Raw genomic sequence first — 104,950 nt, 5'->3', positions numbered from 1 at the left:
TGTTTAACCCTGCGCGTGCAGGTTGCGGCCTATGGGTCAGCATCGTCTAATCCAACATGCAGGCGCTAAGCATGGTTGGCGTTCACATTAACCCTACAGTTATTCCGACAATCTCATCATGTCCCTGTGTTATCTCATTTCATCCACAGATCTCCTCAATCAGCCAGCAAGGTAAGAAATGCTTCACATCTCAGCACTTCTTACTTCTCTTCTCTTTGGGGGTTCATCGGAGCGGTTTTCCCCTCCTGAATGATATCCTACAAACCGGGGCCTAATCTCCAAACATCAGTTGATTCATTGTTGTAATCTGTCAATCATAATTTTCTATACCACGTGTCCGGTATTAAACATGTATTTCATACATCACGTCTCTCATGATTGAACTGTAAAGAAGATTGAAAACTGATTTGCACAAGTCTTGTGCATACTATAAATCCATTTAATTAATATAACTATATTTCTGTGTAAAACATTCAATAACTTATCATTCATTAAGAGTGGAATGGCCACTCTCAAAAGGCTGGCACAATGGGCAGCTACTCTCATTCATCTATGACTGAGAGTGCATCATCATACTGTAGAAGGCACGCACATTGTCACTCACACCAATTTCAGAGAGCAAGTTCAGGACATCCTTCCTTTTTGCTTCGTTCACTGTGCTTTCTTTGGGAAGCTGACTTGGCTTGAAGTTTGCCCACTTCTTTCCTCTCTTCAACACTGAGTGGTAGCAGTATTCACCGCTATACACAGCCTTGAATCCTAGTTTCTCCTTCCTGAATTCCAGCATTCTTGCTTCACTTAGCTTAAATGACTTTTGTGACTTTACTAAGCCTGTGTTTCTGTTTTGAAATCATAAGCCTCCCAGTCTTGACCATAGACGTGTACATTGCCATGACTGCGCAAAATCTGGTAGTATTCCTCTGGCATAAGAATGGTGTCCTTCTTTCGAACCTGTTGCTCAATCCTCCCAAACACACGATCCACGGGCAGAAAACTGTGCCCCCTTATAGGAAACACATACTCAGCACTGATTCTTGGAAAGGCCTCCTTCATAAAGGAAAACAGCATGGACAGCAGGTTAATATTTTTGTTCTGACCAAAACAAGAATCGCTGAACAATCGCAGCCTCTGAGCGTGGTGAAGAGCACCACTCAACTGTTGATGTAAACAGTGGTCCAGAGCTGAAGCAGTCCTTTTCTATTCTCATGCTCTATCCATGTGTACAGATGAACATCATCCACAGCTTGTTTACTTCCCGTCCCATGGTGAATAACGACACCAAAGAGATACATGTAGAGCTGTCTGGAATAGTATGCCTGACCTATGGCGGTTTTAGGGAGTACCAAATTCTGCATCATGTCAAAGCAAAGGGTCACTGCATCATGATCTACCTGCCCCAGCAAATCATAGAACACCCGTGCTCGTCGGATGCAGACTCACTGCGTTTCTCTTCTTCAGTCAATCTGGGGTCCTTGACTCTCAGTTGAAACCTGGCACATGAAGAACAGGCATCTGTGGCAGGATGCCCGAATCCAAGGTTGAAGTGCTGTCGAAAAACAGTGTAATACAGGGAGTAGCTGACTACATCATGGTTTTGTTGGTCGAATAGCTCGTGCATTCTTTTCACACTGAGGTCACAGGGTAGGTATTTCCGGCCAGGTGCTCCCCTTCTTCCATAATGGCTAGCCCTAAATGTAACGTTTTGATGTGATCCATCACATGCTGCTTCTTGGCATCATTTTCTGCCACCTTACGAGCACCACCCCTGAGTTCTGGTCTGGCTGTAGCGTTGAGTGCATAATACCGTGCCACTCGAGACACACGATCCTTGCCAATACCTGCAATGACAGAAAAATGACATTTTGTTTGTATGTATGTAGGTGTGTTTGTAGTATGTATGTGTGTATGTATTGTTTAGAGTCGGCGAGGTCCTGATAATTTATTCCGGTAAATTACTCTAATTACTAATTGACCTGACCGAAGTTATTGAGTCTATGTAAGTTTACTGCTTGGCTCAGATCCACCAACGTCAGCAAGATATCACCTCTATTAACTCCCCGAAGAACCAGGTTCAATTAACTGCTGTTTCTATTCAGACAACTCTTTTTTAATCTGTTTAAGGGATCACGAAGGATTTTGATATCAGTAAATGGAGTGTGTTCCTACCTAAGTGTGAGTGTGGCAGGTTGCAGTCTTACCTTTTAAGCAGGAGAGGAGAGCACAGATTTTCTTTTAGTTGTCCCAATCCAACAGGTGAGATCAGTTTATTTGAAGAAAAATTAAAAAATGCTGGGGTTATATTTTTATCTAAAACCTTAATTCATATTTCTCATCTATCCAATATCTAAATAAAGCCATTAGTTATAAGATTCCTGTACGTCCTATTAACGCATTCCAGGATTGATCTTAATAAAGCTATTAGGTCTAAGATTCCCGTACGTCCTATTAACGCCTTCCAGGATAACCTTAATAAAGCTATTAGGTCTAAGATTCCCGTACGTCCTATTAACGCCTTCCAGGATAACCTTACCGAGAGCCATTTACCCAGCCCTGAAGGACAGAGCCTACCGGAAGAGAGTATACCAGGGGTTTCCCCCTCTCTCTCGCGCTCTCTCAAAAAACCAGTCTCTTTATGCTCAAAAAACCGGATCGAAACCCCAAAAAACACCTCCTCTATCCCCAACCAACATCTTCTATTGGCTATGGCCTAAGACACACCTTCCCATGTTTGTGTAAAAAGGACATGACCCCTGTAGGACTTGAAAAATATTATTCTCAGCTATGACATAACCTGCTTTTTGAGGCCTCAATGTGTTTCTCCTTTAAGGCAGGAGCCCCCCTCCCTGTGATCTGCTGTGAGAAAAAAGGGGAAGAAACTGCCCTCTTCCTTATCAGTGACACCCATACATCATAGACCTTACACACTCAACCTAAACAAACCACTTTGTTTTGTTTATGCTGTAAATATAGAAAAACCTAAAATATGAAGCATTCTCATTAAGAGTTCATACAAGAATATAATTGATCATATATGATTTATAATTAACTTTCGTTTTAAGTATTCACTTCATATGAAGCTCTCAACAGTATGTATTTATGTATTTGTGATTAAGCAGTGCATCAGACAATTAAATAGCCGTTATTCATACATTTTAAATGCAAACCTATAGCCTGATAGTCCTATTTATGTAGCCTATGTATTGTGTGTGTAAGTACCTACTTAGGCTACTGCCTACTTTTCTACATTAATTCATCTTGCAGTAGGCATATTTATCAAATAACAATGGCAGATGACCAGCCAACTAGGCTAGGACATTTGTGCCCAATCAATACATCAGACAGCTATAGGCTAAGTGATACTAATTCCTTAAGTAGGCTACATTTTAACATGAAAACAAACGAAAAAATAGCAAGAAACTTAAACATTAAAGATTCAACAGAAAAGCTTAATTGTGCCTCGTTCACTTCATGATATAACCTAGGCTACACATCAGGCTGCATTGAAAAGCCAGTGATGTGCTTGTTGTGAATTAAGCTGTCATTATCTAGCCTGTGTAGTCCAGCCTATCACATCAACATAGCGTCGTTTAATGATCCACACGTTTTAAGAGCAGGCAGTCCTGTATGAATAATATAATTCGTAAATCAAAATTAAACTCACCCAAAACGCTGCAAAAGGTGGCCTTGCAGACATGAATGTTTGTGGGATGATCTTCGGTCAGCAAATGATATTCATTAGTGACCTCCCTATTCTACGGTGGCCCTGAAGTGCAAGACATCACAGCATTTCACAAAACACAACAGCATTCACACAAAACACTACAGCATTTCACAAAACACTACAGCATTTCAGAAAACACTACAGCATTTCAGAAAACACAACAGCATTTCAGAAAACGCCGCAGCATTTCACATTGGACGGAAAGGGTATTCCTTAGGGAGAACACTTCTTGTTTGTGATTGGACAGAGCCAGCCAGAGAAGCACTAGGCTTGTTTGAGACGCGTTGCGGCTCGCCTCGAAAGTAGACGAGAGTAGCCGATCGCAGCCGGGGGAGGTGTCAAAAAGCTCGCCTTAAGTCGGACAGCTCGGACTCGGCTTGACTGGCTGGGTTTGCAATGGCGGAAATTGCGTTGGCGTTTTTCGTTGCAGATGAAGTGGATGCAATAGAAATCCCACATGTATTGTATGGAGAAGGGCATGATGAACACCGTCTGCGGAGGTAATTACGTATCTTTTTATTTTTTAATTTGATAGGGACAGAGCATGTTAATGAACATCAGTATAAAATACAAGAAGTATAAATGTGTTTGAGCAAACGTGCTAATTTACATCCGTAGTAGGCTACCTAGGCAGGTAACAAAAACAGATACACAATACAATACACAAGTAAAAAGACAAAATATATTGTAGGCTACTACATGTATCTAGGCCTACTACTGGCTGCATCAGTCTAAATTAAAAAGTATGATCGATTATCCGGACTGATTACTTTACTCTACAGATCACAAATTGTGCAAAATTATGACACTATTAGTCTTTTTTAGTCCTAATGGGATAAGATAAAAGCTACTTTACTAAAGATATAGAAAGCAAGCAAGATAGTAGTACAAAGATACAATAAATAAACAAGAATACAACTGAAATCAAGTGAAGATAATATAGGCCTACAGCAGCAGCAGCAGCAGCAGCAGCAGCAGCAGCAGCAGCAGCAGCAGCAGCAGCAGCAGCAGCAGCAGCAGCAGCAGCAGCAGCAGCAGCAGCAGCAGCAGCAGCAGCAGCAGCAGCAGCAGCAGCAGCAGCAGCAGCAGCAGTTATATATATATAAAGAATGTTGAATAGGTCTAATGATTTATGCTCATCATTTGCTCCTGTGCCTGCCTTCCTTAGATCCGTTCCAAAGGTCCAACAATTTGTGGAAGAAGTGGTCCCACAGTACAGTCCTTCAGACTTCAAAAGTAATTTCCGATTGTCCAGGGGACATGTGGAAGTATGTGTGTGTATATATATATATATATATATATATATATATATAAATAAAATAAAATATGTATTATCTGGACTGGTGATATTAAAAGCCATTTATTCCTTTCTACCAAACAGGATGTGATGACGACTATTGGCCCGTTCTACTTGAACAGACAGCACAGTAAAGTGGCGCTTCAAAACAGTGTCCTTGCCTGTCTGTGGACTCTATCAAACCAGGAGTCCTATAGGGGGGTTGCTGATCGTTTTAATATCACCAAATCCACTGTCTGCCTGCATCTCCATGAATTCTGTAGTCTTGTCACTAGGTATTTGTGTCACCACATTTCCTGGCCCACAGGGCAAGCCCTACATAATTCTGAGTTAGGATTTCGTGCAGCAGGATTTCCCAACACTGTCTGTGCGGTAGATGGATGCCACATTCCTATTGTGAAACCACACTGTGAGAACCCAGTAGCATACATCAACAGAAAACAGTTTTATTCTGTTGTGCTTACTGGGTTCTGTGACAGTAAACGGAGATTCTGTCACGTTAATGTGGGCCACCCTGGTAGCTGGCATGATGCACGGGCATTCCGGTTGTCTGCTGTTGGAAGGCTGCTTGATGAAGATCGCCAGTCCCTGGTGCCTGAGGGAATGCACATCATTGGGGACTCTGCCTACCCACTATTGCCTCAGCTTATGAGGCCATACAGGGACAATGGCCATTTAACTGCTCGGCAGCGTCGTTTCAATCAGAAATTAAATGTTGCACGCGTGGTCATTGAGCATACCTTTGGCCTACTGAAAACGAAGTTCAGGAGGCTCAAATGTTTGTACATGAAAAACATTGCAAACATTAGCACAGCAGTCACTGCCTGTTGCATACTTCACAACATGTGCTTGGAGGAAGTAGTTTCAGCAGTTGACTATCTTCTTTGAAAATGAAATGACTATATATAGATATGTACACATGTACTTGGCAAATAAATAATAATCATTGCATATAAACATTGTGAACACTTAGTGTATACAAATACAAATATTACAAGGCAATTGCCAGGGATGAAATAATAATTCAACTGCATAACGAGGAAAATAAATAAGTAATCTAAACAATATTACTTCCATAAACAAACTGAGGTGGTGTTCTTTATAAACAAATTAATTCATTCTGGGAATGCCCAGTGTGGGGGAAATTATGGCATATTGGGCTTGTCCTGCAATAGCTCAATGATGCGCTCTTGTTGGCTCCCAATGCACTTTAATTGGGAAACAACTTCTCCCATCGCAGTCAACATTTTAGCTTCGAACCTCCTCCGTTTTCTCTCCTTCAGCCTTCTCCGGCGCTCCTGTTCTGGCCGCACCAGTGTCTCCAGTGCACTGGTCCTCCTCTCCGAGTGGGCCTCATACAGGTCGTAGAAGGAGGGATGGGAGACTCGAGACCGGATTGATCTCGGCTGAGTGGTGAGCAGGGTCATGGAGGGACCAGGCTGGCCCTCAGAGGCACACGGCAGTGTGGTGGGTGTGTGAGGCAGTGGGAAATAGAGGGGTGGAAACAAGAGTGCCTGGTGGTGCACTCCCAACACCGCACCTCCCAAACAGGTTGTCCATTATCTGTGGAATTGCAGAATTGTTAAAAATGAAATGTTGCTTTTACCAACTAGATGTGCAAGAACAAACTTCTTACCCCATAATATTCCCACGTTATGTTCCCCTCTCCTGTTGAGGTACAACGGTCCTTGGCCCTTTTGTATGTGGTCAAAAGGTTGTTCAATTTTTTTCGGATTTTGTCTGAGGAGAAACTGTATCCCTCCTTGCTAAACTGCCGTTGTAAAATGTTATAAAAACCGGGTTTAGAGCGATAGTACACGTGTTGGTGTGTTTTTGTCAGGTCCAAAAGCAGCAATATGGTGTTGTGTGTGAAATCTGTTAAGACACAAGTGTTAGTAACTCAAACAAATAGCATTTGCTGTTTAGATCCTCATTTTAGTTACTGTACCTTGTGTTGCCTCAAGGTGTTCTGACCGGCTGGAGGGGGATGCCAGGTGAGGAGTGCCAGCTTGGGATGGAGCAGGCCTTTCAGGAGCAGGCCTTTCAGGAGCAGGCCTTTCAGGAGCAGGCCTTTCAGGAGCAGGCCTTTCAGGAGCAGGCCTTTCAGGAGCAGGCCTAGCATCTGAAGACAGATCTAAAGGGACTGTGATTGAGAGAAAATTAAATATTTGTTTACAATAAACATGAATGTGTCATTTGTTTGATTTGCATTAAAAGACAATACCATTTTTGATTTAAATGATAGATTACCTTGTGCATTTGTTGCAGCCCTTGCTTGCTGCATAAGTGCAGCTGCTAAACTGTTATCTGAAAAATAATTTACATCATTTAAAGTCATATCCAGATTGTTGGAATGCAATTTAGTTGTTTACTCACCATTTTGTAGTCTTTGGGACATTTCTTGTGAGACTCTTACAGTGATGTCTCCCTGTTCGTCACGCAGTGTAAGCACCACAAATTCCATTTTACCCACTGTAGACAAAGGTGATCTCCATTGCTTTATATAGGTTTGTTAATTGAGTCATGATGATGAACCACACCAGTGACTGGGTTCCATAATTAGAAATGCTCCTCCCTCTTAATGTTTGTAAAACTGATAGGTAGACAGGCTACAAATGGTCAGTCCCTTCAGATCCGCACACGTGAAGCTTAATGAGCATGAATTGAACAGACCTGCTGCTGTGTTGTTAGATGTAAATATAATTCTTTAGCTGCCACTTTAAGATTTATGATGTGTACAACATGGATGTAATTTGATTTAATCTTGCCATTTTAAATGATGTATTCAATAAATAAGGTTAAACCGGTTAAACCAAATCATTACATTACAATAGATTTTATTTTAATGATTTGGTTTAACTTTAAGAGAATTGCTAGAAATAACACCTCACTACAAATTAATGACTCAAGTGTCTGTTCATTTGAAAACAAATCAATACAAGGGGGGTTGAACCCATACATGTAAAAGACAGAACCACTTATTAATTTTCAAAATTACTTCCGTCAGTGGTCTTAACCAGTTTGCATTTATAAAGAATGCACACATGTGTTTAATCGTTAATGTCAGATATGTACTAAGTAAATACATGTGTTCCTCAAGATTAGATTCTACTTTATTGTTATTGCACATATTACAGGTACTGAGACAACGAAATGCAGTTTAGCTTCTAACCAGGTGCATCAAGCAGTGAAGTGAAAAGTAATGTACAGAATCTACAGAATAAAATATAGAATGAATTGAATGATGAATAAACAGTGAGGGGTATGAATACACTAGATATCAGCCTGTGAGCAGTATGAACAGTGTGTATGAATATGCTAAGATATATAAAGTATGAAACGGTAAGCAGTACAAGTATAGTATAAAATATATAGATATTAATTTCATGATGATAAACATTGTGGAACAATGATGAAAAATGTTAATGGATGTGGCGATGTAAAACTGACACAAAACAACAACAAACTTTTGCCGAGCCAATTGGAGAGTTTCATCAGCAGCACGTGGAAAAAACCACCAATGAGCGCTCAGCTCGAGATACCAGCGAGTCGTTTCCCATCAAGCATTTCGCTTCCGCAGCCCGTGGAGAGGAACTGCGCCGCCTCGCCGCGCCTCGCTCTCAAGGCTGCGGGCGTCTTTGTCCCGCGAGATTTCAACGTCTCATGTAGGCGAGCCTCCAGAGCAAGTCGGACAAAATGACTAACCATCATGCAACGCACTAGCAAGACGTTGATCGCAACTGCGCAGGTCGGCGCAGGTCTCGCTTGTCTCAAACAAGCCTACTGTGTTTTGTGAAATGCTGTGGTGTCTTGCACTTCAGGGCCACCGTACTATACTTCTGCATATCGCTGTTGACAACCTTTGGACGTCTCCGCTGAACTTTTTTGACAGTGATCAGCTGCAAAAGGACTTGATCCTGCTCGATTTGAGTAGATCCAGAGTAAAAACACTGAACGTTTTTTAATAGATCCCCTGGGGTCAATGTGTCTGCGTGACAGAAGTTTGCTTTTGTATGAGAATGATAACAAGCGACAGCCGGCATTTTTCCTCATCCCGAGTGCCTCATTTTCTTAATCTCCTCACGTACATGATTACATTTCTATGGCTTGCGTTTCTTCCCCACCGCAGAAACCACCACAGGTTCATCAATGCCGTCAAAATTATTCATGTTTTTATTGTTTGTTGAAGTAGATAATGACGAAAGCCGGTACATTCAGGGTGCCGCGCCATTATTGTTTACACTGCGTGGAATGCTCTGTGATTGGTAGAGGTGCGTGGAATGGTGCACTGTGATTGGTTGAGCGGATGTATCGCATTCTGTAGAGAAGGGAGACTGGCGTTTGTCGCTGTTCGGAAAGAAAGTGAGAAAACAGGACAGAATAACACGGCGGATATCGCGTTTTGCATAAAATTGAATGTTGACTTTTCAATACCGACGAAATACAATACTGATTTCGGCGGGAACTCGTTTTTTTCAAAAGTGGCGTTTATCGCGTTTTGGAACCAAACTCTTCATATCTTCCCTTCTAAAAGGGTTCAATTAATAATCTTTTTTCTCAAAGTAATGATAAACCTGTGAGTTGGATCAGAATCAATATAGATGTTTTTTATGTTAAATAAAATTCAGATTGAACATGGTAAAAAACTGTAAATTATAGTGTCTGTCCAAAGTATTGTTTACTTATAGTAAAAAAACTAACCTTGGATGATGGGTTAGTAGACTAAAAGCTTTAGGAATCCAAAGTACAACATATAATAAGTACCCTGTATCAAGATTGATGCAAAACAAGTGATATTTGACCTTTTTAGACAGATTTAGCAAAAAAAACCCTCTTCTGGGGCCATTTGGGTGGATTTTCTATATATTTCTGGCCCCCCTTCTTCGATTTTGACATGTGACATCTCTTTCTGACCGTTAGAGCCAATATAATCCAAGGGAAATCGTCCCGCACACACTCAAGTTAAAAAAAGGGGCGTCTTTGCGAATGCAATCTTGCTACAGAGCGTAGGATCTCCCTGCTCTGATATTTGAAAACGGAATTGCAGTTTTATTGCTTATAGATTATCAGAACATTTCAAAGGGGACACAGGCACATTGGATATTAACCTATGGATTAACTACATCATCGTTTTTATCGTTTTAATGCCATTGAAGACCAGTTTTGACCAGACAAAACCAAGGTAAGCCATGTTAGCGTTTTAGGCTACCTAGCGCCACATGTTTTGATGTACGTTTTTGTTGATAACGTCGCCAATTTGTATCTTTCAGTGTTGAGGTGGGCATCGTTAGATTCTGTGTCTTTACGATCATAAACGATGTGTTGGATGTGCAGCTAGGATAAGTAATAAGGGAGCTAGCAGTGATTTTCGGTGCAGTAATAGGTTAGCATTTTTCGCTCGGGGCTAATTCAGAGGGTCAGTGTTTTTAAAAAAAAAAATGAAAAAGATCAGTTAAATGAGTTTGTTCCCATTGTATGGATATAAAATATTCATAGTTTATTATATTAAGGTTCCTTAGACGTTGTTTCCTGCAAATGACGCGATTTCGGCCCCGGAACCGGGTCCGTGGGGCTTAACTGGTTTGTTTGGAGATGTCAGATAAAAAAAAAAAATGTATTTAGCCTTTATTTATACAGGTGTAGATCTCATTGAGACACAAGGTCTCATTTTCAAGAGAGACCTGTTGTGTGGTAAAGTTACAGACAGACAGGACACTAAACACAGAGGCAAAGGAAGTGTTAGGCCTGTGTAGACTGCAAACAGTATTACAACATGTGTTTCGTCCTACTTTCAAAAAGCACACATTGCATTGGTTATGTATCATTAGCGATTATCAGACGCAGAGTTTGTATTCTAAACTCATGCAAAGCTTTTTGGTAATTGGTCCAGATGTGGGGACAGCAAATGACCAGACTATCAAAGCTCCCTGCAACACGTACACCCTGAACAATACAAGTCGACTAAACTGGTCTGTGATTTGAATCGGTAAACAGTTTCCGGTAACACTTTATATTAAGTAGGGATGCCAGCGATTATTCGATTGTTTGAATATTCGTTTCCATAATCGAAAATTATTATTAAAATTAGATTTTATTTATATATTTTTTAATTATTATTTATGTTTTTCTTTTTTTTCCTGGCTTAGATTCAACCAAAATATAGACTAATGCTAATAATAGTAATAGTATTAATAATTGTAAATGGCCATTGGTCACACCACCAGTTTGTTTTACTGTAAACTTGGAGGAAGCCAGCAGCGCAGGCTGCGCAGAGTGTAGACTGCTGCAGCCTGCTGCAGCCTGCTACACACCGACCCCGCCCCACCACACGTGCGATTGATTTAATGGCGATATACAGAACAGTGAGAACACCACAACTAAAAATGAACAAAGCGGCATGTTCAAAGAAGAGTTCCTCGTCGCTATTATTAATACAGGCTACATGATGGTGGTTTATTTTTTGTTATTTTCTAAAGTGCCTGCCATTGCCTTTATTTGAAGATGCGTGATGCGCGCACACGTGAAGTAGGCTATTTGTTGAATGTATTGCAATGCTGCTATTATTAATACAGGCTACATGATGGTGGTTTATTTGTTGCTATTGCTTTGTACTGTTCTACCTGAAGAGCCCTTTTGTACCATGTAGCCTACATGTTCCAGTAAAAGAAAACAACAGAATTACATTTGTCTGTGTTTTTTTTCTCTCTCTCCCGCCCCCCGCGGGGGTGGGTGGGGGGATAATCGATTAACATTCGCCAGGGCTGTCTGATTTTCGAATTTGATCATGGTCAGTTTCTGGCATCCCTAATATTAAGGTACACAACTTCACCATCAACTAGTTGTTCATTAACATGCATATTAGCAGGGTATTGGCTCTTTATTATAAAACACTAATTAATGCCTTATTCTGCAATAAGCCATTAGTTGAGTTTTTCCTCAATAACCTAATTAGTTCTTATTTATTGCAAGTAAGGAAGTTGTTGTACATGAGTTTTGGTCTTAATATGCTCTGCTCAATATGGGCCTAATAAGGCAGTTCAAACCGGAGAGACGTGATGTAAGAATTACAAATTTATTGTTTACACGTCGTATGAATGAAATAATTGCCATGATAATACAACAGGAGAATGTAATGGTGTTTGGCGATTAGGCCCCGGTTTGCAAGATAATCATTCAGGAGGGAAAGCACCGCTCCGATGAAATCCCCGGGGTCTAGACACTGGTGGTGGTGCTGAGTAGGTGAGACCGGTCTGAAGAAGGAAGGTTTAGCTTTGTCCTGGAGGAGACAGGGGTGGAGGCGGGTTGCGGTCATCTGCAAATGACAACTGACAGGGAGGAAGAGCAGGCATTTAAGGCATTTAGCATGTGCAGCTATTGGCTGCCGAGGGGTGACGCCCTCATATTTAATGAGGGGGGAAGGGAGCCATAGAGTGACGTGTAAGTGACTCGTGTTAGGTCTTCCTTATTGAACTTGCGCTAAAGCTTTCATTTCAAACCGGAGAGACGTGATGTAAGAATTACATATTTATTGTTTACACGTCGTATGAATGAAATGATTGCCATGATAATACAACAGGAGAATGTAATGGTGTTTGGCGATTAGGCCCCGGTTTGCAAGATAATCATTCAGGAGGGAAAGCACCGCTCCGATGAAATCCCCAAAACCAGTGAAGTATGAATACTGAGATGAACTGAGTTGCTTACCTTGTGGGGTGACTGGTGATCTGGGAAGGAAAGATAATAGATTAACACGTATATGAGCGACATAGTGCCGAAATCAGTGCCGGTCTTACCTGAAAACGACCTACGGGTCGCATGCCTGGCCAGCAGGGCTTGACTACGCCGAGGAGCGAGCGGTTTTGTTTTGTAACGGTGGCCCAACGTCCACGACACCGAAGTGTACGGTAGCCCGAAGCTACGACACCGAAGTCTACGGTGGCCTTCCGCCACGCCTGACTTCGCAGGCTATATATATATATATATATATATCTCTTTTTCTTTACTCTTTCTTTATTTTCCTTTGTTTTGTAACTGACACCGGAGTGTACGGTGGCCCGAGTCCACGCAGACTGCAGGAAATACATTTTACACTGATACGTTTGAGCAAGGCCTGGGAATGAAATACCTGTGTGCCGGAGATGAAGCCCGTTACATGTAGTTGCAGCGTGAGACGAGACATTATTCCCTGTGGGCGGGGCCCGCGGAATTAGGACAGGAATGCAGTTTTGAATATCGGGAACCTTAGTGAGACATGTATACTTGTGAATGTGTTTATGAGCCACCACCAGTTATATGTATAACTACCATAGTTAGGGTCTGAGAGATCTTTGGGAAGCCCGTACGGCGCTGATGTCCGGACGAATGAAGGTTGTGAAGGCGGAGGAGGACCACCGTCCTAGTTGTTGTAGGGATGAGGTAGAGAGACCTTGATTAGCAGCAGAGGTGGCTGCACCTATCCTGAAGGAATGCCCCGGGTATGATATGGGTGATAGGCCGGATTTAATGAGAACTTGCTTGAGGTAGAAATTGACCGGGCCATGACCCTGCGAACCACTCTCCCTGGAAGAATCCCCAAAACCATGGATGGGCGGCATCCGTGAAGAACCTCATTGAGTCAGAGGAACGCACGAGGCCATCGTAAAATAAAGTAACTCCGTTCCAGTGGGCGAGCAGGAGGGACCAGAACCGAAGATCTGAGCGGCAGCCTTCGTCTAAGAAAACGCAGTCATGGAGGTTGTCGACCGCTGATGCTGCGTCCAGGAGGCGGGAGATGAACGAGCGCCCCTGGGGGATGACGTGCATGGCGAAGTTGAGGTGTCCGAGAAGGGAGAGCAACTGTTTTGTGATAACTTGTTGCTCGCAGTATGACTTGGTGATGTCCCGGATGCGCTGCAATTTGTCGGAGGGGAGAGACGCCTTCATGTCTATGGAGTCGAGGATGATGCCTAAGAACTCTAAGCGTGTGTCGGGACCTAACGTTTTCTCTTTGGAGAGAGGGACACCTCACTCCTGAAGCAGTGTTTAAGCTTGGCCAGTGAGATCCCTGAGCTGTCCTGTGGCGGGTTTATGGGGAGGAAGTCGTCCGGTAGGTGAAGGACGGAGGGGATTCTGACGATGTTCAGCAGGATCCAATAGAGCGCTTCCCAGAAGGAATTGAAGATGCGGGGGCTGCTTCTGCACCCGAAGGTCAGGCGATCGGCGAAGATAGAGTTTGGACTCCCACTTAATACTGAACAAGTTCCACTGAGACGGATGAATGGGGATGATTTGAAGGCATCGGTAATGTCCGCTTTGGAGAGCCGAGCTCCGTGCCCTGTGAACTTGATCATCTTTATTGCATTATCCGGGCTTGGTGAAGGGAGAACTGATCTGGAGGGATGATGCTATTGACGCTGCAGAATGGGCCGGAGCAGGGAGCGGACAGATCGAACATCAGCCTTTTATTTACGTGTGGCTATTCCGATGGGATTTGAACGGAACACTGAGAAGGGGGAGGAGCTAAAAGGACCGATTATATATCCTTTGAGAAGTTCTTTGTCGATGAGCTGGGAAACTATGTTGGGTTCTTTAGCGGCTGACTGTAAGTTTCTTGCTACGAAAGTCACTGTGGGAGATGGGAGGACCCCTACCCTGAAGCCTTGGGAGAGCCCTGACAGGAGATAGTCAACAAACACGGAATCTGTAGATAGCGCAGCTGGTAGCTGAGGGATGTTAATGGGAGTGGAGGGGTGATATTCCAGAATGTTTTTAGTTATTTATTTATTTTTTGATGTTTCTGGCGCAGAGCCACTGTGACGGCTCGTCCACACGGTGGCGTGCGTTACAGCTTCCAAACGCTTCTGCCCATTCACTTTGAATGGGGTGACGTCACTTTTAGCCGAACTGTATTTTGGGAAGCGACGTGGAGTATTTGCTGGCGTTGCGCGCTTCAAAAAGTTGAGCAATGTTCGACTTTTGGCGCCTCGGCAGAAGCGTCAGCCAATGAAATCCCGTTTATGCAAATCTGCCAGTACAAGCGCTAGCCAATCAGACCGCGTGTATGCTGGGAGAGACTACGCAGGTAATTCCTCATATTCCAAAAATTTGAGGGAAAATTCATTATAGCGGTAGTGAATCACCCGGTGCTGTATGATCAGTCTCTGTTGATCTACCGGGATACAGACCAGAGAAGCGAGGCATGGAGGGAGGAGGCAGAGACAGTGGGTGAAACTGGTAGGTTTTCGCCTGTTGGGGATTTTTTTTCTTTCTTCCAGTTTACTTAGTTTTAACATTGCTATTGCTTTGTGTGTCGGGGGCAAGAGATTCATGTGATTGGTTGTTGCTGCTGTGCGGACCAGTAGCGTAGGCAGAAATGTACTTTAGGGTGGGCCTGTAAAAATATAGGGTGGGCCAGATTTTTCTTCTGCGCATCAGAAACTAACCACAATCCCGCCGGTACCGGTGGTAGATTACTTCCTTTCCTTTTTATCTTTTTCTTCTTTTTATCTTTTCTTTTTATATTTTCTTTCTTCTTTAGAATACTTTCTTTTCCATAACAGATGGGTATGTTTTGGTGAACGGGAGACACGTATTTTACTGTTTTAATGGCTTATGAAGAGCACAAACACAACATCTTAGTGTCATTCTGGACAGCTCTCTCATCTGCACCGCACATAAAAAGAAAAACTCACCCAGACTGCATTCTTTGTACTGTCTTAAAACCTTTCCTTGGAAAAGTTTATGCATTGTAAGGTGTCCTTGGGTGCTTTGAAAGGCGCCCCTAAATAGAATGCATTATCATTATTATGTATTATCTGAAACGATGTAATAACTTTTAAAACTTTTCCCAGTTACTTGCCCCATGCAGCAGCAGGCCATTCAGTTAGATTTGATCCCGTTATAAATGTCATCATTTCGACAATAAATACATGCTACATAAACGTTATCTTCCACGTTTTATCTAAACATCTCCGTTTCTACTTTCCAATATGTTTTGAAAGAGAACTCTCTCTCTCTCATCTGCGTGCGGGGCGGGGCCTCACGGACACGCTGCATCTCTCGCTCGCAGATACGCTGCAGCGCTGTGCACACGGTTCTGCCGGTAATGAATATTACATATTGTGAGGAAACTTTCCACCAATAATTCCAATAAGTATTCACTTCAGGTTTACGAAAGTAACTGCACTCAGATTACTCGTTTTTCAAATGTAACACCAGCTGAATATACTGATTTTTTCTTTTCTTTTTCTTCTGATTACGTAACACCGTTACATGTATTCCGTTACAGTCCAACCCTGTGTAAGGGTGAGTGCAAACATTTTCGTTAAAACTAGTACCTGAGTGCAACGGAAGTTGAAGCTCCTGTGGCGGAGTCTTCCAGAGCCTGGAGGCGAGCATCGATAGCTATCATGGAGCTAGCCAGGGATTGCAGGGAGCCGGCCGCGCTACTCTCCATAAGGGGTGTGTTAGTGACGCTCCCGGACTGGCGAGCCTGAGAAGGGGTGGATTTTTGGAGGGGGATGGGATCCTGGAGGGTTCGACTTCCTGCCCTTTTTTACCTCCGCGGCTGCGGCCTCGTCCTCGCCCTGCTCTCTGGGGAGCTGACTGGAGCTGCTGCCCCGGACTGGGGAGCTACGCTGGAGACCTGGTCCGAGAGCTCTCGCAGCTGAGAGAGAGTGAGGCCTGGGGCTGTGGGAAAGCCCTGCTGCAGGAGCCGGATGATGAGGAAGTCTGCCTCTGTTGATAAGCCGCTGTGGGGAGCCGAACCGGGATCGGAGACTTCCAGAGAAGGTTCGTGTTCCGAATTGTCCGAGTTGGACATCTTGAGCTAGTTGTTTCTTACGGTTTTTTCTCACGAGAAGGAGTATTGTATTGCAACTACCATTGCTTGCGGTCATCTGCAAATGACAACTGACAGGGAGGAAGAGCAGGCATTTAAGGCATTTAGCATGTGCAGCTATTGGCTGCTGAGGGGTGACGCCCTCATATTTAATGAGGGGGGAAGGGAGCCATAGAGTGACGTGTAAGTGACTCGTGTTAGGTCTTCCTTATTGAACTTGCGCTAAAGCTTTCATTAGTATCACACGAATAGTAATTCTCCCATAATAACACTTAACAAATATGATCTGTTCTGTAACAAGACATGGAACTATAAGTGTTAATTAAGTCTAAATAACTCAAAATTAGGCATCCATTCTTTAGACTGACAAACGTTTTTTTGGATACTCGTCATTGTCCTTTTCGTTCACAACTTCTCCACATTTTGAAGTGTTTCCCGAGCCAGAACGACCTTTCTTTCTTCCTGGCTTGCTCTATAATGATCCAATACAAATGCAATACCAAAAACAACTCAACAGCAACAACCCACATATTGTGCATTGTTTAGAGCGGTTATAAAGTGTGAAACTGTTTCAACCCATCACCTGTCAGAATCAAGACTAGGCAGTGCATTGAATCGCGTAATTAGACCACAAACCAGTCAAGTGATTAATTCAGGCAATGAAGCGGTTGCTGCTTCAGACGTCATATGTCACGTGATTTGAAACAAGCTTCGAACCACTGCTTCTATGGAATTGTAGTCCAGGGGTTTGAAGCACGTATCGAAGCTTCAGTCTCACACTGCCATCACTAGTCTGGTCTCCTTTTATGACGTAGATGCTGCAGCTCTTATCTACTCCTTTACTGGCTGCTCCTTCACTGAGAAACTCTACCCATACTTCAGTCCTGGTTGTTTTCACAGCAAAAACTCTGCACCTCTGATCATCTTGCCTGTCAGTCAACTCATCACTCGTCTAATTTCATGTGTTGATGTATTTTTCATTCAAGGGAACCTTTTTTGTATTAATTAAAAACACAGTGGTTTGTATCTGGTCCAGCTGGCTTTGTGTTGCTTCCCTTTCCCGCATTGACATAAACAAAACAAACTCACAAAACAACTTCATTGTTTGTTACCATTTTTTATTGTATTTTCCTAAAGAGGGTCGTCCTCTCTTTAAAATGAACAAAACATTTTGTTACTTTATTTTTTTAAAGTGTTTCCAAGTGGAGACTGAACAGAAAGACGACTGATAACAAAAACAATAAATACTTTGTGGAGCAGAGAGAAGGTTTCTGTAACGTTCTACCACTGATATTCTCATAGCAGTAATCAGTGTAAACCTGAAACATGATGTGAGCGACACCACCACCCAGTCCAGTTTATCATCAACCATGGTGGAGCGGGCGCTTTGAATTCTCTGGCAGTTATGATAAGGAAACTCTTCATACCCCAAAACGGGTAATTTAAGTAAAAAAAACAAACAGACGCTACTGTCATGGTTACGGCTGGAATAAAAAACTAATTCCCTAGAGGACACGTCGATGGGAAGTGATGGACGTCGGCCGGAGTGATGGAGGCCGAGGCGTTGGCGGCTCGTCATGAGAGGTGGGGTCCGTATGAGGAAGACGAGGAGGATGAATATGAGGAAGGGTTTTTTCCTTTCGATCCTCTCATTCTATATCGTCCTCGCTCAGACTCTGTGCACTCACGATACGCTGAAGGACAGGAAACAACAAGCGTTAACAGAGAGGAAGTAACCAATCAGGATGAAGATGGAGAGTCAGGGAAGTGTTTTTGTTTTATATTTATACAGATTTCTGAAGTTGAATTAGTGGTGGAAGTATGCTTTTAGGGGTTTTCCCTTTCCTGTAGTGTGTTCTATAGGTTTTAGTGCATGTAAATGGTCTTGTGAGGCTTAAATCCCAAAGTTTCCTCCATAGGGAGTTTCTCTCTCCTGTTCTCCATATTGGCTTTTTTAATTTTTCCTTGTGTTATTTAAATAATTTTATAGTATTTAATAGTTAAACATAATATCACATTTAATTTGTATTTAGTGTCATTTTAATTAATTAATTTAGAGTATTTGTTTATGTTTTCGATTGAAGGTGGAAACGGGGGATTTGGTGTTTAATGGTAGACAGGTGGAGAAATAGAATGTTTTTTTTTACCAAGGCAAGAGAATATGTAAGAACATTATTCCTCTTTCTTTTAATTGATGAAACCTAAGAAAATAAACTGCACAGCTAAAATTGTTGCCTGGACAAAGCACCTTATCCCAGCAGCAACATGTGATACCTGGGGGGTATACTACGAAGCAGGATTTTCGCTTAGCCGGCTAAATTCAGGGGAAACTTCGGCTTTCCAGTCCTACGAAGCTGGTTCTCTTTTTAGCAGGCTAGATCTCCATGGTAACTTATGCTTAGCGGCTAACCTGGTCGGGACCAGGTTAGGTTGCAGGCTAAGAGCTCAACTCAGTGAAAGCACTGCCTGCTGACCAATCAGAGCTCAGTGTGCGGAGTTTAAAGCGATCAAGTCATATTACAGGAGAAAGGAAATACAGAAAAGCTGCCGTCGCAGGAAAGACGGCCGGCAAAAATCACCGACTGTGTGAACGTGAACATTAATAGAATATCACCTCCATCTTCAGAGCAATCTGACTATTATAACATTAGCGTTAAGAAAGCGTACTTAAATATCTGCCACAACATAAGTAACCGGATCAGAGTAACATTAAGTACAGTCCGCGGCATATCACTTCATAATGTATCATATATTTTCTTATCTGAGTCAGCTGAGCCGTATCTGGCCGTGCAACACTCACAGTGTCACATACTGTATGCAGAAGTATTATTTTAAGCAACACATTAAGTTGACGAAACACTCGAGACAAATGTAATTAAAGTCAGATCGTGTTTTAGACGGGGCAGTGATATCATAAACCTGTTAATGTACGCATTCAAACACTTGTTCTGTTCCCAGCTGTATTCACCTTGCAGGTGCAGCTATGTGGCTTTTATCCTGGATAAAGTGTTTAAGTCATGAATGTTTAAAGTTTAACTTCTTCATATGTCTAATATTAAAGTTCACTTTTCATTCAGGAAGTATGACGCTGCGCTGTCAGTGCGCTTCTCCATGTTTGTGATTGGTCGAATGCTCCAAATACCACCCCTTTCATGTGAACGCGCACCTAACTAGATAGGACACGGCTGGCTTGAGCGATCCACTTGATAACCAGCGTCGTAGTACAATTTAGCGAGAGCGCGTATGTTTTGGATTAGGCCAACCGGCTAACTCAAACATATCCAGGTTAGGTTGAACCAACTTCGTAGTATAGGCCCCAGGATTAACACAACAACAGCAGCAGCTTGACTTTGATTTGTAAGAGTTGTGCTACCTGGCTGATGCTGGGCAGTTTGGTGAGCAGCATCTGGAAGACGGGTGGAGGCAGAGTCTGCTGCAACACCTGCAGCAGCTGCTGGGGCTGCCCACACACTGCGATGGCGTTGGTCAGGTGGTCCACGCCTTTCTCATAGTCTCCTGTGGAGAGGAGACAGAGATGTGGGAAGTACTCACACACTTCACTTAATAAGCCAGCCTAAAAGTAGTCATGCATTCAAAATGTTAATTAAGTAAAAGTAAAGAAGTATTATCAGCATTATGTTTTCCAAAGTTGTAGTTTGTCATTATGGAGCCATTACTTGGTAGTACAGTACTGCATCATATGATGTAAGTTAATGTGTTTTTGTTATTTAAAGAGTAACACTTTGACAAACAAAACTAGAAATACTAAAGTATTACTTAAGTACAACTACCTCAAGTATAAGTATCTCAACATTGTTATTAAAGGGGCCCTATCATGCTCATTTTCAGGTTCATATCAGTATGTAGTGTCTCTACTGGGACATGTCTCCATGCTTTAATGTTCAAAAAGCTTTTTTTCTCATTCTGCCTGTGCTGCAGCACCTCTTTTCACCCTCTGTCTGAAACCAGAGCCCAGTCTGCTCTGGTTGGTTAGCTGGCCGGCTCTGCTGTGATTGGTCAAACGCTTAGAGATGTCCCGCCCCTTAGCCTTTCATGTACGATGTGCTGGAGCGCCAGCAAATAGCTGTGTGTAGGTGCGTGGAGGTGCGCGCGTGTGTGTGTGTGTGTGTGTTTAGGGGTATGTGTGTGTGTGTGTGTGTGGAGGTGTGACCTAGCATTACTATCCTTGTGGGGACCTAAATCTGTTTACACAGTCAGGTGTGGGGACTCGCCTCCCTTATGGGGATAATCATTTAGGGTGAAGACTTGGTTAGGGTAAGGGTTAGGGTTAGGCATGTGTTGGTTATGGTTAAGGTTAGGATAGGTCTCCAGGAAATGCATATAAGTCAATGTAATGTCCCCTGAAGTGATTGAAACATTGTGTGTGTGTGTCAGAGTTCCCGTTAGCCGGTAATTACCGGACTATGACCGGTAAAATATGCTGAAGACCGGCAAATCTAAATCTCTCCGGTCAAAATGTCCGGTCAAAATAATGTTCCCTTAGCACAATACCGTATCAGTTGCGCAACTTATGTGACAGACATGAATAGTCAATTCTAATGTCTAACACTTGATGTGGAGAAAGAGATGTCCTGTATGGGTTGATTGTGCGTTGATCTGTTGGTAATGCCTCGGGGTTCCGGTGGGCATGTAAACAAATGCATAATGCTGCGCTATACTTTGCGGCCTCACCCGGTTGCATAGCAACGCTTATTGTTTAGGTGTCTTTTAATAAGCAGGTAGTCTTATCATTAGCTAGAACTAGCTGGATCTGATCGATATGGACATAAACGCGAGTGAAGTCTAATCTGACGGGAGAGAGAGATCAGCTGCTGCTGACGAGTCGACACGCAGCTCTGCATGATCAGCGGTGAGCGGACAAAACACACACTTCAGGTTAGAATATCACACGTAGCTATTTTAATGACCTCTCAAACTACCGTAACTAGTTATAGATATGTTTAGTTTTACTGTCAGGTCACTCATTACTGATCCGCGAGCTGCATGATACTGACGGGCTGTCAGGAGAGGGAGAGCGCTCCGTTTATTATTCCCGTGTTATTGTAAATTACTGTACACTTTTGAATAATGTAGTTAATCTGCTATAATTAGTTTGTTTAATATCGAATCATATCAATTTGTTTTAAAGCTCAATAACTTTTGACCGGCTCTTTTCTAATTTTGTCCGGAAGATTTAAACGTTAACGGACATTTTGACCGGCAAACAAATATTCTAACGGGATGTGTGTGTTGTGTGTTGTGGTGTGTGTGTGTGTTGTGTGTGTGTGTGTGTGTGTGTGTGTGTGTGTGTGTGTGTGTGTGTGTGTGTGTGTGTGTGTGTGTGTGTGTGTGTGTGTGTGTGTGTGTGTGTGTGTGTGTGTGTGTGTGTGTGTGTGTGTGTGTGTGTGTGTGTGTGTGTGTGTGTGTGTGTGTGTGTGTGTGTGTGTGTGTGTGTGTGTGTGTGTGTGTGTGTGTGTGTGTGTGTGTGTGTGTGTGTGTGTGTGTGTGTGTGTGTGTGTGTTACCCTGAGCCAGCAGCTCCTCCCCCAGCTGGATCTCCTCCAGGAAGAACTTCTGCACCGCCTCAGCGTCCTTCAGGTCGGGGAGCTGCGGAACAAACAGCTGTCAGCAACAGGAAGTCAAACTGTTTCTGAGTGATCAATAATCAGATCTGATCTGTGAGCCACTCGTACTTTTCAAGATGCAAACGCTTATTGTGAAATGCACAGTCGATACAGCACAGCTTTGGCAAGGGAAACCTTAGAGCACATGTGTCAAACTCAAGGCCCGGGGGCAAAATCAGGCCCGTGGTGGATTTAATTTCGGCCCGCAGGATCATTTCTAATTACTATTAGATCTGGCCCGCCGGTATATTGCACGCACACCTTCACTCCATCCTGGGGGTCTCCTCAGCTCAGAGCCTGAGTCCAAACATTGATGAACCTGCACCCAAGATGAGATGCCAAGTATCTGGCTTGAACTAGCATCACAGAGCAGCACACTGAGTTTAATGGATGTTTCCTTGTGCACTTTGTTTCTTGAGACAACAGGGCATGTTTGGTTTTCTCTTTGAGGGAAATAGTTTTTTGAAGCTGTTGTTTGCCTGTGGGAAAATGTAATCATAAAAAATGACTCGGGAAAAGCTGCAGATAGAGCCATAAGAAATTAATGCAACTGATTATTAAATGTTGTTTTTATAGGCAATAGTTTAAGCTTTGTTAGTTCCAGGTTTAATATGTGCAATAAGTTCATTTCAATAAGTTTTGCAATAAACATTGAACCAGTCCGGCCCTCGACTAGTTTTTTTATCTTGGCCCACTGTGTGTTTGAGTTTGACGCCCCTGCCTTAGAGCCAAGGCTCCTTCAACAATTCAACACAATATAGACTAATACAGGAAGTAAAGCTTTTAAAATAAAACCTAAAAATAGTGCTTTCCAATTCTACTAAAATATTATTATTATTAGAATAATAATTAAATAATATGTGTATTAAAATAAAATAATAATATAAATAATATTTGATTAAGAATCACTTTTATCATACTAATACTAATAACACTACTACTAATAACAATAATAATTAATGTTGTCACATAATCTGAATTATGGATTGTATTTTAATGGAATTCTTGAATGTATGGGTTTCAAAGGGAAAGTGAAAAACAACAACAACAACAACAATATAGTAAATAAGATACAGAGATGTTTGCACAGAGATTTCCTCAGGTAAAATGTTTTATATATTTGAGAAACTAAGAAATATTTGTATATATTTTGCAACTTAATCATTTTCCTCTTACTATGAAGCACACTGTAAATGATTGACAGGAGATAAAAGGAAGCCGATAAGGACTGTTTGTGCTCACCTTTGCCATGCCCGCCCTCTCTGTGGCGACCTGCTGCTTTCTCCTTCCTGCGACAGACACAAAGAAATACAAATTAAAAACTAAGAAATGGATTTAACAACTTCCTGTAAAACAGCAAGATTTTCATTTTGTTCATGGCTTGAACTGCTCCTTTAAAATGTAAAGTAACCTTGATTTAAGAGGTTCCATCACTGGGAGATCACTTTTCTCTTTTTTGTATACAGAGCATTGAGGACACTTAACATTACGTTATGTTTCAGCATTAGGCAACAACCTCATCAATCGAGACCCAATATCTCACGAGGAACAAGTGAGAACAGGATAATATGATTGCTTTAATTCAGGCAACAAAATGCCATAATGATCCATGAGGGATGCTGCCTGAGAGAAAACACTCTTCTTCCTTGTTATCATGACCACTAATGTTACATACTCAATGTCTAAAAGCCTTTAGTTTATTTTATTGTGTATAGATTTCTGTTTTAGAGTAGATACATATTGTACTTGTTGTACATTTGATGAAGGTACGTTGTCTACATTACTAATAAAACATGTCCCCGAAGCTGCAGAGTTTGGGTTTAGGGATGATAGGAGACCGGCTGAGGTCGATCTGAGGGACCGTTGGGGTTGGTGGGGGGTGTAAGAGAATATTTTCATCTGATCTGTTTATAGAGTTTCTTATTGTTTTATAGAATCTGTGATACTGCAAACATCTGCTTGTAGTCAGTCAAAGACCCCTGTGTAGGTTGAGGCTTGTCTGGATCTCTTTGAGACAAGTAGACTATTGTCTCACATCTGCTACTAATTAGGTATTAGGTAATTAGGTATCTCCTCGTGTTGGTTAGATGTTTTGTGTCTTTTGGGGCAGAGATTACCTTGGTGGAGCACAAGGACAGTGTGAAACTAGGATGATCTCCCGGCCGTATGTAATTGTCTGTCTCTCAATAAATATCAGTGTATTGACAGGTGAATCCAGTTTCCCTCATTTGATGATGCGCTCAACATTGCTGCAAAGAAGTTTTTACTTCACAGGGGGTGAGGAGGTCAGTGAGGTAGGGGGGGGGCAGATGGTGGAGGGCTTTGTAAGTAAGGACCAGTCTTTTGTAGTTGATGCGGGGGGAGACGGGAAACCAGTATAGTTCAAGTTCAAGTTCTACAATGGAAATAAGTCTTTAACTATGTAGATGATATCATCCATGACATTTTACTGACATGTGTTTCCATTAAATGTAACTGAAAACGTTCATCATAATAAAGATTAGAAACAGCTTGACACATCTGTAAAGCACCAGCTTTGCTCCCTAACTATCAGAGATAACCTGTTATTTCTCAATGCCCATGCAGATCAGAGGGAGGGAAACACCAGCTGCAGTGAGAGGAGGAGCTACAGTGGAAAGAGGAGAGCTTACACGCGGCACGCCACAGGAAACGAAAGTTAAGTTAGTCAGAGAGGCAGCCACACTGCAGTCGAGACTAGTCTCTGTTTCTGTCTAAAGAAAATACAAACTGAGTTCATCAGATCTTTCTCAACAACACAGCAGAGTCTCTGTCAAACACTGGTGAGTACATCTGATTATATTTACACTGTCAACAAGAAGGATTAAAACATAACAGCTCTACTCAGATGAAAGCTGCACCACTTGTTTTTCTCTATCAACAAAACCATATATATGACACTTTAAACAGTCTCTTTGTATCAACTCTTAGTACTTTAGTAAATAATAATAATAATAATAATGCATTATATTTTTTTATTAGAGCGCTTTTCCAGGTACTCAAAGCGCTTTACAATTACACATTACACATATTAGACATGTAAGAGTCATTACTGCAGACATTACCCACAGGAGTGTCTTGCCCAAGGACACAACGGCCTGACGCAGTGGCGGCCGAGGCGGGATTCAAACTGGAGTTCCCCCCTTGATCTGATGACCAACGCTCTAACCACTGCGCCAAAACTTCCCCAACTTGAAACTGAATCTCTGTGGTAGGAGTTTTGATTCAATTGTGCTTTCCTGCTATTATTAAAAAAAATCGACAAAACATCAGTTCCTCTGCTCCATCTGTCTGGATGTATTCACTGATCCAGTCGCTATACCATGTGGACACAACTTCTGTAAAGAATGCATCACTGACCACTGGGATACAAGTGACAGGTGCCAGTGTCCCATATGTAAAAACGAGTTGTACACAAGACCTGAGCTGCACGTTAACACTTTCATCTCTGAGACGGTAGCTCAGTTCAGACAGCAACATATCATAATCCCAGTGTTTCCCCTATATACAAATAGCGACGGCTACTTTTTATTTTTTATTAATATAATAAGTGGCGACCCTTTTTCGTTTTTGATTGTTTGTTATGTGGATTTGTAGTATTTGTCTTTGTCTTTTTCATATGGGTGTTTTAGAGTTGTACCTCCTAGATCAGGTCTCTAGTAATTGTGTGCTCAAAGTGCACCAGATTGAAGCATTTTACTTTCAAATGTTCAAAAAAATCTTCCCGGGGGGGCATACCCCCGGACCCCCTAGAGCAGTGCTTCTCAAAGTGTGGTCCGTGGACCACTGGTGGTCCGTGAGCGCCCCCTAGTGGTCCGTGAGTATATTGGTAACACTTCACATTTGAAATGAATTAATCAATTTGAGTTTTCCGCACTCTCGCGGGAATATCTCCGCAATGGAGCAACACCTTCATCACACATGTTGCCACTTGTTTGTACCATTTTCAGGCGATTTGTAATCTGTTCTAGAAAAACGATGTGGTTTTTGATATTTGTGGAGTTAGGTGGTCCGCGAGTGTTTTTTTATTGGTTAAGTGGTCCTTGGTATGAAAACGTTTGAGAAACACTGCCCGAGAGCAGTGGTTCTCAAATGGGGGTACGCGGACCCCTAGGGGTATGTTTGAGTACTGCAGGGGGTACGTGAGATTTATTTTATGTTAATAAAAAAACATAATTAATGCATTTAAACAAACTTCTAATAGTAGATGAACTACTTTATTCAAAGGTTTACAGTAACTCTGGATAATAAAATGGGAAAAATAAACAGGGCGATCTCTTTTCCTCTCCCTCTCCTGACAGCCCATCAGTCTCGTGCAACTCGCTGAACCTGTAATATAAGTGACCCGACAGTAAAGAATACATATATTTATAACTAGTTTAGCTAGTTCAAGAGTAGATTTACCAGATTTACCAGTGTTAGGTCTAACTCTTAGTGTATTTTGGTCCGCTCACCGGTCCGTCACAGCGGCGGAGCTGTGATCATGCAGAGCTGCGTGTTCTCCGTCAGCAGCAGCTGATCTGATCTCTGATCTCTGATCTCTCTCTCGCGTCCGGTTATACTTCACTCGCGTTTTTGTCCAAATCTATCAGATCTAGCTAGTTATAGCTAATGATATGACTGCCTGCTTATCGAATAACCTAAACAATAAGCGTTGCTTGGCAACGGCGTGTGGCCGCAAAGTATAGCGCAGCATTATGCATATGTTTATATGAGGGGTAAAAATCCCATGCTCATAAAATGCTCATATATTTGTTTCTCTTCATTCCCCACGCCCGAAAATAAATAAATATACCAATTTTAGGAAAAGTATCGAAGTTAGAGCAGTGTGGGTATTATATGAACAGAGTTACACATTTTTCAAAACGCGAAGTATAATAACTGCAGTTTGCCTCGCTGTCACAGAGAATGACAAAGATCCTCAGTGAAGCAAAAGCCCATGTTTCACTACATTGTAAGTACAACTTATTAAAAAGATCAGTTCAATGCAACTAATGTTGTCTTAGTGTTATTGCATAATGTTAAAATTGGTTTGCCATGAATATAGTGATGGATTGTAAACATTTGAAATGTAGCTTACGTTTTTTCTCAGTTACAATGTTGTTGTTTTAATAAATCAGACACTGATGGTGCAGCGCTGTACTGTACCTCTTTATATAGGCATTTTGTCCCTAACAAATTGTGTTTGCGCTGATCAGGGGGGTACTTGGCGGAATATTTTTTTCAAAGGGGGTACATTATTGAAAAAAGTTTGAGAACCACTGCCCGAGAGGATGTGACGTCCACCCCCCAATTAAAACATGTTCATACATTACAGAATACATTTACATTACTCGCCTAGGGCAGCAAATTGGCTAGAATAACCAACTGGTACTAGACCTCAAGAGCCTTTCTTGTGCTGGCAGACACATAGAAACAAATTGGCAGGGCGCACTTGTAGGGGTGTTGAAAATAATCGTTTCTACGATGCATTGCGATGCGGACGTGGACGATTCGGTATCGATGCAGTGATGGAAGATAATCGATTATAGCGTAGTAACGTTGCTTCCTGATTTTCCAAATCGGTCTGTGACGCAGAGATCAGGGAACAGACGTGACAGCGGCACAGAAACACCAAACATGGAGCAGTCTGCTTTATCCACCAACACAAGAACACCAGTCCAGAACCAACAGCAGAAGGACCCGCTCTGAATCACTCCGTGACTTTGCGGCTCAGAGACACAGGGATTTATGTTTTTCAAAAATAATCGCGTTACAATCATGTCAGGTTTTTGGTGGATTTAATTAAGTCTTGGATTGCAGAGTATGAATGCCCTCTAGTAATTTTCAGACGATATATACGTGTGTAAAGTTTGTGAAGGCAGGAGGAAAAAAGCTTCCGCGATCACCGTCTCCTCTGTTCCTCTAAGCCCCGCCCCCTCCCTGAAAATAATGAGTGACAGGCTGATAGTGACCCGATAGAAACTTTATTATTCACTTAATCACTGAGATATAATGAAGCTAACTTAATCTCATACATTCATAGGATTTATGCAACAGTAAGACAGAGAATGTAAGTGTGCACCCACATGCAGTATTTTAGTTGTTATATGCTGTTGTAAATACTCCTGTTGTCTGCTGTGTTCAGACTCAAGTCCTGTGTGTGATGCCACATTCAGGACATTCAGTGTCCTTTTTTTAACAGAAGGCCAATGCTAGAAGCTGCAGCTAGACTGCAGAAGCATTATTTTTTTGTTTTTGAGGATGGAACAATTTCACACAGATATAGGGAGGCTAGACCTATACAATTCATTTATTTTGGTTTATAAATCAATGTCAAGACATTTATGTTATTGATTTCTGAAGCACTTTCTAAATAATAAAAAGAGAGTTCATATGTATTTACTGCATGTATGCATTGATGAAAAATAAGCCATGTGCAGTAATATAGAACATTGAGGATGCAACGCATTGGTATGAATCGTGATGCATCGTGATGCATCGGGATATCGAATTGAATCGAATCGTTGACAGGATAATCGTAATCGAATCGTGAGACCAGTGAAGATGCACAGCCCTAACGTGCACACACTAAAACATTCCACGCGCTCCGCGCTCACATAATGCTAGGCATTATGCTACACTGATAATCCTTAAATCAAACTTAACTGTTTCGACACTGGAGACAATTCTGTTTCTCTATAAATAAATATTAAACTCATCCAGTCGTCAGCTCTTACTCAACTACACATCAGGGTCTCTGCTGCAAGGCTGAGTAGAGCTGTCAATATTTAACTATAACTGTATTTTTTTTGTTTGAAGACAATCTTGCTACACCTTTTGTGCAAATGTTGCTGCATGTAATTAAAAGTATAACATTTTAACTACATATACTATCATTTGATTTGAATTAGGGCTGCACGATATTGGAAAAAACTATTTTTTTTCCCCCTGCGATATATATTGCGATATGAAAAAATACAGGAATGGAAGAAAAGACAGTTTTTTTTTTGTCCGCAAACCATCCTTTCTTGAAATTGAATGCTATACAATTGGTATTTTTCTAACTATATTTAACCGGATCAAGGATTTTAGTTACGGATGTCTGGATCTTAAGTTATCAGAGCAACAAGCTGAGCTAGCTCGGTTAGCAGCGCCGAACTGCCATGGAGAAACACATGAAACTACTTTATTCAGTGTTTTTACCTTTAATCACCGGGTCCGTTTGCTTTGGAGATTTGATTGTGATTGGTGGTTTGCTGTGCATGCAGAGCCTGCATGTCACTCACTCAAGTACCCCTGACATGAGAGCAGCACGAGTTTTCCTTTTGTAGCAAGCAGCAAAAGAATTGTAACATGACGTGTTTGAGTTAATTTGCCTTCTTAATATCACACGTCCTAAAAAATAAAAGGAAAAAATTGCACGTCCTGCGATGTGGCTATCGCGCATATCGCGATTATCGTCATGACACGATATATCGTGCAGCCCTAATTTGAATCACAATGCACACGAACTTACATAACGAACTTAAGAGTCAACATGGAGGGCATTCAAATTGCAATGTTCAAAGCAACAGCTAAAAATTGAGCAGCCGGTTAATTTCTAGTTTTTAAAAAAAAATTAACTATACCAGTGTTAGTCAGACCCAAAGAATGATACCCTGATGTTGGGGATGCCCTGATTCAATACACTGGATTCAATACTAAACTTATTCATCTATTCAGGTATCTGGAAAGCGTCACCAATCCTCTTTAAATATAGTTTTCTGTTTTTTTACATTTTATTTTAAGTGGTAAAAAAATTCCTATGTGTGCATTACATTCGCAATATGTCTGTATATAACACATCTATGTCTACTTTTGTTTTCAATGTGCAGATATGGCTAGCTGTCTTCTATCAGAAGATCAGTTTCTCTGCTCCGTCTGTCTGGATTTGTTCACTGTTCCAGTCACTATACCATGTGGACACAACTTCTGCAAGAACTGCATCACTGAACACTGGGATACAAGTGAAAAGTGCCGGTGTCCCTTGTGTATGGAGGCGTTTACCATAAGACCTGGTTTGAGAGTCAACACTTTACTTTCTGAAACGGTTGCTAAGTTCATAGAGGAAGCTAAACAGGAAGCTGAACAGGAAGCTAGAAGCAGCAGCAGCTCAGAGCAACAAGTCTTCAAACCAGGGGAAGTTCCCTGTGACATCTGCACTGAAACCAAACTGAAGGCCCTGAAGTCCTGCCTGGTGTGTCGGACCTCATACTGTGAGACTCACCTGGAGCCTCATCTGACAGCCTCAGGCCTGAAAAGACATCAGTTGATCGACCCTGTGGAGAAGCTGGAAGACAGGATGTGTCCGAAGCACGATAAACCTCTGGAGCTGTTCTGTAAGACCGACCAGACATGTGTCTGCATTATCTGCCATGTTTCAAACCACAAGATGCATGATGTGGTTCCTCTGAAAGAAGGATATGATGAAAAGAAGGCAGCGATGGTGAAGGCAGATGCTGAATCTCAGCAGATGATCCAGACAAGAAGAAAGAAGATCAAGGAGTTCAAAGAATCAGTTGACTTGAGTGAAAAAGATGCAGACAGAGAGATAACAGAAGGTGTTCAAGTCTTAACTGCTCTGAGGGATTCTGTTGAGAGAGGACTGAACCAACTTATCGACACGGTTAGAATGAAGCAGAAAACAACAGAAAAACAGGCCAAGACTTTCATCAAAGACCTAGAGCAAGAAATCTCTACGCTGAAAAAGAGAAGCGCTGAGATAGAGCGTCTTTCACACTGTGATGATCACCTTCATTTTCTCCAAGGTGTCCAGTCCCTAAAAATCCAACACCGACCACCCACCAAGAACTGGACAAATATCAGCTTTCATCCATCATATGAGGGCAGTGTGAGGAGAGCTGTGGCTGAGTTGAAAGACTCAATAAGTGCCCCCGTAACACTGACTTTTGACCGCCCTGTGAAAATGAAAAAAATGAAGAAAAAAAAAACCTTTCCTGGCTGACGGAATAGGCGGAACTAACGCGATTCTAGTCTGACCCATTAGAGCGTAAAAACTGTAACTATAAGTATCTGAAACAAATATCAATAACTGTATTGCATTGTTTTCTTATGCGCAATTACTTAATACTAGGGGTGTAACAGTTCACAAACATTTCGGTTCGGTACGTACCTCGATTTTTAGGTCACGGTTCGGTTCGGTACGTTTTCGGTACAGCAGAAAAACTTATCACAAAACATTAAAAAAAAATTGTTTTTTTTATTATTATTATTAAACTGTGAATAATGTTTTCACTCAAATAAATACTAAATATAATAAAATAAACATTAAGGTGCAGCATTTCGATGAACTGAAATAATCTGTATTTGAACTGTACTGTACTAGTACCTAAGCAGCCAGTTTGACATTAGGACTTGCTTGTCATTGTATTTTCATGTTTTTTAAAGAAAGATGAACTTGTCCACATTGCTTGCCGAAAGGGCAGATCAATTAAATATCGTCCGCCACAAATGGATCTCATAAAAAAATTATTATTTTTATTTACTTTTATTTTTATTTTGGTGGTCTAATGGATAGTGAGGTGGGCTGATTATCGGAAGGTTGCAAGTTCAAATCCCGCCTGGAACACCACTACTAGTGTGCCTTTGAGTAAGGCACTTAGCCCTCAGTTACTCCAAGAAGAATGTCCCTGTAATTGGCCATTGTAAGTCGCTCTGGAATAAGGCGTCTGCTAAATGCCTAAATTGTAAATTATATTTTTGGGAGAATAAACCCCACAGATCCTCAACTCCGGTTTGTCTCACTCATTAACAACGCAACACAGAGCAACAAGAACGTTGTCTACAGTAGCCATGAACTTGCATGTATTTCCTTATTTGAGGGGGAGGGTGGATGCGTGGGCCACCTGAATAGGTTAAGGGGCCTTTGGCTTTTCTTGCCGGGGGGGGGTGCGCTGCCCCCACAAATAATATAGGCCTACAGCAGCAGCAGCAGCAGCAGCAGCAGCAGCAGCTGTTATATAAAGAATGTTGAATAGGTCTAATGATTTATGCTCATCATTTGCTCCTGTGCCTGCCTTCCTTAGATCCATTCCTAAGGTCCAACAATTTGTGGAAGAAGTGGTCCCACAGTACAGTCCTTCAGACTTCAAAAGTCATTTCCGATTGTCCAGGGGACATGTGGAAGTATGTGTGTGTGTATATATATATATATATATATATATATAAATAAAATAAAATATGTATTATCTGGACTGGTGATATTAAAAGCCATTTATTCCTTTCTACCAAACAGGATGTGATGACGACTATTGGCCCGTTCTACTTGAACAGACAGCACAGTAAAGTGGCATTTCAAAACAGTGTCCTTGCCTGTCTGTGGACTCTATCGAACCAGGAGTCCTATAGGGGGGTTGCTGATCGTTTTAATATCACCAAATCCACTGTCTGCCTGCATCTCCATGAATTCTGTAGTCTTGTCACTAGGTATTTGTGTCACCACATTTCCTGGCCCACAGGGCAAGCCCTACATAATTCTGAGTTAGGATTTCGTGCAGCAGGATTTCCCAACACTGTCTGTGCGGTAGATGGATGCCACATTCCTATTGTGAAACCACACTGTGAGAACCCAGTAGCATACATCAACAGAAAACAGTTTTATTCTGTTGTGCTTACTGGGTTCTGTGACAGTGAACGGCGATTCTGTCACGTTAATGTGGGCCACCCTGGTAGCTGGCATGATGCACGGGCATTCCGGTTATCTGCTATTGGAAGGCTGCTTGATGAAGATCCCCAGTCCCTGTAGTCCATGGGCCCATACCTGGATTTCCACTTATCGGTACCACCCAAGGTGGCACATTTTAGTGAAGTGTTTTCAAGTGGCATATATCTATAGATGATATTTTGGTATGATAGACATTCCAGAGTGGTAGCTTAGTCATAGAAATCAATCAGCTACATATAACTCAAATACCAACATGAAGTCAACCATTTAATGGCTAATGCATTGTTCTTATGGTGTTGTTTAGTTAGACAGGTCATTCTAAAGTAACTTGGACAATATTTTAGCCAAATAAAATTATTATTACTTGAAAAAAAAAAACATAAAACATGGAACTGCATAACATAGTTACATGTACATGTTTGTAGTGTCTAGCTTTGACCAGCCAACTAGACAAAGTCAACTATACTACCAGTTTTACATGTATAACTCCTTCACAAGGTCAAGAAATATTCATGGAGGCAAGTTTGATTTACTTACATATTTACCCAGTACTTGAGTATACATCAGTTTATACTCATCGACAGTGACTTGCCATGCACTTCATGGGTACTATACATTCATCTGAAGTTGTACCGGTATGACTATAAAGTCCAGACCATTGCCTAAACAAAACATTGTCAGTTATCTTCATCATCAGTGTCAGACTCGTCCAGTTCCACTGCGACTTCGTCCTCATCTTCACTTCTCTGGTTGGTGCATGTCTGCAGTTTGCACATGTCCGTGCACTTCAGTTGGTTCTCCAGGCACACACAGGCTGGAAGTTTGCAGATATGTGCACACTTGCAGGACATCAGCTGCAATACTGCATCAGGTGCCGGTGATCCCTGCATCCATTCTATTTCCAGACTGCCATCGTCACCTGTAGTCCAGCCACATTCCTTGGGGTCTGGCACAACAGGTTCACTCACAAGACAGCGTCGCCAAATCACGGTCTGATAGTTCGCGCGGAGGACGTGCATGTGCAAGCAATCCTTGCATGGTGGCAGTTGGCTGGATTCCACCTCTCCCCGTTGTGCACAGAAGAGTTGGTAGCGGAGTTCATTGGCATCAGAGGTGGTGGATGAGGATGCATACAACCGGCAAACAAAGTCCTGCATCTTATCAAATAGGTCAGCAGATACATCCCATGCTTCACCAAGACGCTTGAAGGCCTCCAGGTAGGTCTCATTCTCCTTCAGATGCTTCAGTGCACTTAACTTTCCACGACCAGCGAATGCACTGACCGTGTCACACCCAGTGAGAGCATGTAGTCCAACAAGACCTTGGCAGACTTCCTCGCCCAGGGAGCTCGCTAGTTTACCAATGTCTATGTATCGTGTACGATTCTGTGTACTACACTTCTGATACAGAGGGCAGGCCATCGTCTTGCTGAAGCAAAGGCACAGTATCAGCACATCAGTGTCTTCAGCTGTGATGATTATGGACCCATAACCATCACCTGAAGCATGTCTGGCATGAAGTAGCATGCGCGTATCAGCTTCTTCTTGGGTTGATCTCAGATCTTGGATTTCATGCCAGTGATCCTTGGTGATCAGGTAGCATGCCTCGCCACAGGTCACGTACAGTGACTTGTCCTGGAGCCTCTCTCCAGTAAAGATGCTTCTGCACTTCCTATGGTAGGTGACAGGTGGTATGACATAATCTGGCAAGTCCTTTGCGATGTCTAAGATCGGTGCATGCTGTCTGATTTCTGCTGCTCTCAGCAGGGTTTTCCAGCAGGGTTGAGTCTTCATCTTGAGATGTGCAATGGATGAGGCACTCCAGGCGTGGCCGCTTTGGTGCCATGCCGCTGGGTCCTGCCTCTGGGACTGAAATATTAACTTAATCTTAACTATACATCTTTACTAAAAATGTATGTCTACATACCGGTACATCAGACGCAGTGTCCGATAACATGTAAAATGGCAATAACATGCGGCCCCAATAACATTATCTGAAAAGCAACAAAATGAGTTTCTTCCCCAAAAATCTGAAAATATATTCCAAATAGAACATACAAAGCTTATATAATATTAATTCAGGCAAGTTTCATTACCATTTTCCACATAGCAGGGACAAACACAGAACATACCGCCAAACTTTGTAAGTGACAAAATGCGTTATTTGATCAATAATGGGGTAGCATGTAACTCCGCTAAGCTACTCAGTTGGAAAGTCTATCATGGCTTAATGTACTTATATGGACCCTATGAACAAAATGGTACCACAAATGTTTTGCCACCTCGGGTGGTACCGATATTTGGTCTGGCCCATGGACTATAGGTCCGGGCGGTGGAGTCCGTCGTTATAACTGGAGATCAAGGAATGCAGCGAAACGCAGACTTGGTTCGCCTGCTGTAGTATTAGCTAAATAAATTATGTTGAACAAGGCTTATTAAGCTGAACATCGCCACAATTGTTCTGCTATGTATCGGTACTTATTTTCTCAACGTGTGAATGACAAGCATTAAGAATAACAAAATATAGCTAATTCTCTTGCAGATTGTCTCATTTGATTATGAATGTAACGTTTGTATAGGGGAACTACACTGTTAGCAGTAACTTGGTATGCATGTATTTCATGTTAGCTTAGCTTCTTAGCCTGAGCTAGCTCTGTTTACTTCCAGTTCGGTGGCAGCAGGTCCCGCCTCGGCTCCGCCTCTTTGCCCTTATTTGGAGCAGGCGGGATTAGACTCTGACGTTGCTGTCAAGCCGTTAGTGGTTGACTCCGCCTACTAAGGGTTTCTCGGCAACTCTGCAGAATCCTATGGGTGACGTCACGGACACTACGTCCATTTATATATACAGTCTATGGTCACACCACACGTGCGATTGATTTAATGGCAATATACAGAACAGTGAGAACAACACAACTAAAGATGAACAAAGCGGCATGTTCAAAGAAGAGTTCCTCGTCGCTATTATTAATACAGGCTACATGATGGTGGTTTATTTTTTGTTATTTTCTAAAGTGCCTGCCATTGCCTTTATTTGAAGATGCGTGATGCGCGCACACGTGAAGTAGGCTATTTGTTGAATGTATTGCAATGCTGCTATTATTAATACAGGCTACATGATGGTGGTTTATTTGTTGCTATTGCTTTGTACTGTTCTACCTGAAGAGCCCTTTTGTACCATGTAGCCTACATGTTCCAGTAAAAGAAAACAACGGAATTACATTTGTCTGTGTGTTTTTTTTCTCTCTCCCGCCCCCCGCGGGGGTGGGTGGGGGGATAATCGATTAACATTCGCCAGGGCTGTCTGATTTTCGAATTTGATCATGGTCAGTTTCTGGCATCCCTAATATTAAGGTACACAACTTCACCATCAACTAGTTGTTCATTAACATGCATATTAGCAGGGTATTGGCTCTTTATTATAAAACACGAATTAATGCCTTATTCTGCAATAAGCCATTAGTTGAGTTGTTCCTCAATAACCTAATTAGTTCTTATTTATTGCAAGTAAGGAAGTTGTTGTACATGAGTTTTGGTCTTAATATGCTCTGCTCAATATGGGCCTAATAAGGCAGTAGTATCACACGAATAGTAAGTCTCCCATAATAACACTTAACAAATATGATCTGTTCTGTAACAAGACATGGAACTATAAGTGTTAATTAAGTCTAAATAACTCAAAATTAGGCATCCATTCTTTAGACTGACAAACGTTTTTTTGGATACTCGTCATTGTCCTTTTCGTTCACAACTTCTCCACATTTTGAAGTGTTTCCCGAGCCAGAACGACCTTTCTTTCTTCCTGGCTTGCTCTATAATGATCCAATACAAATGCAATACCAAAAACAACTCAACAGCAACAACCCACACATTGTGCATTGTTTAGAGCGGTTATAAAGTGTGAAACTGTTTCAACCCGTCACCTGTCAGAATCAAGACGAGGCAGTGCATTGAATCGCGTAATTAGACCGCGAACCAGTCAAGTGATTCATTCAGGCAATGAAGCGGTTGCTGCTTCGGACGTCATATGTCACGTGATTTGAACAGGGTTCTTACACCTTTTCCAAAGTCAAATTCAAGCACTTTTCAAGCATTTTCTTTTTTTTTTTTTTAATTCTTTATTTATTTGGGGTCACATTATTTTATAATACAAGTACAGTTTTTCAAATCATATGTTTTTAGAGACCCAAAAGTGACAAATGAAATAGCAAACAAAATTAGTCAAAATAAAATAAAAACGAAAAAGTACACAGGGGTTGTTTGAAATAGCAAATGTCTACACATGTACATATGCATTCATATCAACATGCATATATGCATACAATACACACACACATACATGTGGCCATACATACACATCTATATACATTCAATCGGTGTATAGGAACAGTCAAACAAGGGATGGTCGTCTTTGGGATATGTAAATTCTCCACTTTTTCCATATTTCCTCAAATGTGTTTTCCTGTAGCCTCATTGAGAATGTGATTCTTTCCATGATATAGATTTCATGGATTTTGTCATACCAGTTGTCAAGAGAGGGGATGTCTGCTTTGAGCCATTTTCTAGTTATTGCTTTTTTTGCTGCAACAGTAAGAATTCCAAATAATTGTTTTGTTTTTAAGTTTGAGGGGATTGAATGTACGAGCCCAAATAGAAATTCATCCCAGTTTAATGGGATTTTTTCCTGTAGTATTATTTCAATTTCTACATGGATCTTTTGCCAAAAAGTTACTATTAAAGGGCAAGTCCAAAACAAATGGTAGTGATGTGCTAACTGAGAACCACATTTCCTCCAGCATCTGGGGGGCCCTAGCTGATGTGATGACTGGGCAGGGCTGAAAAAATACCTGCTCAGCATCTTCCAACTAAACATTCTGTAGGTGCCTGAGCTAGAGATCTTCCATTGAAAAGTACAGTAGCTTGTCCAAACTTCGTCAGGGATGGTTTTTTTTGTTTCGTTTTCCCATTTGTGTTTTATATAGAAAGTATTTTCCTTTTTAATATCTTGAAGAGCTTGGTAAAGTTTGGAGATTACTTTCATCCCTGTGTCTGATGTGTATGCACTGGTGAAAACTATTAATAAAGGGTTTTCAAGGGCCTTCTGGCTGTCTGACAGGGAACTATTTAAGTAATGGCGTACCTGTAGAAATCTAAAAAAATCACCGTTATTCAACCCATATCGTTTTTTTAATGTTTGAAAATCAAACATAGTTCCTTTGCTGAAAAATGTGCAATATGAAGTAAGGCCATGTTTGGCCCAGCCTTTAAATGTTGTATCTAGCTTGCTTGGGGTGAAATCAAGATCATGTGAGCACCATCTTAATATCTTCATTTCCTCCAGCAAGTCACTCCTGGTGATGGCCCTCAGCCATAGTTTTAAAGAGAGGTTGATCCAGCGGTTATCTTTTTCCAGTAAGTTTTTAATATGTTTTTTATCCCCTAACCTTGCCTCGATTGGTACTTCTCCTGATACATTATTCTCAATTTCTTTCCATCTAGCTCTGTAGTCTGGCTTGCACCAGCAGAACAAGCTTCTTAATTGGGCTGATATATAGTAGTCCTTCAAGCAGGGGAGCGCTACTCCTCCCTTGTTTTTTGCTAGTTGAAGAGTACAGAATCTAATCCTTGGTTTCTTCCCTTGCCAAATGTACCTTGATATGGTTTTATCCCATTCGTTAAACTGCTTGTCTGTGATTTCAATTGGTAGATTCTGGAAAAGGTATAAAAGTCTAGGTAGGATGTTCATTTTCACTGATTCTATTCGAGATTCAAAGCTCAGCACTGGGATCAAGTTCCATCTATTTATGTCTTCTTTTATTTTCTGATTTAGAGGGTTGAAATTTAGTGTATACAAGTCCTCTGAATCTTTAGAGATGTTTACTCCCAGATATTTTAAGTGGTCCAGTTCCCAATTAAGAACAATGGTCGAGTTTATATGTTGGCTTGGCTTGTAATTAAAGCTCAGTATTTGGGTTTTTGTTATATTGAGTTTGTACCCTGAGACAGAACTATAAGTATCCAAAAAGGTCAGTAAACTCAAGAATGATTCATCTGGGTTTGACAGGTATATTAATATATCATCAGCAAATAATGATAATTTATGTTCCTGGCCATATACTTTTATGCCGGTAATATTGTTATTTTGAGTAACCCCCAAACTCAGAGCTTCGATATAAATTGCGAATAACAGAGGGCTAATTGGACATCCCTGTCGTGTCCCTCTCTCAAGGTTGAAAGAATTTGATATGGCTCCATTTATTTTTATTCTTGCATAAGGGTTGTCGTACAATGCTTGAACAGTATTAATAAATGTCTTGTGAAAGCCAAACTTTTCAAGAACTTGGTATAGGAATTTCCAATTAACTCGATCGAAGGCTTTTTCTGCATCAAGGCTCAAAAGTACTGCCTGGAGTTTGTTTTTGGATATATGTTCAACTATATGTAGAGTTCTGCGGATATTATCTTGAGTTTGCCGTTGTTTGATAAATCCTGTCTGATCTAGATTTATTATCCGAGGGAGGATTTCTTCGAGTCTTTTTGCCAAAATGTGGGTAAAGATCTTATAGTCTTGATTTAGCACACTTATTGGACGATAACTTCCACAGTCACATTTGTCTTTCCCTTCCTTTGGTATCAGGGAGATTACTGCTTCGCCCCATGAGGGGGGAGCTATACCTGTCTGAAGCACGTGGTTAAAAGCATCCCTCATTGTTGGGATCAGTAGATCCATCATTTCCCTGTACCATTCAGAAGGGAAACCATCTGGGCCTGGGGCTTTATTGGGTTTTAAATCAGCGATTGCCTTTTCGATTTCTTTTCCCGTAATTTCTCTAATTAAATTGTGATTTTGCTCATCCCTCACTTTAGGAAAAGTGATCAAGTCAAGGAAACTCCTGATGTTGGTTTTATCTATTTTAGGCTGTGTGTATAGGTTTTTATAGAAACAGACAAACGTTTGTTGTATGTCTTTTAGATTACTATGTATAATACTTGTTTCAGGGTCTTTTATTTTGTAAATTGTGTTTTCTACCTGTTGTTTTTTTAGTTTGTAAGCCAATAGTTTTGCTGATTTACCTCCTACCTCATAGTAACTTTGTTTTAGAAAGATCATTTTATTTTTAATGTCGTTAGAGAGGATTTCATGGAGTTCGTTCTTTTTTTTATCTATTTCCATTTTAGTTTTTGTATTTAGGGTTTTCTTATGTATATTTTCTAGATGTTTTAGTTCTGTTTGAAGCTGATTTGTTTTCTCTTTTCTTTGCTTATTTATGTTTGAGGAATAGCCAATTATTTTTCCTCTTAGGACAGCTTTACATGCATCCCACAAGATTATTGGGGACACTTCTCCATTGTCATTGTCGTTCAGATAATCTTTTATATCGGTCCTGATTTGAGGCCTAATTTGGTTAAGAATTCCTGTGTTCAATCTCCAGATTGTGCTTTTCCTTTCTAGTCCTAGATTTAGTGCCATGGAGACCGGGGCATGGTCTGATAAGTCCATGGTCCCTATACTGCAATTTTGGACCCTGTAAAAATCTTTCTGATACATAAACAGATAATCGAGCCTTGAATATACTGAGTGTGGGTGTGAGTAAAAGGTAAAATCTTTCGTAGACGGATTTAGGTCTCGCCATATATCTGAGAGCCCTAGGTCTCCCAAGATCAATGTAATGTTCTTGGTGATTTTTTTCCCTCCTGAGGGAAGGGGTTTTGATGTATCTAAAGTTGGGTTAAGTCTAACATTGAAATCTCCCCACAAATTAGAATTCCTTGGGCCTCCAATGTTATTATTTCAAAAATGTGTTTGTAAAATGACCATTCAGATCCCGGTGGGGCATATACATTCAGGAGGGTAACTAAAGTACCCTCCAAATTTCCCCGAATCAGTACATATCTCCCATCTTTGTCCTTTTTTTCACATGTGCATTCAAAGTTTAATTTACTGGAGATTAAGATTGTTACGCCCCTCCTGGATCCCTTTCTGTATGAGGATGAATATGAACTGAAGTTCCACTTTTTAAGTTTTTGGTGTTCCTGTTCTGTTAGATGAGTCTCCTGAAGGAGGGCTATTTCAACTCCATCTCTTTTTAATTTTGACATGACTTTATTCCTTTTAATTGGGTTTCCCAGACCGTTCACATTGTATGTAATTACTTTAATTGACCCTTTACTCTGCATGCTGATTATTTGCCTTTATTTTAAATCCATGAGTTCCTACATTTAAATCATTTCCAACATCCCCTGTTGTATATATAACATTAATAAAATACAAAACTATAACCAAAAAAAATGTAACAGAATAATATCCACAAACATAAATGACATTGACTTCCAGATTTAAGGCCACATATTGTGCCTTGGAGTGTTGGAATGTGGAGGGAAAGTCTCTTCCTCTTAGTGATGGAAGGGGGCCCTCTTCAGCCCTTAAGCTGATACATAGGTCCATAAAATACAGAGGGTAGCAAACCGACCCAAAATGTGCCCACATGTGCCCGTGGTATAAGCGTTCTATTCAGTTTGATCTCAACCTTTGGGTAGAGAGGAAAATAATAATAGTAAAGGCAAGGAGGAAGGAAGAAAAAAGAAAATAGTCTCAGTGCTACTTATCAGGTATCCCGATGTCGAAAGCTTCGAAGCCGTTCCTTGAAGTGTAACTTGGAGCTCGGGTGCAGTTGATCTCCTCGCTTTCTGCTGGGTTCCCAGGTCAGCCGGTTAATCTGGTCCATTAACGAGCTTGGGTTCTGCAGGACAGTCACTGGTATCCCTCTCTTCACCATGTCTGCTGTTGCCTCCTCAGCCGAGTTGTAGACCACTGGATTGTCCTCATAGAACACTTTTAATCTGGCCGGGAATGGGCTCTGGAATCTTATGTTTCTTTCCTTAAGTGCCGATTTGGCTTCCGCATACTGCCTTCTCCTTCTCTGCAATTCAGGTGCGTAATCGTGGTCCACGTTGACCTTTTTTTCTTTGAAATAAAAACCCTTTTTCTGCCAGGCTTTTTTGATTACGTCTTCTTTCATTTTAAAATTTGAGAATTTCACCACCAGTGATCTCGGTGAGGCCTCTGCCGGAGGTTTGGGGCCGAGCGCACGGTGCGCCCTCTCGATCTGTAGCGTAGAGGGGGTCAGTTCCAGGCCTTTAACTAGTAGCTCTTCCACAAAAGCGATCACAGATGTCGACATGGCTTCTGCACCTTCCTCTACTCCGTAGATCCTTATGTTCTCGCGCCGTGTTCGTCCCTCCAGGTCCGTCAGTTTAGCCTCGGTCTGTACCTGTAGCTTCACTAGGCCTGTCACCACCTCTTCCCATGACTGGATCCTGGTCTCCGCTGCGTCAATTCGTTCCTCTGCTTCCTCCATTCTTTTGTTAATTTTATTGATGTCTTCCTTTATTCCATTGAGTTGTTGGCAGGAGTCTTTTCTAAAGTCTCGCAGCTCTTTTAGAATTAAACTCATATTAGCCTCCCCGCTGTGATCTGCGTCATCTGGCTGCTTGTCATCATCCAAGCTGTTGCTTGCTTGAGACAGCTGATCGATTTCTTCCTCGTCGTGCTTTTTACTTTGGGTATTGATTTTCTTTCCCTTTCTGGACATTTTTCGTTAGTCCGATATTTCCCCGTTGATTTAAAAGCTCTCAGAGAGTTGGATTGCGTTGTTCGGACAGTGTTTTTAGATATTTTGGGTCGGGAGCGTGTTGCTCTATGCTTCCATCTCTGTGTCGGACCGGAAGCCTTTTCAAGCATTTTCAAGGTGCATTTTCCAGCTTTTCAAGCATCTTACAGCTGTTGTAAATTACATATTTATATACACATACTCAAATGATTATTTCCCTACCTCACATTAAATCAGATGTTCTTTATGCTATAAACAACCAAATGTGTGTTTCGTGATAGCCTTCTACACGAGGATGAAAAATTAAAGAAAAGAAAACTAAGTTTAATATTTCAAAATGAGTGACCCATCTGTATGTCCCATATAACCTGTCTGAGCCAATATAAAACAATCAGCCAAATAACTTTTCAATACATTATTGATTACTATTTTTGAGGTACTTTTAGGTTGGCAGTAAACACAAGTCAGAGGTACATGGTGTACTTCTACTCCACTACAGTTCAGAGGTACATGGTGTACTTCTACTCCACTACAGTTCAGAGGTACATGGTGTACTTCTACTCCTCTACAGTTCAGAGGTACATGGTGTACTTCTACTCCACTACAGTTCAGAGGTACATGGTGTACTTCTACTCCACTACAGTTCAGAGGTACATGGTGTACTTCTACTCCACTACAGTTCAGAGGTACATGGTGTACTTCTACTCCACTACAGTTCAGAGGTATGGTGTACTTCTACTCCTCTACAGTTCAGAGGTACATGGTGTACTTCTACTCCACTACAGTTCAGCGGCACATGGTGTACTTCTACTCCTCTACAGTTCAGAGGTACATGGTGTACTTCTACTCCTCTACAGTTCAGCGGCACATGGTGTACTTCTACTCCACTACAGTTCAGAGGTACATGGTGTACTTCTACTCCTCTACAGTTCAGAGGTACATGGTGTACTTCTACTCCTCTACAGTTCAGAGGTACATGGTGTACTTCTACTCCACTACAGTTCAGAGGTACATGGTGTACTTCTACTCCACTACAGTTCAGAGGTACATGGTGTACTTCTAATCCACTACAGTTCAGAGGTACATGGTGTACTTCTACTCCTCTACAGTTCAGAGGTACATGGTGTACTTCTACTCCTCTACAGTTCAGCGGCACATGGTGTACTTCTACTCCACTACAGTTCAGAGGTACATGGTGTACTTCTACTCCTCTACAGTTCAGAGGTACATGGTGTACTTCTACTCCTCTACAGTTCAGAGGTACATGGTGTACTTCTACTCCACTACAGTTCAGAGGTACATGGTGTACTTCTACTCCACTACAGTTCAGAGGTACATGGTGTACTTCTAATCCACTACAGTTCAGAGGTACATGGTGTACTTCTACTCCTCTACAGTTCAGAGGTACATGGTGTACTTCTACTCCACTACAGTTCAGAGGTACATGGTGTACTTCTACTCCACTACAGTTCAGAGGTACATGGTGTACTTCTACTCCACTACAGTTCAGCGGCACATGGTGTACTTCTACTCCTCTACAGTTCAGAGGTACATGGTGTACTTCTACTCCTCTACAGTTCAGAGGTACATGGTGTACTTCTACTCCACTACATGTATTTAATACCTTTAGTTACTTTACAGATCAGGATGAATGATGTGAAATCTAAGTGTTAAATCTTTAGTTCCACCTGGAGTAAATCCACAAGCTACCCTGCAGTATACAAAGTCATTCAAACTAGCTGCACCTTCACCAGCTTTGAGAACACTTTAATGATCAATCATTATAAAACATATCATATATATTATTCTGAAATGGACCAATCTGCACAACGACTACTTTTACTGTCGCTACTTTAACTATATTTGGATGAGAATACTTTTCTACTTTCACTTGAGGAACATTTTGAATACAGGACTTTTACTGTGACAGAGTATTCCTACACTCTGGTACTTCTACTTTTACTAAGTACACGATCTGAGTACTTATAATTTCACTACAAGATCTGAGTACTTATACTTTTACTCAAGTACAATATCTGAGTACTTATTCCACCTCTGGTAGCGTATTAGTCTGAATTGTAGCCACAAAATCACGCAGAGCTGCATACAAATAGACTCACAATGGTAACAAGTGGAAAATAATATTTACAAATGTGTACAATGATTTGTAGGTAATTTTGACCACTCAAGACACCTGATTTATACTTCTTCAAAGGAAGACTGTGTTCATTCTACAATTACATGGGATTAAAGCGAAATGTAGTTTTACTTGTATAATACTTCAATTTTATATAAAGACAGTTTGTTTTCATCTGTTTTCAAATAAACAAAGTCTTGGCTTTCAGAATATTAAACTTGTTTCGGCAAATTCAGATGATAAATACAACTTTGAAGCTTCGGCATAATTACAAGCGGAGAACGGAGTAACTTAACGTCACAGCAGGCATAACAACAGCCGGTGTTTCTTGTAAGTGTTTCCCCGGGAAACAAACGCAAAAATACACACACACACTCGCGAGCTTCCCCCAGACCAGTAATACAAACGAAAATGTGTCTTCGGGTCAATGTAACTGATTTCGAGAGAGCAAGTCACATTTGGTTTAGGCACGAAACATACTACCAGTAGAAATACATTGCTTTCAAAATCGCTCTGTGTCGAATCAATAGATTATATTTCGTGACTATAACACGAAATGCCGTGAGTGCTTCATCCTCTGAACACCACAGGATGGCGACTGTAACGCACATAACATAGGTACGCTCATCTGAAATGATTGTCCTCTGCAATTAATATTATCCGTCAATCAAGTTCGCTAATCAGCTCGCTAACGTTAGCTTCAACAAACATAACATGCAACGTTAGCCTAATCTAAAATGCTCTACTACGGCGTACCTTTCATGTGGCTCGTCAGCGCAGACTCTCGCATCGTTATTTTTGCAAACTTTGCAGGAGGCTACTCGTGGGCTTGACCCTCGTCTTAGCCATGGCTTGTATTTGTCTTCTGCTAGCCAACGCTCGTTGAAACTGCAACCTCCTGGCACAGTCATCTATTACTCTGATCAGAATGCCCAGGTCACACGTAACACAAACACTTGCAGGTCGCGCGCGTATCGCGGGAAGGCCGCAGCGGAGATGTTTTATGTAAAAGCAAAGCAATTATTTTCTTTTAATCTAAAAAGCGAACTATTCAGTCAGACAGCAATTTATTGTAAAAGTAAAGCATTTACATTTTCAAGCAGTTTATCTCAATTTCAAGCACCATTCCCAAAATTCAAGCACTTTCCCAACCTTGAAAACACCAGGTCAAATTTCAAGCATTTTCAAGGATTTCAAGCACCCGTACGAACCCTGTTTGAAGCAAGCTTCGAAGCACTGCTTCTATGGAATTGTAGTCCAGGGGTTTGAAGCACGTATCGAAGCTTCAGTCTCACACTGCCATCACTAGTCTGGTCTCCTTTTATGACGTAGATGCTGCAGCTCTTATCTACTCCTTTACTGGCTGCTCCTTCACTGAGAAACTCTACCCATACTTCAGTCCTGGTTGTTTTCACAGCAAAAACTGTGCACCTCTGATCATCTTGCCTGTCAGTCAACTCATCACTCGTCTAATTTCATGTGTTGATGTATTTTTCATTCAAGGGAACGTTTTTTGTATTAATTAAAAACACAGTGGTTTGTATCTGGTCCAGCTGGCTTTGTGTTGCTTCCCTTTCCCGCATTGACATAAACAAAATAAACAAACTCACAAAACAACTTCATTGTTTGTTACCATTTTTTATTGTATTTTCCTAAAGAGGGTCGTCCTCTCTTTAAAATGAACAAAACATTTTGTTACTTTATTTTTTTTAAGTGTTTCCAAGTGGAGACTGAACAGAAAGACGACTGATAACAAAAACAATAAATACTTTGTGGAGCAGAGAGAAGGTTTCTGTAACGTTCTACCACTGATATTCTCATAGCAGTAATCAGTGTAAACCTGAAACATGATGTGAGCGACACCACCACCCAGTCCAGTTTATCATCAACCATGGTGGAGCGGGCGCTTTGAATTCTCTGGCAGTTATGATAAGGAAACTCTTCATACCCCAAAACGGGTAATTTAAGTAAAAAAACAAACAGACGCTACTGTCATGGTTACAGCTGGAATAAAAAACTATTTCCCTAGAGGACACGTCGATGGGAAGTGATGGACGTCGGCCGGAGTGATGGAGGCCGAGGCGTTGGCGGCTCCGCATGAGGAAGAGGAAGAGGAAGAAGAGGAGGAAGGGTTGTTTCCTTTCGATCCTCTCATTCTATATCGTCCTCGCTCAGACTCTGTGCACTCACGATACGCTGAAGGACAGGAAACAACAAGCGTTAACAGAGAGGAAGTAACCAATCAGGATGAAGATGGAGAGTCAGGGAAGTGTTTTTGTTTTATATTTTATACAGATTTCTGAAGTTGAATTAGTGGTGGAAGTATGCTTTTAGGGGTTTTCCCTTTCCTGTAGTGTGTTCTATAGGTTTTAGTGCATGTAAATGGTCTTGTGAGGCTTAAATCCCAAAGTGTCCTCCATAGGGAGTTTCTCTCTCCTGTTCTCCATATTGGCTTTTTTAATTTTTCCTTGTGTTATTTAAATATTTGTGTAGTATTTAATAGTTAAACATAATATCACATTTAATTTGTATTTAGTGTCATTTTAATTAATTAATTTAGAGTATTTGTTTATGTTTTCGATTGAAGGTGGAAACGGGGGATTTGGTGTTTAATGGTAGACAGGTGGAGAAATAGAATGTTTTTTTTTACCAAGGCAAGAGAAGATGTAAGAACATTATTCCTCTTTCTTTGAATTGATGAAACCTAAGAAAATAAACTGCACAGCTAAAATTCTTGCCTGGACAAAGCACCTTATCCCAGCAGCAACATGTGATACCTGGTGCAACAGCAGCAGCTTGACTTTGATTTGTAAGAGTTGTGCTACCTGGCTGATGCTGGGCAGTTTGGTGAGCAGCATCTGGAAGACGGGTGGAGGCAGAGTCTGCTGCAACACCTGCAGCAGCTGCTGGGGCTGCCCACACACTGCGATGGCGTTGGTCAGGTGGTCCACGCCTTTCTCATAGTCTCCTGTGGAGAGGAGACAGAGGTGAGGGAAGTACTCACACACTTCACTTAATAAGCCAGCCTAAAAGTAGTCATGCATTCAAAATGTTAATTAAGTACAAGTAAATAAGTATTATCAGCATTATGTTTTCCAAAGTTGTAGTTTGTCATTATGGAGCCATTACTTGGTAGTACAGTACTGCATCATATGATGTAAGTTAATGTGTTTTTGTGATTTAAAGAGTAACACTTTGTCAAACAAAACTAGACATACTAAAGTATTACTTAAGTACAACTACCTCAAGTACAAGTATCTCAACATTGTTATTAAAGGGGCCCTATCATGCTCATTTTCAGGTTCATATCAGTATGTAGTGTCTCTACTGTGACATGTCTCCATGCTTCAATGTTCAAAAAGCTCTTTATTTTTCTCATTCTGCCTGTGCTGCAGAACCTCTTTTCACCCTCTGTCTGAAACCAGAGCCCAGTCTGCTCTGGTTGGTTAGCTGGCCGGCTCTGCTGTGATTGGTCAAACGCTTAGAGATGTCCCGCCCCTTAGCCTTTCATGTACGATGTGCTGGAGCGCCAGCAAATAGCTGTGTGTAGGTGCGTGGAGGTGCGCGTGTGTGTGTGTGTGTGTGTGTGTGTGTGTGTGTGTGTTTAGGGGTATGTGTGTGTGTGTGTGTGTGTGTGGAGGTGTGACCTAGCATTACTATCCTTGTGGGGACCTATATCTGTTTACACAGTCAGGTGTGGGGACTCGCCTCCCTTATGGGGATAATCATTTAGGGTGAAGACTTGGTTAGGGTAAGGGTTAGGGTTAGGCATGTGTTGGTTATGGTTAAGGTTAGGATAGGTCTCCAGGAAATGCATATAAGTCAATGTAATGTCCCCTGAAGTGATTGAAACATTGTGTGTGTGTGTGTCAGAGTTCCCCTTAGCCGGTAATTACCGGACTATGCCCGGTAAAATATGCTGAAGACCGGCAAATCTAAATCTCTCCGGTCAAAATAATGTTCCCTTAGCACAATACCGCATCAGTTGCGCAACTTATGTGACAGTCATGAATAGTCAATTCTAATGTCTAACACTTAATGTGGAGAATGAGATGTCCTGTGTGGGTTGATTGTGCGTTGATCTGTTGGTAATGCCTCGGGGTTCCGGTGGGCATGTAAACAAATGCATAATGCTGCGCTATACTTTGCGGCCTCACCCGGTTGCATAGCGACGCTTATTGTTTAGGTGTCTTTTAATAAGCAGGTAGTCATATCATTAGCTAGAACTAGCTGGATCTGATCGATATGGACATAAACGCGAGTGAAGTCTAATCTGACGGGAGAGAGAGATCAGCTGCTGCTGACGAGTCGACACGCAGCTCTGCATGATCAGCGGTGAGCGGAACAAAACACACACTTCAGGTTAGAATATCACACGTAGCTATTTTAATGACCTCTCAAACTACCGTAACTAGTTAAAGATAAGTTTAGTTTGCTGTCGGGTCACTCATTACTGATCCGCGAGCTGCATGATACTGACGGGCTGTCAGGAGAGGGAGAGCGCTCCGTTTATTATTCCCGTGTTCTTATAAGTTACTGTACACTTTTGAATAATGTAGTTAATCTGCTATAATTAGTTTGTTTAATATCGAATCATATCAATTTGTTTTAAAGCTCAATAAATAACAAAGAAGACCTTTGACCGGCTCTTTTCTCATTTTGTCCGGAAGATTTAAACTTTAACGGACATTTTGACCGGCGAAAAAATATTCTAACGGGATCTCTGGTGTGTGTGTGTGTGTGTGTGTGTGTGTGTGTGTGTGTGTGTGTGTGTGTGTGTGTGTGTGTGTGTGTGTGTGTGTGTGTGTGTGTGTGTGTGTGTGTGTGTGTGTGTGTGTGTGTGTGTGTGTGTGTGTGTGTGTGTGTGTGTGTGTGTGTGTGTGTGTGTGTGTGTGTGTGTGTGTGTGTGTGTGTGTGTGTGTGTGTGTGTGTGTGTGTGTGTGTGTGTGTGTGTGTGTGTGTGTGTGTGTGTGTGTGTGTGTGTGTGTGTGTGTGTGTGTGTGTGTGTGTGTGTGTGTGTGTGTGTGTGTGTGTGTGTGTGTTACCCTGAGCCAGCAGCTCCTCCCCCAGCTGGATCTCCTCCAGGAAGAACTTCTGCACCGCCTCAGCGTCCTTCAAGTCGGGGAGCTGCGGGACAAACAGCAACAGGAAGTCAAACTGTTTCTGAGTGATCAATAATCAGATCTGATCTGTGAGCCACTCGTACTTTTCAAGATGCAAACGCTTATTGTGAAATTCACACTCGATACAGCACAGCTTTGGCAAGGGAAACCTTAGAGCACATGTGTCAAACTCAAGGCCCGGGGGCCAAATCAGGCCCTTGGTGGATTTAATTTCGGCCCGCAGGATAATTTCTAATTACTTTTAGATCTGGCCCGCCGGTATATTGCACGCACACCTTCACTCCCTCCTGAGGGTCTCCTCAGCTCAGAGCCTGAGCCCAAACATTGATGAACCTGCACCCAAGATGAGATGCCAAGTATCTGCTTGAACTAGCATCACAGAGCAGCACACTGAGTTCAATGGATGTTTCCTTGTGCACTTTGTTTCTTGAGACAACAGGGCATGTTTGGTTTTCTCTTTGAGGGAAATAGTTTTGTTGAAGCTGTTGTTGGCCTGTGGGAAAATGTAATCATAAGAAATGACTCCAGAAAAGCTGCAGATAGAGCCATAAGAAATGAATGCAACTGATTATTTAATGTTGTTTTTATAGGCAATAGTTTAAGCTTTGTTAGTTCCAGGTTTAATATGTGCAATAAGTTCATTTCAATAAGTTCTACTAGTTTTTTTATCTTGGCCCACTGTGTATTTGAGTTTGACGCCCCTGCCTTAGAGCCAAGGCTCCTTCAACAATTCAACACAATATAGACTAATACAGGAAGTAAAGCTTTTAAAATAAAACCTAAAAATAGTGCTTTCCAATTCTACTAAAATATTATTATTATTAGAATAATAATTAAATAATATGTGTATTAAAATAAAATAATAATATAAATAATATTTGATTAAGAATCACTTTTATCATACTAATACTAATAACACTACTACTAATAACAATAATAATAATAATAATAATAATTAATGTTGTCACATAATCTGAATTATGGATTGTATTTTAATGGAATTCTTGAATTTATGGGTTTCAAAGGGAAAGAGAAAAACAACAACAACAACAACAATATGGTAAATAAGATACAGAGATGTTTGCACAGAGATTTCCTCAGGTAAAATGTTTTATATATTTGAGAAACTAAGAAATATTTGTATATATTTTGCAACTTAATCATTTTCCTCTTACTATGAAGCACACTGTAAATGATTGACAGGAGATAAAAGGAAGCCGATAAGGACTGTTTGTGCTCACCTTTGCCATGCCCGCCCTCTCTGTGGCGACCTGCTGCTTTCTCCTTCCTGCGACAGACACAAAGAAATACAAATTAAAAACTAAGAAATGGATTTAACAACTTCCTGTAAAACAGCAAGATTTTCATTTTGTTCATGGCTTGAACTGCTCCTTTAAAATGTAAAGTAACCTTGATTTAAGAGGTTCCATCACTGGGAGATCACTTTTCTCTTTTTTGTATACAGAGCATTGAGGACACTTAACATTACGTTATGTTTCAGCATTAGGCAACAACCTCATCAATCGAGACCCAATATCTCACGAGGAAAAAGTGAGAACAGGATAATATGATTGCTTTAATTCAGGCAACAAAATGCCATAATGATCCATGAGGGATGCTGCCTGAGAGAAAACACTCTTCTTCCTTGTTATCATGACCACTAATGTTACATACTCAATGTCTAAAAGCCTTTAGTTTATTTTATTGTGTATAGATTTCTGTTTTAGAGTAGATACATATTGTACTTGTTGTACATTTGATGAAGTTACGTTGTCTACATTACTAATAAAACATGTCCCCGAAGCTGCAGAGTTTGGGTTTAGGGATGATAGGAGACCGGCTGAGGTCGATCTGAGGGACCGTTGGGGTTGGTGGGGGGTGTAAGTAGGGTTGGGAACCGAAACTCGGTTCCAGATGAGAACCGATAAGAAAATGCCGGGTACCGGGTACCCATACAAAATACACAATTTCGGTTCTGCTTAACGGTTCCTAATCGCGGTAGACCCTGTATTCCAGCGGGTCCGTCTGCACCGCGGTGCTGCGGTGACCCGGTGGAATACAGGGCGGACCTGGAGAATCACAGAACGGCCGGTCGTCAGCGGGCCGTTGACGGCCGGCTCGGTACGCTGACGGCCGGCACCGCCCTTCATTTTTTTAAACGGCATCATATAAATTGCGCTGACAGGCGACAGAGGTCCACAGTTGCCCCGCAGCGATGCTCCCCGCCCTCCCGTAGACATTTCACGAGCTCAGTCACTTCATAACACCAAAGATAGGTCGCGGTAAACACTCTGAAGTGAGGCTCCACTACACTAAAAAAGAAAAAGAAAAGGCAAAGTGTAATGCCTGTTAATAGCTTGCCACAGGCATAGCTCAGTTAAAATAAAGCACAGCTATTGTGCAATACATTTGTATTGCATGTATATTTTTTAGTAACAATTTCAGTTAAAGCTTTTAAGAATAAATATATTTTTGTTATCTAAACGTTTGACCTCTTTATTTTACAATTTTGGAATCGAAACGGGGAATCGATAAGAACCGGAATCGATAAGCAGAACCGGAATCGAAATCGGAATCGATAAATTTCAAACGATACCCATCCCTAGGTGTAAGAGAATATTTTCATCTGATCTGTTTATAGAGTTTCTTATTGTTTTATAGAATCTGTGATACTGCAAACATCTGCTTGTAGTCAGTCAAAGACCCCTGTGTAGGTTGAGGCTTGTCTGGATCTCTTTGAGACAAGTAGACTATTGTCTCACATCTGCTACTAATTAGGTATTAGGTAATTAGGTATCTCCTCGTGTTGGTTAGATGTTTTGTGTCTTTTGGGGCAGAGATTACCTTGGTGGAGCACAAGGACAGTGTGAAACTAGGATGATCTCCCGGCCGTATGTAATTGTCTGTCTCTCAATAAATATCAGTGTATTGACAGGTGAATCCAGTTTCCCTCATTTGATGATGCGCTCAACATTGCTGCAAAGAAGTTTTTACTTCACAGGGGGTGAGGAGGTCAGTGAGGTAGGGGGGGGGGCAGATGGTGGAGGGCTTTGTAAGTAAGGACCAGTCTTTTGTAGTTGATGCGGGGGGAGACGGGAAACCAGTATAGTTCAAGTTCAAGTTCTACAATGGAAATAAGTCTTTAACTATGTAGATTATATCATCCATGACATTTTACTGACATGTGTTTCCATTAAATGTAACTGAAAACGTTCATCATAATAAAGATTAGAAACAGCTTGACACATCTGTAAAGCACCAGCTTTGCTCCCTAACTATCAGAGAAAACCTGATATTTCTCAATGCCCATGCAGATCAGAGGGAGGGAAACACCAGCTGCAGTGAGAGGAGGAGCTACAGTGGAAAGAGGAGAGCTTACACGCGGCACGCCACAGGAAACGAAAGTTAAGTTAGTCAGAGAGGCAGCCACACTGCAGTCGAGACTAGTCTCCTTTTCTGTCTAAAGAAAATACAAACTGAGTTCATCAGATCTTTCTCAACAACACAGCAGAGTCTCTGTCAAACACTGGTGAGTACATCTGATTATATTTACACTGTCAACAAGAAGGATTAAAACATAACAGCTCTACTCAGATGAAAGCTGCACCACTTGTTTTTCTCTATCAACAAAACCATATATATGACACTTTAAACAGTCTCTTTGTATCAACTCTTAGTACTTTAGTAAATAATAATAATAATAATAATGCATTATATTTTTTTATTAGAGCGCTTTTCCAGGTACTCAAAGCGCTTTACAATTACACATTACACATATTAGACATGTAAGAGTCATTACTGCAGACATTACCCACAGGAGTGTCTTGCCCAAGGACACAACGGCCTGACGCAGTGGCGGCCGAGGCGGGATTCAAACTGGAGTTCCCCCCTTGATCTGATGACCAACGCTCTAACCACTGCGCCAAAACTTCCCCAACTTGAAACTGAATCTCTGTGGTAGGAGTTTTGATTCAATTGTGCTTTCCTGCTATTATTAAAAAAAATCGACAAAACATCAGTTCCTCTGCTCCATCTGTCTGGATGTATTCACTGATCCAGTCGCTATACCATGTGGACACAACTTCTGTAAAGAATGCATCACTGACCACTGGGATACAAGTGACAGGTGCCAGTGTCCCATATGTAAAAACGAGTTGTACACAAGACCTGAGCTGCACGTTAACACTTTCATCTCTGAGACGGTAGCTCAGTTCAGACAGCAACATATCATAATCCCAGTGTTTCCCCTATATACAAATAGCGACGGCTACTTTTTATTTTTTTATTAATATAATAAGTGGCGACCCTTTTTCGTTTTTGATTGTTTGTTATGTGGATTTGTAGTATTTGTCTTTGTCTTTTTCATATGGGTGTTTTAGAGTTGTACCTCCTAGATCAGGTCTCTAGTAATTGTGTGCTCAAAGTGCACCAGATTGAAGCATTTTACTTTCAAATGTTCAAAAAAATCTTCCCGGGGGGGCATACCCCCGGACCCCCTAGAGCAGTGCTTCTCAAAGTGTGGTCTGTGGACCACTGGTGGTCCGTGAGCGCCCCCTAGTGGTCCGTGAGTATATTGGTAACACTTCACATTTGAAATTAATTAATCAATTTGAGTTTTCCGCACTCTCGCGGGAATATCTCCGCAATGGAGCAAGGTTAAGTTTCACTTTCGATTGCATGATATAGCCCAGCGCAACACCTTCATCACACATGTTGCCACTTGTTTGTACCATTTTCAGGCGATTTGTAATCTGTTCTAGAAAAACGATGTGGTTTTTGATATTTGTGGAGTTAGGTGGTCCGCGAGTGTTTTTTTATTGGTTAAGTGGTCCTTGGTATGAAAACGTTTGAGAAACACTGCCCGAGAGCAGTGGTTCTCAAATGGGGGTACGCGGACCCCTAGGGGTATGTTTGAGTACTGCAGGGGGTACGTGAGATTTATTTTATGTTAATAAAAAAACATAATTAATGCATTTAAACAAACTTCTAATAGTAGATGAACTACTTTATTCAAAGGTTTACAGTAACTCTGGATAATAAAATGGGAAAAATAAACAGGGCGATCTCTTTTCCTCTCCCTCTCCTGACAGCCCATCAGTCTCGTGCAACTCGCTGAACCTGTAATATAAGTGACCCGACAGTAAAGAATACATATATTTATAACTAGTTTAGCTAGTTCAAGAGTAGATTTACCAGATTTACCAGTGTTAGGTCTAACTCTTAGTGTATTTTGGTCCGCTCACCGGTCCGTCACAGCGGCGGAGCTGTGATCATGCAGAGCTGCGTGTTCTCCGTCAGCAGCAGCTGATCTGATCTCTGATCTCTGATCTCTCTCTCGCGTCCGGTTATACTTCACTCGCGTTTTTGTCCAAATCTATCAGATCTAGCTAGTTATAGCTAATGATATGACTGCCTGCTTATCGAATAACCTAAACAATAAGCGTTGCTTGGCAACGGCGTGTGGCCGCAAAGTATAGCGCAGCATTATGCATATGTTTATATGAGGGGTAAAAATCCCATGCTCATAAAATGCTCATATATTTGTTTCTCTTCATTCCCCACGCCCGAAAATAAATAAATATACCAATTTTAGGAAAAGTATCGAAGTTAGAGCAGTGTGGGTATTATATGAACAGAGTTACACATTTTTCAAAACGCGAAGTATAATAACTGCAGTTTGCCTCGCTGTCACAGAGAATGACAAAGATCCTCAGTGAAGCAAAGGGCCCATGTTTCACTACATTGTAAGTACAACTTATTAAAAAGATCAGTTCAATGCAACTAATGTTGTCTTAGTGTTATTGCATGATGTTAAAATTGGTTTGCCATGAATATAGTGATGGATTGTAAACATTTGAAATGTAGCTTACGTTTTTTCTCAGTTACAATGTTGTTGTTTTAATAAATCAGACACTGATGGTGCAGCGCTGTACTGTACCTCTTTATATAGGCATTTTGTCCCTAACAAATTGTGTTTGCGCTGATCAGGGGGTACTTGGCGGAATATTTTTTTCAAAGGGGGTACATTATTGAAAAAAGTTTGAGAACCACTGCCCGAGAGGATGTGACGTCCACCCCCCAATTAAAACATGTTCATACATTACAGAATACATTTACATTACTCGCCTAGGGCAGCAAATTGGCTAGAATAACCAACTGGTACTAGGCCTCAAGAGCCTTTCTTGTGCTGGCAGACACATAGAAACAAATTGGCAGGGCGCACTTGTAGGGGTGTTGAAAATAATCGTTTCTACGATGCATTGCGATGCGGACGTGGACGATTCGGTATCGATGCAGTGATGGAAGATAATCGATTATAGCGTAGTAACGTTGCTTCCTGATTTTCCAAATCGGTCTGTGACGCAGAGATCAGGGAACAGACGTGACAGCGGCACAGAAACACCAAACATGGAGCAGTCTGCTTTATCCACCAACACAAGAACACCAGTCCAGAACCAACAGCAGAAGGACCCGCTCTGAATCACTCCGTGACTTTGCGGCTCAGAGACACAGGGATTTATGTTTTTCAAAAATAATCGCGTTACAATCATGTCAGGTTTTTGGTGGATTTAATTAAGTCTTGGATTGCAGAGTATGAATGCCCTCTAGTAATTTTCAGACGATATATACGTGTGTAAAGTTTGTGAAGGCAGGAGGAAAAAAGCTTCCGCGATCACCGTCTCCTCTGTTCCTCTAAGCCCCGCCCCCTCCCTGAAAATAATGAGTGACAGGCTGATAGTGACCCGATAGAAACTTTATTATTCACTTAATCACTGAGATATAATGAAGCTAACTTAATCTCATACATTCATAGGATTTATGCAACAGTAAGACAGAGAATGTAAGTGTGCACCCACATGCAGTATTTTAGTTGTTATATGCTGTTGTAAATACTCCTGTTGTCTGCTGTGTTCAGACTCAAGTCCTGTGTGTGATGCCACATTCAGGACATTCAGTGTCCTTTTTTTAACAGAAGGCCAATGCTAGAAGCTGCAGCTAGACTGCAGAAGCATTATTTTTTTGTTTTTGAGGATGGAACAATTTCACACAGATATAGGGAGGCTAGACCTATACAATTCATTTATTTTGGTTTATAAATCAATGTCAAGACATTTATGTTATTGATTTCTGAAGCACTTTCTAAATAATAAAAAGAGAGTTCATATGTATTTACTGCATGTATGCATTGATGAAAAATAAGCCATGTGCAGTAATATAGAACATTGAGGATGCAACGCATTGGTATGAATCGTGATGCATCGTGATGCATCGGGATATCGAATTGAATCGAATCGTTGACAGGATAATCGTAATCGAATCGTGAGACCAGTGAAGATGCACAGCCCTAACGTGCACACACTAAAACATTCCACGCGCTCCGCGCTCACATAATGCTAGGCATTATGCTACACTGATAATCCTTAAATCAAACTTAACTGTTTCGACACTGGAGACAATTCTGTTTCTCTATAAATAAATATTAAACTCATATAGTCGTCAGCTCTTACTCAACTACACATCAGGGTCTCTGCTGCAAGGCTGAGTAGAGCTGTCAATATTTAACTATAACTGTATTTTTTTTGTTTGAAGACAATCTTGCTACACCTTTTGTGCAAATGTTGCTGCATGTAATTAAAAGTATAACATTTTAACTACATATACTATCATTTGATTTGAATTAGGGCTGCACGATATTGGAAAAAACTGTTTTTTCCCCCCCTGCGATATATATTGCGATATGAAAAAATACAGGAATGGAAGAAAAGACAGTTTTTTTTTTGTCCGCAAACCATCCTTTCTTGAAATTGAATGCTATACAATTGGTATTTTTCTAACTATATTTAACCGGATCAAGGATTTTAGTTACGGACGTCTGGATCTTAAGTTATCAGAGCAACAAGCTGAGCTAGCTCGGTTAGCAGCGCCGAACTGCCATGGAGAAACACATGAAACTACTTTATTCAGTGTTTTTACCTTTAATCACCAGGTCCGTTTGCTTTGGAGATTTGATTGTGATTGGTGGTTTGCTGTGCATGCAGAGCCTGCTTGTCACTCACTCAAGTACCCCTGACATGAGAGCAGCACGAGTTTTCCTTTTGTAGCAAGCAGCAAAATAATTGTAACATGACGTGTTTGAGTTAATTTGCCTTCTTAATATCACACATCCTAAAAAATAAAAGGAAAAAATTGCACGTCCTGCGATGTGGCTATCGCGCATATCGCGATTATCGTCACGACACGATATATCGTGCAGCCCTAATTTGAATCACAATGCACACTAACTTACATAACGAACTTAAGAGTCAACATGGAGGGCATTCAAATTGCAATGTTCAAAGCAACAGCTAACAATTGAGCAGCCGGTTAATTTCTAGTTTTTAAAAAAAAATTAACTATACCAGTGTTAGTCAGACCCAAAGAATGATACCCTGATGTTGGGGATGCCCTGATTCAATACACTGGATTCAATACTAAACTTATTCATCTATTCAGGTATCTGGAAAGCGTCACCAATCCTCTTTAAATATAGTTTTCTGTTTTTTTACATTTTATTTTAAGTGGTAAAAAATTCCTATGTGTGCATTACATTCGCAATATGTCTGTATATAACACATCTATGTCTACTTTTGTTTTCAATGTGCAGATATGGCTAGCTGTCTTCTATCAGAAGATCAGTTTCTCTGCTCCGTCTGTCTGGATTTGTTCACTGTTCCAGTCACTATACCATGTGGACACAACTTCTGCAAGAACTGCATCACTGAACACTGGGATACAAGTGAAAAGTGCCGGTGTCCCTTGTGTATGGAGGCGTTTACCATAAGACCTGGTTTGAGAGTCAACACTTTACTTTCTGAAACGGTTGCTAAGTTCATAGAGGAAGCTAAACAGGAAGCTGAACAGGAAGCTAGAAGCAGCAGCAGCTCAGAGCAACAAGTCTTCAAACCAGGGGAAGTTCCCTGTGACATCTGCACTGAAACCAAACTGAAGGCCCTGAAGTCCTGCCTGGTGTGTCGGACCTCATACTGTGAGACTCACCTGGAGCCTCATCTGACAGCCTCAGGCCTGAAAAGACATCAGTTGATCGACCCTGTGGAGAAGCTGGAAGACAGGATGTGTCCGAAGCACGATAAACCTCTGGAGCTGTTCTGTAAGACCGACCAGACATGTGTCTGCATTCTCTGCCATGTTTCAAACCACAAGATGCATGATGTGGTTCCTCTGAAAGAAGGATATGATGAAAAGAAGGCAGCGATGGTGAAGGCAGATGCTGAATCTCAGCAGATGATCCAGACAAGAAGAAAGAAGATCAAGGAGTTCAAAGAATCAGTTGACTTGAGTGAAAAAGATGCAGACAGAGAGATAACAGAAGGTGTTCAAGTATTAACTGCTCTGAGGGAGTCTGTTGAGAGAGGACTGAACCAACTTATCGACACGGTTAGAATGAAGCAGAAAACAACAGAAAAACAGGCCAAGACTTTCATCAAAGACCTAGAGCAAGAAATCTCTACGCTGAAAAAGAGAAGCGCTGAGATAGAGCGTCTTTCACACTGTGATGATCACCTTCATTTTCTCCAAGGTGTCCAGTCCCTAAAAATCCAACACCGACCACCCACCAAGAACTGGACAAATATCAGCTTTCATCCATCATATGAGGGCAGTGTGAGGAGAGCTGTGGCTGAGTTGAAAGACTCAATAAGTGCCCCCGTAACACTGACTTTTGACCGCCCTGTGAAAATGAAAAAAATGAAGAAAAAAAAACCTTTCCTGGCTGACGGAATAGGCGGAACTAACGCGATTCTAGTCTGACCCATTAGAGCGTAAAAACTGTAACTATAAGTATCTGAAACAAATATCAATAACTGTATTGCATTGTTTTCTTATGCGCAATTACTTAATACTAGGGGTGTAACAGTTCACAAACATTTCGGTTCGGTACGTACCTCGATTTTTAGGTCACGGTTCGGTTCGGTACGTTTTCGGTACAGCAGAAAAACTTATCACAAAACATTAAAAAAATGTTGTTTTTTTTATTATTATTATTAAACTGTGAATAATGTTTTCACTCAAATAAATACTAAATATAATAAAATAAACATTAAGGTGCAGCATTTCGATGAACTGAAATAATCTGTATTTGAACTGTACTAGTACCTAAGCAGCCAGTTTGACATTAGGACTTGCTTGTCATTGTATTTTCATGTTTTTTAAAGAAAGATGAACTTGTCCACATTGCTTGCCGAAAGGGCAGATCAATTAAATATCGTCCGCCACAAATGGATCTCATAAAAAAATTATTATTTTTATTTACTTTTATTTTTATTTTGGTGGTCTAATGGATAGTGAGGTGGGCTGATTATCGGAAGGTTGCAAGTTCAAATCCCGCCTGGAACACCACTACTAGTGTGCCTTTGAGTAAGGCACTTAGCCCTCAGTTACTCCAAGAAGAATGTCCCTGTAATTGGCCATTGTAAGTCGCTCTGGAATAAGGCGTCTGCTAAATGCCTAAATTGTAAATTATATTTTTGGGAGAATAAACCCCACAGATCCTCAACTCCGGTTTGTCTCACTCATTAACAACGCAACACAGAGCAACAAGAACATTGTCTACAGTAGCCATGAACTTGCATGTATTTCCTTATTTGAGGGGGAGGGTGGATGCGTGGGCCACCTGAATAGGTTAAGGGGCCTTTGGCTTTTCTTGCCGGGGGGGGGTGCGGTGCCCCCACAAATAATATAGGCCTACAGCAGCAGCAGCAGCAGCAGCAGCAGCTGTTATATAAAGAATGTTGAATAGGTCTAATGATTTATGCTCATCATTTGCTCCTGTGCCTGCCTTCCTTAGATCCATTCCTAAGGTCCAACAATTTGTGGAAGAAGTGGTCCCACAGTACAGTCCTTCAGACTTCAAAAGTCATTTCCGATTGTCCAGGGGACATGTGGAAGTATGTGTGTGTGTATATATATATATATATATATATAAATAAAATAAAATATGTATTATCTGGACTGGTGATATTAAAAGCCATTTATTCCTTTCTACCAAACAGGATGTGATGACGACTATTGGCCCGTTCTACTTGAACAGACAGCACAGTAAAGTGGCATTTCAAAACAGTGTCCTTGCCTGTCTGTGGACTCTATCAAACCAGGAGTCCTATAGGGGGGTTGCTGATCGTTTTAATATCACCAAATCCACTGTCTGCCTGCATCTCCATGAATTCTGTAGTCTTGTCACTAGGTATTTGTGTCACCACATTTCCTGGCCCACAGGGCAAGCCCTACATAATTCTGAGTTAGGATTTCGTGCAGCAGGATTTCCCAACACTGTCTGTGCGGTAGATGGATGCCACATTCCTATTGTGAAACCACACTGTGAGAACCCAGTAGCATACATCAACAGAAAACAGTTTTATTCTGTTGTGCTTACTGGGTTCTGTGACAGTGAACGGCGATTCTGTCACGTTAATGTGGGCCACCCTGGTAGCTGGCATGATGCACGGGCATTCCGGTTGTCTGCTATTGGAAGGCTGCTTGATGAAGATCCCCAGTCCCTGTAGTCCATGGGCCCATACCTGGATTTCCACTTATCGGTACCACCCAAGGTGGCACATTTTAGTGAAGTGTTTTCAAGTGGCATATATCTATAGATGATATTTTGGTATGATAGACATTCCAGAGTGGTAGCTTAGTCATAGAAATCAATCAGCTACATATAACTCAAATACCAACATGAAGTCAACCATGTAATGGCTAATGCATTGTTCTTATGGTGTTGTTTAGTTAGACAGGTCATTCTAAAGTAACTTGGACAATATTTTAGCCAAATAAAATTATTATTACTTGAAAAAAAAAAACATAAAACATGGAACTGCATAACATAGTTACATGTACATGTTTGTAGTGTCTAGCTTTGACCAGCCAACTAGACAAAGTCAACTATACTACCAGTTTTACATGTATAACTCCTTCACAAGGTCAAGAAATATTCATGGGGGCAAGTTTGATTTACTTACATATTTACCCAGTACTTGAGTATACATCAGTTTATACTCATCGACAGTGACTTGCCATGCACTTCATGGGTACTATACATTCATCTGAAGTTGTACCGGTATGACTATAAAGTCCAGACCATTGCCTAAACAAAACATTGTCAGTTATCTTCATCATCAGTGTCAGACTCGTCCAGTTCCACTGCGACTTCGTCCTCATCTTCACTTCTCTGGTTGGTGCATGTCTGCAGTTTGCACATGTCCGTGCACTTCAGTTGGTTCTCCAGGCACACACAGGCTGGAGGTTTGCAGATATGTGCACACTTGCAGGACATCAGCTGCAATACTGCATCAGGTGCCGGTGATCCCTGCATCCATTCTATTTCCAGACTGCCATCGTCATCTGTAGTCCAGCCACATTCCTTGGGGTCTGGCACAACAGGTTCACTCACAAGACAGCGTCGCCAAATCGCGGTCTGATAGTTCGCGCGGAGGACGTGCATGTGCAAGCAATCCTTGCATGGTGGCAGTTGGCTGGATTCCACCTCTCCCCGTTGTGCACAGAAGAGTTGGTAGCGGAGTTCATTGACATCAGAGGTGGTGGATGAGGATGCATACAACCGGCAAACAAAGTCCTGCATCTTATCAAATAGGTCAGCAGATACATCCCATGCTTCACCAAGACGCTTGAAGGCCTCCTGGTAGGTCTCATTCTCCTTCAGATGCTTCAGTGCACTTAACTTTCCACGACCAGCGAATGCACTGACCGTGTCACACCCAGTGAGAGCATGTAGTCCAACAAGACCTTGGCAGACTTCCTCGCCCAGGGAGCTCGCTAGTTTACCAATGTCTATGTATCGTGTACGATTCTGTGTACTACACTTCTGATACAGAGGGCAGGCCATCGTCTTGCTGAAGCAAAGGCACAGTATCAGCACATCAGTGTCTTCAGCTGTGATGATTATGGACCCATAACCATCACCTGAAGCATGTCTGGCATGAAGTAGCATGCGCGTATCAGCTTCTTCTTGGGTTGATCTCAGATCTTGGATTTCATGCCAGTGATCCTTGGTGATCAGGTAGCATGCCTCGCCACAGGTCACGTACAGTGACTTGTCCTGGAGCCTCTCTCCAGTAAAGATGCTTCTGCACTTCCTATGGTAGGTGACAGGTGGTATGACATAATCTGGCAAGTCCTTTGCGATGTCTAAGATCGGTGCATGCTGTCTGATTTCTGCTGCTCTCAGCAGGGTTTTCCAGCAGGGTTGAGTCTTCATCTTGAGATGTGCAATGGATGAGGCACTCCAGGCGTGGCCGCTTTGGTGCCATGCCGCTGGGTCCTGCCTCTGGGACTGAAATATTAACTTAATCTTAACCATACATCTTTACTAAAAATGTATGTCTACATACCGGTACATCAGACGCAGTGTCCGATAACATGTAAAATGGCAATAACATGCGGCCCCAATAACATTATCTGAAAAGCAACAAAATGAGTTTCTTCCCCAAAAATCTGAAAATATATTCCAAATAGAACATACAAAGCTTATATAATATTCATTCAGGCAAGTTTCATTACCATTTTCAACATAGCAGGGACAAACACAGAACATACCGCCAAACTTTGTAAGTGACAAAATGCGTTATTTGATCAATAATGGGGTAGCATGTAACTCCGCTAAGCTACTCAGTTGGAAAGTCTATCATGGCTTAATGTACTTATATGGACCCTATGAACAAAATGGTACCACAAATGTTTTGCCACCTCGGGTGGTACCGATATTTGGTCTGGCCCATGGACTATAGGTCCGGGCGGTGGAGTCCGTCGTTATAACTGGAGATCAAGGAATGCAGCGAAACGCAGACTTGGTTCGCCTGCTGTAGTATTAGCTAAATAAATTATGTTGAACAAGGCTTATTAAGCTGAACATCGCCACAATTGTTCTGCTATGTATCGGTACTTATTTTCTTAACGTGTGAATGACAAGCATTAAGAATAACAAAATATAGCTAATTCTCTTGCAGATTGTCTCCTTTGATTATGAATGTAACGTTTGTATAGGGGAACTACACTGTTAGCAGTAACTTGGTATGCATGTATTTCATGTTAGCTTAGCTTCTTAGCCTGAGCTAGCTCTGTTTACTTCCAGTTCGGAGGCAGCAGGTCCCGCCTCGGCTCCGCCTCTTTGCCCTTATTTGGAGCAGGCGGGATTAGACTCTGACGTTGCTGTCAAGCAGTCAGTGGTTGACTCCGCCTACTAAGGGCTTCTCGGCAACTCTGCAGAATCCTATGGGTGACGTCACGGACACTACGTCCATTTATATATACAGTCTATGGTCACACCACACGTGCGATTGATTTAATGGCGATATACAGAACAGTGAGAACAACACAACTAAAGATGAACAAAGCGGCATGTTCAAAGAAGAGTTCCTCGTCGCTATTATTAATACAGGCTACATGATGGTGGTTTATTTTTTGTTATTTTCTAAAGTGCCTGCCATTACCTTTATTTGAAGATGCGTGATGCGCGCACACGTGAAGTAGGCTATTTATTGAATGTATTGCAATGCTGCTATTATTAATACAAGCTACATGATGGTGGTTTATTTGTTGCTATTGCGTTGTACTGTTCTACCTGAAGAGCCCTTTTGTACCATGTAGCCTACATGTTCCAGTAAAAGAAAACAACGGAATTACATTTGTCTGTGTTTTTTTCTCTCTCTCCCGCCCCCCGCGGGGGTGGGTGGGGGGATAATCGATTAACATTCGCCAGGGCTGTCTGATTTTCGAATTTGATCATGGTCAGTTTCTGGCATCCCTAATATTAAGGTACACAACTTCACCATCAACTAGTTGTTCATTAACTTGCATATTAGCAGGGTATTGGCTCTTTATTATAAAACACGAATTAATGCCTTATTCTGCAATAAGCCATTAGTTGAGTTTTTCCTCAATAACCTAATTAGTTCTTATTTATTGCAAGTAAGGAAGTTGTTGTACATGAGTTTTGGTCTTAATATGCTCTGCTCAATATGGGCCTAATAAGGCAGTAGTATCACACGAATAGTAATTCTCCCATAATAACACTTAACAAATATGATCTGTTCTGTAACAAGACATGGAACTATAAGTGTTAATTAAGTCTAAATAACTCAAAATTAGGCATCCATTCTTTAGACTGACAAACGTTTTTTTGGATACTCGTCATTGTCCTTTTCGTTCACAACTTCTCCACATTTTGAAGTGTTTCCCGAGCCAGAACGACCTTTCTTTCTTCCTGGCTTGCTCTATAATGATCCAATACAAATGCAATACCAAAAACAACTCAACAGCAACAACCCACACATTGCGCATTGTTTAGAGCGGTTATAAAGTGTGAAACTGTTTCAACCCGTCACCTGTGAGAATCAAGACTAGGCAGTGCATTGAATCGCGTAATTAGACCGCGAACCAGTCAAGTGATTCATTCAGGCAATGAAGCGGTTGCTGCTTCGGACGTCATATGTCACGTGATTTGAACAGGGTTCTTACACCTTTTCCAAAGTCAAATTCAAGCACTTTTCAAGCATTTTCAAGGTGCATTTTCCAGCTTTTCAAGCATCTTACAGCTGTTGTAAATGACATATTTATATACACATACTCAAATGATTATTTCCCTACCTCACATTAAATCAGATGTTCTTTATGCTATAAACAACCAAATGTGTGTTTCGTGATAGCCTTCTACACGAGGATGAAAAATTAAAGAAAAGAAAACTAAGTTTAATATTTCAAAATGAGTGACCCATCTGTATGTCCCATATAACCTGTCTGAGCCGATATAAAACAATCAGCCAAATAACGTTTCAATACATTATTGATTACTATTTTTGAGGTACTTTTAGGTTGGCAGTAAACACAAGTCAGAGGTACATGGTGTACTTCTACTCCACTACAGTTCAGAGGTACATGATGTACTTCTACTCCACTACAGTTCAGAGGCACATGGTGTACTTCTACTCCACTACAGTTCAGAGGTACATGGTGTACTTCTACTCCACTACAGTTCAGAGGTACATGGTGTACTTCTACTCCACTACAGTTCAGAGGCACATGGTGTACTTCTACTCCACTACAGTTCAGAGGTACATGGTGTACTTCTACTCCTCTACAGTTCAGAGGCACATGGTGTACTTCTACTCCTCTACAGTTCAGAGGTACATGGTGTACTTCTACTCCTCTACAGTTCAGAGGTACATGGTGTACTTCTACTCCACTACAGTTCAGAGGTACATGGTGTACTTCTACTCCACTACAGTTCAGAGGTACATGGTGTACTTCTACTCCACTACAGTTCAGAGGCACATGGTGTACTTCTACTCCTCTACAGTTCAGAGGTACATGGTGTACTTCTACTCCTCTACAGTTCAGAGGTACATGGTGTACTTCTACTCCACTACATGTATTTAATACCTTTAGTTACTTTACAGATCAGGATGAATGATGTGAAATCTAAGTGTTAAATCTTTAGTTCCACCTGGAGTAAATCCACAAGCTACCCTGCAGTATACAAAGTCATTCAAACTAGCTGCACCTTTACCAGCTTTGAGAACACTTTCATGATCAATCATTATAAAACATATCATATATATTATTCTGAAATGGACCAATCTGCACAACGACTACTTTTACTGTCGCTACTTTAACTAGATTTGGATGAGAATACTTTTCTACTTTCACTTGAGGAATATTTTGAATGCAGGACTTTTACTGTGACAGAGTATTCCTACACTCTGGTACTTCTACTTTTACTAAGTACACGATCTGAGTACTTATAATTTCACTACAAGATCTGAGTACTTATACTTTTACTCAAGTACAATATCTGAGTACTTATTCCACCTCTGGTAGCGTATTAGTCTGAATTGTAGCCACAAAATCACGCAGAGCTGCATAGAAATAGACTCACAATGGTAACAAGTGGAAAATAATATTTACAAATGTGTACAATGATTTGTAGGTAATTTTGACTACTCAAGACACCTGACTTCTACATCTTAAAAGGAAGACTGTGTTCATTCTACAATTACATGGGATTAAAGCAAAATGTAGTTTTACTTGTATAATACTTCAATTTTATATAAAGACAGTTTGTTTTCATCTGCTTTCATATAAACAAAGTCTTGGCTTTCAGAATATTAAACTTGTTTCGGCAAATTCAGATGATAAATACAACTTTGAAGCTTCGGCATAATTACAAGCGGAGAACGGAGTAACTTAACGTCACAGCAGGCATAACAACAGCTGGTGTTTCTTGTAAGTGTTTCCCCGGGAAACAAACGCAAAAATACACAAACACACTCGCGAGCTTCCCCCAGACCAGTAATACAAACGAAAATGTGTCTTCGGGTCAATGTAACTGATTTCGAGAGAGCAAGTCACATTTGGTTTAGGCACGAAACATACTACCAGTAGAAATACATTGCTTTCAAAATCGCTCTGTGTCGAATCAATAGATTATATTTCGTGACTATAACACGAAATGCCGTGAGTGCTTCATCCTCTGAACACCACAGGATGGCGACTGTAACGCACATAACATAGGTACGCTCATCTGAAATGATTGTCCTCTGCAATTAATATTATCCGTCAATCGAGTTCGCTAATCAGCTCGCTAACGTTAGCTTAAACAAACATAACATGCAACGTTAGCCTAATCTAAAATGCTCTACTACGGCGTACCTTTCATGTGATTCGTCAGCGCAGACTCTCGCATCGTTATTTTTGCAAACTTTGCAGGAGGCTACTCGTGGGCTTGACCCTCGTCTTAGCCATGGCTTGTATTTGTCTTCTGCTAGCCAACGCTCGTTGAAACTGCAACCTCCTGACACACAGTCATCTATCCAGGGGCGGATCTACCGGGGTGGCATGGGGTGGCAACTGCCACCCTAAACAATAGCCTTGCCACCCCAGCTGCCACCCCAGTTGGCATCTTTGTTTTGAAAGAAAAGTTGTGGCTCATCGGACATTTATGAGCGAAAGTCTCTAATGTCCGAGTGCAAGTGAATGCAGCACAAGATGCACGCCATGTAACCCCTCCCCCGGTCCTGGCGCAAGAGTGGAAATATGATTGGTGGCGAATTCACTTGAACGGGGGGACGGCGCAAAACGAGAAGCCTTTCGGACCCAAGCACTGAAGGAATGAGGTAGTTGCGGTCTACAATGACAGAGAAGAGAATGTCAAGTTTGGCTGTACTCAGCATTGAATCAAAACGCACTACAGCTGTTGATCTTAATACGTTTGTGAGGCGTTTTGCTGAACAAAATAGTAATCGCCGCATTCAGCTGTAATAGACATGCCAACTTGATGCTCTGCTCACGGATGACTCGATGAGAATAACAAACTGTTAAGATGATGACCTTGTATGCGTGTATATATATTTTTCTTTGAGGGGGTCTGCCCCCAAAAAACAGTTTTAAGTCCTGAGAAAGTAAAATAAGACGGTGTGTAAAACTACACTGCCCAGCCAACAGAAAGTAACCACTTTGATTTAACTAGGCCAGTAGGTAAGGACCTTCCACTGGATAATAACTGCAGCGATGTTTTAGCTGAATACACGTTTTTTAACCCTAACTGATGCAGTTAGTCACTTCTTTAATGTTTGTTCTTTCTGATGTAAAGTCAAGGTTGTAACTGTTTATCAATAATGATATAATTACTTGTTTTTCAAATTTGAAGGACGGTGAGTAAGCATCTTGATGAACATTCATCATTAACTCCTCCAAAAAATATAGTTTATTCAATAATAAATGAATATGTGAATCATAACAGTTCTTCACTATATCTGTAAAGCGTCTTTGAGCACCTGTAAAAACGCTAACAAATTAAATCTATTATTATTATTTATTAACAGCTGATTGACAGCTGATAGGAATAATATGATTGTTAATAGTATCATATTCATTCAGACAAACATCGATGAGACAGTTAATTAATGTACTTATTGCAGCAGTCTGTATATATTTGGTACCCCTGCTGGTCTAAGAGTGAGACAAACTCATTCAGTTATTGTTCAGTTAAAATTCATTAAATTACGTCTGCCACCTTGTAAGGCTTTACTGATGTGCCACAATAATATCACCTATGTGATTGAGTTAAAATATTAATATTGTGGCTTTCCAAGTTAACATTGATTGTAGGGGTGTAACGGTTCACAAACATTTCGGTTCGGTACGTACCTCGTTTTTAGGTCACGGTTCGGTTCGGTACGTTTTCGGTACAGCAGAAAAAATTATCACAAAACATTAAATATTTTTTTTAAATTATTATTAAACTGACTAATGTATTCAAATAAATACAAAATATAGTAAAATAAACATTATGGTGCAGCATTTCGATGAACTGAAATAATCTGTATTTGAACTGTACTAGTACCTAAGCAGCCAGCTTGACATGAGGACTCGCTTGTCATTGTATTTTCATGTTGTTTTAAAGAAAGATGAACTTGTCCACATTGCTTGCCGAAAGGGCAGATCTGCTGGCACTAACAATGTCTCCTGCTGTGGAGAACACCCTCTCTAGGGACAGAGGTAGCAGATACAGCCAGGTAGCGCTTTGCTAACATGGCAACATAAGGATATTTGGCGTTTGTAATAGCTTTGGCTCGGTCTGAACTTTTTGCGAGTGGTGGAGGCTTACATGCTAGCGGGAGTTGGGTTTGCACTTCAGTCTTTTTTCTTTTGGTACCGGTGATATTCACGTTCGGGTGATGCCTTTTCAAATGAGTGTGCAAGTTTGATATATTGCCAGCCGCGTAACCAATTTTAGTTGAACAATGCCGACAAACAGCTTTGGTTCGGTCCACCTGTCTTTGTCCGTCATCCTTGTACGTAACTGCGAAATCAAAATGTTCCCAAACCGGAGACTTCATTGATGCTGGAGGATTTTCAGCTCAACTTTATCTACGTTCGCCATTTCCTCAAATTACTGACTACATTTGAACGCATCCCTGTGACCAGCTCTCATAGTATGCCTCTCGTCCAATGAAATGACTTGGTCGCTCTATGATATATACCTGAGATTACTTCCAGAAAGTTGTTCTCAATTTTTTACGTTTAACGCTATATTCGTTCGGTACACACGTGTACCGAACCGAAGGGACCGTACCGAATAATTTCAGTACGGGTACGTGTACCGTTACACCCCTAATTGATTGATATGATTGCGATTTCAATCAGCATATACTTCTGTCAGGGGATGCCACCCCTCAAAATCTCCTGCCACCCTCTTGCCACCCCATGAATATTTGTCTAGATCCGCCCCTGCATCTATCACTCATCAGAATGCCCAGGTCACACGTAACACAAACACTTGCAGGTCGCGCGCATAGCGCGGGAAGGCCGCAGCGGAGATGTTTTATGTAAAAGCAAAGCAATTATTTTCTTTTAATCTAAAAAGCGAACTATTCAGTCAGAGAGCAATTTATTGTAAAAGTAAAGCATTTACATTTTCAAGCAGTTTATCTCAATTTCAAGCACCATTCCCAAAATTCAAGCACTTTCCCAACCTTGAAAACACCACGTCAAATTTCAAGCATTTTCAAGGATTTCAAGCACCCGTACGAACCCCGTTTGAAGCAAGCTTCGAAGCACTGCTTCTATGGAATTGTAGTCCAGGGGTTTGAAGCACGTATCGAAGCTTCAGTCTCACACTGCCATCACTAGTCTGGTCTCCTTTTATGACGTAGATGCTGCAGCTCTTATCTACTCCTTTACTGGCTGCTCCTTCACTGAGAAACTCTACCCATACTTCAGTCCTGGTTGTTTTCACAGCAAAAACTCTGCACCTCTGATCATCTTGCCTGTCAGTCAACTCATCACTCGTCTAATTTCATGTGTTGATGTATTTTTCATTCAAGGGAACCTTTTTTGTATGAATTAAAAACACAGTGGTTTGTATCTGGTCCAGCTGGCTTTGTGTTGCTTCCCTTTCCCGCATTGACATAAACAAAACAAACTCACAAAACAACTTCATTGTTTGTTACCATTTTTTATTGTATTTTCCTAAAGAGGGTCGTCCTCTCTTTAAAATGAACAAAACATTTTGTTACTTTATTTTTTTTAAGTGTTTCCAAGTGGAGACTGAACAGAAAGACGACTGATAACAAAAACAATAAATACTTTGTGGAGCAGAGAGAAGGTTTCTGTAACTTTCTACCACTGATATTCTCATAGCAGTAATCAGTGTAAACCTGAAACATGATGTGAGCGACACCACCACCCAGTCCAGTTTATCATCAACCATGGTGGAGCGGGCGCTTTGAATTCTCTGGCAGTTATGATAAGGAAACTCTTCATACCCCAAAACGGGTAATTTAAGTAAAAAAACAAACAGACGCTACTGTCATGGTTACGGCTGGAATAAAAAACTAATTCCCTAGAGGACACGTCGATGGGAAGTGATGGACGTCGGCCGGAGTGATGGAGGCCGAGGCGTTGGCGGCTCCGCATGAGGAAGAGGAAGAGGAAGAAGAGGAGGAAGGGTTGTTTCCTTTCGATCCTCTCATTCTATATCGTCCTCGCTCAGACTCTGTGCACTCACGATACGCTGAAGGACAGGAAACAACAAGCGTTAACAGAGAGGAAGTAACCAATCAGGATGAAGATGGAGAGTCAGGGAAGTGTTTTTGTTTTATATTTTATACAGATTTCTGAAGTTGAATTAGTGGTGGAAGTATGCTTTTAGGGGTTTTCCCTTTCCTGTAGTGTGTTCTATAGGTTTTAGTGCATGTAAATGGTCTTGTGAGGCTTAAATCCCAAAGTTTCCTCCATAGGGAGTTTCTCTCTCCTGTTCTCCATATTGGCTTTTTTAATTTTTCCTTGTGTTATTTAAATAATTTTGTAGTATTTAATAGTTAAACATAATATCACATTTAATTTGTATTTAGTGTCATTTTAATTAATTAATTTAGAGTATTTGTTTATGTTTTCGATTGAAGGTGGAAACGGGGGATTTGGTGTTTAATGGTAGACAGGTGGAGAAATAGAATGGTTTTATTTACCAAGGCAAGAGAATATGTAAGAACATGATTCCTCTTTCTTTTAATTGATGAAACCTAAGAAAATAAACTGCACAGCTAAAATTCTTGCCTGGACAAAGCACCTTATCCCAGCAGCAACATGTGATACCTGGGGGGTATACTACGAAGCAGGATTTTCGCTTAGCCGGCTAAATTCAGGGAAAACTCCGGCTTTCCGGTCCTACGAAGCTGGTTCTCTTTTTAGCAGGCTAGATCTCCATGGTAACTTATGCTTAGCGGCTAACCTGGTCGGGACCAGGTTAGGTTGCAGGCTAAGAGCTCAACTCAGTGAAAGCACCGCCTGCTGACCAATCAGAGCTCAGTGTGCGGAGTTTAAAGCGATCAAGTCATATTACAGGAGAAAGGAAATACAGAAAAGCTGCCGTCGCAGGAAAGACGGCCGGCAAAAATCACCGACTGTGTGAACGTGAACATTAATAGAATATCACCTCCATCTTCAGAGCAATCTGACTATTATAACATTAGCGTTAAGAAAGCTTACTTAAATATCTGCCACAACATAAGTAACCGGATCAGAGTAACATTAAGTACAGTCCGCAGCATATCACTTCATAATGTATCATATATTTTCTTATCTGAGTCAGCTGAGCCGTATCTGGCCGTGCAACACTCACAGTGTCACAGACTGGATGCAGAAGTATTATTTTAAGCAACACATTAAGTTGACGAAACACTCGAGACAAATGTAATTAAAGTCAGATGGTGTTTTAGACGGGGCAGTGATATCATAAACCTGTTAATGTACGCATTCAAACACTTGTTCTGTTCCCAGCTGTATTCACCTTGCAGGTGCAGCTCTGTGGCTTTGATCCTGGATAAAGTGTTTAAGTCATGGATGTTTAAAGTTTAACTTCTTCATTTTTGACTAGTATTAAAGTTCACTTTTCATTCAGGAAGTATGACGCTGCGCTGTCAGTGCGCTTCTCCATGTTTGTGATTGGTCGAATGCTCCAGATACCACCCCTTTCATGTGAACACCTAACTAGATAGGACACGGCTGGCTTGAGCGATCCACTTGATAACCAGCGTCGTAGTACAGTTTAGCGAGAGCGCGTATGTTTTGGATTAGGCCAACCGGCTAACTCAAACATATCCAGGTTAGGTTGAACCAACTTCGTAGTATAGGCCCCAGGTGCAACAGCAGCAGCTTGACTTTGATTTGTAAGAGTTGTGCTACCTGGCTGATGCTGGGCAGTTTGGTGAGCAGCATCTGGAAGACGGGTGGAGGCAGAGTCTGCTGCAACACCTGCAGCAGCTGCTGGGGCTGCCCACACACTGCGATGGCGTTGGTCAGGTGGTCCACGCCTTTCTCATAGTCTCCTGTGGAGAGGAGACAGAGGTGAGGGAAGTACTCACACACTTCACTTAATAAGCCAGCCTAAAAGTAGTCATGCATTCTAAATGTTAATTAAGTAAAAGTAAAGAAGTATTATCAGCATTATGTTTTCCAAAGTTGTAGTTTGTCATTATGGAGCCATTACTTGGTAGTACAGTACTGCATCATATGATGTAAGTTAATGTGTTTTTGTTATTTAAAGAGTAACACTTTGTCAAACAAAACTAGACATACTAAAGTATTACTTAAGTACAACTACCTCAAGTACAAGTATCTCAACATTGTTATTAAAGGGGCCCTATCATGCTCATTTTCAGGTTCATATCAGTATGTAGTGTCTCTACTGGGACATGTCTCCATGCTTCAATGTTCAAAAAGCTCTTTATTTTTCTCATACTGCCTGTGCTGCAGAACCTCTTTTCACCCTCTGTCTGAAACCAGAGCCCAGTCTGCTCTGGTTGGTTAGCTGGCCGGCTCTGCTGTGATTGGTCAAACGCTTAGAGATGTCCCGCCCCTTAGCCTTTCATGTACGATGTGCTGGAGTGCCAGCAAATAGCTGTGTGTAGGTGCGCGTGTGTGTGTGTGTGTGTGTGTGTGTGTGTGTGTGTGTGTTTAGGGGTATGTGTGTGTGTGTGTGTGTGTGTGTGGAGGTGTGACCTAGCATTACTATCCTTGTGGGGACCTAAATCTGTTTACACAGTCAGGTGTGGGGACTCGCCTCCCTTATGGGGATAATCATTTAGGGTGAAGACTTGGTTAGGGTAAGGGTTAGGGTTAGGCATGTGTTGGTTATGGTTAAGGTTAGGATAGGTCTCCAGGAAATGCATATAAGTCAATGTAATGTCCCCTGAAGTGATTGAAACATTGTGTGTGTGTGTCAGAGTTCCCGTTAGCCGGTAATTACCGGACTATGCCCGGTAAAATATGCTGAAGACCGGCAAATCTAAATCTCTCCGGTCAAAATGTCCGGTCAAAATAATGTTCCCTTAGCACAATACCGCATCAGTTGCGCAACTTATGTGACAGACATGAATAGTCAATTCTAATGTCTAACACTTGATGTGGAGAAAGAGATGTCCTGTGTGGGTTGATTGTGCGTTGATCTGTTGGTAATGCCTCGGGGTTCCGGTGGGCATGTAAACAAATGCATAATGCTGCGCTATACTTTGCGGCCTCACCCGGTTGCATAGCAACGCTTATTGTGTAGGTGTCTTTTAATAAGCAGGTAGTCATATCATTAGCTAGAACTAGCTGGATCTGATCGATATGGACATAAACGCGAGTGAAGTCTAATCTGACGGGAGAGAGAGATCAGCTGCTGCTGACGAGTCGACACGCAGCTCTGCATGATCAGCGGTGAGCGGAACAAAACACACACTTCAGGTTAGAATATCACACGTAGCTATTTTAATGACCTCTCAAACTACCTAAACTAGTTATAGATATGTTTAGTTTTACTGTCGGGTCACTCATTACTGATCCGCGAGCTGCATGATACTGACGGGCTGTCAGGAGAGGGAGAGCGCTCCGTTTATTATTCCCGTGTTATTGTAAATTACTGTTCACTTTTGAATAATGTAGTTAATCTGCTATAATTAGTTTGTTTAATATCGAATCATATCAATTTGTTTTAAAGCTCAATAAATAACAAAGAAGACCTTTGACCGGCTCTTTTCTAATTTTGTCCGGAAGATTTAAACTTTAACGGACATGTTGACCGGCAAACAAATATTCTAACGGGATCTCTGGTGTGTGTGTGTGTGTGTGTGTGCGCGCGCGCGCGCGTGCGTGTGTGCGTGCGTGCGTGCGTGCGTGTGTGTTACCCTGAGCCAGCAGCTCCTCCCCCAGCTGGATCTCCTCCAGGAAGAACTTCTGCACCGCCTCAGCGTCCTTCAGGTCGGGGAGCTGCGGAACAAACAGCCGTCAGCAACAGGAAGTCAAACTGTTTCTGAGTGATCAATAATCAGATCTGATCTGTGAGCCACTCGTACTTTTCAAGATGCAAACGCTTATTGTGAAATTCACACTCGATACAGCACAGCTTTGGCAAGGGAAACCTTAGAGCACATGTGTCAAACTCAAGGCCCGGGGGCCAAATCAGGCCCTTGGTGGATTTAATTTCGGCCCGCAGGATCATTTCTAATTACTATTAGATCTGGCCCGCCGGTATATTGCACGCACACCTTCACTCCCTCCTGAGGGTCTCCTCAGCTCAGAGCCTGAGCCCAAACATTGATGAACCTGCACCCGAGATGAGATGCCAAGTATCTGCTTGAACTAGCATCACAGAGCAGCACACTGAGTTTAATGGATGTTTCCTTGTGCACTTTGTTTCTTGAGACAACAGGGCATGTTTGGTTTTCTCTTTGAGGGAAATAGTTTTTTGAAGCTGTTGTTGGCCTGTGGGAAAATGGAATCATAAGAAATGACTCTGGAAAAGCTGCAGATAGAGCCATAAGAAATGAATGCAACTGATTATTTAATGTTGTTTTTATAGGCAATAGTTTAAGCTTTGTTAGTTCCAGGTTTAATATGTGCAATAAGTTCATTTCAATAAGTTCTACTAGTTTTTTTATCTTGGCCCACTGTGTATTTGAGTTTGACGCCCCTGCCTTAGAGCCAAGGCTCCTTCAACAATTCAACACAATATAGTAGGCCGCAAGGTGAACCTCGAAAAGTCCTTTAGAAAAGAAATCCCGCTCCACAGAAGTGAAACTACACAATCTTTAGTTCATAAAAAAGAACGATTCATGCTTATCCACCAAAAAAAATGTCGTCGCTAAAATTCCTGCCAATTCTTCTAGGCACGTAATTATTGGCTGAACTATTCCCTTCGAAGCGTAATAATATCTTGGTCCAAAGTCGTGCCACGGTTCATCACGTGATCGTGCTACACCAATTGGGTAGCTGCATATTGTCAACAGAAGTGAAAGATGGCGGCCGCCATGGTTTCATCGAGTAGCGGAGACGAGGAAAACGCACCAGAAAGTCTCAAAAAGTCAAAATTGTCAACACACAAACATTGTTACATGCATATTACGTCTGTGAAGCACGAAAAGGTTGATTGTTTTACCAATACAAGATGGAATACGTACAGGACAAGCTTACAACGGTCGCTCGGCTTGAAGGGAGACTCTCGGAACGTGGTGGCTGAAAACCACAAGCACTGTCTTGATTTCGAGTTCGAAGATATTCCTGAGGACGCTGGCTTCCACCACACATGCTACATAAGGTTTACCGACACAAAGGCCATGACGAAGGTGGAAAGACGGCTCGCACGTGAGGGAGATCAAGACGTTAGGGAGGACCTTGAGGTCGAGCCCATCCCATCGACGTCTCGCAGCACGTACCGAAGCCAAACAGAGAAGCTACGATCAAGGTCAGGCCTGCCAATCGCAGGCTCTGGCCCCGTCCTTCCTGCCCTGTGCATTATATGCAAGATGAAGGAGAAAATGATCATCAAAGCAGGCAAGCGACAAAGGGATCAACTGTGTAAGGCTGAAACATTAAAAGCAGGTAAGCAAACCCCCTCCCCCACCCACACACCACACACACACTACACACACACCACACACACACACACACACACACACATTCTCTGTGGTTGAATAACTGAAAGGTACAATTATGTGTGAGAGATACGTCAACAAACTCATTGAGTTGTCCTTTTTTTCCGTTTAGGCAAATTGCAGAAAGCTGCTGAGAAGAAAGATGACCAAAGTGTTCTTTTACATATAAAAGATAAAGACTGTGTGGCTCTGGAGGTGCGGTACCACAAAAGCTGTTACAGTCAGTACACCATGTTTTTGCTGAGACCTGACAAACCAGAGACAGAACAGTAAGTTATTTCTCCTTGGATTGCTTTACCTATTTGCACTACCACCAGACTGAAGTCCAGGTGTGTGTCGGCGATGGCTATATATATATATACACATACACATACTTAACATTATAAGTAAACATCCAATTTCCTTCTGTTATATGTGCACACAATCACAACACTTATTCATTTATCCATTTATTTATTCATGTGTTGTAGGGATGAGGCAATGTTTGATGCCAGTTACAAGCTGTTCTGTGAGAGGATCATCCGCCAGAGGCTGCTTGTCAACAATGAGGTGCTTAGAATGGGCCAGCTGAGGCAGGCCTTCATTGACATGGTGAAAGCAAACGAAGGTGTTGATGCTTCAAACTACAGGTAACTGCAATGTAATACAAGTCTTATTATTTATCATGTGCAAGGCCAGCTTTAAACAAAATGTGTATGACAGGCCTGTTTGGAGAAACCCCCATGATGTGTAGTGTGTAGTGTTGTTTGTGATGATGTGGGCCTTTATTTGGCTTCTTTGGTGTTAAATGTGCTGTATGGCAGATAGGTTCTAGTCTGTAATGTCTTGTATCACCTCCACCACTCTGCTTTTGATGGTACTCCTGTGACTCGTAATTGTCACTGTTTTGTTGTGTTACAGACAGGATCTGTTGAAGAAGAGGCTGGCTCAAGATTTCCCTCAGCTAGCGTTTCACATGCCCACCAAGCGCAACGTCTGCGAACTGGTTTTTGCTGAGACTCTGTCAAAGGATGCACTCGTGGACATGCTACCAGATCCATCCGGTACGGAAACAACACAGTCCAGTGAATTGAGCCAGACAGACAGCGACAATGAAACAGGGAGAACAAAGTGCCAAACAACACATGAGGACACAAGGACACTGTATACAGCAGCGTTGTTTTTGAAAAGACTGCTTAGTGACACTCCTGGCATGTCATGCCCATGGCCTCCCACTTCTGAAAATGTAAATGTCACTGAATCTCAAACTGTTGTCCCCATTGGACTATACAATCTGCTCAGCTGGATTATAGGTTCCACTGAGGAGCCAACACTGGATCATTATGTCAACATTGATGATGACGTACATTTGAAAGTGTTGTCTGTTTGTCAAGACATTGTGTACCTTGCTTCCAAGGGCCGCAAGCAGACACCCAAGTCCTTGGCTTTAGGTTTAACTGTTCGACATTTAACTGGATCATCACGCATTGTATCACTGCTTAACAGACTGGGACATTGTGCATCATGGGACACAGTTTTGAGTCTAGACACTAGCCTTGCCCAACTGACACTAGTAGAAGTGTCACATCACTCATAGATACGTTTGTTTTTGGTACTAGAACAGAGTATAATCAGCAGGACTCTTTTAACCAGCTGAGGCAATCACAGCACCAATCAGCCGCTCCGCCCAGCCTGACACCAATCAATTATACTACATTACATGTCCTTCTACTGTTTTCTATGTCATACCTTTTATATTTGTAATAAATCTCGTTTTTATGGTTCATCAGTGTTGTTTTCATTTGTGGAGGGATGAATGAGTAAATAAATGAATCAATGGACATTGGTATAAGTAAGGCAAGGCAAGTTTATTTATATAGCACTTTTCAACACAAGGCAATTCAAAGTGTTTTACAAAAAATTAAAGACATTAAGAAAATGGCATTTAAAATCAGTCATTCAAAAGAAAAGCTAATAAAATAAACATTAAAAGAAAAAATACATGGATAAAAGTTACAGTGCAGTCTAAGATATGTATAGTTCAATTAAAAGCAGCAACAAAAAGAAAAGTCTTCAGCCTGGAAGTATTGCATTTTATTGATCTAAATTACTTAACGTAACAAGTTAACCTTCTTCTTGGACGCAGAAATCAAGTCATGTTTATTTTAAGAGTGCATTTAACGTGTACAGGGTAACAACAGACAGACAAAAAGTCCTCAGTCTAATGGAATAATCCCAATGAACCTAGCGATGTGAACATGGCAGTCCAGGAATGATAGTTTGATAAATATGAGTTTGATATACTTTATTAATCCCCGTGGGGAAATTGTTTGTAGCTGGAGTTGGCTGATAAACGCTGCTAGTCAATGTTGATTCGATGGTCAACTCTGTTCCCAGAGAGTAAAACCTCTCACAAATACCGCGTATATAACGCAAATACCTCGGACTTAGTGATGTATTAAGACATATGACAAAACATGACATAAAACAAGCATACAGCACTGTTTAGAATCCATTTGGTCTGGTTTAGCGTAACCATGGCGGCCGCCATCTTTCACTTCTGTTGACAATATGCAGCTACCCAATTGGTGTAGCACGATCACGTGACGAACCGTGGCACGACTTTGGACCAAGATATTATTACGCTTCGAAGGGACTAGTTCAGCCAATAATTACGTGCCTAGAAGAATTGGCAGGAATTTTAGCGACGATATTTTTTTTGGTGGATAAGCATGACTCGTTCTTTTTTATGAACTAAAGATTGTGTAGTTTCACTTCTGTGGAGCGGGTTGAAATGATAACAGGGTTCACCTTATGGCCTATAGACTAATACAGGAAGTAAAGCTTTTAAAATAAAACCTAAAAATAGTGCTTTCCAATTCTACTAAAATATTATTATTATTAGAATAATAATTAAATAATATGTGTATTAAAATAAAAATAATAATAGAAATAATATTTTATTAAAAATCACTTTTATCATACTAATACTAATAACACTACTACTAATAATAACAATAATAATTAATGTTGTCACATAATCTGAATTATGGATTGTATTTTAATGGAATTCTTGAATGTATGGGTTTCAAAGGGAAAGAGAAAAACAACAACAACAACAATATAGTAAATAAGATACAGAGATGTTTGCACAGAGATTTCCTCAGGTAAAATGTTTTATATATTTGAGAAACTAAGAAATATTTGTATATATTTTGCAACTTAATCATTTTCCTCTTACTATGACGCACACTGTAAATGATTGACAGGAGATAAAAGGAAGCCGATAAGGACTGTTTGTGCTCACCTTTGCCATGCCCGCCCTCTCTGTGGCGACCTGCTGCTTTCTCCTTCCTGCGACAGACACAAAGAAATACAAATTAAAAACCAAGAAATGGATTTAACAACTTCCTGTAAAACAGCAAGATTTTCATTTTGTTCATGGCTTGAACTGCTCCTTTAAAATGTAAAGTAACCTTGATTTAAGAGGTTCCATCACTGGGAGATCACTTTTCTCTTTTTTGTATACAGAGCATTGAGGACACTTAACATTACGTTATGTTTCAGCATTAGGCAACAACCTCATCAATCGAGACCCAATATCTCACGAGGAACAAGTGAGAACAGGATAATATGATTGCTTCAATTCAGGCAACAAAATGCCATAATGATCCATGAGGGATGCTGCCTGAGAGAAAACACTCTTCTTCCTTGTTATCATGATCACTAATGTTACATACTCAATGTCTAAAAGCCTTTAGTTTATTTTATTGTGTATAGATTTCTGTTTTAGAGTAGATACATATTGTACTTGTTGTACATTTGATGAAGGTACGTTGTCTACATTACTAATAAAACATGTCCCCGAAGCTGCAGAGTTTGGGTTTAGGGATGATAGGAGACCGGCTGAGGTCGATCTGAGGGACCGTTGGGGTTGGTGGGGGGTGTAAGAGAATATTTTCATCTGATCTGTTTATAGAGTTCTTATTGTTTTATAGAATCTGTGATACTGCAAATATCTGCTTGTAGTCAGTCAAAGACTCCTGTGTAGGTTGAGGCTTGTCTGGATCTCTTTGAGACAAGTAGACTATTGTCTCACATCTGCTACTAATTAGGTATTAGGTAATTAGGTATCTCCTCGTGTTGGTTAGATGTTTTGTGTCTTTTGGGGCAGAGATTACCTTGGTGGAGCACAAGGACAGTGTGAAACTAGGATGATCTCCCGGCCGTATGTAATTGTCTGTCTCTCAATAAATATCAGTGTATTGACAGGTGAATCCAGTTTCCCTCATTTGATGATGCGCTCAACATTGCTGCAAAGAAGTTTTTACTTCACAGGGGGTGAGGAGGTCAGTGAGGTAGGGGGGGGGGGCAGATGGTGGAGGGCTTTGTAAGTAAGGACCAGTCTTTTGTAGTTGATGCGGGGGGAGACGGGAAACCAGTATAGTTCAAGTTCAAGTTCTACAATGGAAATAAGTCTTTAACTATGTAGATTATATCATCCATGACATTTTACTGACATGTGTTTCCATTAAATGTAACTGAAAACGTTCATCATAATAAAGATTAGAAACAGCTTGACACATCTGTAAAGCACCAGCTTTGCTCCCTAACTATCAGAGATAACCTGTTATTTCTCAATGCCCATGCAGATCAGAGGGAGGGAAACACCAGCTGCAGTGAGAGGAGGAGCTACAGTGGAAAGAGGAGAGCTTACACGCGGCACGCCACAGGAAACGAAAGTTAAGTTAGTCAGAGAGGCAGCCACACTGCAGTCGAGACTAGTCTCTGTTTCTGTCTAAAGAAAATACAAACTGAGTTCATCAGATCTTTCTCAACAACACAGCAGAGTCTCTGTCAAACACTGGTGAGTACATCTGATTATATTTACACTTTCACCATCAGGACTAACACATAACAGCTCTACTCAGATGAAAGCTGCACCACTTGTTTTTCTCTATCAACAAAACCATATATATGACACTTTAAACAGTCTCTTTGTATCAACTCTTAGTACTTTAGTAAATAATAATAATAATAATAATGCATTATATTTTTTTATTAGAGCGCTTTTCCAGGTACTCAAAGCGCTTTACAATTACACATTACACATATTAGACATGTAAGAGTCATTACTGCAGACATTACCCACAGGAGTGTCTTGCCCAAGGACACAACGGCCTGACGCAGTGGCGGCCGAGGCGGGATTCAAACTGGAGTTCCCCCTTTGATCTGATGACCAACGCTCTAACCACTGCGCCAAAACTTCCCCAACTTGAAACTGAATCTCTGTGGTAGGAGTTTTGATTCAATTGTGCTTTCCTGCTATTATTAAAAAAAATCGACAAAACATCAGTTCCTCTGCTCCATCTGTCTGGATGTATTCACTGATCCAGTCGCTATACCATGTGGACACAACTTCTGTAAATAATGCATCACTGACCACTGGGATACAAGTGACAGGTGCCAGTGTCCCATATGTAAAAACGAGTTGTACACAAGACCTGAGCTGCACGTTAACACTTTAATCTCTGAGACGGTAGCTCAGTTCAGACAGCAACATATCATAATCCCAGTGTTTCCCCTATATACAAATAGCGACGGCTACTTTTTATTTTTTTATTAATATAATAAGTGGCGACCCTTTTTCGTTTTTGATTGTTTGTTATGTGGATTTGTAGTATTTGTCTTTGTCTTTTTCATATGGGTGTTTTAGAGTTGTACCTCCTAGATCAGGTCTCTAGTAATTGTGTGCTCAAAGTGCACCAGATTGAAGCATTTTACTTTCAAATGTTCAAAAAAATCTTCCCGGGGGGGCATACCCCCGGACCCCCTAGAGCAGTGCTTCTCAAAGTGTGGTCCGCGGACCACTGGTGGCCCGTGAGCGCCCCCTAGTGGTCCGTGAGTATATTGGTAACACTTCACATTTGAAATGAATTAATCAATTTGAGTTTTCCGCACTCTCGCGGGAATATCTCCGCAATGGAGCAAGGTTAAGTTTCACTTTCGATTGCATGATATAGCCCAGCGCAACACCTTCATCACACATGTTGCCACTTGTTTGTACCATTTTCAGGCGATTTGTAATCTGTTCTAGAAAAACGATGTGGTTTTTGATATTTGTGGATTTAGGTGGTCCGCGAGTGTTTTTTTATTGGTTAAGTGGTCCTTGGTATGAAAAAGTTTGAGAAACACTGCCCTAGAGCAGTGGTTCTCAAATGGGGGTACGCGGACCCCTAGGGGTATGTTGGAGTACTGCAGGGGGTACGTGAGATTTATTTTATGTTAATGAAAAAACATAATTAATGCATTTAAACAAACTTCTAATAGTAGATGAACTACTTTATTCAAAGGTATACAGTAACTCTGGATAATAAAATGGGAAAAATAAACAGGGCGATCTCTTTTCCTCTCCCTCTCCTGACAGCCCATCAGACTCGTGCAACTCGCTGAACCTGTAATATAAGTGACCCGACAGTAAAGAATACATATATTTATAACTAGTTTAGCTAGTTCAAGAGTAGATTTACCAGATTTACCAGTGTTAGGTCTAACTCTTAGTGTATTTTGGTCCGCTCACCGGTCCGTCACAGCGGCGGAGCTGTGATCATGCAGAGCTGCGTGTTCTCCGTCAGCAGCAGCTGATCTGATCTCTGATCTCTGATCTCTCTCTCGCGTCCGGTTATACTTCACTCGCGTTTTTGTCCAAATCTATCAGATCTAGCTAGTTCTAGCTAATGATATGACCGCCTGCTTATCGAAGAACCTAAACAATAAGCGTTGCTTGGCAACGGCGTGTGGCCGCAAAGTATAGCGCAGCATTATGCATGTGTTTATATGAGGGGTAAAAATCCCATGCTCATAAAATGCTCATATTTGTTTCTCTTCATTCCCCACGCCCGAAAATAAATAAATATACCAATTTTAGGAAAAGTATCGAAGTTAGAGCAGTGTGGGTATTATATGAACAGAGTTACACATTTTTCAAAACGCGAAGTATAATAACTGCAGTTTGCCTCGCTGTCACAGAGAATGACAAAGATCCTCAGTGAAGCAAAAGCCCATGTTTCACTACATTGTAAGTACAACTTATTAAAAAGATCAGTTCAATGCAACTAATGTTGTCTTAGTGTTATTGCATGATGTTAAAATTGGTTTGCCATGAATTTAGTGATGGATTGTAAACATTTGAAATGTAGCTTACGTTTTTTCTCAGTTACAATGTTGTTGTTTTAATAAATCAGACACTGATGGTGCAGCGCTGTACTGTACCTCTTTATATAGGCATTTTGTCCCTAACAAATTGTTTTTGCGCTGATCAGGGGGTACTTGGCGGAATATTTTTTTCAAAGGGGGTACATTATTGAAAAAAGTTTGAGAACCACTGCCCGAGAGGATGTGACGTCCACCCCCCAATTAAAACATGTTCATACATTACAGAATACATTTACATTACTCGCCTAGGGCAGCAAATTGGCTAGAATAACCAACTGGTACTAGGCCTCAAGAGCCTTTCTTGTGCTGGCAGACACATAGAAACAAATTGGCAGGGCGCACTTGTAGGGGTGTTGAAAATAATCGTTTCTACGATGCATTGCGATGCGGACGTGGACGATTCGGTATCGATGCAGTGACGGAAGATAATCGATCATAGCGTAGTAACGTTGCTTCCTGATTTTCCGGCCGCGGCTTTACTATAACGTTTTTTTTTCTGTCACTTTAATATCAAATCGGTCGGTGACTCAGAGATCAGGGAACAGACGAGACAGCGGCACAGAAACACCAAACACGGAGCAGTCTGCTTTATCCACCAACACAAGAACACCAGTCCAGAACCAACAGCAGAAGGACCCGCTCTGAATCACTCCGTGACGCTGCGGCTCAGAGACACAGGGATTTATGTTTTTCAAAAATAATCGCGTTAGAATCATGTCAGGTTTTTGGTGGATTTAATTAAGTCTTGGATTGCAGAGTATGAATGTCCTCTAGCAATTTTCAGACGATATATACGTGTGTAAAGTTTGTGAAGGCAGGAGGAAAAAAGCTTCCGCGATCACCGTCTCCTCTGTTCCTCTAAGCCCCGCCCCCTCCCTGAAAATAATGAGTGACAGGCTGATAGTGACCCGATAGAAACTTTATTATTCACTTAATCACTGAGATATAATGAAGCTAACTTAATCTCATACATTCATGGGATTTATGCAACAGTAAGACAGAGAATGTAAGTGTGCACCCACATGCAGTATTTTAGTTGTTATATGCTGTTGTAAATACTCCTGTTGTCTGCTGTGTTCAGACTCAAGTCCTGTGTGTGATGCCACATTCAGGACATTCAGTGTCCTTTTTTTAACAGAAGGCCAATGCTAGAAGCTGCAGCTAGACTGCAGAAGCATTATTTTTTTGTTTTTGAGGATGGAACAATTTCACACAGATATAGGGAGGCTAGACCTATACAATTCATTTATTTTGGTTTATAAATTAATGTCAAGACATTTATGTTATTGATTTCTGAAGCACTTTCTAAATAATAAAAAGAGAGTTCATATGTATTTACTACATGTATGCATTGATGAAAAATAAGCCATGTGCAGTAATATAGAACATTGAGGATGCAACGCATTGGTATGAATCGTGATGCATCGTGATGCATCGGGATATCGAATTGAATCGAATCGTTGACAGGATAATCGTAATCGAATCGTGAGACCAGTGAAGATGCACAGCCCTAACGTGCACACACTAAAACATTCCACGCGCTCCACGCTCACATAATGCTAGGCATTATGCTACACTGATAATCCTTAAATCAAACTTAAGGTCTGCAAGTTTTGCAGTAGTGTTTCGACACTGGAGACAATTCTGTTTCTCTATAAATAAATATTAAACTCATATAGTCGTCAGCTCTTACTCAACTACACATCAATCAATCAATCAATCAATCAATGTTTATTTATATAGCCCAATATCACAAATGTTACATTTGTCTCAGTGGACTTTACAGTTTGTACAAAATATCAGTATGACAATACGACACCCTCTGTCCTTAGACCCTCTGTCCTTAGACCCTCTGTCCTTAGACCCTCACATCGTACAAGGAAAAACTTCCAAAGAAAACCCACAGTTTAAAGTGAAAAATGGGAGAAACCTCAGGGAGAGCAACAGAGGAGGGATCCCTCTCCCAGGACGGACAGACGTGCAATAGATGCCGTGTGTAAATTGAAAAGATAATACATTTGCAACATAGGTAGTCCAAATGTTTGGAAATGCATGTGTGTATAATAGGAAGATGAATCCACGAGGATATCCATCCAGGACCTATGATCCAGGACCACAGCCACGACTCAAGATCCAGGACAGAGGAGCGCAGGATCATCCATGACTCCGGATCCCGGCGTATACAGACACCAAAAAGAAAGACATTTGGGGAAGCTGGGTTAATCGGAACATGAGAGTACACAAGTATAGACAGAGAGAAGGAAGAAGTAAGATGTCCCCCGACAAACTAAGCCTATATCAGCAAAACTAGGGGCTGGATCTAATCAGCCCTAACTATAAGCTTTATCAAAAAGGAAGGTCTTAAGCGCACTCTTAAAAACGGATAGGGTGTCTGCCGCCCGAACACAAACTGGAAGCTTATTCCACAAATGTGGAGCTTGATAAGAAAAGGCTCTGGCTCCCATTGTACTTTTCACATCAGGGTCTCTGCTGCAAGGCTGAGTAGAGCTGTCAATATTTAACTATAACTGTATTTTTTTTGTTTGAAGACAATCTTGCTACACCTTTTGTGCAAATGTTGCTGCATGTAATCAAAAGTATAACATTTTAACTACATATACTATCATTTGATTTGAATTAGGGCTGCACGATATTGGAAAAAACTGTTTTTTTCCCCCCTGCGATATATATTGCGATATGAAAAAATACAGGAATGGAAGAAAAGACAGTTTTTTTTTTTGTCCGCAAACCATCCTTTCTTGAAATTGAATGCTATACAATTGGTATTTTTCTAACTATATTTAACCGGATCAAGGATTTTAGTCACGGACGTCTGGATCTTAAGTTATCAGAGCAACAAGCTGAGCTAGCTCGGTTAGCAGCGCCGAACTGCCATGGAGAAACACATGAAACTACTTTATTCAGTGTTTTTACCTTTAATCACCAGGTCCGTTTGCTTTGGAGATTTGATTGTGATTGGTGGTTTGCTGTGCATGCAGAGCCTGCTTGTCACTCACTCAAGTACCCCTGACATGAGAGCAGCACGAGTTTTCCTTTTGTAGCAAGCAGCAAAAGAATTGTAACATGACGTGTTTGAGTTAATTTGCCTTCTTAATATCACACGTCCTAAAAAATAAAAGGAAAAAATTGCACGTCCTGCGATGTGGCTATCGCGCATATCGCGATTATCGTCACGACACGATATATCGTGCAGCCCTAATTTGAATCACAATGCACACTAACTTACATAACGAACTTAAGAGTCAACATGGAGGGCATTCAAATTGCAATGTTCAAAGCAACAGCTAACAATTGAGCAGCCGGTTAATTTCTAGTTTTTAAAAAAAAAATTAACTATACCAGTGTTAGTCAGACCCAAAGAATGATACCCTGATGTTGGGGATGCCCTGATTCAATACACTGGATTCAATACTAAACTTATTCATCTATTCAGGTATCTGGAAAGCGTCACCAATCCTCTTTAAATATAGTTTTCTGTTTTTTTACATTTTATTTTAAGTGGTAAAAAAATTCCTATGTGTGCATTACATTCGCAATATGTCTGTATATAACACATCTATGTCTACTTTTGTTTTCAATGTGCAGATATGGCTAGCTGTCTTCTATCAGAAGATCAGTTTCTCTGCTCCGTCTGTCTGGATTTGTTCACTGTTCCAGTCACTATACCATGTGGACACAACTTCTGCAAGAACTGCATCACTGAACACTGGGATATAGGTGACAATTGCCAGTGTCCCATGTGTATGGAGGCGTTTACCATAAGACCTGGTTTGAGAGTCAACACTTTACTTTCTGAAACGGTTGCTAAGTTCATAGAGGAAGCTAAACAGGAAGCTGAACAGGAAGCTAGAAGCAGCAGCAGCTCAGAGCAACAAGTCTTCAAACCAGGGGAAGTTCCCTGTGACGTCTGCACTGAAACCAAACTGAAGGCCCTGAAGTCCTGCCTGGTGTGTCGGACCTCATACTGTGAGACTCACCTGGAGCCTCACCTGACAGCCTCAGGCCTGAAAAGACATCAGTTGATCGACTCTGTGGAGAAGCTGGAAGACAGGATGTGTCCGAAGCACGATAAACCTCTGGAGCTGTTCTGTAAGACCGACCAGACATGTGTCTGCATTCTCTGCCATGTTTCAGACCACAAGATGCATGATGTGGTTCCTCTGAAAGAAGGATATGATGAAAAGAAGGCAGCGATGGTGAAGGCAGATGCTGAATCTCAGCAGATGATCCAGACAAGAAGAAAGAAGATCAAGGAGTTCAAAGAATCAGTTGACTTGAGTGAAAAAGATGCAGACAGAGAGATAACAGAAGGTGTTCAAGTCTTAACTGCTCTGAGGGAGTCTGTTGAGAGAGGACTGAACCAACTTATCGACACGGTTAGAATGAAGCAGAAAACAACAGAAAAACAGGCCAAGACTTTTATCAAAGACCTAGAGCAAGAAATCTCTAAGCTGAAAAAGAGAAGCGCTGAGATAGAGCGTCTTTCACACTGTGATGATCACCTTCATTTTCTCCAAGGTGTCCAGTCCCTAAAAATCCAACACCGACCACCCACCAAGAACTGGACAAATATCAGCTTTCATCCATCATATGAGGGCAGTGTGAGGAGAGCTGTGGCTGAGTTGAAAGACTCAATAAGTTTAGTAATGAAGAAGCAGCAGGAGGCGGAGCTGACGCAGCAGGAGGCGGAGCTGAAGAGGGTCCAGAGGTACGCAGTGGAGGTGACTTTTGATCCCGACACAGCAAATCCTGACATCGTCCTTTTTCCTGATGAAAAACATGCACGTCCTATTGAGGCAAAGCAGGATCTCCCAGACAATCCAGAAAGATTTTCTGATTGTGTTTGCGTCCTAGCAAAGCAGAGTTTCTGTTCAGGACAATTTTACTACGAGGTTCAAGTTGAAGGGAAGACTAACTGGATTTTAGGAGTGGTCAAAGAGTCGATCAACAGGAAGGGACAAAACCGACTGAGCCCTCTGTGGGGTAACTGGTCTATATGGAGAAATGGAAATGAGTACAAAGCTCATGATAATCCTCCAGTTACTCTCTCTCTGACGTCTCAGCCTCAGAAGGTGGGGGTGTTTGTGGATTATGAGGAGAGTCTGGTCTCTTTTTATGACGTAGATGCTCCAGCTCTGATCTACTCCTTCACTGGCTGCTCCTTCACTGAGAACCTCTACCCATACTTCAGTCCTGGTTGTTTTCACAGCAAAAACTCTGCACCTCTGATCATATTGCCTGTAGTCAGGGGCGGTTCTAGGGGGTGGGCAGGGGGTGCCAGTGCCCCCCTAACACTGACTTTGGACCCCCTTGTGGCCCGGCTGAAAATGAAGAAAATGAAGAAAAAGAAAAAAAACCTTTCCTGGCTGACGGAATAGGTGGAACTAATGCGATTCTAGTCGGACCCATTAGAGCGTAAAAACTGTAACTATAAGTATCTGAAACAAATACCAATAACTGTATTTCATTGTTTTCTTATGCGCAATTACTTAATACTAGGGGTGTAACGGTTCACAAACATTTCGGTTCGGTACGTACCTCGGTTTTTAGGTCACGGTTCGGTTCGGTACGTTTTCGGTACAGCAGAAAAAATTATCACAAAACATAAAATATATATTTTTTTATTATTATTAAACTGTGAATAATGTATTCACTCAAATAAATACAAAATATAATAAAATAAACATTAAGATGCAGTATTTCGATGAACTGAAATAATCTGTATTTGAACTTTACTGTACTAGTACTCACGAAACAAACTTAGTTTTGGGTTTTTAATTATTATTAAACTGTGAATATTCACTCAAATAAATACAAAATATAATAAAATAAACATTAAGGTGCAGCATTTCGATGAACTGAAATAATCTGAATTTGAACTGTACTGTACTAGTTCCTAAGCAGCCAGTTTGACATTATGACTTGCTTGTCATTGTATTTTCATGTTTTTTTTAAGAAAAATTTACTTGTCCACATTGCTTGCCGAAAGGGCAGATCTGCTAACACTAACAATTTCTCCTGCTGTGGAGAACACCCTCTCTAGGGACAGAGGTAGCAGATACAGCCAGGTAGCGCTTTGCTAACATGGCAACATAAGGATATTTGTCATTTGTAATAGCTTTGGCTCAGTCTAAACTTTTTGCGAGTGGCGGAGGCTTGGGTTTGCACTTCAGTCCTTTTTCTTTTGGTACCGGTGATATTCACATTCGGGTGATGCCTTTTCAAATGAGTGTGCAAGTTTGATGTATTGCCAGCCGCATAACCAATTTTAGTTGAACAATGCCGACAAACAGCTTTAGTTCGGTCCACCTGTCTTTGTCCGTCATCCTTGTACGTAACTGCGAAACCAAAATGTTCCCAAACCGGAGACTTCAATGATGCTGGAGGATTTTCAGCTCAACTTTATCTGCGTTCGCCATTTCCTCAAATTACTAACTACATTTGAACGCATCCCTGTGACCAGCTCTCTAGTATGCCTCTCGTCCAATGAAATGACTTGGTCGCTCTATGACGCGTTGAACCCAATGTGAGCAAATTACACTGAATGCTGCGACGCAGCACCTGAGATTACTTCCAAAAAGTTGTTCACGTTCTCAATTTGTTACGTTTAACGTTATATTCGTTCGGTACACACGTGTACCGAACCGAAGGGCCCGTACCGAATAATTTCGGTATGGGTACGTGTACCGTTACATCCCTACTTAATACTGTCTTTGTCTTTTTTGTCCTGCATTTATTGTGCCCCTCTCAGAAAATAACTGGCCCCACCCCAGTCAAATTGGTCTAGAATCGCCACTGCCTGTCATAGTCAACTAATCACTCATCTCATTTCATGTGTTGATTTATTTTTCATTCAAGGGAACAAATGTACATGTTTAATGGAAAACTTAATAGTTTGTTTTATTTTCTACATATTAAAAGGTGGGGTAGGTAATTTTGGAGAAACCAGCTCGAGTGCGCTAGAATTTGAAAATACACAGCCGGAAAAAATGTGCCACTTCTTTACAAAGCCCCTCCTCCAACACACACGAACGCGCACATGACCAATGAGGGCACGAGATAAGTTTGTGCCCAGATGGAAGGCTGACAGGCAGGTAGGCCATCCAGTTACTTTAGCCGGGCCGGCTCAGATGATTGGTCTTGCTTTTTACAGCGCTACGGCTTCCACAGATGACATTTTTGTATGTATTTATTGTCAAAGCATTTAATATATTCATTGCTATCGGGATGTTAAGTGCATTCCATGCAATATAACAAAAAGTGTTTCTGAAATAAATGACATACCCCACCTTTAACTTTACTGTGGTAAATTACCTATCTTTTTTCTATGTATTGATTTTTTTAAAAGGGAACTTAATGTACACATACATCTTATTTCCAGTGGTGACTCGTCATTAGGGGCAGGTAGGCTGCAGTAGGTAGGTACACAGCCCCACCTACAGTCAGCAGAAATGAATTCAAATAATAATTCAAAAATATGTATAAAATATATGTTAAAATATATTTTAAGATCATGTTTAGTCGTCTGATTCGTCTCTACATTGCTGTTTTAGTCTGCGTTCTTCTGATTAGTGTCTACAGTGTGTCTATCAGGGTTCATACACTTTTTCACCAATGCTTTTCAATGACTTTTCCATGACCTTTACCTAATTTTCCATGACCAAAAAAAAAAGACCACTGAAAATGGTTTATTTTAACATGGAACAGGAAAATAAGGTCTGCATATGAAACATGTGCTTATCTAAAACAAATCAAATAGTAGGCTTACTAGCTTCTACAGGCTGAAGCAACTGTAGTCAGGGATGCAAACTCATCAGGTATGAAAAAGTTGACAAGGACCCGAGCCCCCGACCCCACGGAATATCGGCTTTAAAATGAGGAATAACAGAGGATTTTAGCAGTCAGAACAACTAAAGCAGCAGGTAATAATAACAGAAACGCCAAAGTGTCACATCTAATAGAAATATATAAAAGCATTTATTTGAATTGTGTAGCAGTCAGTTTATAATTTTGGCAGCACTGTTGAGCATTTTGAAAATGTATTTTCATGCCTCTGTGCAAGGCTTAGTCTTTCTATCTGTATAGCCACTGGTGTGAAGTAACTAAGTTCATAAACTCAAGTACTATACTTGGGTACAATTTTGAGATACTTGTACTTTATTTAAGTATTTCAATGTTTTGCTACTTTGTACTTCTACTCCTCTACAGTTCAGAGGTACATGGTGTACTTCTACTCCACTACATGTATTTAATACCTTTAGTTACTTTACAGATCTGGATGAATGATGTGAAATATAATCAAGTGTTAAATCAGACTTTAGTTCCACCTGGAGTAAATCCACAAGCTACCCTGCAGTATACAAAGTCATTCAAACTAGCTGCACCTTTACCAGCTTTGAGAACACTTTAATGATCAATCATTATAAAACACATCATATATATTATTCTGAAATGGACCAATCTGCACAATGACTACTTTTACTGTCGCTACTTTCACTATATTTTGATGATAATACTTTTCTACTTTTACTTGAGGAACATTTTGAATACAGGACTTTTACTGTGATAGAGTATTCCTCTGGTACTTCTACTTTTACTCAAGTACAAGATCTGAGTACTTCTACTTTTATTAAGTACAAGATCTGAGTACTTCTACTTTTACTCAAGTACAAGACCTGAGTACTTCTACTTTTATTAAGTACAAGATCTGAGTACTTCTACTTTTACTCAAGTACAAGATCTGAGTACTTCTACTTTTATTAAGTACAAGATCTGAGTACTTCTACTTTTACTCAAGTACAAGATCTGAGTACTTCTACTTTTATTAAGTACAAGATCTGAGTACTTCTACTAAAGTACAAGATCTGAGTACTTTTACTTTTACTCAAGTACAAGATCTGAGTACTTCTACTTTTATTAAGTACAAGATCTGAGTACTTCTACTTTTATTAAGTACAAGATCTGAGTACTTCTACTTGTATTAAGTACAATATCTGAGTACTTCTACTTTTACTCTAGTACAATATCTATACTTATACCACCTCTGTTTATAGCCTATGAAAAAAACTATTAGAAAACGAAGGCTAAAGCTAACGTTAGCAGATAGTGACAATGATATTGCGACAGAAAAATGTTTCAGTTCACATCACGCTCTGCCGCTCTGCTCTGAACACCTGAACGGCCCGTTCTAACAGCTGTTCACAGTCTGTGCCACAGTGACTCCGCACAGTTAACGAACGCACCGTAGATAATGTAGCTGACCCTCATCCCGGAGCAGCAGAGTTCAGCCGGCCCGACAGGCAAGAAGACTCGAGCACACAGCTCGTGCTTCATATATAAAAAAAAATAAGACCATGCACGTCATGATGGCACATAACAGCTCGCGACCGCAGATTATTTCGGCGATTAGATAAAATGTAAATTATATTTGACGCAACTTTAGTTACTTTTCCAAAACTTTGGGAAAAATATTGTTTTCCATAACTTTTCCAGGGCCTGGAATTTGCATTTTGAATTTCCATGACTTTTCCAGGTTTTCAATGACCGTACGAACCCTGGTCTATTGAGCCGTGTAGAGCAAGCCCCGATCTAGCCCCTCTCTCTTCTGTCCAAGTGAACGTGTACTGTGAAAACGACACTGTGCATGCTCAGAGTCTTTTTGTATTCAATGTGTGCGGCATAAAAAAAATCACAAGTGGGGCAAAGTGCTGGCAACCCCACCAAAACGTCATCTCATAATTCAGAGCTGATTGGCTGTAAGTATGTGTGCCGCGAAAAGTGTAGTTGTGAAGAGGAGACGAGAGAGAGCAGCTTATAGCGATTAAAATCAGTGAAACGGAAAGAAAATGAATGAAGTTGACCATCTACTTCAGCTTTGGTAAGTTTGTTTTATGTCATATCTTTTGTTGATCTTCTGTGTTTTGCCAATAGGCTATTGCTCTGCTGGATCGATTGATATTGTGACCTCCGATTGTATTTACCTGTTATTTGAAGTGAATTTTTGTTTTTAGGATGACTTTCAACATCTGTCCAGGGACTACAGACGAAAAATAGCCTGTTGGCTAACTCTGGCGCATTTACAGAAATGTCAATCAATGTGCACTGTCACTGTCAAATAAATATATAAATAAATAAAATAAATAGTGTCTGTGTTTGCCTTATATTTACAGTATATGGTGTTTTAATGCTGAAGCATTACGGTTGTTGTTATTGTTAAGTATTGCTTTGTGATGGTGCCCTTTACTGCATGTACTAAGGTGCATTACAATTAGTGTTGTCACGATACCAACATTTTGGTTTTAATACCAAGTCAAGAATTGCGATTCCGATTCTTTTTCAATACTTTAAAAAAAAAAATGTTGTGCTTTATTTCACACCAGAACCACATTGGTAAGTTAGCTAAAAAGATAGCCATAGTAGACAGTTATCATTGCCATTAATTGCCTCGGCAAACTACGAAAACGTTAATTTGTCACAAAATAAATTACACTGGTTTGACTTAGATTTGAGGGCTTGAGCATGATGTAATTATGTTATCTATCACATTCGCTAACCTGTCTGTCTTTAAATTCTTTAAACAGCTCTGGATGCCGGTCGGCGAGGTGCTTAGCCAATTTTGATGTGTTGGCTCCCTTGGTTTGCAGGGATCTAAAACATTTCTCACAGACAGGCCTCGTGGTGTCCGTAGGCTTGCCCTCACTGTCAGAGATATAGCTAAAATACTTCCAAATTTCACTTCTGGCGTCTTTTTTGTCAACAAGCCGAGGCGCAGCGGCAGTTGCACTCCCACTTGCAGCCATGCTTCTCGTTTTCTCACATGCTCTGGCAGCTAGCGCGTGCACGAGAGAGGGGAGGCACTTAGAGCGTGCTTGAGAGGGGAGGGACTGCAGGCACGGCTGCAGGGAGTGGAAGCAGAGCGCTGAACACACGGCTCTTATTAAAACAGCGCTTTCTCACCAGAGTACTTTCCCCGTCATTCTTAAAGTACCGATACTAATGAAACGGAGGAATCGTAACGTTTTTAACGGCAGGGTATCGCGGTACCTTTCAAGTATCGGTACACCGTGCAACACTAATTACAATATGACATCCCCACGCTGTGTACGTAAATGTATGCACTGACAGTGTTGCTCCGTGCTCTTCATTCATGGCTTCCGACAGTATGTCATTTGACACACCCCCCCCTTTCTATCGGGACCATGGATAGCCTACAGCTATTTGTTTACGTGTTTAAAAAAGCACCAGAAGCTTATATATATATAAACATCTAAGTTGTTTCTACCCCACCACTTGTGTGCATATAAAAACGCCACTGCTTATTTCTGACATAATCTATTTACTGTGTTGATTGGTTCACACATAATTGTGAAGATTTAGTTCATCATCTGTATCACAATACATGGGCAACACATCATTTTGTTGCATTCATCTCTCCAACCATGCATCGTGACCCACATGTGTGCAGATTACAGTATGAGTGAAAGAACCATCTATATGCAATATTTTTAAATAAATACAGTAACAATAGTGAGTGAGTGAGTGAGTGAGTGAGTGAGTGAGTGAGTTTGTAAACGCAAACTCCTACTCCAAAAAAAAAGTGTAATTTTGTCATCTCCTAGCACGGGAATAACTAACAACAACAACATTTTGGAAACAAAAAACAATTAAGCTTTAAAAAAGAGACTCTGAATAAAATCAGAGACTGCACCAGACTGTTTAACCAGTTTAGCCCTGAGCCTGTTTTTCAGGTCTCAGGCTCGAAAATGACATTCCCAGATCAAATGACCATATCTTCACTTCTATAAAGGGTTAAATTAATAATCTTTTCTCTCAAAGTAATGATAAACCTGTGAGTTGGATGTAGAAAAGTCAGAATCAATATAGATGTTTTTTTATTTTAAAGAAAATTCAGATTTAACATAGTAAAAAACTGTAAATTATAGTGTCCGTCCAAAAATTATTTTGTACTTATAGTGAAAACTACCCTTGGATGATGGGTTAGCAGACTAAAAGCTTTAGGAATCCAAAGTACAACATATAATAAGTACCCTGTATCAAGAGTGATGCAAAACAAGTGACATTTGACCTTTTTAGAGAGGTTTAGCAAAAAAAACTCCACCTTTGAGGTGATTTGGGTGGAAATGGGGGTTTTACCGTTTCTCTGGAACCCATTGGTGGATTTTGGTGATTGACATCTCTTTCTGACCGTTAGAGCCAATAGAATAGAAGGGGAATCTTCCCACTCACACAGTCTAAAACCAAAAGGTGTGGGCTAGGGCTGAACGATATATCGTGTCATGGCGATAACCGCGATATGCGCATGCGCGATATTCACACCGCAGGGACGTGCGGTTTTATTCATTTAAAAAAAAAAATGCTAACGCACTTTAGCACAGAATTCAAAATAAAGATACCCTTATTACTTAACAAACTGCACATACAATATATCCGATTAAAGCTGAGACTCCACAGATTATTTAAGTATAGTATCTAAACGATCCGGTCAATCTGATCAAAAGACGTGTTCAATGGCATTAAAACGAGAAAAAAGGCGGCTGAATCGGTTGATCCATAGGTTAATAATCTATCTGTGGCTTTGAAGCAATTGTTTATAATCCATAATTCCATTTTTATGTAAAAATCGGAGCACAAAAGTTAGCTAGGTATGCAGCTTCCGGTTTTGGCTACGCGTCACTCTCACTCCTTATTTATTCATGTGTTGGTGTGCGGAGAACTTCCCCTCGATTCCATTGGCTCTAGCGGTTATAAAGAGATTTCATTCGTCAAAATCGACCAAGGGGGGCCAGAGATATGGAAAATCCACCCAAATGACCCCAGAAGTGTTTTTTGTTGCTAAATCTCTCTAAAAAGGTCAAATGTCACTTGTTTTGCATCAATCTTGATACAGGGTACTTATTATATGTTGTACTTTGGATTCCTAAAGCTTGTAGTCTACTAACCCATCATCCAAGGGTAGTTTTCACTATAAGTAAAAAATAATTTTTGGACGGACACTATAATTTACAGTTATGTTCAATCTGAATTTTCTTTAAAATAAAAAACATCTATATTGATTTTGACTTTTCTACATCCAACTCACAGGTTTATCATTACTTTGAGAACAAAGATTATTAATTTAACCCTTTTAGAAGAGAAGATATGCTCATTTGTTCTGGGAATGTCATTTTCGAGCCTGAGACCTGAAAAACAGGCTCAGTGCTTAAGGCGAGACACCCCAGGTGAATAGGGTAATTTTTTTAACTTAAAGGTATCAGCTAGAAATTTCTCCAGTTAATTACTTACAATAAGGCAATTGTCTTTTGTATTACAAGTTTTCTGAAATAGCATGTTTAAATATGCAAATTATCCATGATCTCATTAAATATGCACATATTTTAACTAGGGCCGGGACTTTAACGCGTTAATTAAGATTAATTAATTACACAAAAATTAACGCGTTAAAAAAATTAACGCATTTTAATCGCACTTATTTTTGCACCGCGGAACGTTTCTCACTGGATGAGTTTCAGGCGTACCGATTATACTGGAGCACCAACTAACGTTCATGACTTCAGACAACAACAAACCACAGTGAACAACAGTGGGAAATGTTGTTTTAAAAAAACGGACGGATGGAAGCGTCGATAAGAGCACGGTTGTGTGCAAATTATGCAAAAAGGAATTCGCATATCACCGCAGCACATCAAGCCTCAAGTATCACCTCAATGCAAAACATATAGCAGCTAGCGTGGAAGCGTGGACGTTAGCCTCTTTTATCGCGTTCACACCAAAAAGAGCCGGTACTAAAATTAGTTCATGAGAACCTTTTTACCCCCACGAAAGTCCCTGCTAGAGAGCAGGGACTTTCGTGCGGCTCTCTTGTGAGAAAAGAGCTATATTTCTGATTGGCTGGGCGGATTGCAAACCACGCCCCGTAAAACTCCCAAAAAGTTTTGTGAAGCCGCCATTTTATTATCCTCGCATTAGCATTATTAGCATTAGCCCAGCGCAGAAACGCAGAGAGACTAACTTATGGCAACACAAAATAAAACATGGGAGCGGTGGAGATGAGGAGGTGTCGGCGTTCTGGCGATTTACTCAGAAGGCTTCAGTAGAAGCTGCTGGGAGTCCCAGCAGCTTCTACTGAAGCCAGTCCCCAACTCCGGGGACTTCCGGCCGGGGACTTTGGGCGGCAGTATACGCCGGGAAGTGGTTTGCGGCCTGCCAGTAAACCCAAAGCAGAAGAAGAAGAAGTGACGTCAGCGGCTTCATTTGCCTAATCCACCCCCAGGTTCAAAGAGTTCTCATGAACTAAATTCTCATGAACCTTTGTGGGAAAAGTACTGCGGTGTGAATGCGCCTAATGGTATACTAAAATCCATGTGAAAAAAAATTGCTTCTCACTGTTCTTAGGTCAAATATGTATATGCGATTAAAAATGCGATTAATTTCGATTAATTAATTACAAAGCCTCTAATTAATTAGATTAATTTTTTTAATCGACTCCCGGCCCTAATTTTAACACATTTCAGGAATCGAAATCTGAACTTTGGATATAGCCAGATTCAAAATTCTTGTTTCATTTTGTAGTCATATTAGTATCTAAGGCTTTTACAGAAGGGATATTGGATATCTCTTTTTATCACTCCATAAATCAGAAAATACTGTCGTCAGCCCTAAAATATCCATTTTCGCCATGTTTTTAGGTATACAATGTTGTATAATTCAGGCTATGAATTATATATGAACAAACCCTTCAGTAAAAGCCTTCATAATATTGATAGGAATATAACTGGAAGGTTTGGTGTATGTACGTGCTACTGAAGTTGAAATTTCGAACTCAGAGTAGGAGAAAAAACTCATTTTGAGAAAACGACCTTTAAAGATTGCAGTGAGGCGCTAGCTAAACCCTCCTGTTCTTTGGATGACAGCTTGCGCATCGACGCACTCCGTGAAGGTATTTCATGTTCAGGGTCATTTTTTTTTTTTATAACCTTGCTTCGTGCAAGTGACAATTGTTGTCGTCTTCTCTGTGAACGTTTTTTTCGCCGTTCTTTTGGCATTTTGAGATTTCAATTTCTAGCTGAAAGCTAACCAGGAAGTGTTTTAGCACACCACGTGACGCATCTGAACGAATCACGTTTTCAGAAATTGACACCAGCCAATGAGATTTCGTTTCTTGGTTTAAGACCCCTTTGTGCTTTCACGATTGGTTGCTGATACAAAGGAAATGACCATATTTGGATCCGATGAGATTGTGCAGGAGAGACGGAGCTTTCCAGCGATACCTCTGTTGACATGGTGCACACAGCGGTCGCGGTACTTTATATTACGTTAGAATGCTAACTTTTGGTGAATTTAGGAGAAATCTACAGACGCAAATAGACAAACTATAGTAAAATAAACACTTAAATGTGTATTTTGTACGTTTTCCTTCCAAAAGCCTGAAAGAAAACATGTTATGGAATCAAAATAGCACAAAATCTCAAAATTGACCAGTACTTGAAAAACGATGTTTTTGCCTGCCGTGTCTCGCCTTAAGTAGGTGAATTAACTCAAACACGTAATTTAACAATTATTTTGCTGCTTGCTACAAAAAGAAAACTTGCACGGCTCTCATGTCAGGGGTACTTGAGTGAGTGACATGCAGGCTCTGCATGCACAGCAAACCACCAATCACAATCATTCTTGATCAGATCACAGCAGGCCCCGCCCCGCTAGTTTGCAGACCATCAAAACACCGGTAAAAAATGAGCGAGAAACAGGAGGACAATACCTTCATCCGGTTAAATATAGTTAAAAAAAAAACGGAATATATATCGCAGGGGGGGAAAAATCGCAATGTCAGTTTTTTTCAATATCGTGCAGCCCTAGTGTGGGCTTCGTGCAGCCCTAGTGTGGGCTTCGTGCACACAGTTTTGCACCAGAGTGAAGCTGTCTCTAGGTCTGACTTCTAGAAACGGAAATGCAGGTTTATTGCTTATGGATTATCAGAAATCATTTCAAAGGGACAAAGACACATTGGATTAACCTATGGATTAACTTCAGCAGCGTGTTTATCGTTTTAATGCCATTGAAGACCACTTTTGACCAGACTACGACACAGGTGAGCCATGTTAGCGTTTTTAGCTACCTAGCGCCACATGTTTTGATGTCTTGCCTTGTTATTATCTCCGCGAGTTCATATAATTGAGTGATAATGAGGGTACCCTTCGATTCTGTGTCACCTCACGATGTGAAACGATGGGTTGGATGTGCAGCAAAGATAAATAATAAGGTTTTGAGAGTGAATTTCGGTGCAGTCATCCGTTAGCATTTTTCGCTCGTTGCCAATTCAGAGGCTCAGCGTTAGAATTGTGGTTTTTTTTTGGAAAAAAATGTTTAAATGATCAGTTAGATGAGTTTCTTTCCGTTACATGGATATAAAACATTCATAGTTTATTCAATGAACATGCCCTCAGACACTGTTTCCTGCAAGATGTTGCGGCAGTGCCCCGGTACCGGGGTCTCTCGGGCTTAACAGGTTAAGAGTGTTGGTCTCCTGCACACAGAGATATTAAAGGTGGAAGTGTTTCTTTCTCCTTAAGCCGCCTCATGTCACTGTTTTGAAAAAACCCATAGTCTCTCCATTTGGCTGAAAGCCCAGCTGGCAGCACAGCCATGTCAACTGTGTTGTTGAGTAACAGTTTAATGAATGAGTCTGTGTTGCTGCTGAAGTGCCCTGTAGTGAAGTTAGTAGTGACAGAATGAAATGGTGAGTATGTTTTTTTCAACCTGAGGGTCGCGTTAAAGATTTAAAGGGAGATAATGAGTCCTTGATTATTATTTAAGATATAGGATTAGGGCGTGCTGAAGACCTCAACACAAGCTATGTTCTAGCTAAAGATCTAAAATAACAACAGTCATCAGAAGAGAGACAAAAACACTGTCAAAAAGAAGCATATTAAATATACAGGATTTAAAAATAAAATGTAAAAACAGAAGTATTGTGTGTTTGAAATCAAGAAACTCTTCATAAATAGGATTTTGATTCAGACCCAAACTCCAATTCTAATACATTTAATATATCTCAAAATCAACATTACCGTGCTAATATCTACAAGTTGCATACCAGAAAGAGAATTTGGAGTATTCTATCAGTTCGGCATGTGTCATCTAAGTCCAATAGCATTAGCATATTCATTCAATATTTAAATAAAACAACTATTGACAACAGCACCAAGAACAGAGTGTGGATACTAGAAAAGGTGATACTTGAAAATAAAAGAGCTTTCTATTTAAAGCAGTGTTTCCCGTACATTGATTTATTTGTGGCGGGCCGCCACAATTAAATATCGTCCGCCACAAATAGATCTCATAAAAAAATTATTATTTTTATTTACTTTTATTTTGGTGGTCTAATCTAATGGATAGTGAGGTGGGCTGATTATCGGAAGGTTGCAAGTTCAAATCCCGCCTGGAACACCACTACTAGTGTGCCTTTGAGTAAGGCACTTAGCCCTCCCCAGATAGCAAAAGATATTAATTCAACATTGGATTTTGGTTAGATTGGTTATTTTTGGTTGAGGTTGAAAAATCAATGTTGATTCGATGTGTTTTTACAAATACCATTTCAACGTTTGAAAAAATGTTGTTGAATCAATGTAATATAGATGCCGGTTTTTCAACGTTGAAATTCCCTACATTGAATTGACATTGTTTCAACGTGTGGCGCTATCCCCTCTCGGGCGAGATCCTGACCCAGCGTCGGAGGCGGGGTCTGGTTCTTTCCTATGAGAGCTGCTGTGCATGAAGACAAAATGGCCCAAGTTTTGAGAGAGCGAAACGTCACAGATTACCCGTCATGCCTGTTGCACATTGCACTTAATCTTGAAAGCACGTTGGTCACGTGAAAGAGCGTAAGAGGGTGTGGAGGAAGGCAGGCAGTTCAGTTGCCGCCAAGCCGCCTGAAGAGAAGAGACAGATATCACAAATCGGTAAGAAATGTAACGTGACCGTTGTGCATGCCTACTCTATATGTTCACCTCAGTTACACCCTGTTATGTTTTTTTAGGCTATTCAGAGCGCAAAAGTGGGAACTAATTACTTATAATAATATATATCATCAACGAATTTAACGTCGTTCATCCCATGACGCAGTTGATATTTTATTGCCCTGACTAGCACCTAGCTAACGCAGCGCTAGCTAACATAATCTGACATTAAACTCTACCATCCTACAGAAATTACATAAAGTGTCCACTGATGCAGTCAAGCTAAAGCATTATTTAGGATATTTGGGTGAAATTGTGCATATTTTTTGTTATAATATAGCCTATATCATAAATTAATTAAACAGTTCATCGCATGACGCAGTTGATATTTTATTGCCCTGACTAGCACCTAGCTAACGCAGCGCTAGCTAACATAATCTGACATTAAACTCTACCATCCTACAGAAATTACATAAAGTGTCCACTGATGCAGTCAAGCTAAAGCATTATTTAGGATATTTGGGTGAAATTGTGCATATTTTTTTGTTATAATATAGCCTATATCATAAATTAATTAAACAGTTCATCGCATGACGCAGTTGATATTTTCTTGCCCTGGCTAGCACCTAGCTAACGCAGCAGATACACTAGCTAACACAATCTGACATTAAACTCTACCATCCTACTAGGGATGCCAGCGATTAATCTATTATTCGTTACAGTCTCCATAATCGAAGATTATTTTTAAAATTCGATTTTATTTATATATTTTTTTTATTATTTATGTTTTTTTTTTTTTTTTTCTGGCTTAGTTTCAACCAAAATATAGACTAATAATAGTAATAGTATTAATAATTGTAAATGGCCATTGGTCACAACACCAGTTTTGACTGTAAAACTTGGAGGAAGCCAGCAGCGCAGGCTGCCCTGCGCAGACTGCTGCTGCAGCTTGCTACAACACCGACCCCCGCCGATTTTGATCATGGTCAGTTTCTGGCATCCCTACATCCTACAGAAATTACATCAAAGTTGGGTCTGATACAGTCAAGCTAAAGCATCATATAGGATATTTGGGTAAAATGTATGTCCTAGGGGTCCTGGACTCCTGGTTGAAGACCCATGGAATAAAACGTGTAATTCTAGGGAATTTCGTCAGTACAGTTATATTTGCATTGCACCAGGAGGCTGATATATATTTGTACTGTTAGTTTATGCATACTGATTTTTAATCTGCTTTGTTTTCCTCCATTTTCAGGATTATACTACAAGACGAGTCAAGGGGATCACTGCAATACACAAGGCCAAGTAAAGTAATTATAGCAGTGCCACCTCTCTTTACCTAAGATGGCTTCTTATTGGTCTAAAAGACGTAGAGTCATCAGAACTGTAAGGGACATGGAGAAAGATATCCTTAAGGAATACGAGGAAACTCTTTATAATAACAAGTCACATTTAGACCCCTGTGTGAATAGGGAACCACCCTTCAGAATCTCACACGTTTCCCAACTAGATACACCACTAGCTTCCCATGTACACATGGAAAATGATCATACTGATGGTAGTTTAGCTGGAGATGATGAAGTTGAATCAGATCATGTACAAATGGGAAATGATCATACTGATGGTAGTGTGGCTGGGAATGTTGAATCAGATTCTGACTCCGACAGCCATGACGAGCATCAGCCTAGTCAGGATCTGCTTATGAGGAGCCTAAGATATTGGGCAACATCCTACTCAATCAATCTGGTTGCTTTGTCTGCTCTGCTGTCCATCTTAAAGCTTTTTCACCCTATGCTCCCTAAGGATGGAAGAACTCTGCTTAGAACACAACATGATGTTGCAACCACTCAAATGCAAGGTGGCGAGTACTACCATTTTGGATTGGTGCAAGGGATACTTTCACGATTGAAATGTTTGAGTTTACCAGTGAGCCTCAGAACTCTTACTTTACAGTTCAACATAGATGGTCTCCCTCTCTTTAAGAGTTCAAGACTTCAATTCTGGCCTATACTTGCAATTCTGAAATGTGATTATACTAAGTCCCCATTTATTGTCGGTATCTTTTGTGCTTTAAGCAAGCCCAAGTGTGTTGTTGAGTATCTGCAGCAATTTATTAGCGACCTTAAAAATGTACTGGCTAATGGCGTTGTTCATAATGGTAACCGATTGAAAGTACTGGTTTCCTCATTTGTGTGTGATGCTCCAGCCAGAGCCTACGTTAAGAATATCAAGTCACATAATGGCTATTCAGGGTGTGACAAGTGTGATCAACATGGTGTGTGGAGGAAGAAAATGACTTATCCTGAAACAAATGTCAGGCTCAGGACAGACTCAAGTTATTGTGATATGATTGATGAAGAACATCACTTGAAACAGACACTCAGTCCTTTAACAGGGACAGTAAAGATGGTTTCTTCATTCCCAATAGATTATATGGCACCTCTGTTGTCTTGGTGTGATGAGAAAACTGTTGAATATGTGGTTAAAGGGCAATCTAGCCACTAGGCTTCCTTCACAAACTGTTAACAGTATATCAAGCAAACTGCTGGGGTTACATTCCCACACCCCTTGTGAATTCAATCGCAAGCCAAGGGGTTTGAATGAGCTGGATCGTTGGAAAGCTACAGAGCTCCGATCCTTCATACTGTACTGGGGCCCTGTAGTTCTGAAGGATTGCCTTCCCAGTGAGATTTATGACAACTTTATGTTGTTTTCAGTGGCCATGTATTTGTT

At 41.0% G+C, this 104,950-nt stretch overlaps 7 protein-coding genes across 12 annotated transcripts; 4 read left to right on the top strand and 3 right to left on the bottom strand.

The window, feature by feature from the left end:
• Nucleotides 1–4,066: 4,066 nt before the first annotated feature.
• LOC117535182 (protein ALP1-like) lies at nucleotides 4,067–7,200 on the top strand. 3 transcript variants are annotated; one of them, XM_034199567.1, is made up of 4 exons: nucleotides 4,067–4,221; nucleotides 4,890–4,989; nucleotides 5,103–5,148; nucleotides 6,983–7,200. In XM_034199567.1, the coding sequence occupies exons 1-4, from the start codon at nucleotides 4,118–4,120 to the stop codon at nucleotides 7,135–7,137; spliced, it is 405 nt and encodes a 134-aa protein (XP_034055458.1). In that variant the 5' UTR covers nucleotides 4,067–4,117; the 3' UTR covers nucleotides 7,138–7,200. The 3 variants fall into 3 exon arrangements, with proteins under 3 accessions (XP_034055458.1, XP_034055459.1, XP_034055457.1); XM_034199568.1 differs by lacking the exon at nucleotides 5,103–5,148 and having other exon boundaries at nucleotides 4,890–4,957; XM_034199566.1 differs by lacking the exon at nucleotides 6,983–7,200 and having other exon boundaries at nucleotides 5,103–6,460.
• A 10,737-nt stretch (nucleotides 7,201–17,937) lies between these two features.
• Nucleotides 17,938–23,771, bottom strand: LOC117535178 (mitochondrial import receptor subunit TOM20 homolog). Its single transcript, XM_034199560.1, has 4 exons — nucleotides 23,702–23,771; nucleotides 22,361–22,442; nucleotides 20,210–20,352; nucleotides 17,938–18,530 (listed from the first exon to the last, which is right to left on the bottom strand). Exons 1-4 carry the CDS (start codon nucleotides 23,708–23,710, stop codon nucleotides 18,486–18,488), a joined length of 279 nt encoding a protein of 92 aa, XP_034055451.1. The 5' UTR covers nucleotides 23,711–23,771; the 3' UTR covers nucleotides 17,938–18,485.
• A 1,256-nt stretch (nucleotides 23,772–25,027) lies between these two features.
• On the top strand, nucleotides 25,028–31,668 carry LOC117535180 (E3 ubiquitin/ISG15 ligase TRIM25-like). 3 transcript variants are annotated; one of them, XM_034199562.1, is made up of 3 exons: nucleotides 25,028–25,260; nucleotides 25,549–25,688; nucleotides 30,334–31,668. In XM_034199562.1, the coding sequence occupies exon 3, from the start codon at nucleotides 30,336–30,338 to the stop codon at nucleotides 31,461–31,463; it is 1,128 nt and encodes a 375-aa protein (XP_034055453.1). In that variant the 5' UTR covers nucleotides 25,028–25,260; nucleotides 25,549–25,688; nucleotides 30,334–30,335; the 3' UTR covers nucleotides 31,464–31,668. The 3 variants fall into 3 exon arrangements, with proteins under 3 accessions (XP_034055453.1, XP_034055454.1, XP_034055455.1); XM_034199563.1 differs by having other exon boundaries at nucleotides 25,536–25,688; XM_034199564.1 differs by lacking the exon at nucleotides 25,549–25,688.
• A 14,880-nt stretch (nucleotides 31,669–46,548) lies between these two features.
• Nucleotides 46,549–51,353, bottom strand: LOC117535177 (mitochondrial import receptor subunit TOM20 homolog). The gene is made up of 4 exons (XM_034199558.1): nucleotides 51,291–51,353; nucleotides 49,972–50,053; nucleotides 47,752–47,894; nucleotides 46,549–47,122 (listed from the first exon to the last, which is right to left on the bottom strand). Exons 1-4 carry the CDS (start codon nucleotides 51,297–51,299, stop codon nucleotides 47,078–47,080), a joined length of 279 nt encoding a protein of 92 aa, XP_034055449.1. The 5' UTR covers nucleotides 51,300–51,353; the 3' UTR covers nucleotides 46,549–47,077.
• A 2,063-nt stretch (nucleotides 51,354–53,416) lies between these two features.
• LOC117535184 (E3 ubiquitin/ISG15 ligase TRIM25-like) lies at nucleotides 53,417–60,029 on the top strand. 2 transcript variants are annotated; one of them, XM_034199569.1, is made up of 3 exons: nucleotides 53,562–53,578; nucleotides 53,867–54,006; nucleotides 58,694–60,029. In XM_034199569.1, the coding sequence occupies exon 3, from the start codon at nucleotides 58,696–58,698 to the stop codon at nucleotides 59,854–59,856; it is 1,161 nt and encodes a 386-aa protein (XP_034055460.1). In that variant the 5' UTR covers nucleotides 53,562–53,578; nucleotides 53,867–54,006; nucleotides 58,694–58,695; the 3' UTR covers nucleotides 59,857–60,029. The 2 variants fall into 2 exon arrangements, with proteins under 2 accessions (XP_034055461.1, XP_034055460.1); XM_034199570.1 differs by lacking the exon at nucleotides 53,867–54,006 and having other exon boundaries at nucleotides 53,417–53,578.
• An 11,029-nt stretch (nucleotides 60,030–71,058) lies between these two features.
• LOC117535189 (mitochondrial import receptor subunit TOM20 homolog) lies at nucleotides 71,059–102,898 on the bottom strand. The gene is made up of 7 exons (XM_034199579.1): nucleotides 102,884–102,898; nucleotides 89,302–89,533; nucleotides 82,254–82,256; nucleotides 80,317–80,363; nucleotides 75,285–75,366; nucleotides 73,303–73,445; nucleotides 71,059–71,632 (listed from the first exon to the last, which is right to left on the bottom strand). Exons 1-7 carry the CDS (start codon nucleotides 102,896–102,898, stop codon nucleotides 71,588–71,590), a joined length of 567 nt encoding a protein of 188 aa, XP_034055470.1. The 3' UTR covers nucleotides 71,059–71,587.
• LOC117535181 lies at nucleotides 101,754–104,938 on the top strand. Its single transcript, XM_034199565.1, has 2 exons — nucleotides 101,754–102,220; nucleotides 103,473–104,938. The coding sequence occupies exon 2, from the start codon at nucleotides 103,562–103,564 to the stop codon at nucleotides 104,720–104,722; it is 1,161 nt and encodes a 386-aa protein (XP_034055456.1). The 5' UTR covers nucleotides 101,754–102,220; nucleotides 103,473–103,561; the 3' UTR covers nucleotides 104,723–104,938.
• Nucleotides 104,939–104,950: the final 12 nt, after the last annotated feature.

This window comes from Gymnodraco acuticeps, unplaced genomic scaffold (assembly GCF_902827175.1).
Source record: "Gymnodraco acuticeps unplaced genomic scaffold, fGymAcu1.1, whole genome shotgun sequence".
Classification (NCBI taxonomy): domain Eukaryota; kingdom Metazoa; phylum Chordata; class Actinopteri; order Perciformes; family Bathydraconidae; genus Gymnodraco; species Gymnodraco acuticeps.
The sequence above is the reverse complement of the archived record's forward strand: the minus strand, read 5'-3'. Positions and strand labels throughout refer to the sequence as shown.

Excerpts from the sequence above, each read along its gene's own strand:
- LOC117535182 (XM_034199566.1), top strand. The coding sequence starts at position 4,118 with ATGGCGGAAATTGCGTTGGCGTTTTTCGTTGCAGATGAAGTGGATGCA. Across the intron at positions 4,222-4,889 it reads GATGAACACCGTCTGCGGAG|ATCCGTTCCAAAGGTCCAAC; the intron begins GTAATTACGTAT and ends TGCCTTCCTTAG. Across the intron at positions 4,990-5,102 it reads TGTCCAGGGGACATGTGGAA|GATGTGATGACGACTATTGG; the intron begins GTATGTGTGTGT and ends TCTACCAAACAG.
- LOC117535178 (XM_034199560.1), bottom strand. Across the intron at positions 20,353-22,360 it reads GGAGGAGCTGCTGGCTCAGG|GAGACTATGAGAAAGGCGTG; the intron begins GTAACACACACA and ends TCCTCTCCACAG. Across the intron at positions 18,531-20,209 it reads AACTGCCCAGCATCAGCCAG|CGTATCGTGAGTGCACAGAG; the intron begins GTAGCACAACTC and ends CCTGTCCTTCAG.
- LOC117535180 (XM_034199564.1), top strand. The coding sequence starts at position 30,336 with ATGGCTAGCTGTCTTCTATCAGAAGATCAGTTTCTCTGCTCCGTCTGT.
- LOC117535177 (XM_034199558.1), bottom strand. Across the intron at positions 47,895-49,971 it reads GGAGGAGCTGCTGGCTCAGG|GAGACTATGAGAAAGGCGTG; the intron begins GTAACACACACA and ends TCCTCTCCACAG. Across the intron at positions 47,123-47,751 it reads AACTGCCCAGCATCAGCCAG|CGTATCGTGAGTGCACAGAG; the intron begins GTAGCACAACTC and ends CCTGTCCTTCAG.
- LOC117535184 (XM_034199570.1), top strand. The coding sequence starts at position 58,696 with ATGGCTAGCTGTCTTCTATCAGAAGATCAGTTTCTCTGCTCCGTCTGT.
- LOC117535189 (XM_034199579.1), bottom strand. Across the intron at positions 75,367-80,316 it reads AGAGGGCGGGCATGGCAAAG|CTCCCCGACCTGAAGGACGC; the intron begins GTGAGCACAAAC and ends TTTGTTCCGCAG. Across the intron at positions 71,633-73,302 it reads AACTGCCCAGCATCAGCCAG|CGTATCGTGAGTGCACAGAG; the intron begins GTAGCACAACTC and ends CCTGTCCTTCAG.
- LOC117535181 (XM_034199565.1), top strand. The coding sequence starts at position 103,562 with ATGGCTTCTTATTGGTCTAAAAGACGTAGAGTCATCAGAACTGTAAGG.